At 39.7% G+C, this 144,179-nt stretch overlaps 7 protein-coding genes and 1 long non-coding RNA gene across 10 annotated transcripts in view; 6 read left to right on the top strand and 2 right to left on the bottom strand.

Moving 5' to 3' along the window:
• LOC133447688 (cyclic nucleotide-gated cation channel-like) overlaps nt 1-11,983 on the top strand; it is a 13,740-nt gene extending 1,757 nt beyond the window's left edge. The window contains exons 2-10 of the mRNA XM_061726417.1: nt 40-150; nt 1,385-1,570; nt 3,168-3,278; nt 4,308-4,414; nt 6,225-6,712; nt 8,387-8,665; nt 8,862-8,960; nt 10,196-10,573; nt 11,750-11,983. Coding sequence (XP_061582401.1) covers nt 40-150; nt 1,385-1,570; nt 3,168-3,278; nt 4,308-4,414; nt 6,225-6,712; nt 8,387-8,665; nt 8,862-8,960; nt 10,196-10,573; nt 11,750-11,935 — 1,945 coding nt within the window. The 3' untranslated portion in view covers nt 11,936-11,983. The remainder of the gene's footprint in view (nt 1-39; nt 151-1,384; nt 1,571-3,167; nt 3,279-4,307; nt 4,415-6,224; nt 6,713-8,386; nt 8,666-8,861; nt 8,961-10,195; nt 10,574-11,749) is intronic.
• A 10,813-nt stretch (nt 11,984-22,796) lies between these two features.
• Nucleotides 22,797-29,090, top strand: LOC133447687 (calmegin-like). The gene is made up of 5 exons (XM_061726416.1): nt 22,797-22,859; nt 23,393-23,466; nt 25,225-25,344; nt 26,873-26,975; nt 28,862-29,090. The coding sequence occupies exons 2-5, from the start codon at nt 23,395-23,397 to the stop codon at nt 28,936-28,938; spliced, it is 372 nt and encodes a 123-aa protein (XP_061582400.1). The 5' UTR covers nt 22,797-22,859; nt 23,393-23,394; the 3' UTR covers nt 28,939-29,090.
• Nucleotides 29,091-42,017: 12,927 nt separating this feature from the next.
• Nucleotides 42,018-44,063, bottom strand: LOC133447399 (putative nuclease HARBI1). The gene is made up of 4 exons (XM_061726071.1): nt 43,440-44,063; nt 43,224-43,339; nt 42,482-42,593; nt 42,018-42,391 (listed from the first exon to the last, which is right to left on the bottom strand). The coding sequence occupies exons 1-4, from the start codon at nt 43,870-43,872 to the stop codon at nt 42,018-42,020; spliced, it is 1,035 nt and encodes a 344-aa protein (XP_061582055.1). The 5' UTR covers nt 43,873-44,063.
• Nucleotides 44,064-45,250: 1,187 nt separating this feature from the next.
• Nucleotides 45,251-55,041, top strand: fgl1 (fibrinogen-like 1). The gene is made up of 7 exons (XM_061726414.1): nt 45,251-45,374; nt 50,623-50,791; nt 51,708-51,867; nt 51,973-52,061; nt 53,711-53,799; nt 53,950-54,137; nt 54,389-55,041. The coding sequence occupies exons 1-7, from the start codon at nt 45,306-45,308 to the stop codon at nt 54,585-54,587; spliced, it is 963 nt and encodes a 320-aa protein (XP_061582398.1). The 5' UTR covers nt 45,251-45,305; the 3' UTR covers nt 54,588-55,041.
• A 1,786-nt stretch (nt 55,042-56,827) lies between these two features.
• On the top strand, nt 56,828-74,364 carry snx25 (sorting nexin 25). Its single transcript, XM_061725900.1, has 22 exons — nt 56,828-57,014; nt 58,323-58,920; nt 60,588-60,672; nt 62,289-62,505; nt 62,737-62,909; nt 63,928-64,114; nt 65,044-65,114; nt 65,192-65,382; nt 65,568-65,699; nt 67,348-67,497; nt 67,590-67,715; nt 67,864-68,028; nt 68,654-68,785; nt 69,038-69,178; nt 69,858-69,971; nt 70,624-70,701; nt 70,835-70,918; nt 70,998-71,115; nt 71,213-71,279; nt 72,084-72,265; nt 72,378-72,478; nt 73,597-74,364. Exons 2-22 carry the CDS (start codon nt 58,570-58,572, stop codon nt 73,660-73,662), a joined length of 2,931 nt encoding a protein of 976 aa, XP_061581884.1. The 5' UTR covers nt 56,828-57,014; nt 58,323-58,569; the 3' UTR covers nt 73,663-74,364.
• Nucleotides 74,365-76,149: 1,785 nt separating this feature from the next.
• LOC133447684 (centrosome and spindle pole-associated protein 1-like) lies at nt 76,150-102,124 on the top strand. 3 transcript variants are annotated; one of them, XM_061726413.1, is made up of 28 exons: nt 76,150-76,216; nt 76,971-77,097; nt 80,540-80,612; nt 80,772-80,899; nt 81,890-81,955; nt 83,662-83,894; nt 85,437-85,537; nt 86,560-86,656; nt 86,805-86,862; nt 87,513-87,790; nt 88,603-88,715; nt 88,834-88,975; nt 90,262-90,376; nt 91,892-92,039; nt 92,130-92,270; nt 92,407-92,519; nt 92,721-92,870; nt 93,591-93,731; nt 94,869-94,982; nt 97,149-97,215; nt 97,420-97,546; nt 99,111-99,247; nt 99,328-99,456; nt 99,821-99,861; nt 99,959-100,019; nt 100,567-100,679; nt 100,771-100,852; nt 101,759-102,124. In XM_061726413.1, the coding sequence occupies exons 2-28, from the start codon at nt 76,999-77,001 to the stop codon at nt 101,926-101,928; spliced, it is 3,237 nt and encodes a 1,078-aa protein (XP_061582397.1). In that variant the 5' UTR covers nt 76,150-76,216; nt 76,971-76,998; the 3' UTR covers nt 101,929-102,124. The 3 variants fall into 3 exon arrangements, with proteins under 3 accessions (XP_061582397.1, XP_061582396.1, XP_061582395.1); XM_061726412.1 differs by having other exon boundaries at nt 83,659-83,894; nt 90,265-90,376; XM_061726411.1 differs by having other exon boundaries at nt 83,659-83,894.
• An 18,521-nt stretch (nt 102,125-120,645) lies between these two features.
• LOC133447683 (uncharacterized) lies at nt 120,646-121,112 on the bottom strand. The gene is made up of 3 exons (XR_009782929.1): nt 121,042-121,112; nt 120,848-120,906; nt 120,646-120,740 (listed from the first exon to the last, which is right to left on the bottom strand). It is a non-coding gene; the product is annotated as an uncharacterized LOC133447683 (long non-coding RNA).
• Nucleotides 121,113-126,427: 5,315 nt separating this feature from the next.
• Nucleotides 126,428-130,015, top strand: LOC133447398 (uncharacterized). Its single transcript, XM_061726070.1, has 6 exons — nt 126,428-126,839; nt 128,398-128,520; nt 128,723-129,082; nt 129,183-129,311; nt 129,433-129,485; nt 129,604-130,015. Exons 1-6 carry the CDS (start codon nt 126,428-126,430, stop codon nt 129,724-129,726), a joined length of 1,200 nt encoding a protein of 399 aa, XP_061582054.1. The 3' UTR covers nt 129,727-130,015.
• The last annotated feature ends 14,164 nt before the right edge of the window (nt 130,016-144,179 follow it).

Genomic DNA, 144,179 nt, shown 5'->3' with positions numbered 1-144,179 from the left:
ATAGTGTTTACTGAATGTTTGTGCTTCATGAACATGTAGAGGACAGTCGGTATGTGATGACACGTCTTCAGAGCTGCAGAGAATGGCAGCAATTGATGGGAGGGAAATGAACTCCCAGGATTCCTTTCAAGCACGAGGAGCTCTCTCCAGGTAGGAACGTTGGACATACGGAGTTAGATATGACACATGTTCAGGACTGCATACGGAGGTCTTTGTAGTTCACAGACTGACAACAGTAATTACAGGAGCACTGTAGTTTTTTTTTCTTTTTTTTTTTTTAACTTTATTTAGCACAAAGAATGTACAGATCAAGTCAGGGTGAAAAAGGTATAAAATTAGGAAATAATTACAGCAACAATGGTGAAGATAACAGATTCACACAAGAAACAAAAAACAAAAAGCACAAGGACAGCAAGGTACAATAAAATCAAAAGAGCAAGGACTGAGTTATGGATGAATAAGGTTTCTTGGCAACCCCATTCATATTATCAATCTTTTTCATAGATTTAAAGTAGTTGGTAAAAAAATGTAAAAAATATAGTAAAGGAGGGAGTATTTCCACTTACAAGTGTGAATATGATATTTACCCAAAATATTCACCAGGTTGATAATTTTTGAATATTTAGGATCCAAGTTATCCATATAATAAATAACATCATTGTAAGTAAAAACAGGAATTTCATCATTTTTTAAAGATAACCAATTATGAATGTCAGACCAAAAGGACTTTGTAAAAGAGCATTGAAAAAAGATGTTCAATGGTCTCGGCCTCAGAAGAAGAAAATATGCATCAAGAATCAACTTCCAATTAAACCTTCTGTGTAACAAATCATTAACAGGATATATAGCTGATTTTAAAGTGGGTTTCCTTGACTTTAGGGGCAATTGGTAACGACACATAAAAAGAGAAGGAACGTTTTCTTAAGGAGATTTCTATATTATCGCGGACATAGCCAGAGTTAAAATCTCCCCAGTTTTTCATCTTATATACCAAGCTGATTGTTTTGTTGTCACACATTTTATCTAACAGATTTATATCCCCCACTTTTAAGGATGGAAACAAAGGAGAGACAAAAGAATATTGCATGCTATTCTGTATTAGGCGAAGTAAAGGAATGGGAATTGCCCTGCAGATCTTGTCATATCCTTTTCTTGAAATAGATATGTTAAATTTCGTTTTAAAACATTCGAAGGACAACAATAATCCATCAGAGTTCAGTAAATCATAAACAAAAGTGAGACCATTGTTGTACCAGTCAGTCTTAAACAAAGATTTTCTACTAATGGTAATAACCCTGTTATTCCATATTATGGAATTGTGACAAGATGCACTGTAGTACATCCCATAATGGTCCAGCCTGCTTCTCTGACTGTCTGCCTGCAGGATAGTCAGTATGGTGATGACTCTGAGAGACTGGGCTCACAAAAGTTTGGCTGAAGAGACGGAGCGGCCAGACTCGTTCCTGGAGCGTTTCAGGGGCCCCGGCAACATGGACATGCAGGCCCCGCCACGCAGGTCCAGCTGCACGGGCTCTGATGTGGAGAATGAAAGCAGACATTCCCGACGCATGTAAGGAAAAAAACAACCGTCAAATGAATAGAGGGTCTGCATTTCACATTCCCACTGGACCCCCCCCTTACTCACACTGAGTGGCAAAACATCAGCAAAAACAGCTGCAACTAGTGGAGAAGACGGGATAACAACTGATTATCGGCTTAAATTAAAGGCAGTGGACTTGACAGTGACCCGTACAGTTACCAAGAACCAGTGGTCCATGCATGGACATTAATATTTGGTACAGTTACCAAGAACCAGTGGTCCATGGACATTAATATTTGGTACAGTTACCAAGAACCAGTGGTCCATGGACATTAATATTTGGTACAGTTACCAAGAACCAGTGGTCCATGGACATTAATATTTGGTACAGTTACCAAGAACCAGTGGTCCATGGACATTAATATTTGGTACAGTTACCCCAAGAACCAGTGGTCCATGGACATTCATATTTGGTACAGTTACCAAGAACCAGTGGTCCATGGACATTAATATTTGGTACAGTTACCCCAAGAACCAGTGGTCCATGGACATTAATATTTGGTACAGTTACCAAGAACCAGTGGTCCATGGACATTAATATTTGGTACAGTTACCCCAAGAACCAGTGGTCCATGGACATTAATATTTGGTACAGTTACCAAGAACCAGTGGTCCATGGACATTAATATTTGGTACAGTTACCCCAAGAACCAGTGGTCCATGGACATTAATATTTGGTACAGTTACCAAGAACCAGTGGTCCATGGACATTAATATTTGGTACAGTTACCAAGAACCAGTGGTCCATGGACATTAATATTTGACCACGAATCCAGTTTCCTGATATTTATATGTACTTAATTTCTACGCCGGGGAAATACACGAAGCAAAGCTTGAAGATACAAAAGTCTTGACGCTTGGTCCGACTTCAAGGCAGGATTTGTTGTAGAAATTAAAGTGATGAGGACATTGAACTTTATGATTTGACCGTTTAACGTTAGCTACCCAAAAATCCAACATTAACTGATACAAAATGGGAACCACAAATCTACGTTTCGGTGCCTGGAATCCAGTTGTTTCTGTGAATTGCAGCGATCTATTTGTCTCTCTTAAGCTTATTTTTCGTCAGTCTGTAAAAAATCTATGAGCTAAATCTATGAGTACAGTCGATCGCACAACAGCTCTTTCCCATTTTAGATGTTTTCCAGTTGCTCAAACTGAAAGTTTACGCTGCCACTCAGTCTTTCTGACACTCAGTCTTTCTGACACTCAGTGGGCGAAACCCGCTGTGAAGTCGCATACATGTATGTGTGACGTCATGTGCATTCCCTCTATTCTCTCTGAACTGCATACTGCAGTTAGACTGTTTAATGACACTATTTAGATAGCAAAGACACAGCATGACTTCTAATCAACATTGCATGGTTGCCCTTAAATAAAATATTTTTAACTTTGAAATTGTGTGTTTCTAAATTGTATGTAATTGTATGTTTTTTCTATTGATTGCTGTAAGATTCTGCTCTTTTTTCAGTGGCTTTTTTCCCTGGCTTTCACTGCTAGCTGAATTGAATCAAATCAAATCAGATCAAATCATCTGACAATAATTCTCTTTTTGACTGTCTTTCAGGAGAATAAAGTGTAAAGTTATGGTTTTTTCTCCGTCTGATGGCGCCTACTACTACTGGCTGATAGTCATCGGTGTGGCGGTGTTTTATAACTGGACTCTACTAGTGGTCAGGTTGGGAGATACATCACCTCCTTGCTGCTTCTTCTACTTGTGGGGGAATTACAACTCGTTAAAGAAGCTGATATCGACTAGTTGAAGAAAAAGTTGAAGAATTATAATTATGAATTTTGAATTCATTCAGCATAAGTGGTGGACTGAGAATTGTTTTTTTAGTTTAGTTTAGTTTAGTTTTTAGTTTATTTCGAACATGTTAAAAAAAACAAGAAAAAAGACAAGAAAACAAATACAGGTGGGCATTCCACCACATAAAGAAAAAAACCTACATCAAAACAAATATTTCAAGTTATATGTTCCAAAAGGAGTGTGAGGAAATATAAGCTTATTTAATCCCACCCCCTTTCCACAACTAAACATAAATACTTTTTTATATTATACACTAATTTGTATGAATATATATCATTTTTACAAAAATAACCTGTTTAATACAAGATGTAAACTCTATCATAAATATAATATAACTATGATATAAATATAATATGTATAAGTATATAAACATACAAAGGCAACATGACAGACTACCAGAACACACACAGCTGCTGATCTTTAAACACAGTCTTCACTTTTATACCTCAAATAAACCATTTCTTCATATTTCTTCTTAAATTGTTTTATGTTTGTACATTATTTTAACTCTAAATTCAAACCATTCCACAGTTTAATTCCTCAAACGGATACACAAACCTTCTTTTTGTTGTACACACAAATAAAGATTTTAAGTTTAGTTTTCCCCTTAAATTATAACCCCTTTCCCTCTCAATGAATCATTTCTGAATGTTATCCAGTAGCGAATGAATTTTTGCTTTAAACATTACTTGTGCAGATTGAAATGCCACTAGATCCATGAGTTTTAGTACTTTAGACCGTAAAAATAGTGAGTTAGTGTGATCTCAATATCCAGCCTTATTTTTTACTTTTTCAAAGGAAGCCTACGGGAGTTGGTTTGATTTGTGGTCAAATCACTCATCATTTGTCTGAAAAAAACATGTTGCTGTGATTTTCTAACACTCTGTTTTTCCAAAGGGCTTGTTTTGATGAGCTCCAGATTAGGAATGTCCTGGTTTGGCTTGTGCTGGACTACGTCTGTGATGGAATTTATATCTTAGATATTGCTGTACGTCTCCACACAGGTACCGACAACAATCTCTCTTCTGATATTGAAAAAAAAAATTATATCAGTCCCTTTTGTTGTGGAGAAATCCTGATCGGCAGATATGTGTTGGGTGTAGGGATGCCCCGATAACACTCTTTTAATAAGAGTATTTTTATTTGTGTACTTGCCGATACCAAGTACCGATACGATACTTCTACCACAAAAATAACTAGGCTAAAAATGCAATGAAAAATGCAATGAATTGGAAGACAGGTTTTATTTGCAACAGATAAATTCAATAAAAATAAATAAAATGAGTAGAATAACTATTTTAAACAAAAAATAATCCTTCTGTGTAAATAAAAAGTCTCCACACTGGCACTGTCTTCACATTTTAGAAAATATAAAACATGTAACATGTCATTGAAACATCTTATCGCAGCTCGAGTGCGTGGAGAAGACGGTGAAATCCTTGGTCTTCTCCAGCTGACAGTGGCTGCTCATCCAGCTCTAGATAACGGGTTAGAGCCTCCGTTATTTTAACGCCCCATGGGTCGTCTCTTGCCATTGTCTGTCTCTTCTGCAGAACCTGAGCTAATGTTGCTGTTGTGTTCTTGCAGTAGCATTAGCAAACTCCATATACTCAGCTTTATGATGCGTCTTGAGATGTTTTATCAAGTTGCTAGTATTAAACGACGTATTCTCCTTCTCTCCTCTTGACACCTTAGCAGCACGTAGCTTCAGTCTGTCTTGCTTCTGTCGTCGTCCCTTATTTTGAAATATGTCCACACTGCTGACGTCCCGCTGCGTTAATTGTTGCTATCTTGCCTGAAACGGCGCTGCCAGTCTCACTCATGTATCACTCTCTTCTCATCACCACGCTGACTGCATCAACATCTCCCCCTAGAGTCACTAATCAGTAACTACAACAACAATGAAGTATCGGTGCATGGTATCGGAGAATTTTTGCGAGTACGAGTATATGAGAGCAGTATCGGCCCTGATACCGATACCCAACCCAGTCTCACATAAAAACTTACCCTGCCTACGTTGGTCCAAAGTGCAAAAACTTAGAGGGGTTACAATAATAGCCCTTGAATTGTTACATTGTTACATTTTTTCTGCCTATTTGTTTTGCGTCCAAGTCACGTGACTTTCAAGATTCTGGCCGTGACACCAAAAAACATACGGCGCGCGTCGCCGCATACCCTACGCCGTAGGCTTTGCGTTGGTGTAACACGGAACAATAAATCAGCCTTTATTCTGGCGAGATCTGAAAAAATTTTGCAACAACGAGCAAGCGAGTGATTATGTACATTCACTGAGTGAATATTATGAAAGTAAAATATATATTTCTTGCTAGAAATGTAATCAAAACGCATTTTTATGCAGAAACTAACTCAAAATATTGATTTTATTCACTAAAAAATGAGAAATGTGAATGTACATAATCACTCGCTTGCTCGTTGTTGCAAAATTTTTTCAGATCTCGCCAGAATAAAGGCTGATTTATTGTTCCGTGTTACACCAACGCAAAGCCTACGGCGTAGGGTATGCGGCGACGCGCGCCGTATGTTTTTTGGTGTCACGGCCAGAATCTTGAAAGTCACGTGACTTGGACGCAAAACGAATAAGCAGAAAAAATTTAACAATGTAACAATTCAAGGGCTATTATTGTAACCCCTCTACATTTTTGCACTTTGGACCAACGTAGGCAGGGTACGTTTTTATGTGAGACTGGGTTGCGATAACAATATCGGTATCGGGGCATCCCTAGTTGGGTTGCATGTATATGTTTCCATGTGACCAATCCCTTAATGTGTGTTATGTGTTTAAACTGTGTGAAGGTTTCCTGGATCAAGGTTTGCTGGTGAAAGACGCCCGGCGCCTCAGGGAGACCTACATTGGAACAGTACAGTGTAAACTTGACATCTGCTCCATCCTACCAACCGATCTGCTGTACTTGAGCATCGGAATAGGCTACACTCCTCTTCTCCGGTTCAACCGGCTGCTACGCCTGCCTCGCCTGTTTGAGTTCTTTGAACGGACGGAAACACGGACAGGCTATCCCAACACTTTCCGGATCTGTAAGCTGATCGTGTACATCCTGGTCATCATTCACTGGAACGCCTGCGGGTACTACAGTTTCTCCAAAGTCCTGGGCCTGGGTTCTGACTCCTGGGTCTATCCCAACGCCTCGGACCCGGAGTTTGGTTCCCTGGCCAGAAGCTACATTTACTGCCTTTACTGGTCGACCTTAACCTTGACTACTATTGGAGAGACTCCGCCGCCTGTTCGAGATGAGGAATATCTATTCTTGATTTTTGACTTCTTGGTAAGTTTACAAGCTCGTGTTTTTTTTTTTTTTTATTTATTGGATGGACCATTCAAAAGTTATGGCAGAAAATAGGTTCTATCAAATATCAAGCAATTAGAAGAAGGGGCGGGGCCAATGATGGTCAAGTACTCAATACCGAGTCCGATGACACCACCCATGACTCTCTATGTGAAGCCTTTCAAAAGTTATGGCAGAAAGTAGGAACTGGGGGCACGGTGGCGCAGCTGGTAGTGCAGCCGTCTCACAGCAAGAAGGTCCTGGGTCCAATTCCACTTGGGGACGCTGTGGGCGCTGAAATGCGTGTTAAGTTCCCCCATGACTTCAGCACCCACACCCTGGGTGGGGTGGAGTTTGCCGTTGCCCGTGTTCCCCTGAGTAGCTAATGTGAGCTACCCTCACAAAAACATGCACACAGTCCTGGGCTATACTGACCCCTCTGGCCAACCGGGGAACAGGGTGGGGAGGATCCGGCCTGGATAACGTGATCCTTCCACGCGCTACGTCCGGCCGGAGATACCCCACCCTGTCTGGTGAAAAGATGCGGTCTGCTCACTCCTCAGGTTAAGGAGGAGACCTGAGCTCAGTGTGGGGCCTCCCGGGGTTGGTAGAGGATGGCAATGCCCAGGACTGTCTAGGTAGGAGCACTGGGTGATGAAAATGGGGAAAAAACCGGAATAAAAAAATATTAAAAAAAAAAAAAGAAAGAAAGTAGGAACTATCAAATATGGATCAATCAGATGAAGGGGGGGGTGCGCTTTTTGGCGTCTATCGTCGCCACGGTAACGCTTTTGACTGAGAAAAGTAATGCACGTTGTCGCAGGATGGAGACGCACATTTTGATGTATAACACCTGGGTGCACGTTACGGTTTGGGCGAAGAAGCGGCCAAATAAATGACAGATTGCGCCAAAATTACACGATTAACTCAAAATGGCCGACTTCCTGTTCGGTTTCGGCCATGGCGCCAAGAGACTTTTGTTTAAGTTGCGACATGATACAGGTGTGTAGCGATTTTCGTGCATGTACGTCAAACCGAACGAAGTGATTTTTTTTCATTGAAAATATTTTTTCTTTTTGAAGCAACTTCTTTTTTGATTAAATGATAAAGACACAAATGTCCTACCCATAATATGGTCCAAACACAAAAAAAACTACTTCAATCAAAAAATTGCTTCAAACTAAAAAAACTTCACTTCTATCAAAGAAAAATTTTCCAATCAAAGAAAAACAGTGTTCAAATGCATTTTTTTGGGTCTCAAATATTTTTTTGCATTCATACACTTTTTTTCTTTGATTGAAATCATTTTTTTTTGATTGAAGTGGAATTATTTTTTTATTGAAAATATATATTTAAGAAACAAATCTACCTCAGTAGAGTGGGGGTATCAGGTATCCAGAGCTGCATTTCTGGTGTCATGGTTATGTCTGTCTCTAGTATTTAGTCATTGGTTGAAAAAATATTCAGGTGTCTGATTGAATAAGATGTTTCTAAAAAACATCAGGATGTTGTAGCTTAGTTTAACTTCCACTGTGAACCAGGAACGTTGGGAGTGCATATCAGCTATATTTGTACGTGTTGAGCAGTGAAGTGCCAGTCTAGCCGCTCCGTTACATATAAAGTTTTGACCTTTGTGGTTCCAGCCGCTCAGAACAACCGGCTTTTCTGTCTCAGGTTGGTGTCCTGATTTTTGCCTCCATCGTGGGTAACGTTGGAGCCATGATTTCCAACATGAATGCAACCAGAGCAGGGTTTCAGACCCGCGTGGATGCACTCAAACACTACATGCACTTCAGACATGTCAGTAAAGTGCTGGAGCAGCGCGTGATTCGCTGGTTCGACTACCTCTGGACCAATCAAAAGATTATCAATGAACAAGAAGTCCTGAAGAGCTTGCCAAATAAACTGAGGGCAGAAATTGCCATCAACGTTCACCTGGATACGCTGAAAAAGGTAAAACAGCCCAAACCTATTTAACATTAGCCTTTAGTTAAATTGCTTCCCTGCTAAAAATGTTACTTTGATGCAAACTGCTTATTCTCCCTCTGTGTGTGTGTGTGTGTGTGTGTGTGTGTGTGTGCGTGTGCGTGTGCGTGTGCGTGTGCGTGCGCGTGCGCGCGTGTGTGTGTGCATGTGTGTGTGGTGGTAGGTGCGTATTTTCCAGGACTGTGAGGCCGGTCTCCTCGTAGAATTGGTGTTAAAACTCCGGCCCCAGGTCTTCAGCCCTGGTGACTACATCTGTAGGAAGGTTAGTGTCACTAGAGGGTGGTAGTCTAGTGGCTACAGAGGTGGGCTTTGGTCTGGAGGACCAGGTTCAAGGACCTTCGAGGACCCTTGTTTCTTTTCAATACCCAGATCAGAAGTAGGAGGATTGGAGTGAAGCTGCTGTGACGTATTTGATTGTGTATCTAAACGAAGAAGACAACAACACTAAAGATGTAGAACCTGGAGGAGATGATAGATGTGCTGCTGGATCTGTGGCTTGTGAGATTGAGAGAAGCTTCAAGCGGCGATGAAATGACAGAGCTCCTGTTAGATAGTTAGGTTTTTCCTTATCGCCCGTCTAGATCCCTTTTTAATTCTCTCCTCAGACACCAGTTTTATGAACATCTGCACCTCAAAGTTCTTTTGTGCTAGGTCACATCTGGACCCACTTGAATGAATGAATGAAACGTTGCAATCGATTCATGGCATATAGTGGACACCAGCTGTGAGAGACTTGCAGCTATAATTCACTTACTTTGAATCCTTATTTTAATCCTTATTTCATATTAGTTTTTTCAGTGAAACTATTTAAAACTTTTAAAGTGTTAATAATGTAAATGATACAAATCCCCCTCAAAACAAATCTATTTGTGCTGTATTTTTAAATCTTTAAAAACAATTACTTGTTCACGTGGCTTTTCTAGTGTACATTGCTACCAGTAGTACGATACCTACCTTTTAGCTCTTGTTCTTTTTGTTGAAACTAAATAACTGCAAATATATGTACAGTATATAGAAACTATTATGGAAGAGTATTAGGGCCAGGCAGCAGAAAAATAAAAATATTTTAGAGGAGGAAGATTTTTTTTTCATTATGCACTTCGAGAAAAAAGTCGAAATGTTGAGAAAAAAGTCGAAATGTCGAGATTAATGTTTAAGTACAATTTCGAGAAAGAAGTTGAAATTTCGCCTATTTTCTCAACATTTCGACTTATTTCTCGAAATTTTACTTCAACATTAATCTCGACATTTCACATTTTTTCTCAACATTTCGACTTTTTGTGCATATTGAAAAAAAAAATCTTCCTCTTCTAAAATATTTTTATGTTGTCCTGCCTGGCCCTAAGACTCTTCCGTAAACTGTAACCCTAAAAGTTGCAATCATTTCTTTTCAGAAACATTCTTTTTTTTTAATTTTTTTTTTTTACAGTATTTCATGACAAAATGTAAGAAACAACAATGTTTCTAATCTCTAACTGTTTCTGTTTTTTTCTAAAGGGTGATGTGGGTAAGGAGATGTACATCATTAAAGACGGCCACTTGGCAGTGGTGGGAGATGACGGGGTTACCCAGTTTGCTGTTCTGACAGCAGGAAGCTGCTTTGGAGAAATCAGCATCCTCAATATTAGCGGCAGCAAGATGGGGAACAGACGCACGGCAAATATTAGAAGTCTGGGATATTCGGACCTGTTCTGCCTTTCCAAACAAGACCTGATGGAAGCGCTTCAGGAGTTTCCTCATGCAAGGGCCCAGCTGGAGCAGAGGGGGCGGGACATCCTGCGGAAAGAGGGGCTTCTGGAAGAAATCAACATATCTGCAGGGGAACAGTTGGAGGATAAGTTGGAGAGGCTTGAAACCAGTCTAGATCGACTGCAGGTTGGTTCTGTTAGTCCAGCGTTGCAGCCAGTGGTGTCGTTATCCACTGCTGTCTTGGAGTAGTATAGAGGGAATGTGCATGATGTCACAGATGCCACTTCACAGCGGGTTACGCCCACTGAGTGGCAGAAAGACTGAGTGGCAGCGTAAACTTTCAGTTTGAGCAACTGGAAAACATCTAAAATGGGAAAGAGCTGTTGTGAGATCGACTGTACTCATAGATTTAGCAAGAAATCTGAGTTATCGTTTTACAGACTGCTGAAAAATAAGCTTAAGAGAAACCAATGGATCGCTGCAATTCACAGAAACAACTGGATTCCAGACACCGAAACGTGGATTTGTGGTTCCCATTTTGTATCAGGTAATGTTGGATTTTTGGGTAGCTAACGTTAAACGGTCAAATCATAAAGTTCGGTGCCTTAAAGCTTTTCTTCGTGTATTTCCCCGGCGTAGAAATGAAGTACATATAAATATCAGGAAACTGAATTCGTGGTCAAATATTAATGTCCATGGACCACTGGTTCTTGGTAAGTGTACCAAATATTAATGTCCATGGACCACTGGTTCTTGGTAACTGTACCAAATATTAATGTCCATGGACCACTGGTTCTTGGTAACTGTACCAAATATTAATGTCCATGGACCACTGGTTCTTGGGGTAACTGTACCAAATATTAATGTCCATGGACCACTGGTTCTTGGGGTAACTGTACCAAATATTAATGTCCATGGACCACTGGTTCTTGGTAACTGTACCAAATATTAATGTCCATGGACCACTGGTTCTTGGTAACTGTACCAAATATTAATGTCCATGGACCACTGGTTCTTGGGGTAACTGTACCAAATATTAATGTCCATGGACCACTGGTTCTTGGGGTCACTGTCAAGTCCAACTGCCTTTAATTTAAGCCCATAATCAGCTGTTATCTCGTCTTCTCCACTAGTTGCAGCTGTTTTTGCTGATGCTTTGCCACTCAGTGTGAGTTAAGGGGGGGGGGGGGGGGGGGGGGGGGGGGGGGTCCAGTGGGGAAGTGACGTCACTGCATACCCTCTATAGTCGTAATGTCTTGTCGTGACATTTTTGTTACATTGTCTTGAACGTTTGGGTGAAAAATGTTAATTTCTGGCAATAACAATGACACTAACAATCATTATTAATGCTATCATCACCAGACATGTTTGGCCCGTCTGCAGAGTGAGTTCAACTCTTTCCAGCTTCGGTTGAAGCAGCGGATTACCAGCCTTGAACAGAACATCACGACAGTCGCCAGTGGCAGCGGCTCCTTGTCCGACGCTGATGGCACAGAGAGTGTTTCTGGATGTGAACGTGTGCAAAGTGACATCAACATCCGACTTTGAAAAATACGTTTTGTGAACTGAAAAAAGTAAACGAACGCTGTGCTCCATTTAATTTTTTTTTTCATTCTAATAGTTGAAAAATATTAGTTTGCTTATTTAAACTTAGTTTTCTAATTTATATCTATCAGTGAAATTCATTTTTTATTATCTATCTATTTATCTATCTATCTATCTATCTATCTATCTATCTATCTATCTATCTATCTATCTATCTATCTATCTATCTATCTATCTATCTATCTATCTATCTATCTATCTATCTATCTATCTATCTATCTATCTATCTATCTATCTATCTATCTATCTATCTATCTATCTATCTATCTACTACATACTTAATTACATACATTTATGTTGTCAATTCTGTCTCAATCCTCAATCTACCACTTCACACGAGTGAATGGGAATGAGACCTAAGAACTTCTTGACTGAAAGCTCAGAAGAATGGTTCAAAATTTGTGAAACATCACCCTCACAGATATCAAACTGCTTCTTAAAGCACATTATCATGTTATGTTTTCTTTAGTAAATAAAAGTTCTCCAACTAATCTGCCCAATTCTTTTTTTTTCGCTCCCACTGAAAGTAAGACAACTACATGAACGATTTCCTGATCGTTCCTCCTGAGACTGAACCTTTGGCTACGACTACCGATAAGACTTTGCTGAACAGATATTTTAAAATGTATTCTGTCCTGTGTGTTTTGAGTGAAACCTCAGATAGAGAATATATACTGTATCAGAATAACCGGACAAACCTCATGTGACATCACAAGTGCTCTTATTACTTAAGAGTACTTTGTTTACAGCTGCCTTTGACTGAATGATTTAAACCATTCTAATTTTAAATTTAAACAATGTTACAGTTTTTCTCAGTCGCTTTGGTGCTATTCTCAGATCACTCTTAACATTTGCACAACACTTAGTGCATTTCTCAGAACAATTATCACAAACTGCAAAACCTAGTGGATGACCTGCAAAAGCGCGTCACTTGCTCAAAATGGATTGTCTATCCCTCAAAAGCAAGTACTCATGTCAATGAAACTGCCAGTGTCGTCAAAATGAGAAGTCCTGTCACCATCGTTTATGAGCATGATAGTCAAATGGCTTTGTCATGTTTTCATTAGGACACTATATTCTCTAAGAGTTTTCTAATGTAAAAAAAAAGGTCAGGACTTGGTGACACTACCTGAAAATGCTCAAGGCAGAACTCTACACTACTTGTACAGCCATTTGAAAACTACAGTAAAGTTACACATTGCTGTAGTTAGGGGAGTAACTGAGTACAAGACACTGAATATGTATGTTTCACATTTTTACTGTATGCTCTTTGCAATTCTACAGCATTGTGCAAAAGAAAAATACACTACAGTCACTAATTTACTGTAGAACAAACATAAGAAACACCTTTTTGGTAAAGCTGTGCACAAATGTGAACAATACACTATAGCAGTACATATTCTAACTGAACATAGGTACAGTAAATCATTCTGGCACATCCAGACGTTCCTGTCTGTCTGGCCACATATTTTCATCTACATCACAACGGATATCATCCCTTGCAATGCAACGAGGAAAGTATCTTCTGGAGTGGCGAATCCACCCTCTGCATGAATCTGCTGTGATGTCGTCACATGCTGCATCCATGGCTGCTAGCAGGGCCATTTGTGTATGTGGACGCCGGTCATAAACCTTCCACCTCCAAGCAGAAAAAAACTCCTCAATCGGATTAAGGAATGGGGAGTAGGGAGGGAGATACTCGACCAGCATCCTGTCATCATGTGCAGCAAACCACTGCCTGACCAGAGGTGAAAGGTGAAAACGGACATTATCCCATACAACGACATAATTGCTCTGTTGGCCTCCACCCCTCTCATTCTCGGGGATTATATCCCTGTAAAGAGAGTCTAAAAAAGTGAGCAGGTGTTGTGTATTATATGGACCAATGCAGGGGATATGGGTGAGGACTCCATTCTCCGAGATGGCTGCACACATTGTGATATTTCCTCCGCGTTGGCCTGGGATGTCATTGGTTGCAACTAAATGCTTCACACACCTCCTCATGAGTGAAAACTGAAGTTCACCTGAGAGCAATTGTTCAATTTAGAGAGATTTCCAGGAAAAAATGATAAAGAAAGGTATTACAGTAAATTAGCTTGACACAATTTGATAACTTGTTCAACAATTTTGTATGTAATGACTAAAGCAATGAAATGAGGACTATTAGTTTTTTAGGAAATGACTATTCAGCGTCCATAAGTATAGTTCATTTTGACTGACATGACATAAACAAATGATAATGTTGTAAAAAAGCAGAGAATTGTATGAGAGCAACTGATACATGTCCAAAAGCATTTGCAATTTGTTCAGAGGAAGGAGAAACTGCTACTATGATGTGGACAAAGGACTACATGTTGTGGAGGTTGAACTAATAGTTATGAGAACTTTTTTGTTTATTTGTTTGTTTATTTGTTTTCACATATAGAAAACATTTGTAACACAATATAAAAGTACAAAGAAATGTGAAGGAGAAAGCCTAAAAACCCTCCAGGGGCTTGAGAAGTGGCTTTCTCCATTTACATACATCTAAAGCATTGGAAGGCAATACAATTTATAAAATTAAAGGGGGGAGGGGGGACAGTATAACTAAATACAAAAACATTAAACAAAAATCAATAAAAATGATAAGATTGGGTACACCTGGTTAAGTTGGAAGACCGTATGGGAAGTATTTATTGTTTAAAAGAGTTGATTTTAGAGCTTTTTTTAATTGATTGGATGAGAATTGCCATAGGTATGAAGGTAATGAGTTCCATATTTTTGATCCTCTGAAACCAATATTAAACTGAGATTGTGATGTGCGAGTCTTTGGGGGTCTGAGGTGATTACAGCTGCGTGTTGGATAGGTATGTACTTGTGAGTTGTAACTAAAAATATTATGGAAGAAAGGGGGAAGGGTTTTCCCAAGTGAGCCATGAACAAACAGACCAATTTGGAGATGGTTCACCTGGAAAACACTGAGGACCCCTAGTGAACTAAATAAAACCTGAGAAGAATGTCTAGGATGAACACAATGTATTGTTCTGACTGCTCGTTTCTGAAGACGGTATAAAGGCTCAAGTTTGGTAAGATGGGTACTAGCCCAGACTATATTACAGTAATTAATATAAGGATAAATCATAGAATAATATAACATAATGGCTACCTCAGAGCTGATCAAATGACGGGTTTTACGTAAAATACCAACACTCTTAGCAATCTTAGTAGATATAAACATAATATGTGATTTCCAAGATAATGATTCATCTATCATAATGCCGAGGAATCGTGTGGAGAACACATTAGTTATAGGGATATTATCGATGTATATTTTAGATGATTTGTTCAAAGAATGTGGTTTAAGACCAAAACATATGAAGTTAGTTTTTTTTATGTTGAGTGATAATTTATTAGACCGAAACCAAACAGACAGTTTACCAAGTTCTTCATTCAGGACGTTTATAATGGTGTCGGGATCTTTATGAGAATAAAGGACACTTGTGTCATCTGCAAAAAGGATTTTAGACAGTTTATCTGAGACATTTGAAAGATCATTAATATATATCAAAAATAACAAAGGCCCCAGAGTCGAACCTTGAGGCACTCCGCATTGCAAGTGAAGGGGTGGAGAATTAATTCCATTGTGAGATACAAATTGCTGTCTGTCTTTAAGATAACTCTTGAACCATAGAAATGCATTATTTTTTACTCCAATATGCGACAGTTTCTGAAGAAGAATATGATAATCGACTGTATCGAATGCCTTGGACAAGTCCAGAAAGATACCAATAGTATTTTCCTTTCTATCTCTAGCATTATAAATTTCATTTACTAGGTGTATAAGTGCCATATATGTTGAGTGCTTCTTTCTGAACCCGTACTGATGTGTATAAATAATGTTGTATTTATTAAGATGTTCAATTAATCTATGATAAACAAGTTTTTCAAGTATTTTGGATATAGCAGGCAGAATCGATATAGGTCTGTAATGATTAAAAATGGCAGGGTCATCATCTTTATGAATAGGGATGATCTTAGCTATTTTTAGTTCGGAAGGAACTATTCCTTGTTCCAATGAGAGATTAAAAATGTGAGTAAGAGGTAGTAAAATAGACTCATGAATGATTTTCAATAGTTTACAATCAATATTATCATAACCTGGTGAAGAATCCTTCAAACCAAGTAATGTCTTCAAAACCTCATCCTTTGATACCATTGGGAAATGCATATTTTCAAGGATAGGATAATTCATAAATTGAAGGGGATCGTGGCTACTGGGTGGAATCTTGGAAGCCAAATTAGGACCAACTTCAGAAAAAAAAATATTAAAACTATTGGCAATTTCTTGAGGGTCAGAAATAACCCCCCTATCAACCTTAAATTCTTTGGGCAAACTTTTGCCTTTTTGTTTTTTGTTGAGAATACTATTTATTGTTCTCCATAGAAGAGTCATGTTATTTTTATGTTTTAGGAGTTCTTCATTATAGTAATGTTTTTTCGCTCCTCTAATAATGTGATTTAATTTATTTCTATATTTTTTTAATTGAGCATGATTAAATGGTGTTGGACTAAGGAGATATTTTTTATACAGACTATGTTTGGTATTTACGGATTTGATGATGGCTGAAGTTATCCATGGTTTAGTTGGTTTATTATGGGGTTTGGAAGACACCGGCCTAAGAGGAAAACACAGATCATAAGCTTGTGAGATAGACTTTAAAAAACAAGTATAAGACTCTTGTGGGTCTACAGAATGAAGGATATCTGTCCATGTATACTTGCTGATCTCTGATTTGAATTTAGCTGTATTTGCTACATTAAATGTTCTCTTATATCTGGGATATAGGGTAGAAGTAGACTCTATATATTCCTTGAATGTCATTACAAAAATTGGACAATGATCAGCAACCTCCATACACAGAACTCCTGACTTGTTGTTATCACCCAACACGTTTGTAAAAATATTATCTATCACAGTGGCAGAGGTCTCCGTCACTCTGGTTGGAACCGAGATCAGAGGATGAAAATAATATGAGTACATTGTATCAATAAAATCCATAGTTAGATTATTGTTCATGTTTGCAATGTTGATATTCAGATCACCCATTAGATAACAGTGTTTCCCTTCTTTAGAAAGAATGTCAAGGACCTTTGCTAAGTCATTATTGAAATCAGGAATACTAGAGCTAGGTGGTCTATATATACAAGCAATAATGTACCGTTCAGTTTCAACAAATACAGCTTCAGAAGAGGAGATGAAGTAGTTTTCGATATCTCGTCTTTCTTTATATATCAAATTAGAATTGAGATATAAAGAGACCCCTCCTCCCCCTTGGTCTGCTCTACATCTATATATATGGTTATAGCCATTAAGTTCATATAAATTAGCATTAGTGTCGTTCAACCAAGTTTCAGTTAGTCCAATTGCTTTAAATGAGAAATCAAGTTTAGTCAAACATAAAGATAAGTTGTCATAATTTGTCTTCAGGCTGCGGACATTAAAATGAATGATGGAAAAATCACATTTCATGTTTTTATGTTCAACAGAGGATTTAAATTCATTCTCAGTAAAGTAACCAGATGTTCCAATGTGAACCTGTTTGAGTTGAGAAAAACAGTTTGTGTCAGGGTCAGTGTTATATAAAATGTTAGATGCCATGGTAACCTGTAGGGGGAAAAAAATATGTTAAGAAAAAATAAATGAAATAAAAGAGTCCAATGAGATGCATGGATTCAGTGTGCTGGCTTCCGTGGTTTGATTACCAGCCGATCATAATTGATGACAGCATACTTTCCATCTTCCCTGGCCTTTTTCATAGCAGGAAGGAGATCTGCTCTCTTTTTCCTCAACTTTCATTCTGATCTGAGAATAGCACCAAAGCGACTGAGAAAAACTGTAATTTCAGTACGACACTGGGACTCTAGTTTAAGTCTAACCTTTCATTTATTATGCCACTGCACTGTAACTTACAATCTCTTTTTCCTCTCTTTACTTTTCATGTTTTCACTATATTAAGCACCTTGAATTGCTTTGTTGCTGAAATTTGCAACAAGGCAATTCAATCAAACAAGGTACTTAATTAAAAAGTACTATGGCCATGTCTTACTTTTGAAGCCTTTAGCCGCATTTCCATTATACTTTTTCACAAAAGAAAATTGAGTCTCTGAAAGCTTGATAAAGGTAGCGCCACAGGGGGTCGGTGTTTCCATTGATTAACGTTCTTTGAAAAAGCGTAATAGTTGTATCTCTCAGTATCTTGAAAAAAAAAACTGAACATTGAAGAAGATGGACAAAAACATGTTAACTCTGATAAATTATTGCTTGCTGTTACCGCTGTTGAGAAAATAGTCACACGATGAAGGCAGTAGATGATCATTCAAATGATTATTCAGAAGTTACGTCCGTATAATAATTAAGTAGTGTTATAGCACAACTACATCATATTAATGAGGCCAAAAAACAGCTGGAAACTAGATTTTGATGACATTAGATTGAGCGGCCACGTCATATCCAGCGCTGCCAGAGACGTAGAAATTCGCAAAAAATGATTTAAATTACACTTTTATGGATAAGTGGATTACATCGCTGAAAAACCACCTCCTGACAGCGTAAAAAGGTTTATTAGATAAATAACTAAATAAATAAAATAAATAAATACATCTGTTTTCAATGACTGTACACAAAATAAATAAATCAATACCTGAATATACTTGCGTACCTATATACTACGTGCGCACACATAACACATAAATCCTGTTCACCAATGTCTGAAAAGGGTTGGAAGAAGTCAAACTTATTAACAAACATATATACATATAAAGTAATGAAGAAAATAATGTCATATTATTTTAATGCTAAATTTTAAAGTTGTAAATTGACATCCAGCGACACACTTATACTCATATACACATTCACACCCACATACTACACTGCCGGGACACCCATGCCAGCCCCCAGAAGTCCAGCAGGAACCATACAGTCACACTCATATGTACAATCCTAGTTACAGCGTTAAAGACACCCATTCAGGTTGCCCTCAGGTCATCATCCTTGAACTTGTTGAAAATCACCAGTGTGAGCCTTTTCTTAAACAAACTCATGCTTGGATGTTCCCCCAGTTCTTGGCTGAGTTTATTCCAAACCTTCACACACCTCTGACGAAGGTGTGCATTCTTTTCATGGTTGTTCAAACACTCCTGGTTCTGAAGTAAAGGCTTCCCCTGTAATCACAATCATTTGATATTTATTCTCAAATTCTTTAGTTCTGTATTTTATAAATTATGGTGCATTCTTTTTTTTTTTTTTTACAGGCATTTTGCAATCCCTTTGTGATCCACGGTGTGTCTGAATATTTATTTCTTTTAGTGTACCATATTTATTAATTGGATACATACAATAATACAATAATACAATTTCATAAGCTTTATCAGTGTTATCTTCATTTAATACTGACTCCCAATTCTGTTTAATCAGCACTTCTTTAAATAAATTAGTTGTCTGTCTTCAATTCAATTCAATTCTATTTATAAAGCGTCGCTTACAACAGATAGTTGTCACTAGGATCTTTCCAGAGACCCAGAACATGACCCCGAGCAATTATTACATAATTTTTATAAGGTTTACTAACACTAACTAGAGGTTTACTAACACTAACTAGAGGTTTACTAACACTAACTAGAGGTTTACTAAACAGTAACTAGAGGTTTACTAACACTAACTAGAGGTTTACTAACACTAACTAGAGGTTTACTAACACTAACTAGAGGTTTACTAAACAGTAACTAGAGGTTTACTAACACTAACTAGAGGTTTACTAACACTAACTAGAGGTTTACTAACACTAACTAGAGGTTTACTAAACAGTAACTAGAGGTTTACTGAACACTAGTGTGTGGGCGGCCACCCATAGGTAGTGTTTTCCTCACCTGGATCGTTAGTGCTAAGCCATGTCACCAGTCCACTTACTGTGTGTGTGTGTGTGTGTGTGTGTGTGTGTGTGTGTGTGTGTGTGTGTGTGTGTGTGTGTGTGTGTGTATGGAGCTAGAACAGTCTCATAATTCACAAATGCACAGGACAAGTTTTACAAATGCACAGAACGATTTGCAAATACACACACAGTTTCACACGTGCACAGAACAATTCACACGTGCCTAGGACAAGATATACAAATGTATTTTTGATGCACACACAAATATAACCTGATTTACAAATATTTTTTTGTCTGTGAGCTGCGCTGGATTTGTGTGTGAGTTTTGAGACTCCCCTGACGTGACTAGATCCACAAATAGGTTTTTTTTAACACGGAAGGATCTGCAACCAATCAGATTAAAGGGGCGGATATACCTGCTGTTTGAACTGCGTTAGCGCTGTTCACTTAGAAAAGTGATTATTCAAGTTAGTGGAGTAAAGATAAAAAACAGTTACAGGAGATAAAAAATAAATAAACAGGATGGAGAGGAGATCACTGCTGCTTTTCTTGTGATCCCGGTAAATACAACAGCGCGATTGGAGATGGTTTGTGGGGCTGTTCAACCAGAGCCGTCGGGACTGGAGAGCTCCAAGTCCTGCCGATGCAGCACCTGATGATGAGAAACAGCGGAGATTTTTATATATTTGCTCTGTTTGGTTTCACAACGTATTACTGTCCCGCTGATTCAGCTCAGAACCAGACAGACAGCAGAGAGCGGCTGCGCTGCCTGGCGGGGACGAGCAGCAGCCAGGTGGAGCAGCACGCGCATGTCAGGAGATTAATTTACCAAAATGTCTGGAGTAAAGTCGGTATCAGTGACTGATAACCGAAGACCTCTGTATCCAGCTCAGATGTTTGATGATCGGTGGACTAAACCCCGACCAGCATCATCACGGCTGGATTTTCCCATGAGCAGGACTCTGCACCAGGACTGTCCTGATCCGCCGCTGTTTTGACACACGTTTGTCTCTGTGTGGTGGCGATGTCACATCATAAATGTGAGGATAACAGCTGCTTGTTTCCGACCTCCACATCTGGTCCCTGTGGTCAGTGGTGTCTGCCCGGGACCAGCGCCACTCGCGGCCAGAGCCAGAACCTGACCTGCAGCAATATTCACCACGTCAACAGGCTCGTTCTCCTGAAACACACAGTAGTTCAAATACATAAATATCTCCGCTGTTTCTCATAATCAGTTGCTGCATCGGCAGGACTTGGAGAGCAGATCCCGACGGCTCTGGTTGAACAGCCCGACAAACCATCTCCAATCGCGCTGTTGTATTTACCGGGATCACAAGAAAAGCAGCAGTGATCTCCTCTCCATCCTGTTTATTTATTTTTTATCTCCTGTAAAGGCTGAATTATACTTCTGCGTCAAAACGACGCCGTGTCTACGGCGTGTGGTTTTTGGACACGCAGAGGACACGCCGTCACATGCGCCGTCAGTGACGTGCACCTCCCGAAAATTGTAACTACGCGTCGAGGAGACGCCGTCCACACGCAGACCGAGAGGGCTGTGATTGGTTCGTTTGAAAGCGAAGCATTTCCGGTTTCCGGTTTGAATCAGTAGTGAACTTCCAGGGCTTTTTTCTTCGTTTATATGTGATTTTTTTTGTTTTTGTTTTTTGCACAATAGTTGTCCTTATTTCTTTGATTTACTGTGACCGGAAAAAGTCGGATAAACCATTCAGAAAAAGATCGCTAACTAGTGGCCGCGGGGGGTACTGCACCGCGACCAAACGGAGAGACGGAGAACTCTGAACGATTCGTGACGGCACCACGGGTGCGCCGTGTGCTCTGCGTGTGTGTGACGCAGAAGTATACTCAGCCCTTAACTGTTTTTTTATCTTTACTCCACTAACTCGAAATATTAATCACTTTTCTATGTGAACAGCGCTAACGCAGCTCAAACAGCAGGTGTATCCGCCCCTTTAATCTGATTGGTTTAGAGTAAATCGTCCCCCACGTAGGTCTGCTCTTATGATTGGCTGGAACAAATGAAGACATCTGATTGGTTGCAGATCCTTCCGTGTTAAAAAAAACCTATTTGTGGATCTAGTCACGTCAGGGGAGTCTCAAAACTCACACACAAATCCAGCGCAGCTCACAGACAAAAAAATATTTGTAAATCAGGTTTTATTTGTGTGTGCATCAAAAATACATTTGTATATCTTGTCCTACGCACGTGTGAATTGTTCTGTGCACGTGTGAAACTGTGTGTGTATTTGCAAATCGTTCTGTGCATTTGTAAAACGTGTCCTGTGCACGTGTGAAACGGTGTGTGTATTTGCAAATCGGTCCGTGCATTTGTAAAACTTGTCCTGTGCATTTGTGAATTATGAGACTGTTCTAGCTCCATATGTGTGTGTGTGTGTGTGTGTGTGTGTGTGTGTGTGTGTGTGTGTGTGTGTGTGTGTGAGTGTGTGCGTGCACATGTGTATGAGCGTGAGTGAGTGTGTGTGTACGCGTGGGGGGTGGGGGGTGGGGTTGTATGGGATGTTTTAAATTGTGTTTTCTGATTGTCATTTTATCCTGCATGTAAAGCACCATGTGTTGCAATTTTTAAATGTATGATATGGTGCTATATAAATAAATAAAGTTTAAGTTTAACTAACTAGAGGTTTACTAAACACTAACTAGAGGTTTACTAACACTAACTATAGGCTTTACTAAACAGAAAGGTTTTCAGTTTGGTTTTAAAGGTGGAGGTGGTGTCAGCCTCCTGAACCCAGATTGGAAGTTGATTCCATAGTAATGGTGAAGGTTTATGTATGTGTGTGGTAATCATGGTGTTACTCCCAGTTAATGTATTAACTCTATAACTGCATTCATGCTACCAAGCAACGTAGGTCCAAAGTCCAACACCAGAAGATTTCAGGAAGTCACTTCACTAAACAGTGACGACTGTCTGTGTTGAAAAGGTAACGTTTAAATCCTTCTTTTTGTAATCTTGTCCCATGTTTCACTGTGTTTCTCTGCATTCTCTGTGCATGCTTTACCGTGTCTTGATTGTTTTCCTTAAGTTGTTTGTTCTTTTGTTCAGACATACAGTAAAAAAGAGATGTGTAACAACATTTTTTTACCGTATGTGTGAATAAAAGAAAAAGAAACTTAAGTTTAACAAGCAGATACAATGAACATATTTGAACTATTGATTGTTTCCTCCGATCCAAATCCCTTTGGATAAAGCATATACTAAATGGAATGTAATGTTTACAATACGTTTATACGTGCATGTAGTTTCACTGAAGAGGGTTTTTTTCTGCACTTTGAGTGTGACTGTTTTTTCTTTTCTTCTTTTATCATTGTAGTTATGTAATTGATTAAGAAAAACTGGTTATCATGATGGATGTGTGTTGGCTGTGGTCTCCTTTGAGCATGTGTGCAGATAGTGCCAGACATGTGCAGCAGCACATGCTGTGTTTTAAAGTGAGTGTTTACGATGGTCTTTCAGAGATGCAGATCACACTTGCTCCGCTGTTCCTGATGCTGGTGCAACATGTGATTCCAGTATTTGCTACAGGACAGGTGAGACTTATATTTGTGGGTGTCTGTAATATGAGTTGGGACCCCCCCCTTTCTTATGTTAGTACTTGCTTATCACAGATGTGTAGAGTATTACATGAAATGTATGTATACATACCGTATACATGTATACATTTGTTGGCACACTTCCGTGACAGAAATAAAATGGTCACTGAAATAACTTACTGGACACTGAAAAATCATCAGAATCATTTGAAGAAACAAACTAACTAGAAAATTTCAGGAAATTTTGATATGGTCATGCCCTAGTGCCCAGTCATCCCTTCTTGCTGCTTTGGTTTGGGGCTGTAGTGGTTGTGAGGCGTTTACAGTTGTATTGCAGTCATTCCTGTGCTCCCCACAGGGGGTGTGGTTTAGGGTTGTTAATAAACCACAGCCCCTGCTTCAGGGTCGTGTGGTTTTGAGTGATTAATAATGGCCAAGAAGTAGTTTAGGGTTGTTAATAAACTGTTAAAAGTTGTTGATAAACCTTTGGGGAATGGGGTCATTTGGCAGGCATTTTGACTTAAAATGTTTGTAAATCACAGCTTCATGAAATTTGAATATGTTGTAGTCCACGGCGAGGCGAGTTTTGAAACATTTGAATCATGTCCCTACGATAACATGTTGCCTAGCAACAAGCGTCCAAAGTCAAATGGACATTTGTTTTTAACTTTAATATCTGACATTCCAACCTTTTTCTCGAAATTGTATTTGAACATTAATCGACATTTCGACTTTTTTCTCTCGAAGTGCACAATAAAAAAAAAATCTTCCCCTCTGAAAATATTTTTTTCTGCTGCATGGCCCTAATACTCTTCTGAATATATATATATATATATATATATATATACACTCATGTACTCTCATGTACCGGTAACCATATTTACTGCTGTCTCTCAGGCACTCATTTGAAATAAACATGGTCATCATGTGAAATAATCAACGAAGCGATTCTGTGGACGTATTCCCAAGAACGTCACATGAGAAAGTGCTTACATTTACCATGTAAATACATGTGAATATTTGACACTAAAACAAGTTATTGTATGGTATTTGTAGGGTCCGACCCCAAAACCTGAGGTGAACCCGGGTAGCCAACCACAAACAGGCAGGAGACCAAACGATTTAAATAAAGAGCCAGAAGGCTGTTTATTAAAGTGAAGGGGAAAAAAACTGACTCAGGGGTAGATCCGGGCGGGGAAGGCAGAGGAAACGTGGGAGCGATGGTTGGGGGTCCAGGTGACAAGGGTCAGCCGTGAGTTGGCAGCAGAGGAGGGGGTCACAGAGATCCACGAGAATGGCTGGGAGGGGAAGGCGTCGAGGAGGGGTCCAGGGAGGCAACGGAGACACAGGAACAAAAAGCCTTGGGACAAAAACAGAGGGATTAATGCAAGCACGGCACAGAGGTTCAAACTGGAGGTCTGAAAACGCTAGAGAAAGTTTCCTGAAAGGCCAGATTTAGTTACCACATGGGTTCAGTACAATCAAGCACTGAGTGAAGGTCCAGGTCTTCTTTTAAGCCTGGGCTGGCGATTAGTGGCAGCTGAGGTAGATGGCTGATCAGCAGCACCTGTGCTGCTGGCTCTCCCAGCCAGAGGAGGAGGACTCCTAACAGTATTAATCCAATAGTTCCTCTCTTTGTCACATTATGTCTTGCCTCATTATGATTATTTGTTCAATCATATATCATTATGATATCATTATCAAACTCTAGGCCTGCAAACTTTGAATTTCCGTTCCTGTGTGTCTGTGCTGCAGCTGGGTTTCCTAGAGGGCCTCGTGGTGTCTATTAACCAGCGACCCTGGCTCCTGGGCCTTTATGTCTTCGTTGTTGGACTTCCCATGATTCTCTTCATAAGCTTCATGTGGCCTGATAAGGTAAACAAAGAAAGGAACGAAACATAACCACACACATTCAGTAAACATCTCCAGGTTGCACTTCAAGAGCTTACCGTTATGATTGATAGATCCTGCATGTTCGTTTGTCTGGTGCACCATAAGAAAAGCAGTGAAATAGAATCAAAATTAATACAAGCTTTTATTATATCATGCACAATGTTTTCCGGCCGGAGGAACACTTCTCTCAAACCACAAAGGTAGGAGAGGAATGCACACCGTGGTCATGGATCCAGTCGTATTTCTACTAAAAAGGGAGGTGTTCTTTGTACGTGATCTGCCAAACATATCAGACCTTCAGCCGTATGTCCTTGTTTATTGCTTCCTACTTAAAGGGGACCTATTATGGCATCTAATACCTTTTTTAAACAGGCCTTGAATTTCTTAAAAACAAGCTTTTGATTGTTTTTGCTAAATAAATTAGAAATTCAGCCTCTCAGCCATGTCTTTTATCTTCCCATTCTCTAACCTCTTTATCTATGAGGGATTCTGAGTGGGCGGGGCTATGATAATGAGGCTCTGTGCTGATTGGCTGCCTGAATGACGCCATACACCGCTACGAAAAAATGGCGGAAGCTCCGGCCGGTGGAGTTAGTTGTTGTTTTCCGGCCAGAGTTAGTTGTGGGCGTGGTTTCATGCATCGGAGGCCAACCTGTTAATTGCTCCCGTCATTACGTAACGAAAGGGAGCCGAATCTGAACGGCTCGTAGATCCACATCACACTGGATGGCTCATCCGGGCGGGAGTGGGAAGGGGGGGGGTTTGGTTCAGGTACTGTCGATGAGAGTTCTTGGCAAGAAATTGCTTTTAACCTGAAGGTGAGGACGTTTATGGCTCTTAGATGACCCTGATGGTAACAGAGCTGCTGAGAGCGATGGGTGTTGTCTTTCAGAATAGTGCTGGTTCTGCAGAAGCAGTGTGTTAGTCCAGGGGGAGTCTAATGATTCATGTGGTGTTTTTACATTTCAAAACTTGGTAGAGTCAATACCTATGGAAGAGTATTAGGGCCATGCAGGAGAAAAGATATTTGAGAGGGGAAGAATAAAGTCGAAATTTCGCCTTTTTTCTCAACATTTCAACTTTATTCTCGAAATTTCGACTTTATTCACGAAATTATATTTCAACATTATTCTCGACATTTGGACTTTTTTCTCAAAAATTGTATTTCAACATTAATCTCGACATTTCAACTTTTTTCTTGGAGTGCACAATAAAAAAAAATCTTCCCCTCTCAAATATTTTTTCTCCTGCAAGTCTTCCGTAATTAAGAAAGGAACGGATAACAGGCTTAAAATTGAGGAATAAATGCAATAAATGGAATTGATTTGATGAGATCTTCTATTGTGTTTATTTATTCATTTATTGCATTTTCAATACAGTCCCTGCTTCTTCTGGCTTGAAATTATATTGGAGGAAAGCTACACAGAACAAACAAAAACAAAACAAACAAACAAAACCATCAACAACAACAATAAACTAATAAAAAACTGTGTACTGTTTTTGCAAATAGAGATTTGGGCCACCTGATCAACCGTATTATTACAAGAAGTCTGATGATGCTCAACCAGATGATCCCGAGGTCTCGCTGCTGAAGGGATCAGCCGATACTAAAGGTAATACGTTATTCTTCCATTATCACTTGTTGTAATTGCAAAGTACAGCAATGGTTGTTGCAGCAAGCAATAATATGGGATCAAAAATGGCAGTTGACCAATTTCTGATGTGTGTAGCTTGCATAGTATCTAAGAAGAGGGATTTCTCTTTTTAAGATATACTATATTCATATTTATTTTTGTTCATTAGACAAAATAATTTGGAATTTTGATTAAGACTAAGAATTTAAAGGTCCCATATATGCTTTTCCCGACTTTCCAAGGTTCAAAATTGATCTGAATTATAATATACTCAGTGTTCAGTGAATCAGGAATGACTGCAGCATTTAGCTGACGCTGGTTTAGTACAAATTCCTACCGCTTCACGAAGCTTTCTAGCATGACGGGGACTGATGAGAAGCTTCCTCCAATCATCTCTGTCGCTTTAGCACCTGACTAAGCGTCTGGTTAAAGGAGGAGACCAATAACAGCAGGGTGAGGGAGAGCAGGGGTGAAGAAGGGCCAGACGACACAGAGAAATAGCTCCTTTAGGCTGTATGATCCAACACAAACAGAGTTTTAGAGTTACGATCAGGGTAAAACGAGTGCATTGTGGTACTTGTTCAAAATGAATATGAATCCAAACTGCATAATATGGGATCTTTAAGTGAGATATAAGGCTCATTTTACCCTTCTGCATACTTGAGAACGTTGATTCTTTGCTATGAGATTTCTGTGAAACAACTTCTTCAAAAGTCCCACTGAAACGAGTGCCGGATAATATCGATTGATATCGATCAATTCAATTTAGTTCAGTTCCATTGAATTAATTTCAGTTCAGTTCAACTCAGCTAATTTAATTTAATGTACTAGTATATCCCCAGTTCACAACTAAGTCATCTCATGGCATTTTAAACCTTTCAGGTTTTTTCATTGTACTTCACAGCTAACTGGGTTCAATCCATCACTCATAATTTTATTTAAAGATTGAGAGCACAAGAAGTGACCAGCTATCAATACAATCCAGTTTATGTTAGAAATACTAGAAATGAACAGAGCCATCTCCCTGCTTATCTGCTGATCTCAGTTAAGCATTAATCCTGAAGAAAGCAGTGCTGAGGCTGGTTAACCAGGTTAGCCAGCAGTCGGCTCACGTCTACACAGATGATGAAAACTAAACCAGATAGGCAGAATGTGGACAGCAAGAGAAGAAAACAAAGGAAAAGAAAAGAAAAGAAAAAGCTATTGATGGGTCAAACCCAAATTATTACCTCAACAAGTCTTCAGGTATTGGAAAAATAAAACAAGAGATATATTTACGCAATGCTAATGATGATAATAAAAAGCTTGCACTTCAGCAAATGTCAGGGCTGTTTATCAGGGTGTTTATCATAAGCACTGTATCTATCAAACTGCCCTAGAAGGTCAGCCATTTTTTCAATTTTAAAAATAAGAAAGCAAAACTAAACCGGCTCCCATGAGGAACAGGAGCAGACAGAGGAGGCCTATGAAAAATGTTGTATAAGTAAACATGCACAGAGACATGAATGTAAGGTGAAGAGATCAAGTGTGGATAGAAGCAACGATGTATTACTTGTGAACACAGAGGTTTGAGGGGGCGTAATAGCCTACAATATACAGTATATGTTTAGAAAACACGAATCCTGTTCTCAAATAAAAAAAAGTGCATTTTAGATCAAAGAAAGTAATATGTCGTCAAATGCTGCTTGAATAAGTAATGACGTATATTGCATAAATGTAAAAGATGGTAATTATATACTAGGTGTACCTTATAAAGTGGCCAGTAGATGTATATCTAGGATTTTTATAACTTTGAGCATGACCATAAAATGTTTGTGTGGATGGCAAATTTGAAATTGAATTTCTGTGTATGCGTTTATGTTTAGTGTCACAGAGCAGCAGGGGGAACAAAGAAGAAGACGCTCCATCCACTCACAAGAGGATGCCAAGGAAACAATTATAATATATGTGGAATTGAAGATGTTACTACCTCTACTTCAGTATGTCCAACAGAATACTTTAACATAATTTCATTAACAAAGAGCTGTACTGTATGGCAACACTGACACATACAATACTAAAGAAGAAACAGCTCAGCTCTTGATACTGAAAGTGTTTAGATATCCTCCGTGTATGAGCTTTGGGGTAGATACTACTTTACTGTGTCATGATTTGCATTTTTTGTATGACTTGAATGAAGACCTCATAGCAATTGGATCTATTGCTAGTAAAATTGTTTGAGACAAAAAAAGATGTGGGTTTATTCACTGTCTTAACATTTCACAATGACCTCCACATGTAGACCGTATTCTGCACCATTTCAATCATTTTGTTTTGTCTTTACTGAGCAGTTTAAATTTGTTTGGGAGCACATGTTGCTCTAAAACCTCTGCTGTACATGCACAGCACCATCAATGCTTTTGAACTAAGTGCTGGTAAGATGGAAGGTCTGTTTCCTCTGTAGTCCACAGGACACAGCATCTGTGGTTTCTGGACCGATATGTTTGATTTGACAGAGCATATTTAAAAAAAAAAAACTAAATATACCAGATTTAGCCAAGGGCTAGTATGTATGAGGTTCATTTGTTGGCAGTGATACATTAATGCTGCCCAGGGCAGCACGGTGGCTTAGTGGTTACCACTGTTATCCGAGGAAAAAGGACATTTTTTCTCATTATGCACTTCGAGAAAAAAAAAAAGTCTAAATTAATGAAGTACAATTTAAAGAAAAAGGTCGAAATGTTGAGAAAAGGCTAAATTGATTTTTCTCAAAATTGTATTTCAACATTAATCGCGACATTTAGGCTATTTTTTCTTGTATTTCAACATTTTGACTTTTCCCTCGAAGTGCACAATTTAAAAAAAAAAAAAAAAAAAAAAAAAAAAAAACCCCTTCCCCTCAGAACAGGCTTCAAAACCCAATGGTCAACCTTATGAGGTAGCCATTTAATGTTTAAATAGTTGGTTTGACAACACGTTAAGATGGGATCTATTAAGAAAGACTATGGGTCATGTTTGAGTTACGCTTTACCCCCATTCAGTTTGCTGGTTCTAGAGTCTTGAAATTCTAGTAGAGTTGCCACAGGCTATAAGGGGGCTCTTAAGTTTAAAAGCACATCAAGGGTCAAAACAGTAACTAGGGCAACTATGACCAAGATGCATCGGCCACTACAGTGGAGGAATGTCAAACCTTTAAAGATGAAAGTTATCACAGCCTCATCTGAAAGTTATAAGTTTATTATGGCAAAACAGGTTGACAAGTCCAAGGGTTCAATGTTGTGGTCAGACCTGCAGAGGAAAAAGGCAACAGTCAATATAACCACTTGCAGTACTGCATCTAATAGCATCAATGTTCAGATTGTTACCTCATTAGAAGGTCTTGTGCCCTTTAGATCCAGACCCTTTCTGCTCGTCAATAGGAATGTGGTCAAAAGTATCTGTGGTATATTTAGAATTAACCTGGACGTCCCTTGCTCTCTGGTAGCCATTGCTGGAGTGAACAGAGTGGGAAGAAGGGTACAGAGGGCGCTTCTCAACTATGCCGAGGGGCCCGTGGTCACTGGTCCAGGCAAAGTCTGGGAAGGGACGGTTAGGCCTGAGGCTCAGCAGCTCCTCAATGAAACTGGAGATCCCTGCATCCTGGTCCCCCACAAGGACACTTCCTGCACCAGAGCCCACACCGTATCCTGTGCCGGATCCCACGCCGTAGCTGGTTCCTACGCCATAGCCGGATCCCGCGCCACCAGCGCCAAAGCCGGATCCCGCGCCGCCAACGCCATAGCCGGATCCCGCGCCATAGCCCACGCCGCCAGCGCCGTAGCCGGATCCCGCGCCAGCACCATAGCCAGCTCCTTCACCATGACCGGATCCTGTGCCATAGCCGGATCCCACACCAGTTTGGCCTGAATACAGATTAGCACGTCTTTAGTGTGTGCTGCTGTCACCATGTAGCCAGCTATTTACATCTGACAAGAGTGTTCCTGAATCTGATCAAATATGACATTACAGTTAAAATGCTGAGAACATGATCCTTTATCCACTTGCCAGTATTACCTATTTGCCCACCCAATTACATCCTATATCCTACATATTTACCTACTTTTTTTAGTGGGGATACAGCCTCCAAAGCCAAAGAGCAGGAAACAGAGCCAGGAAGTCCTGTTCACATGGACAACATCAATCATTTGAAATAACAAAACAAATACCAAACTTAAAAACTCACCTCAAAACACACTGATACATCATATTTAAATGCAAACTAACAACAAGCTAAACACAGCAAAGTCATAAGAAGAATGACCAAAGCTTTGTGCTTGAAGTATTTTGTCATACCAGATCATTTTATACTGATGCTCCACCTGCTCTAATTTAGGTCATTAATCACACCTGGTGGGCCACATTTTCTCCTCTGCCAGCCTTCTGCCCCACAGCTGAGTTAGTAAATGGTAAATGGCTTACACTTATATAGCGCTTTTCCAGCTGTACTCTTACAGCCCCAAAGCACTTTACACTGTTGACGTTCACCCACACATGCACACATTCACACAGCAGTTGTCGGTGGAGCTGCCTTACAACCGCGCTGGCCTGACAACCGGGAGCAACGGGGGATTCAGTGTCTTGCCCAGGGACACTTTGGTGGACACAGGAGGAACTACGACTCGAACCAATGACCTTCAGGTTCATGGGTGAACGCTCTACCAACTGAGCCACCTTCCCCAGTTGGCCCACATGAAGCTGTCGTGTGGCCTCCTGGCCACCTAGAGACCATGTCTGTGATGAGGCCATCGTGGTCCACCGCCACCTGAGTGTTTATGGCAACGTAATGTTTTCTCACAATCCAGCTTGGATCTACCAGGGAGGGATTGATCACCCGGGGGATCTCAGCCATGGCAGGAAATCCACAGTGGATCTGGCCTCGTCCCGTGGGGCAAGCATTCTGATGTGTGTCCGGGCATGGCGCAGGAGGATCGGTGTCACGGCTGCCACACTCCCTGTAATCGATGCCTTGCTGAGGCCGGTGCTGTCCCCCACCCCCTACAGGAATCTCCCCACTGTGTAAAAACGCAGCGCGGCCAGCTTGGCGCACGGTGACACTGTTGGTTAGCAGTTAGTGTATTGCAGCCTTGGTGTCTCATACACGTGGACTTCAGCAATGCCAACTACACCTGTCATTTTCCCTGATGTCTCTGAAGTACCACAGGGTTGTTGAGGTTTTTATTGCTATTGTAAACTCATATGCAGATCCCGAATGTGTGTGAAAACGTATTGAGTGATAGTAATGATTCATTTTATTTATGTAGCTACAGGAACACATGGGCAATTATTTATTTTTATATTGTTTTTTTTTGCTTCAGTGTTCTGCAACCATGAATGCACATTCATCACTACGCATGGTTTTAGTATTCCTTTGAGTGTCAGATATAACTTCACCTGACACGGCTGCCGTGAGCGTTTGGTTGCCAAGAAGGCTGTTAAAGAGTGGGTCAGGGCCATCTTACGTTTCCTAATGAAAGATCTTAAGTTAAGAACGACTCTGGGAAACACGTCCTTCTTTCACAGCGTTCTCAAGACAGCTGCCGAGAGGCTCTTAAGAGCTTCCTAACGAATCTGGGAAACGCGGCCATTAAGTGTCACATGATTGAAGCACCAAATTACATCTTTCGAAAGGTTTTTAATCGAAGTGGCATTTTCACTCTGAAACAGAAGATACATTTCCCCGTTCAATAGGGTATTTTCTATAGTTGTAGTCGGTGTGGTGGCTTTTAGAGCAAACAAAATAGAGTTGGAGTTCTGTTTAAAGAAGTGTAATAACGGAGGATTCACTCACGTGCATATTCACGTTAGATTGTGAAACTGGATTTCTTTTCCCTTTTAGTGATTGACACCCATCACAGTTTTACACTGAAATACTGATCTCAATCACAGCCCTTTTATGATGCTAAGGGATCAGAATCAGAAAAACCTTTATTGCCAGGTCAGACATAAATCAGACGAGAGAACTTGACTCCGGTTTACACCGATGTTAGCATTAATACGGACGCCATTTTTACGGGAAGGATGACACTGGAATGGGGGGGGGGGGGGGAGGGAATAAAAAGGCATCTTCACACTGTGTATTAATACCTAGTGTCAAGGTGCAAAAAAACACCTCAGCACAGAAAAGCAACATACACACAACAAAACAACATCATAAGCTTATGGGTATGTATGGTATGGGCAGGTCGGGGGGGGGGGGGGGGGCTGATGAGAGGGGAGCCAGCCAAGGCGTTGAAGATGTGTGGCTTATCAGTTAGTGTGTGTGTGCGGTAAGTCTGTGAACCTTCGCTCAGAGCTGCTCCTCAGCCAATGTCCTTGATGTTATCAGGCGGCTCGTACAGTTCTGAAAACAGGGTCCGCAGGTGTTCGTGAGAGAGGGAAGGCTAGTGGGAGCAGAGTCATCTTGTTTACATTCCTCCGGAGAAATTGTGAGCAGGAGCGGTCGGGCCAAGACCACTCTGTCAAGGGCAAATTATAGAATCAGCAATTATTTTGAAAACAGGCAGCCTCAGTAATTTTCCGTCTGCCTTCAGTCTCTGGTTCATCAATGGCAACTCCAATCAGACGAATTTGTGATCACTTCCCGCCAAGCCGAGCTTCCAACTTCTCCAAGGTGTTGTCCATCTTGCCAATGAGCTCAAACACCGCCGCTAACCTGCGATTCTGTTCGAGAATCGCATCTAGCTTACGGCCCTGCTCTACCAGCGTCGGAGTCTGTGCATTGGTCGCCTTGCTTAACCCTTCAGCCACGTCTGGCAACTTTGAAAGAGCCAAAACAGCTGTCAACGTATTACGTGTTTGTCGATACACAAGCAATCCCCCTCCTCCTATCAGGAGGATGATAAGGAGAAATCCTGCTATCATAATTCCAATTATGAAGGCATCTTCAACATCCTCGACAGACAGAATTTTGAGACACAAAGGCTTCCAGTTTTTGTAAGAATCCATTGTATATCCAGAAAACAAGGTCCCGTCGGGGCAAGAGGGCTCCCTTACCCCCTGGCTTCTTGTCGCAAAAATTTGGTCAATTGTGCTGAGAGACCAGTTAATCAATTCCATGTTGTAGGGTTGTAGAGTTTTCGGAGGAGTGAAAAAGAAGAGACTGTGAAGACGAGACAGACAAAGCAGAAGCAGGGAAGGTTGATAAGGTTGGAGAGGAGCAGAAAAAACGTCCGCCTTCGCTGAGAGCCGGAAGAAGAAGGAGGTAGGTTTAAAGCACATCAGTTTTATATATAAAAATCTCAGCCAACTCCAAACAGAAAACTGAGACTGCACTCCCCCCTCGGTACCAGCTCCGTCGACCTTCAAAGCCTTACGGTCCGCTCATGAAGATCTCAGATGACCTGGGGCCTCATTTATAAAGCTTGCGTCTGCACAAAACAGGGCTTGGAAGATGCGCACGCCATCTTCTATGCAAAGGTTGGGATTTAAAAAAGAAAAAACGGGAAAATGTGCGTATCTCTACGCAAACTTTGATCCTAGCGCACAAACATTTTGAAGATATGGGGAAGTGGCGACGCAGACGGTGAGGTGGTGAAATGAAGCCAGATTCATGTCATCACATATCAGACTTATAATATAATAGCGCTGATTGTGTCCCTCTGTGTTTGAAGCAAAGCGTCAGTCAGGACACAGCGACTTCCAGGTGCGCCATGCGCTTGGATCGCTCTGGTGCTGCTGCTGCTGCAGCCGCGGTGCAGGACACGCCGAGCTGGGAACCTCCTCGTCACCCACCGCAACAACTGGAGTGTGACTGAGGACATAAATAAGTGCCGGGCCACTCTCCTCTTGGCCTCCACCTTCAGATCGCACCACAGATCTGTGTCCGTGGCACTCACGGCGTTTACAGCAGCAACGACGTGCTGCCACTCACTCGCTTTCTTTTTGTTAGTGATGACATCACTGTGACCACCAAATATTCTCGTTTTCCTGGCCTCCACCTCATTCTGATCTCGGTCTCCGTGAAATGTAGTGGCACGGTTGCCTGGCTCGACACATCTCATTCATCCTGACGCACAGAACAAACAGACTGCAGGATCACGCTGCACATGCTCAGCAGGCTCATTTATATGCAAATAGTCATTAAGTACTTTGCATTGACCATTTATGGTATGTGGGCGTGTAGAGGGCGGGATATGAGGACAATTCACATGCGCAACTTTCCAGGTGGACTGATTTATAAAGAGAACATTGCGTGCAGATGTGCGTGCACACGGTTTTATAAATCAGGATTTTTTTTGTGCGCACGCCATTTTCAGCTTTTGAGCGCACGCACACTTTTAGTATGGATCCTACGCACTCTTTTATAAATGAGGCCCCTGGCGACTTTCTGCTGATGGTTGCCTCATAAGTATTCTCGTAAGTTTGAGGTTGGTCCAATCCCAGCATGTCACGATCCTTAGCAAAGAACCAGCGGTTTGTATTTACATCTGCCAAATATTTTTCATTGAGTCAACATGGTAAAACAGATATCCCACTGCAAGTATCCAACATCAGCTCTGCAGAGGTTTTGGGGAGGTGGGCATGTTCCAAGCAGCTTGCTGAGCAACATGGCTGGCCCCGGCAAGGAGACGAACAGGCTTCAAAACCCAATACTCACAACCTTATGAGGCAGCCATTTAATATTTAAATCAGTTGGTTTGATAACACGTTAAGATGGGATCTATTAAGCAATACTATGGGTCATGTTAGAGTTACGCTTTACCACCAGTCAGTTTGCTGGTTCTAGAGTCTCGAAATTCTAGTAGAGTTGCAGCCACATGCCATAAGGGGGCTCTTGAGTTTAAAAGCACATCAAGGGTCAAAACAGTAACCAGAGCAACTATGACCAAGATGCATCGGCCACTACAGTGGAGGAATGTCAAACCTTTAAAGATGAAAGTTATCACAGCCTCATCTGAAAATTACAAGTTTATTATGGCAAAACAGGTTGACAACTCCAAGGGTTCAATGTTGTGGTCAGACCTGCAGAGGAAAAAGGCAACAGTCAATATAACCACTTGCAGTACTGCATTTATAGCATCAATATTCAGATCGTCACCTCATTAGAAGGTCTTGTGCCCTTTAGATCCAGACCCTTTCTGGTCATCAATAGGAATGTGGTCAAAAGTATCTGTGGTATATTTAGAATTAACCTGGACGTCCCTTGCTCTCTGGTAGCCATTGCTGGAGTGAACAGAGTGGGAAGAAGGGTACAGAGGGCGCTTCTCAACTATGCCGAGGGGACCGTGGTCACTGGTCCAGGCAAAGTCTGGGAAGGGACGGTTAGGCCTGAGGCTCAGCAGCTCCTCAATGATACTGGAGATCCCTGCATCCTGGTCCCCCACAAGGCCACTTCCTGCACCAGAGCCAGATCCCACGCCGCCAGCGCCATAGCCGGATCCCGCGCCGCCAGCGCCATAGCCGGATCCCGCGCCGCCAGCGCCATAGCCGGATCTTGCACCGCCAGCGCCAAAGCCAGCTCCTTCACCGTGACCGGATCCTGTGCCATAGCCGGATCCCACACCAGTTTGGCCTGAATACAGATTTATTGCATGTCTTTATTGTGTGCTGCTGTCACCATGTAGCCAGGTAAATACATCTGACAAGAGTGTTCCTGAATCTGATCAAATATGACCTTATTGCAGTTAAAATGCTGAGAACGTGATCCTTTATCCACTTGCCAGTATTACTTATTTGCCCACCCAATTACATCCTACTGATAATGTCCATGGACATATTTACCTACTTTTTTTAGTGGGGATACAGCCTCCAAAGCCAAAGAGCAGGAAACAGAGCCAGGAAGTCCTGTTCACATGGACAACATCAATCATTTGAAATAACAAAACAAATACCAAACTTAAAAACTCACCTCAAAACACACTGATACACCATATTTAAATGCAAACTAACAACAAGCTAAACACAGCAAAGTCATAAGAAGAATGACCAAAGCCTTGTGCTTCAAGTATTTTGTCATACCAGATCATTTTATACTGATGCTTCACCTGCTCTAATTTAGGTCATTAATCACACCTGGTGGGCCACATTTTCTCCTCTGCCAGCCTTCTCCAGTACTCGTCCCATACGGTCGTCATGGTGACAGAGATGTCTGACCTGTCAGCAGCTCCAGCTGAAAACATCATGTTGGTCTGAGCCGGAGCAGCTGGTCCAGTTCAGGACAGAGATCCAGAAGATCCTCTTGGTACCTAAACCAGCTGATGGTCCAGTCTTAGTCCTGGACCAGCAGGTCGGTGTGATCTGATCATCAGCAGGTTCCTCTAACGGAGCCAAAGCTGCCATTGGGATTTGCAGGTTCCATCGTTGAGCTCCTTTAGTTGTTTGTTCAGATCATGTGGTTGATTGTGAGATTGTTGCAGCTCTACTCTTGTGTAACTTATCTGGTGATGTCGGGACTGTCGTGTCCTTCACGTGGTTGTGAACCTATTGTTGACGTTACGTTTCCTCATATTCTGCACTTCACTGCATCACCAGTGAGTGTCACCAACGGACCAAACCTCAGAAAAGTGCGTACGCCAGACATGATGTGTGCGTGAAAGACCGCAACTTTCTACATTCAAATCATTCTTTGTATATCCGACCGTGAGCGTAGAAAGTGGCGTACGCACGTTTTTTGTGCGCCACACGTTTTGATCATGAGGCCCCTGGAAGAGGTTAGTAGTTCTACCTGTTAGCATGTGGCCCTGGGGAGGAGCGTGGGGGTTGGTTTCTGTTCAGGCACTCCAGGCCAGCTGCAGAGACCGCCGGGTGCAGAACCAGAGTAATCACCTCACCTGCGTATTCCTCACCACCTGCAATCAATCAGCAATTCCCCTGGTCTACTTTAGGAGCCTTCCTTAGCCAGTTCTTCAGCTAATCCCGCAACACTTCCAGCTCTGGCCTCCCTCCAGTGTAAAACATTAAGGTTCCAATAAAATGTTACATTTAAAATGTTTCTACATGACCCGACAGCAAAATCTCATCCAATAATGACAAAAATGTGGTATACTGTATTTAGGTAAGCTGACTTTTATTGGGAGGTGGGCAGCCGCCTGCCTACAAACTTCCTACAAAACTGTTCTGATTTTTATTTTGTACATGTAAAAGACAACTGTTAGAGGTCAGCTGAGCTGGTTTGGTATACATCATGCATGTTCCTGGGTTCACCACTGGAGTTTATAAATGCTAATTGCCACACACCTGTGATGGCCACATTCACTTGGAGAGCAGGTCAGCTTGAGCAGGGAGGAAAGGGGAGCAGAGAAGCAAGTAAGTTTTAATTTGTTCGGAAAGCTAACTCCTATCAGACATAATGTTGACTGGTTACATGGTGACCCGCATATTGAGTTTGTGGCCAGCTGTGAAACCATACATGAGTAACTTTTGTTGTTTGGTTAAGTTTAATCATGTTATGATTTGGTGGGAGTGTTAGTGGCCAGCTGAGCTGGTTTGGTATACATCATGCATGTTCCTGGGTTCACCACTGGAGTTTATAAATGCTAATTGCCACACACCTGTGATGGCCACATCAACACGGAAACAGTGGTTTCACAGTCTCTTAAAGGATCTGAAGATCAAGTAAGCTCCATCTCCAGGTCCTCCAGCAAACGAGCTGACGCTGAGGCTGAACTTGCAGCCAAAGTGGAACAATCAAAGGCTATTCAAATGCTGCATGCTCAACAAGCAAAGCTGGACAAACTGGAGATTGAATGGAAATTAAAGCAAAACAAACCAAAACAGCATGGTAGACAAATTAAAACTTACTTGCTTCTCTGCTCCCCTTTCCTCCCTGCTCAAGCTGACCTGGGGCCTGTACTACGAAGCAAGTTCAACATATCCAGGATATCTTTTCCTTATCCAGATTCACTAACCCGGACAATTGCAATCACGCTAAGCGGTCACACGACGGCGGTTATCAACTCGGTATATCAACCCAGGTTTCTCCAATCTGGATATGAGCGCGTGCACATAAAAGGGGCGGTGTTTTCAGCGCATGACCAATCGCAAGCATGGAGAAGTCCGCTGTCAGAGCCGCTTATTTCAGCAGCGAAGAGCAAACAATAATTTTACGGAAATATGATGAGTATAGGAATATAATACAGGCAAAAAGCAACACAGTTGCAGCTGCAAAATGCAGGAAAGACAGCTGGCAAAAGATCGCTGACTGTATAAATGCGTAAGTTCATAGGGATATAAACATCACTGCCCCATCATTAGGGCATAAGTAGATCTGACTATAATTACAGTTGTCTATTCTGTTAAATGCGTGTGTTGCTTAGATGTATTTGTATGGCGTGTATGACAATTGTAGCCTCATTCCTTCAGCTGCAACCCCAGCGGAGTGAAACGGACATGGGAGCAAATAAAAAATAAATATAAAAACATAATTCAAAGCGGTAAGTAGGCTTTTATATCTTAGAAGTACAACAAGTACAAGGCTTTAGTGTTTCTATCACTCTCTGTTTTAGGATGATATCAGTATACAAAAGCACAATGAAATAGCATTGACATTACTTGCAGCAAACAGGAAAAAAAATGACAAAAAGAAGACAGGAGGGGGCCCTCCTACGCAGGAGTACACTCCTGCTGAGGAGCTGGCCCTCTCCAACAATGAAGGTGGCCCCTTAATGGATGGAGTAGAAGGGGGTGTCTCTTCAGACCCTGGTGGCAGTGGCAGCTGCTCCCAACAGGCCACATTTGTACAGGGTAAGTGTCAATGTTAAAAGACTGAGTTGCTAATAAAACAAAATTATATACAAATTATTGTGGGAGTAAGTAACATCGTTTTACTTTCTCTACAGTTGATGGGGAGACATTGGTGCTGCTGCCACCACCCACATACACTCTGTCCCATACAGAGGTAACAGTGGAAACAACCTGTCATATACACTGCCATGTCATCTGTGGTTGCTGATCATGGATTAAATAGACCATTTACATGTCCTGTGTTTTCAGGTGGAGGATGATGAGACGGTGTCTGTTTGTTCAGAGAGAGCTTTGGCGGTACACTTAAAGCAGCACAACGTAACTTTCAGCTTTTCTGAGTTTGGCGGCATCTTTTGGACAAAAGCGGTAGTGTTTTACCAGAAAGAACACTACGTTTCCCATGAGCACCAGCGCGTACTGCCGGAAAACTCCTGTCCCGTCGCTGCATTTGTTTTGATGAGAGAACACGGGACGCTTTTCTGTTTCACCAAGTGAACAGACGGAACGCAAAAAAAAAGATGTTAAACTGCTGGAAAGGAACGGGAATTTACCGGGATACCTTAAACAAGGAAGCCAGGGAGCGGTATATGGAGAAAATAATGATTATTAACGGTCTGGATCCATATGAAATCTCTACTGAAGAGCCGTGTTTCAATACATTTGTATAATAGTACAACATACAGTACATGTTTTGTATCCCTCTTACTTCTCTCTTTTTTTTTTTGACCGCTATATTATGCTGAAGAGACTATACGAGGCGTGAGCAATATTATTTTTTTCCTCTGCATCTACAAATAAGAGTTAATATTTTTTCCTCAACAAACTAGTTTTATCTGAAGATTGGGGTTAATTGCACCGCAGAGAGCTGGCCAGCAACTGCGTTTAGCTGGCGAAGTGTGGAATAAAACCCGTGTTTTGATCCGACCCCGGTCTGTGTGAGTGTTTGTGGTTTAAGGCTGTTTATGGTCCTGCGTTAAATCGACGCAGAACTACGGCGTAGGGTACGCGGCGACACGCACCGTACGTTGCGCGTCGCCACGTACCCTACGCCGTAGGTCTTCGTCGATTTAACGCAGAACCATAATTCAGGCTTTACTGTGTGTTTGGTCGTTACAGCCGCGATCCAAAGCGAGCCGACGAGTCTTTCACTCTTTTACTCTGTTATATCAGATACTTGGCCTGCGTGGTTCTGCCTCCGAGCAGGAAACCGTTGAAAAGTTAAACCATTAGGATCTTTTCCCTGGTCTGTTATGTGGAGCTGCTGCAGCCATAAACGCAGCACGGGTTACCAGCTTCTGCGGAGCTGCGCTCCACGCCCCGCCCATTTTCGTCTCGACTGCGAATCGGGAAGGAGGGGGAAGTGACGTTTATGCCGTAAAGCAGTCAAAGCCGTAAAATTTGTAGTTTTTTAGTGTGGCAGGGTTCCTACCATGCTCCTCAAAGTTACATAGTGCCAGTGAAGGCGATACAGACCCCTCAGACCATGACAGAGGTGTCATTAAACCTGTTGGAAGTTGATGTACCATCACAATGACTCTGGAAATATGATATTAAGGTGGAAAAGTTACGTAGTGTCGCTTTAAGTCTTTTTTAATCAATTTTATTCAGTTGTCAATTTGCCCATCTTAACACAGGTGGTGAGAGTGTGGACACTTGGCTGTAATTGATTTCCCTTTAATTTCTTGCTAATGGTGGTGGTCTGCACATGGGAGTAAAAACTGCTTCAAGTGCTCTCTATCCTAATATGAATCAATTGCTTCCATTGCTATGATCCTAATTTTGCAGGAAGAAGGAAATCTTCCTCCCCCTGAGCCTATGGCCTCCACATCTAGGCCAAGGGGATCACAAGTGGTAATGAATTAACCTTCATTTAAATAGGGTAGTCAAGAGTAACATTTGCACCTTTCTTCAAGTTACCATAGCAAATTGACAATGCTTAAATGTCACAGCTACTGTATTATGTGTTTGATTTGTTTCAGGTTGGAGCAGACAATGTGAGAGCTCTTTATAAAAGGACACTGGAGCTAAATATAGAGTACAAGAAATACAAAATAAAGAAAGTTAAATTGGAGGTGGAGAAACTGGAGTATGAAAAGAAGGTAATTCAGTAACGTAATTCATTTCCTGGCATGGGAAACAAACTAAAATGTTTCTTCCTTTATTCCAGGAAACAAACTAAAATGTTTCTTCCTTTATTCCAGGAAACAAACTAAAATGTTTCTTCCTTTTTTCCCTCAGGAACGGGAGAACAGAAGATAACCCCATGGAAGGAAAAAAAATTAATAAAGAATAACTGAAATACAAGGCCTGTTATTTCTTTGTTCAGGCAAAAAATTGTTCTGTGATGGCCTCTCTCACAGCCCTGCCAGTAGGGTAGTCGAGGGTGATGGGGTCCACCACATCAGGGGGTTGTTGGTCGACAGGAGGGGCCCTCTCCCTCCGTATGGTGGCGACATTGTGGAGCACAACACATGCTGCAACAATCCTGCTAGCTCGGTCTGGGGCCACTCTGAGCCCACGAAGGCAGGTGAAGCGGGCCTTCAGGATGCCAAATGTCATTTCTATCCTGACCCTGGTTCTGGAAAGGGCCACGTTGAATCTAGTTTGTGACCCTGCATCAGGGTCAGGATAGGGGGTCATCAAGAAGGGCTGGCAGGCATATCCCCTGTCACCGACAAGCACTCCACTGAACAGCCCTGACGATAAAAAGGAATGATGCCATGATCAGTATCACAGAATGCAGTTTAAAGAACATAAGACATATATGCAGAGTAAAGTTGCCATACCTTGCTCCAGTCTGTGGCACAGTGTGGACTCCCTGAAGATCCGGGAGTCATGGACCGACCCAGGCCACTTGGCGTCGATGCTCGTGACCATGCAATTATGGTCACATGTCATCTGCAAAAGCATTTGTGGTTAACAATCCACAAGATAATAGCATTGAAGTCATTGTAGCATCAATGTGCATTTGACAGGACCTGTGCTGTGTCATTTTGTCCTTATGTGCATATATTTCCACATGTGCTAAAAGGGAATTACTTTTAATTATCCAGGCTACTGCATTTCCTGCAATGTGCCAGTATGACCAAACAATTAGTACCCTTATTAGATAACTTTATTTATTCCCAAGGGGAATGTTTAGTGTTACAGCAGCTATCACATAAATGACAGACTTACACAAGACACACGTAGCTTAAAACAAACACAATGAGGTGTGTGGATTACCATATAGGAGATATACACATATGTGTATTCCCATGCCTGGAAATGAATTGCGTTACTGAATTACCTTCTCATACTCCAGTTTCTCCACCTCAAGTTTTACTTTCTTTATCTTGTACTCTATGTCAAGCTTTTTGTATTCTATATATATATACACACACACACACACATGGACAGTACTATACTAGATGCAAATAAGTGGAGAACTAACAAACAGTTACAAGTTCTAACTTAAGGCAACATATTGCTATTAAGTGCCAAATTGAATGTACAATGTGTATTGCAAATTACCATTGCAAACTTTACCTGAACGTTGAGGCTGTGGAATGACTTGCGGTTGACATAGTCCGCTTCATTCTCACCCAGACGTGCGGAGATGGGAATGTGCGTACAATCTATGGCACCGATCACTCTGGGGAACCCTATGACGGGAGTAGGCTGCATTTAATATACAATAGTATACGTCATAGGGTGTACATTATTTATAGATGAAGTAGTTAAATAGGTTGATGTATATTTTACCTGCTATGGCATAAAACCCCTCTTTAACAGACTGCGTCGGCAAGTGGCCAGGGAACACAACAAATCCATCCAGCATGTCTGTGAGGGCACGTGCCACTTTATGGATGGCATTGCAGACTGTATTCTTGCTTAGATTTTCAGCAGCACCCACAGCATACAGGTAGTTACCCGTGGCGAAGTACCGCAGGGCAATGCAGATGGTTCGGGGCACTGTGAGCGCACGACTCCGACGTGTGGCACTGGCCACATACGGGTCGAGCAGCTGACACAAATATGCCATGCTCTCCGTCGAGAATCTGTATCGTTCATACAGGTACTCATCAGGGAAAGCAAAGGGGTTTTGGTGGTCCCTGAATACGCGTTCTCTTCGGAGGGATCCTCTCACGATCCGCGCACCAAGCTCCACTGGATTCTCTTCGAAAGGGCATGCCATTTTCCAAGAGAGCTGATTGGTCAGTGGGCGGTGCTTTTATACCCGGCGATCTGTATCTGGAACATAACCTGCTCCGGAGCAGGTTAGCTGTTCAGCATAAGTTACCATGGCGATGTACCCCGGTGAGAAGTGAACCACCGTCGTAGTCCTGAAAACCCAGGGTTAAACCTGAAGTTACCTCGCTAACCCCAAATCCCGCTTCGTAGTACAGGTCCCTGCTCTCCAAGTGAATGTGGCCATCACAGGTGTGTGGCAATTAGCATTTATAAACTCCAGTGGTGAACCCAGGAACATGCATGATGTATACCAAACCAGCTCAGCTGGCCACTAACAACAACAATTAAAAGAGAAGATAAGAAAACAAAACAAAGAAATTCATACTTTAACACTTAATATCTTAATTTACATGTGCAAAAAGGAGTAGGAAGAAGTGTAATCTTATTTAATCCTACCCTCATTCACTAATCATTTATTAACAAGTATTTATAATAACTAACTATACTATAATTATACTCACACACTTACATAAATATTAAATATTTATATAAATATACTTATTTACACCACACTATCTCTATATTGGAGTGGAGTGGCCTGATCAAACCAAAATGGGAAAACATAACAAAAAACAGGACAATCAAAAGCAAAACAACATGGAGAGAAACAGAGGAAAGCAAGCTGGAATGTAGAACACGCTGTAACTGAGAAGGTGGGAGGCAAGTGTGGAGAGAGGACAGCTTATATAGCAGAGGAGTGAGGAAACAACAAAACACAAGTGCAACACATGAGAACAGCTGCAGACATGACATGAGAGGAGACGTGGGTAACTGTGATAAATAGAATATAATTAAACACAACAAAATCAACTAAGGGGCTGTGACACGTACTATTAGAGAAATGTAACCTTATACGTGTTTGTAGTAGTAGTAGTTTTGTTTTTAAACATAGCCATTTTTTATTTCTCATTGATTCAGAACCTTTCAAATCCACCTTCAATACCTTGAACTAATCGTTAGTTATGGTTTTATCGGTGTTACATCATTGTGGAGGTATTCTGACTGCATATCTATTAAAATGACAAATTAAAGCTTCTGTTCAATATTCAATTATGTTATTAAGATCACAAGATGTTTCTTCTCTTTCTTTTTTCTTTTTAAAGGTGTGGCTGATGTTGGCAAGTATGCAGCTTTTGTGAGCACTCCCTGAATATCTGCTATACTTTATTGCTGTAGAGAATCAGGTATTTCTGGAGGTACGCCCTCCTCTCCTGCTCTTATGTAATGCCCGATGCCCCCGTCTGGGGCATTAGATAAACTAACCCCTCATCCAAAAAGGGGGGAAAAAAATCAAACAGATCAAACCACACTCAGAAAAGAAGTCTCCTTTCTTCTTTACGGGTTTTATTTCACCTTTGAGATCCAACAGAGAGGAAGATGAGGGAGTCTGTTGTTCCGCTGATCATTGGACTGACTGTTATTGCAGCCTGCACCAAGTGTCTCTGTGTAAGTACATGATCTGATATCTGCTATTTTACTGAGGATTACTCCGACAGGCTCACTGGTTTAATGCTAAGTTGTATGTGTTTTTCATCACCTATTTTCTGTGTTTTTGAATTACGATCAGGGTATAACGAGCGCATTGTGGTACTTGGTCAAAATGAATATAAATCAAAACCGCATAATCTGGGACCTTTTAAGTAGAGCTAGTTTGAAATATAAGGCTCATTTTACCCTTCTGCATACTTGAAAACTTTGATTCTTTGCTATGAGATTTCTGTAAAACAATTTCTTCAAAAGTCCCACTGAAACGAGTGCCGGATAATATCGATTGATATTGATCAATTCAATTCAATTCAATTTAGATACCCACGTCAAATGACATGGGTATCACATCAACACAGATGAAGAAACTTAAACCAGATATGCAGAATGTGGACAGCAAAATAAAGTAAATGTACAGATGATTAAGCTTCGCTTAGGAAAGGCCAGGAGCAGGGAATTTAACTAGTTCTATTCAAGGCATTAAAAGCACTGTGTCATTCCACAAATGTTTATTTAAGATAATACAATACTCATTGTGATTCAACCATTGTCTATAATCACTTTAATCCCACTCTTGGTAACTGGGGTCTGCTGGAACATATTCTATCTATAAAATCTTTCATGGCCAGACACCATCCCCACTACAAGAATTTGTGAAAAGAAACTCAAACAGATTAACCAGAGCTGCTGTTAGAGGTGACTGTATACTGTAGTTCCTTTTAGAAAAAGTGCTTTTAGTCAAGCCACTTTTTCGGTTCGTGCCTCTCACACCTGGAATGCACCAGCACCATACGTGAACTTCCCACTCCGACCTCTTTCACCAAACATTTGAAATCATGGCTATTGGAGGAACAACACTGTTATCCAGTACTCGAGTTGTAAAAAGAAATCAGGGGGGATGGTGGATTTTATCATATGGGAACAGATCATTTGTGCTGATTACAAATAATATAATATATTACAAATAATAGCACTGACCAAAACTGCAGAAAAAAAAGCAGAAATACTGCAGGAATGACATAGCAGCAGTTACATGCAGCCTTCTGTAAGCTTTAAATACCCACTGGGCTTACATCAAATACATCAAAACACAACAATAAAAAACACTTTTCTGAACTTATCAATATGACTCTGTCCTTCACAGGATAAGTAAAATGGATCACTGCAAAAACTCAAAATCTTAACAAGAATATTTGTCTTATTTCTAGTTAAAATGTCTCATTTTAGTAAAAAAAATTACACTTAAAACAAGACTCATCACTGAAAAAAAACAAAACAATTTTCACCTGTTTCAAGTAGATTTTCACTTAAAATAAGTAGAAAAATCAGATTTTTTTGCTTGTAATGAGAAGATAAATATTGTCCCACTGGCAGATTTTCCTACTTATTTCAAGTGAAAATTTACTTGAAACAGGTGAGAATAGTCAAATAAATTATTTTTCTGGTGTAATTTTTCTGGTGATGACTCTAAATGTTGAAATAGCAGTAAAACCACATTCATTGATGAAATGACATAAGGGATGGAAAGGAGGGATGGCAGTTTTACAGGGGGGATGATTTGGACCGTTTTTATTTCTGGGGGCATGCCATCCCCCCTCATCCCCCCTCATCCCCCCTCAACTGCTGTTATCACAACCCGGCTTAAACTTGTGTGTTTGTCTTAATGTTAATTATCTGTTTTAATTCGTACGTACTAGGGCAATGTACAATGCAACACACACTTTGTATGTCACACAACTTGGATACTCTCAGTACTATAATATTACCATTGTTGTATTTCATTATTGTAATGTGCATTTTTTATGCTCAAGTCACTTTAGATACAATCCATACTGCTTTTAAATGCTGCTAAATCTATTTTGCTACTATGTTTGTTCCCTTGTTTGATTGTATTGTTTGACTAAATGGTTTTTATGTTTTCTGTGGGCACTGCGGGTGGAAACTAGCATTTCTGCTAAAATCCGGTGTATTTACACTGCTTAATGTGGTGTTAATTAATATGCATTGTCCCGTCTACATCTACTTTGATTTGATTTGATTTGATACCACAGCCATCTGGAGGCTGAACGTGAGGGGACATCCAGTCCACACAAAGACAAACATTTTCCACACTGTAAAACGTCAGCATGGGTTTAGTGACGTTACAACAGTGCCAACAACCGTGTCACTGCTTCCACGGGTATTTCTCCCGTCCGTCAAGAATCTAAGAGGACATGGTAGACGATGTTACCAGCAGCATGACCAGAGGGACGCTGTTGAGCAGCATTCAACAAACGTTTATTTTTTATTTATTTAACCAGGAAATCCCTTGAGATTAAAATCTCTTTTTCGAGGGAGACCTGGCCAAGATAGCACACCATTACAGAGTTACAAAAATTATTTAAAAAAAAAAAACATGTTAAAAACAGACAAAGAACAACAGACACATACAACAAAATCCAGTTTAGAAATAGCAATTGCACTCTTCAGTTACATAGTTTTTATCAGAGCTTTGAACTCTCCCAGGGAGACCAAATCACTAAGCTGTAATGTGTTCTGAAGATTGTTCCATGACCAGGGAGCAAAATAGGAGAAAGCTGCTCTACCAAGCTCTGTGCAAATCCTGGGTTGCTGGTAGAGCAGCATCTAGTGGAACGAAGATTATAACAGCTGTTGGTGAGTGATAAGAGATTACACAGATATGAAGGAAGTTTACCCAGTATGGCTTTGTACACAAAAACATACCAATGTTGCTTTCTCCTCAGGCTTAATGAAGTTCAGGAAAGCAAATCATAAAGTACACAGTGATGTGTGAAAGCACTGTGATACACAGAGGCTAGGGAGCGAAGTGTAGAGGAGGCAGCATGCATGTACAGTATATAATATCCCCGTAGTGTAGAACACTTAAGCACGTAGCCTGTATAAGTGTTTTCCTAACTGCTAAATTAAGGCAGGCCCTATTTTGATAATGAAAAAGCGTAAAAGCGGGATGACCGGTTTCAGCATTATCTGACTTTCTTTCTCAAAAAGCTGAGCTGCCTTTCTTCAAACAACACGGTTGTGTTAATAGACATAACTGAACAGACAGGAGAAGTCTAGCATATCGTGAAGGTTGGGAACAACAGAGTTTTTCCTGATTACTGGGTGGCCTGTTTCTGAGAATTAGGGGTTCAGGAGCCTTGCACAAGTTTTAAAACAAGACATCAGTGCAGCGCTTATACGTTTCCTAGAACCAATTGAAATTCTGTTAGTCCAAATCATTGAGGAATATAATTCCAATGAAGTGGAAGCTGATGAAATGACATGAACTATTGATTATTTCATTAGAGGATTGGATAAGCTCCTGTGATGGATGGCCAACCTGTCTAGGATGGACCCCTGCCTTTATCCCATAATGAGCTGGGACAGGCTCCAGCAGACGCCCTTCACCCTGTATAGGATTAAGTAGATATAGAAAATGGATGGATGGATGAGTGGATGTGTTTTTTTTGAGCCGTCTGTTAGACACTGTATCCGTACCTCCACTTTTTATTCATGACTTTATCCTGTTTGCAGTATTTATGGCTAAAGTTAAAGCTAAACTTTGTAACGATCAGACAGACATTGAAGTTTTTTCAATCTTTTCACCAAATGTTATCCCTATGGAAGAGTATTAGGGCTCGGCAGGAGAAAAATAAAAATTATATTTTAGAGGAGGAAGATTTTTTTTTCAATATGCACTTCGAGAAAAAAGTTGAAATGTCGAGAAAAAAGTCGAAATGTCGAGATTAATGTTGAAGTACAATTTTGAGAAAAAAGTTGAAATTTTGAGAAAAAAAGCAAAATTTTGACTTTATTCTCAAAATTGTATTTCAACATTAATCTTGACATTTCGACTTTTCTCTTGACATTTCGACTTTTTTCTCGAAGTGCACAATAAAAAAAAATCTTCCCCTCTCAAATATTTCCCCCCCTCATGGCCCTAATACTCTTCAGTACATCCCACTTTTATGGCAAGAAAACTAATTGTAATGTTTACCAAAATTACAAATCGAACCCTTATGTAGCAAAATGTAACTGAGGATGAAATAAATTATCTCAACAAAACATGCCAAGGGTTCAACAGTAATAAAACATTATGAGAGCAAACAGCATTTCTGAATGCCTCTATAAGTCTGTTGTGGAGAGTCTGTTGGGGGAGCAGCATCGCAGCCAGTGACTTAAAAACAACAACAAAGCTCACCAAACTGAGAAAGAAAGCAGGCTCTGTTCTGGGCAATGTCCTGGAGCTCCAGAGCTGATTGGACAAAACAGGATGCAGTGAACATCTCTTTCACAACACAGGGATGCTTTTTTTTTTTTTATCTTCTTTTATTGAATTTTTGGCACGACAAACGTTAACAGTATAAATGCACATATGAATTATAATGCAAAATTAATGTTTTTGTTAATGTAAAGGACATTAACAAAAACTGTCCTAAAAAAAACCCCACACACGCACAAAAAAAACAACAACACAACAATACGCCTTGACTAAGTTACCTACAGTTCGACCAGATAAAACAACGGGATCCTCCTAACCAGACTATTCGCCATTTACATGTACATCATGATACTTACTAGACTGTCTAATCTTCACATCCATCCGGCAGAGTGAAAACAAGTAAAACAAAATAAATTAATACAAAATTAAATACTAATAAAAAAATAAAAAATAAAAATATCCGCACACAGCTAGGAGAAATAACATTACTATGGAACCGCAGGGAAATCAAGCTTCTCAACATATGAGAAAAAGGGGGCCCATGTAGCATAGAACTTGTCTGTACACACATTCAATGTGCATCTTATTTTTTCCACAACACAGGGATGCTTTTAGTCATATCTGCTGCAACACAGACCCACAGGAGATCTGTGTCTGCAGCTCAAACCATCTACAACGATGCTTCAACCAACCTCATAGTGACTATTACTCCAACACAGAATTATTCTTTTAGGATTCATGAAGTTTAAATTAAATTAAATTTACTACTACTTATTCAGTCTCATCTATAGATACACTTTTACAGTATGTATTCAATGTCATTTTATATTTTATAAGCTAGTGATATTGAACATAAGTCTGTTCAGTTTTGTTTACCGTTTGTTTCACGTTATGCATGTGTTGAACTAATTAAGTGAAAAAACATGACTAAAGGTGCCCAAAAACTGCAAATTAATATTGTGTGTGTGTGTGTGTGTGTGTGTGTAGATGTCAGATGGTTGCCATGACGAGGTAGCCCGTCTGAGGGGGCTGGAGAAGCTGCTGCAGAGTCAGCTTCAGAAACAGGAGCTCCTCCTGCACAGACTGCAGCTGAGAACCCAACCTGGCAACATGAACCCAGCTCTGGTGGATCAGATCCAGGACACACAACACACTGGTACGTGGAAGAAATACTCTTAAAGTGAACAAAAAATACCTTGTATTCTATATATATATATATATATATATATATATATATATATATATATATATATATATATATAAATAAAACACAATTAAAACACTGTTAAAAGCGTTTAACAACAATACCTTGTATTGTGTATATATATATATATATATATATATATATATATATACATATATAAAAAACACCATTAAAACACTGTTAAAAGCATTTAACAACAAGCTTTTACAAACTGACAGTAACAAACAGTAACTTGCACATCAAAAACTCATAACTTAGCCACTATAATAAAGAATAATATATAAATAATAATAATGTAATAATCTGTGTATATATCACGACAACAGATCCCAATTGACTTTGCATAGGTCCAATATCCGTGGTGCTCACACGGAATTGACCACTTTCCGTGCTGGTGCCATGGAAAACAGTGGTGAGAGGTCGCAGGCATTTCATGGATTTTTGTGAGATCAGGTGACAGCAGCCTGGCCTGTTGTAGTAGGCCCAGGTCTACCCCGATTAAAAAGAGGTTCATTCAATATATTCAGGGTTTCATTCAATATAGTTGGGGTTTCATTCAATATATTCGGAGTTTCATTCAATATATTTGAAGGTTCATTCAATATATTCAAGGTTCATTCAATATATTCAGAGTTTCATTCAATATATTTGAAGGTTCTTTCAATATATTCAAGGTTCATTCAATATATTCAGAGTTTCATTCAATATATTCAAATACTAATTTCCTGAACGGCATGCCATATTATGTATATGAATATATGTATATCTATATACAGTACATATGTATGTATATATATATATATATATATATAGTGAGTGTAAAAACGGAATGCAAATGTAAGTATGAACTTGTATGTTTCCATGTCAGACTGCTCCCAGCTCTCCAGATCCGGCTCTAACTCCAGCGGTCTGTACCAGATCCGGCCTGGCAGCAGCAACTCTGGGGTCACAGTCTTCTGTGATCTGGCTGGAGGAGGCGGTTGGACGGTCATACAAAGACGACTCAATGGAGCAGTTACATTTAACAGGTGTGTCTCTGACGCATATCGTTCAGTGCAAAATGATTCAATCATCTGAAATTGAAATCCCTTGGAATAAATGCATGAATGAATGAATGTCCATCTCTCTGCTAGGTCATGGGCTGAGTATAAGGATGGTTTTGGAGACATGAATGCAGAATTTTGGCTTGGAAATGACAACTTACATCACATCACTACACAAGGTCCATAGTATTTTTTTAATCACCTTAAAAGGTAGTGTCCTTGATTTTGGAGAGCTAGCAAGATTTGAAAGTGGCACCTCCTAAGCCTCGCCCCCTCCTCCCCCTCCCAGCTTAAATCATGTAAAAACTCTTACCAATCCGTTTCATTCGGTCCGAATGAAACCAGAGCCACGGCTACGCCGTAGGGTACGCCCTAGACGGCATAGCCGTGGGTCTAGAGCCTGCAGCGCACCGCTACCCGCTCTCCACTCTCGCCGGGATGGAGACGCAGGTGGGCAGGATGCATGTTTGGGTGGGCGCAGTCCCCCCTAAAACCAGCCTCGCTTACAGGTAAATGAGACATGGGGTAGTTTTATTGAAAATGTGCTGTCCAAAATATCTTGGAAAACTGGACTCCTGCAAATGCGCGTTCCCCAAAGTTTGTGGGGGCGTGGCTTTGGACGGAGCACTGACGGGAGGGGGAGGAGGGGGCAGGGCTTAGAGGCGGGGCCACTTTCAAATCTTGCTAGCTCTCCAACATCAAGGACACTACCTTTAATTCTCATACCAACAAGTTAAACATATGTGACAGAGAAGTAGACTAATAATATTTCTGAACAAATTAAAAATAATAAGGAAATATGCTGATGCTGTTTTATGTATACATATATATACTTTCCATAAGCGGTTATATTATTTGGTTGCTCCCAAAGATAATTATTGCTGCTTCATGAGAACTGGTGTTGCACATTTGTCTTTTATTGGTCTTTTCTGTTTTGTTAAACAATGATTATTATGGTCATTATGTAACCCAGGGCTACAGAAACCACTTCAGACGGACAACGACTGAATATAAAAATACAATCTTTATTTAGAAAATCTCTGGATAAAAACACAGGTACAAAAAGCACGTTATCCCAAAATATATAATGTAACAATAAAAGAGACAGGTTGGCACACAATCACAGCATTTCTCCTAAATGCCACTGTGGTGTTATGGCTTTAACCTAACCTGGTCCAAAGCAGTGACCACTCAGGACAACCCTGTATAAGACATTGAAATAAACACTTAATCAACAGCGTGAGTCGATGAGCACCGCATCCCGCCCAACACGCACCACAAAGACAGCTCACCAAAGTGTTGCAACACATGGAGTCGACGAACCCTGTCTCCCCACAGCACGATGGATGGCCCAGCGCGGGGCATCAGTTCACTACAAACAACCACATTCAAATGACCCCTTACTCATAATAAAAGTAGTAAAAGTGAACATCAACCACCATACAAGAGAGAACTTACATCTCTATTAAAGCTTGTGACTGCCGTCTGTCATGCAGTATTGCATAATATATACAGGCAGTCTGCAGCGTGGAGCCGCTATTCACTGCATCCTCCCATTCCCGGGCTACAGCCCAACGCTCTGAGGCACTTTTCCTTAAAATGCAACTCTCCACCCTCTTTTATCAAGAGCAACCTGTCTGCCGCCGCCTTTATGGGAAATGTTTGTCCCAGCTGGCTCAACACCACATAATTGCACACCTGGGCCAGAGACACGCCCCCCATCACCTGGCCACAATTATAACACATGATTGTGATACAATGATGATTGTATTTTTTTTTTTTTACAATTATTGTATTTATTCAGTTTTTTTCGGCTTATCTGTTTCAGGGAATTATTCCCTGAGGATCAACTTGGAAGACTTTGATGGTAACCAACGCTACGCTGAGTACAAGGATTTCAAAGTAGCCAATGAAAAGGTGGTAATATTGAGTCAACAATAAAATGAAACTAATTGTTACAGTATTTGTTTTTGTTTTACACGCTTCATAAACTACTATAGCCGGACGGGTTTTTGTGTTATTTTTTTTAAGCCTGATTTGAGTTGCCCTTGTTGCATCCCCCTGCAGGAACACTATCGCCTCACCTTTGGAGAGTATACAGGTACAGCCGGAGATGCCTTTGCTGGAAACCACCGGACGGAGATTTCAGAGTGGGCCAGTCACCAGAGCATGAGATTCAGCACCTACGACCAAGACAATGACAACTACAGAGGAAACTGTGCTCAGGAAGACAAAGGAGGCTGGTGGTTCAACAAGTATGGGTTTCAGTTCAATTCAGTTTTACTTATGTGACATTTATTACAACAGAAGTTGTCTCTAGGCTCTTTCCAGTGACCCAGAACATGACCCCGAGCAGTTATTACATAATTATTACATAAATATAAAAACATACATGTCACCAGCTGAAAGTTTGCCTTTCAATCTAAATATGTTCATGCATATAAATGTATCATTACAGTTAAAAAAAACTAAAACAACTAAAGACCATTTTCTATTGACTGTCTAGGTGTCACTCGGCCCATCTCAATGGTGTCTACTATCCTAAAGGCTACTATAGTGCTGCAACAGATGATGGCATAGTTTGGTACACATGGAGAGGTTGGTGGTACTCTCTGAAGACTAGCATCATGAAGATAAGACCCATCGACTTCAAAACCCAGTCCACTGATGACCCCAATAAAGTTCCTCATGCTCCTCCTTCGTAGATCAAACCATCGTTTCTTTGGGCACAAACTTGGAACACAGAGCTGTTTTAGTGAGAATTTCTTAATAACATATTAAAATATCAAAGCATAATCTGTCAAAACTCTGAAACGACAGTCCTTGCAGATTGTACAATTACTTATTTGCCCAATGTACACATATCAAACACACTGACAGCTATGAAAGAGTATTACGGCCATGCAGGAGAAAAAATATTTGAGAGGGGAAGATTTATGTTTATTGTGCACTTCGAGAAAAAAGTCGAAATGTCGAGATTAATGTTGAAATACAATTTCGAGAAAAAAGTCGAAATGTCGAGATTAATGTTGAAATATAATTTGGTGAATAAAGTTGAAATTTCGAGAATAAAGTTGAAATACAATTTGGTGAATAAAGTAGAAATGTCTCCTCTGGCCCATCCAATCCAGTCAGCAGAGCGACTGACAGCTCTGCAGCAGCAGCTGTAACTAACTAACTAACTTACATCCTTGGAGTGGAACGTTAAGGGTACGTTTCTGAAGTTATGCAACTGCATATGTGTGATAGGTGTTTCAAATCAATATCGTCATTAAATTTTGACTTTTTTTCCTCAACATTTCGACTTTTTTCTCGACATTTCAACTTTTTTCTCGAAGTGCATAATGAAAAAAAAATGTTCCTCCTATTACTTTTATTTTTTTCCTGCCTGGCCCTAATACTCCGTAGACAGCCCCTGTTAACAAATACTTTTTATTTTTTTATTTAATGCGACTGTATCTGGCTGGAGCATGTAGCAATTAAGTATAAATAATCAAAATCAAGATGAACTAAGACTTTTGCAGTGGTTGTTAATGAAAAAAACCTTACAAACCTTACAAGTATATGTAGAATTAAAATAAATATGATTTTGATAGCTTATACAGAAGATCAAAGAGTATCCTGACTTGAAAACCTTACCAGCAGTTTTTTGTCTTTTTATTTCAACATCCCCACACTGTTATCTATGTTGCAAGGGAAGATAGAAAGCTGATCTTAGCATGTGTGGTGGATATTGATAAGAACACTGGACAGAAGACAGTGAGCAGAGAAATTATTACAGCACTAATTTGCTGGATCCAAAGCAAATTTAAAAGAATTATACTGACATGGGGTCAGCTGATCATTCATGAATGTGCCTTAACATCATGAAGACTACCACAAATTGTCCATGCATCACAAAATAAAAGAGTCTCTATCTGAATAATCTCTTAAATCATGATATGGAGTATGAGTTTTTCATGACTTTCTTTGTACTCACTAAATCTACTATATCTCTTGCGTATAGGCTTGTAACCATATACTCAGCTACATGTTATCTCTACATACCCCGGCCATTTGAAATATAACCATGATTTGAGTAATAAAATGATCAATCCTGTCTTTTGAACTTTTACATTGAATCTTCATTATTTTGTTCTGGGATAATTGTATTTGAGTAATAGGAGTAAATGTCTTGTTTTGATTATTTACACAAAATCTCTTATCATTTCTGAACAACTGGGACCTGACAGCCGTTTTTGCATGCAGTATTCTTAAGAGCACTTTATTGTAGTATAATAAGGAAAACGTCCTTTTTATCTCATCTATTTCAGTGACTTGAACGCCACCTGGCAGGTATCAATACATATATTGCTTTTAAAGTTATCATTAAAAGAAGGCTGTATGGAGCCTTTTTGTTATTGTAGCATGAATGGCTGAAACCTATATATTTTTAAATTTCATATATATATATATGTATATATGTATGTATATATATATATATATATATATATATATATATATATATATATATATATATATATATATATATATATATATATATATATATATATATATATAATGTATATGGGTGAGAGTAGACACGGTTAGTTTGAGATTATTATGCATTTATTGATAAAACCCTTGATAATAAATCATTTGACATTCAGTACTGTAAAAACATCTTGTTGAATTATTTATTTTTTTATTATTATTCATTAATTATTTTTATTCACATTGAATGATGCCTTTGTTTGAAAGACAAGTTTGTCGTCACTGAGCACGAGCCCTTGTCTGAGGGTTCGCTTAATGAAGAGGCGAGCCGTCTCGGTGGGCGGTGTTTCCCCTCGTATTCACGGGTCTCGGCCAGGACCCCGCCCACCCGGGCCGTAGCGGGGCAACAACGGAAGCGACGTCAGTGCAGGGCGGCCGCTGATTGGCTGGCTGGTCGCTGTCAGCCAGACTGTCAGTCAGACGGAGCTCGGGGAGAAAAACAGTCACCTGTTTTCATCTTTGACTGGTCTGGGTATTTGCATGATTGTCGCTGCATTTGGGGGAATTCGTTTCGCTATTGCAATAGCGCAGATACGACTTTTTGATGGAGAAGCCGCCAATGTTGCTGTTGTTAAGGGACAGCTTGCTCTAAATGAAAGGTGGGTGAGCTAACGCTAGCTGTTGTTGACTGTGACTTAAGGCTGATTTATGGTTCCGCGTTACACCGACGCAGAGCCTACGGCGTATGGTGTGCGTCGCCGCGTACCCTACGCCGTAGCCTACGCCGTCGATTTAACGCGGAACCATAAATTAGGCTTTAGCCAGCTAAATGTCTCGTCAGCCGGTGTTCTGTCGGTTTTTGCTACCCTGACAAAAAAGTGCCACCTAACGGTTTTCTACCTTTGTAGAAGCTACAATTTTCAGGGTTCCTACGGCTGCTTGAAATCCTTGAAAGTGCTTGAATTTCAATGTTGTGTTTTCAAGGCCTGAAAAGTGCTTGAATTTTAGTTTTAAGTGCTTGAAAGTGCTTGAAATTATAACTCTTGTGTCTTTCACAAAATTGGGATCATCAGACTGTATAGTTTAGTTATTACAAGGAAGAATAAAACCAGTAAGATGAAACATAACTAGATGTTTACAGCATGATACAATGAACATAATTGTGATTAAAAAGCGGAAAAAATAATTATGAGTATATTCCTGTAGATATTTTACCCCAGCGATAAGGTGCTTGAAGATTTTGAAAATGACCCTTTAAAGTGCTTGAATTTGACCTTGAAAAATGTGTAGGAACCCTGTAATAACTAAACTATACATTCTAATCCCAATTTTGTGAAAGACACAGAGTTATAATTTCAAGCACTTTCAAGCACTTAAACTAAAATTCAAGCACTTTTCAGGCCTTGAAAATAGGGCTGAACGATTTTTGAAAATAATCTAATTGCGATTTTTTTCCTCAATATTGCGATTGCGATTTAATATGCGATTATTTTTTCAAGGTCCTGTTGTCATATAGTTTTCAACTACACAAGCAATAAATCAGTCTATTTTATAATAAACAATGTCAGATTTATTTAAAGCACAGAAGGAAAACACAACATTGAAATTCAAGCACTTTCAAGGATTTCAAGCACCCGCAGGAACCCTGAAAATCAGTAAGATGAAGAAGTTTACAGCATGATACAATGTATATAATTGTGATTAAAAAGCAGAAAAAATAATTCTGAGTATATATATTCCTGTAGATATTTTACCCCAGCGATTAAGGTGCTTGAAGATTTTGAAAATGACCCTTGAAAGTGCATGAAAAGTGCTTGAATTTGATCTTGAAAAATGTGTACGAACCCTGAAGTTAACGCTTACGCATTTTTTGGTGTGCTTTATAGAGCAGGTGATCCTAACTTGCATGAGCTATTTCGTTTTTTAGAAACCGCCACTAACTAATCCACCACATATTCATTTCTAAGGTGACAGCCGTAGTTGCTCTCTCCGAGCCATCACCCGGGGTGTCCTTTTGCTTGCTCTGGTGAGGACATAGCGGCTGGATCCACGGGAAGATGCTGCAGCGGGGATGCCTCTTGGAAACAGTCTTATACTCGAGGGTATACGCAAATGTACACATCTTAGCTCTCGCTGGTACTTTGCTTATACACGAGCGGAGCAAAGTCGCAGCCTAAATAGCAGTGACACATACATAGATGGTGGGGTCACATTATGCCCGGCACCTCAACTACCACTCCACCACCGGCTGAGGAAAGCAGAAGCCCCGGGACACAAGAGGGACCCATGTCTGTCAGCCCCAGCTCTGCCTGCGGCTCCTCGTTCCGGTTCGTCCCTGCTTTCTGCCTGGGCGTGGTGGCAGCAGTCGTCTTTCAGCTGGCCTGGGGTGGCCTGACTCTCACATCTTTTTTGCTGAAGCTGTTCATCTATGTATCATTCGCCTTATTGTGTTTCCTGGCTGGGAGCTTCGTCCTTCTGGTCAGGAAGAGCCCTCTCAAGGTCAGCTGCTTTGACTCTAACAGAATGCAATCCACTACACGGTTGGAGGTCCTTAACAAGCTCATGGTAAGATGCCTATATTCAGTTCTTCACAGTCACCGCTTACTAGGGATGCACTGATCTGACCTTTTCAGCTTGTGGTACTGATGCTGATGCCTGGTGTTTGCACATCAGTCAATACCCAGTAACATTATTGAGTTAATGAACAGTATACCTCACCATGAAGACTTTTTCTTCTCAGCTAAACTATTATTTAATTTTTACAAAAATAAACAGTTGTCCACCTGCTGGACTAAATAACTGTGCATTACCACTCAATTTAATATAAAATACAATCAAACTTAGATAAATTGAATAAAATGTAACAGCCGGAACTAACATACATAGAAACAAAATCCATGTATAGCAACAGATTTCGAGTGAACGGATCAGCTCATGTTATAATTTTGCAATAACTGATCCACATAGTTTGTCAATGTCAGGTCTGATATCTGATCTTAATGAAATCAGTGCATCCCTACCACTGACACACAGTGAAGCTTTGCAGGGAGATGTTGGTCTGGTTGGCATGTTGGCATGTTGCATGAACTATGAGAAATGTGGGTGTCTTGTTGTGTTAAGGTTTCAGGCTTATAGGAGACTAAGGGTTTTCAGATTGATCAGTTATTGGTTATTATCAGCAATCAAGTATTGATTTAGTTGAAAACTCCCGGCTGTGGATGGATACCTAAAGGAACTCGCTTGCATCTGTTGAACAGAAGATACATGATTCCGTCCCGTTACTATATATGTTTTAAGTTAAGACAGTCAAAGATGGCTCTTTTAGTTCCTCAGTTGTAATAACAGCTATTTGTGAAGGACTTAAAAGAACATAAATGTTTCTTGTTAATCAATACATTTGGAAGCAATTCTTACCTTTAGTTTTCATTCATCCTTAAATTAGAGTAATAGCTTGTAATGTTTTGATGGTATGATGTATCTTTCTCTCATGTTTGTAAATGTTACTGTACACATTTTGACTATTGCACTGAAGCTTAATTTGAAGAAAATTGTCAATCGATAATTTAAATCGCAATTTGATTTTCCTAAAATCATTCAGCTCTAGTGCTGGGTATCAAATAATATCAACATTTGTTTACATAGTTGCTTGAATGTGTAAGACAGAGTTCAGAAAAGGTAAAGAGAGAAACACAGAATGAAAAAGTGGGATAGATTGGAGTTGAACGCCGGGGTCCTTCCAAAACTAGTTTCTATGAAAAGAGCTGGGAATTCATGGTGGAAAAAGAAGCTGTGCCACTTTGTTTATCTGGTATTTTTACCAAAGCATGGGACAGACATTTAATCAAGTCTGTCAACTTGTGAAAAGTTTTATTTTTTAAATGTAACTATGTATGATTATTAGTGTAGTTTGTCCCTGTGATGGATTGGTGACGTGTTCAGGGTGTACTCTCACCTAGTGGTAGCTGGGATAGACTCCACATCCTTGTGACGTTGAATAGGATTGATGCAGGTAGGGAAAATGAATGAATGAATGAATTTTAAGAGAGAAAAATGATGTATATATTTATTGACAATAAATGGACAATGGTCAAATTGTGATGATTTATCACATGTATTAATATGTATCATAAAGTTGTGTTAAATTAGTTAATAATGGATCTAATTTAATCTAATTTTAGGCTGTTTTCCATGTCTGGGATTAAAAATAAACTTTTTATTAATTTTTTTTTTAGGGTCGTTTTTCAGTGACAGCTCAGGAGTCAAACCAGAGCAGAAAAGTGGTGGTGTCCCACAATGTGGATAAAGCCCTGAAGGAAGGTAATGAACCGCCTTTGCTCAGGGTTTTTATGTAAAACTTTACATCTGCATTACATTATATTGCGTGCGTGCGTGCACACATACACATCTGATGAACATGAACCACTCAATCTCAAACAGGCCGCTATGACACACTGACTATAAACAAACACGCCTAATTTTTCAGCATTAGGAGACTTGATTGACTACAATCTGTGCGGCTGTCAATATCTTAATTTCAGTACAGTATTTCATATCGTCTTAACATTGACTTGTATGTACCGAATATTATATATATACATATATATATATATATATATATATATATATATATATATATATATATATATGTGTATCTACCGGTATGTATATACAGTATGTATGTATGTATATATGTATATACAGTTGTGTGAAAAAGTGCTGCCCCCTTCCTGATTTCTTATTTTTTTGCATATTTGTCACACTTAAATGTTCATCAAACAAATTTAAATATTAGACAAAGATAACACAAGTAAACACAAATGCAGTTTTTAAATGAAGGTTTTTATTATCAAGGGGAAAGAAAAATCCAAACCTACATGGCCCTGTGTGTAGAAGTGATTGCCGCACCCAGGCCTGATTATGCCACACCTGTTCTCAATCAAGAAATCACTTACCGGTAAATAGGACCTATTGAAGTGAAATAGGACCGAGGAGCCAGAAGCGGTGGAGCTTCCTCAGGAGATACTGCCAATGCCAGCATGTTCATATTAGGTGCTCGAGGTCGGAGGTGTGCATTTAAAGACCCTGAACTTACACCAGTCGACCAAATTCACTGCCTTCACTCAAAAAACTAAGGATCTTACCAAGAAATATTCTTATTTCTAACCTTAAAATGCCATTACACCTGATAATACACATAACTTAAAAGGTTAGGTGTTTTTCCCACGTGTTTCAATTGAACTTTCATTTGTGTCAAGCAAATTTTAAGTTCTAGTTAAGTTTTAAGTTAAAGTCTTTAAGATTTTGAGGTTTGGCAGTGTTCAAAATAAAATGATGAGACCTGCTGTATTGGAGCACATTTTCTTTTAGTTAAAACTGTAGCGGGAACAGATGTTTAGAGGAACCTATGTATGTACCGGGTTAGAGGGGGAACATATTATAGGAGAACGGACCAGAAGAATATAGAGTGGATTAAAAATAAAAGTTAAGCACTGAGCTACATGTGTCTCCCGTCTGCCTGAGCACGGCATGTTACTAAAACCAAACATATCCGCCACCTCTTTCTTCTTCCTTTACGTGCGCGGCGTCAGCGCGCAAAACCTGCGAAAACCTGAAATACCTGCTTTGAGCTGGCAAAATTAAACGATTCTTCAAAGCAGAGAAAATTCCTCGATCATTTTTTGTAATCGAATTACTAGAATTATTCGAGGAATCATTTCAGCCCTACTTCTACTAAAGTTGCCTATGTTACTTGCCTGGTTAAGTAAAATCATGTTCCTGCAAAATCTTCGGGGATGCTGGCAGGTTCTACACAAGCAAACAAATATTTGATAATTGGGAACATTTTAAATGAAATGAAAAAATAAATGTATAATCTTGTATTCTTATCGTATTTCAGCAAAACCAGTGTAACCGATGTTCCTGTGTGTCCCCAGTGTTTGACTATGCGTACAGAGACTACATCCTGTCCTGGTACGTCCCCCTGAGCCAGGACGAGGGCCAGCTGTACTCCATGCTGCTGGAGGATTGGTGGCAGATGATTGGCCAGCTGAGATCCAGGCTCGCTGACATCGACCTCGTCAACGTAGTGTGTTACGACAGCATCCGGATCCTTCACACACACTTCACAGACCTTAAGTCTGGCTCTGCAAGGTACGCAGGGATTTTTAATAACATATTGATCAGCTTTTGGTAATATACACATGTGTGATTAAATTGTTCCATAATTTTTAAGTGATGGATAGGACTGACTATTATTTATGAGGAAATTTGTTCCCCTTTTGAGATCATATAACAGACAGAATAACACTTAAAAATTCTTCTGTATCTTTCTGTTTCTCTCCAAGTCCTCATATGCATTTTTCATTTCATGTGTGCATGAAGACCAGAAGAAGTTGCTCGGCCGTTTCCTCTTCACCCCTGTTTGATAAATCCAGACACGGAGATGGCCTTCCTTCGCTGTGTTGCAAGAATACTTCTGCTGTGCCTGCTGCCGCAGAAGGATGCCAAGTCCCACACTCTCCGCTTCTGCCTGACAGAAGTCATCACTTTCAAAGGTACAGAGACAACATTTTGATGCCAGTTCTATATATAAGGCTGTACCATACCTGCGTAAATACTGTATGTCTGTGTCTCTCTCTCTCTCTCACTCTCTTTCTCACAATCTCTCTCTCTCATGTATGGAATGAAAGTCTGACATCGCCAAGTCTCTCGCGCCATCTTGTTTTTTCTGTGTATTGCATTATCCCGTATGGATCTTGCAAGAAATACATCAATATGAGCAAGTTAGCACAAAACAGAATAATTGGACTCAGTTCCATTCCACTGATAAAGAAGTTTCCTCGCCTTTTCACCACCATGAAAGAGCAACTGCGGTCAATCGCCATCAATCGTATTTGCGTGGTCAAATCAGCTGCTCCCAAATTTTGTTTGCACTTGTATTACAATCTTTACGAGAACTCAATGAACAATGCTCAAATACAACCTGCCGTTTTCAAAGAAAGAGTTTAAGACAAATGAATCAGATAAAAGTGTTTGGATCAGTTATAAATACATATATTAATAATAAATTGTGTGATGGATGATTTCAGTTGTGAAATGCTCTAATTTAACGTTTGACAAATGGTAAAAAACATGTCAAAATTGAGAAAATTTATTGCACATACTGAATTTTAAACACTTTTACTGTAGAAAAGTGGAAATTTCCCACCTCCAATCTTTTCACATTTCTACAGTAAAAGTCTTTGAAATGGAGTAAGCGTGTAGTCGTCGTAGTCCTGAAGATAGATGTGGTTGTTATTACCTGAGATTATGGAGAAATTTTACACCTAAATATTTCCCCTTTTCTACAGTAAATGTGTTAATTTTCATTCAATATATTCAGACTTATAAACATATTCACTTCATATTATATGTATCTTAATTTCCAAAAGAGCCCAACCCATAAATAAATAGGCTTTCCAACCGTATATGGTTTACTGCCAAAAAGTTTGTTGTTACAACAAACTAATAATCTACCAAACATACATATGTGTACATTTTTCTGAAAAGGTTTTTTTTCTGCATTGTCTCCAGTTCTGAAGCCTTTGGTGGAGCTGCTCAGCGATCCAGACTCCATCAACAGAATGCTGCTGTCTCAGTTGGAACAGAGGGAACAGATGGCTGAGCAGCAGAAAAAAGCTTACACTTATGCTGCCTCTTATGAAGACTTTGTTAAGCTTATATCAACTTCTGCTGATGTCAATTTCCTCAAACAACTCAGGTATTATCAGCAAAGGCACAAATGTAGAATTACCAACCTGACCTTGTTAAACTGAGACTAAACTCTATAATGCACTTACAATACACACTTTCTTAATACTCTGTTTATATATATATATATATATATATATATATATATATATATATATATATATATATATATATATATATATATATATATATATATATATATATATGCTATAGGGCTGGGCGATATATCGAGATTTTAATATATATATTTTAATATATATCGAACAAATGTTTTGTTATTTGCACAACTGTCAACCTCAGTGGAAAAGTCTGCCTGTTACTGTCTACATTGTATTAATTGCACAGTGTATTTTAATTTAATTGTTATGCAGGAAAGGGATATTTGTTTTATTTTATTCAAGAAGAATTTTTATTCTTTAGGCTTTGTATTAAAACTGACTGTTTTTTTAAGGGTTTGCCTCAGAAAAAAATGAAGCTAACAGAGATGCTATGCTATAATGCTTTGGGGAAACCCCAATTATGGCACAGAAAAAATATCGATATATATCGAGTATCGCCATTCAGCTAGAAAATATCGAGATCTGACTTTTGGTCCATATCGCCCAGCCCTAATATGCTATCTTGTTTTGCTTCAGACAAATAATAGCTTGGCACTGAATTTGCTCAAATATTTTGTTAATTTTATAAACAAATGTATTACTTCTGTTTACTGTATATAATATATAGTATGTTGTGTATGATAGTGCGTTAAAATTGTATCCTCATTACATGTCCTGTACTTTACTGTACTTATTGTGTCTTGTATTTGTATTTGGCCCTTTTGCCTCATTATTACAGCTTCTATAACCAAGACAGTTGGTTTAGATTTTATTATTTCATGATCCTCATTAATTCATTTGAGGAATAACTACTAATGTTTTTGTCTCTTCTTCTCTTCAGGTATCAGATAGTTGTAGAAATTATTCATGCCACCACCATCAGTAATCTGCCTCAGCTCAAAAAGCAAAAAGGTAAAGACGAAACAACTTTTCCACATTAAGCAGACTGATTTTACAATTCCCTTCATTACCTGTGATGTCTCTCTTAGAACGGAAAGGTAAAGAGTCTGGAGCCATGAAGGCCGACCTATTGAGAGCCAGAGATATGAAACGATATATCAATCAGCTGACTGTTGCTAAGAAACAATGTGAGAAGCGGATCCGTCTGCTTGGTGGACCAAACTATGAAAACAATGAGGAAGGAGGAGGTGATGACAGTGATGACCCTCAAAGTCAAAAGGTTAGCCACATGTGATTTGTGATACTGTGAGTCTTGTCTCTGTTGAAAAAAAAACAAAAACTTGTTGATCACTCTAAAGTTATTTGTAATATTATGTTGGGAACAGCTTCATTTCTTGTGAAATGCATGCCATAGACATGCCTGTTTTATTTAACTTTCTCTTTTGAAACTCTGTCTTGATTCAGATCCTTCAATTTGATGACATTCTGTGTAATCCTGGCTACAGAGAGCATTTTAAAGTTTACATGGAGAGAGTTGATAGGAGAGCTCTGATAAGCTTCTGGGAACTTGTGGAAACGCTGAAAACTGCAAGCAAGGTATTTTCTACACACATTTCATCCCAACAGCGCTTAAAGTCAAAGTAAATGAAATTGTGTGTATCATAACTAGTGTTTAGAGGCCCTCTAAAGCCGTAATAAACTATATTTATTCCACTGATTCCACATTGTTCAGGGGTCTTAACCCTCTGGAGTCAAGGGTATAATTGTCTTTTGATTTGACCTCTCACATAGTCCTGCAGGTTTTTGATGTTTCCTTGCTTTAACACAACCTTTTTTTCCAGTACAAACCTTTTTTTATTTTAACATTGAAAAGCACACAAAAACAAAATCTGAGTTGGAAAAACTTTTTTTTTTTGTGAGAACGACAAACATGTTTAACGAACCATTTTTGTAGCTTAGAATGCAAATATCAGTTGTAAATTTCAAAAACATATGTACAAATTTAGCCAACAAAAAAGTTATGTACACTTTTTATTTTAAAATGCAGACAAGGCAAGTTTATTTGTATAGCACAATTCAACACAAGGGAATTCAAAGTGCTTTACATCAAATTCATCATCATCATCATTAAAAGCGGCAGGACACAATTAAACAGTAAATAAAATAATAAGAAAAGAGGTAAAATTATAAAAAGCAAAGTTGTTAAAAGTAAGGACAGTAGAGTACAGCAGGTACATCTCATTCTTAGAATGGCAAGAATTACGTTTCTATACGGTCAAAACGTACAAAGACCGGGTCAAATACAGTAAAGTAGTAGTAGTAGTAAAGTAATCTGTGACAATTTGTACGGTGAATTAAACCAATTTGACAATTCTATGGCACAATGCCTGTTTCCAGGTCTTATTTCACACAACTGAGGAGAATTACATTTCTATACAATCAAAACGTACAAAGACCGTAGACAATGCCTCACATTTTTATTGATTTAAGAAAAAAAGAAGAAAAAAAGATAGTGTCAAAATAAGATGCCACACAAATTATTTGTGCCACCCCGACAAACATTGTGACACCTCCAGATGTCCATCCTCTTTTTATCCACCCGAAGGCTGCGTCTCCAAGCTCACCATCACAACTCCCCTCTCTTCCTCAGCAACCAGATTCTGTGCATTGCCATATAATATCTGGATTGGTTGCTGTGGTACATAATAAATTTTTCCACCAATAGGAAAGAGGGTGTTTACGGTTTGTTTGTTTTTTTTCTCCCCACTTGTGAGCACTTTTCTGAGACTGGCCCATTTTAACGCTGTTTTTTTTCCAGCACAAAACATGATGACAATATTCAGAAAGAATCATGCTGTATATTATTTATCCTAACGGTTTTATTTGGTCTATAAACTCGCTTTAAAAACTTGAAAGTGAAAACTTAATCTTTATAAACAAGTTGAAACGTAGACTCAGCATCTGTTGACTCCAGAAGGTTAAGCCCTGCTACATATGTTGAACAATTTTAAAAAGCATTTTACAATTCTGGGAAAGAAACCAGCAGAAATTATTAATCTGAGTTTGTTTTTCTTGCCAGGTCCTGTTTTTTTGTATTTTTAGTGACAATTAAGCTTTATATATGGCTCCTTGATTTTTTTTTTCCACTTAAAAGTGTAATTCATGATATAATGAAAGCTAAATTACTTGAATTAAGTTAAGAACATACACAAATAACTGATATTTGTCTGTTTCTATCTGACAGAACGAGGTGCCCCAAATTGTAGGAGAAATCTACCAGAAGTTTTTTGTAGAAAGCAGAGACATTCCAGTGGAGAAGGTTCTGCTTAAGGAGATCCAGCAGAGTCTAGTGGGGAACAGAGGAACTCAGGTCTTCGTCAGATTACAAGAGCAGGTGAATGTACTTTTATTCTAGTCAGTGGTGGATAGTATGGATATATTTAGAGTGACTATAAAGCTTTTTTGTTGCATTCAATCATTGTACAGGTTGCTGAGACGATGAGAGAACGTTACTACCCTTCCTTCCTGGTTTCGGACCTCTATGATAGGCTGATCAGAAGAGACGAGCAGTTCAGCCAATCAGGGAGCAGTCCCGAAGAAAGAGGGGAAGGGGTCAGCCACGCTTAAATACAGAAATGAGAAACATTCAGTCTTTTTTTCATTTCATGCTTGTGTTTGAATGTGTATGAAAAAAAAAGTTTTTTTTCTTGTCTTGATTCTTCACAAATATAAATCTTCCCTGCTCTCCCCGTGTGCTCAGTGCCAGGGTCTGGATGCAGGAGACGAGGTGTGCGACGAGGGCAGTAAAGGAATAAATGAGCAGGCCAGCTATGCTGCTACTAAACTACGCCAACTCTATGACAAACTGGAGTACAAACGCCAGGCCCTCGGCTCCATCCAAAACGCACCTAAACCAGACAAAAAGGTAACAAATTACATAGAACACAAACAGTACGGAAGAGTGTTAGGGCCAGGCAGGAGAAAAATACAAATATTTTAGAGTTGGAAGATTTTTTTTTTCATTATGCACGTCGAAAAAAAAGTCGAAATGTCGAGAAAAAAGTCAAAATGTCGAGATTAATGTTGAAGTACAATTTCGAGAAAAAAGTCGAAATGTCGAGAAAAAAGTCGAATTGTTGAGAAAAAAGGCGAAATTTCAACTTCATTCACGAAATTTCGACTTTTTTCTCGAAATTGTATTTCAACATTAATCTCGACTTTTTGACTTTTTTCTCGACATTCCGACTTTTTTCTCAAAATTGTATTTCAACATCTCGACATTTCGACTTTTTTCTCGACATTTCAACTTTTTTCTCGACATTTCAACTTTTTTCTCGAAGTGCACAATAAAAAAAAATCTTCCCCTCTCAAATATTTTTTCTCCTGCATGGCCCTAATACTCTTCCGTACAAACACAGTATCTGAACTACTGAGGTCTCTCTCCATGATGCCCTGGGCAGTTTAGATATGAAAGATATTCCTTTGTTGTCATTTGTTCATAATACTATAATTTTCATGCTGCATGAATTCTTTGTCCTGTTTGCTTGTAGATTGTGAGCAAACTAAAAGAAGAAATAGGAGCTATGGAAAGAGAACACGGGGAGCTCCAGCAGCACATCAGCAGGACTGACTGGTGGTGTGAGAACCTGGGCCACTGGAGAGCTTCTATCACAACCGCCGAGGTGACAGTAGTTTCATTTAGCAACAAAACAGCAGATGGGACGTTTTACTTATGTGTGAAATATTATGCAGCGGTTGGGGTTTATTGTGATTGTTGAGGTAGTTCTCTTTTCATCAACTTCATCAACAAGTGTTTGAGATTATTTCATGGTCCCAAGAAATGTGTACACCTGTTGAATGACGTACCAGAGACAATTTATGTACCGTATAGTAATTTCAACCCATATTTAACTGTGTACATGTGTACATTTCAGGCTGCAGAGGAAGGTGGTGAGACGGTAGCCAGTTACAGCGTCTGTGTAAGTCTGGTGGAGGGAGAGGAGACGTCCAACAGCTGCTGGAGTGTCCAGAGGAAACTCACTGAATTCCAGATCCTGCACCGCAAACTCACTGAGGTAAAAGAACAACGTCTCCTTGCATGACTGTGTTTCCAGTATGTATTTATATATCATCACATTATAGCAGAATGTGCTGCACGGCTGTGGGAAGCCTCATTTAAAGACTTGTAGATGATGGAGTAAGATCCAGATTAAAGAGACATGAGATGGTGCAAAGCATATTTACCTCCCTATGTGGTGAAATAAAATACATCTGATGGCGATGAGGTGTGGAGAGTACGGAAGATTATTAGGGCCAGGCAGGAGAAAAATAAAAAATATTTTAGAGGAGGAAGACTTTTTTTTATTATTATGCACTTTGAGAAAAAAGTCGAAATGTCGAGAAAAAAGTCGAAATGTCTAGATTAATGTTGAAATACAATTTCGAGAAAAAAGTCTAAATGTATTTCAAGTTGATTCTCGAAATTTCGACTTTATTCTCGAAATTTCGACTTTATTCTTGAAATTGTATTTCAACATTAATGTCGACATTTTGACTTTTTTCTGGAAGTGCACAATAAAAGAAAAAATCTTCCTCCTCAAATATTTTTTCTCGTAGGAGAGCGGTGTACTTTCAAGTAGTAATATTTGCAAATAACTAGTTCTATACAGTAGAACTATATTTATTGTATAGTTAATTTTTTATATGTATGTATAATTGCAAAGTCCTTTTTAATAGTCTTTCTCTCCCTGTCAGTGTTTTCCTTCATTGAAGAAACTTCAGTTGCCATCCCTGAGTAAACTTCCCTTCAAGTCCATCGACCAGAAGTTCTTAGACAAGAGTAAAACGCAGCTCAATGCCTTCCTCCAGGTAAACAACACAGACATTCACTGAATATGTAGCTGGATATGACACTGATGAGGGGAGGGACTTTTTTCCTGTCTGGGGTAGTTCCACAATCTGTTAGGGAAAGTTATCCACATTTCTGCTTAACTTTGCTCTTTTAGTTCCTGGTACCTGCTTTTTTTTTTTTTATAATCCCTTATATTCTTTATGAAATATTTCTACCTTTACCTGGCCTAGGAGTCTAGCAAAAACATAAGGGGTGAAAAAGGAGGAAGGTACAAGGAGGTACAAGCGATGTTTGAGAGTTTCTTGCAGCATTCTGATCATGTCTTTCATCATCATGACCAAGAAACAGAAGAAAACAGAGGAAACATTTATCTGCACACATTGTTTTTCATTTGCACTAAATAACTCAATAATACTGAATTGGGGCAAAACGGAAATAAGAGAACTTCAGGGTCTTGGAAAAGAAGATGAAATCAGCGACTACATTATAGTGCAAGTTTTGAGTGACTAACAAAAGGTAGGTCCTAGTGGAAAAGCGCCATTAGTGACATTGTTCTGCCATGTTTGGGCCAGTATGTAAAAAGCTGTGGGGTCAAATTGGTGGTAGATCTTTCTGTGCAGAATGTGGGTGTGCAGGTGCTCAGACTGTCTGTGTGTGTCTCTGCTTTAGCGCCTGCTGACAGACGAGCGTTTGTGCCAGTCGGAGGCTCTCTACGCATTCCTATCTCCATCTCCAGAGCACCTCAAGGTAAACAGTTTTTCACGCTTTGCTCTGCTCATTTTCAATTTCCTGGCACCTTGAGGACCAGGCTTTTTCATTTTCCACTCTGAATTCAGGGCTTGAGGCTGTAAACTAATACTATCTCGTTGAATGTGTGAAGGTCATGTCTATTCAGAAGAAATCATCGTTCTCTCTGGCCTCATTCCTGGAAAGGTTACCTGGAGATTTCTTCTCTCATACAGAGGTAAACACTTGTGAACAGATCAATTATGAATCACTGCAACTGTCTTGCATCCTCAATTCCACTGCACGTTTGTTTATAGGAGGATGGTGATGATGACAGCGATCTGTCAGACTATGGAGATGAAGCAGATGGGAGAAGAAATGCTCTGGCTGAGCCGTGCTTCATGCTCATAGGAGAAATCTTTGAACTCAGAGGAAGTGAGTTGACCGAAATATGAATTGTAACTGCTCTCCACTGTTTGTCTCTTTGTCTAACCTTTTCCTTTTGGCGTTGTCTGTCCCTTGTCCTGCCTAGTGTTCAAGTGGGTGAGGAAGACTCTAATTGCACTAGTCCAGGTGACATTTGGACGAACTATTAACAAGTAAGTTCTCACACTTTAGATTTTGGGATAAAATAACCTGATCTTTTTTATGTTAAGGATGATCTACTTTATGAACTTTGTTTGGGAAAAAAATCCACACATATTTCATGATAGCATTTACTAGACTACGGAAGAGTATTAGGGCCAGGCAGGAGAAAAATAAAAATAATATTTTAGAGGACGAAGATTTTTTTTTTCATTATGCACTTTGAGAAAAAAGTCGAAATGTCGAGAAAAAAGTCAAAATTTCGTGAATAAAGTTGAAATGTTGAGAGAAAAGGCGAAATTTCGACTTTATTTACGAAATCTCGACTTTATTTACGAAATTTCGACTTTATTCTTGAAATTGTATTTCAACATTAATCTCAACACTGATTTTTTTCTCGAAATTGTATTTCAACATTTATCTCGACATTTTGACTTTTTTCTCGACATTTCGACTTTTTTCTCGAAGTGCACAATAAAAAGAAATCTTCCCCTCAAATATTTTTTCTCCTGCATGGCCCTAATACTCTTCCATACTAGACCATCTTCATTCTGAACCGCTTCGTTTTTCTTAGTGCTGGTGTTCTAACTGCTCAATCTTTTGTAAATGCTGCTGAGATAGATTTTTATTTAGTAATTTTGCTTTTTGTTCATCACATGGGTGAATCTGCTAGCTAAATAAAGTAATCAGTCTGCAGCTTCAATATGAAAAAATAAGATCATGCCCATGTGGACATTTCCATTTCATGTACATCTTCATGTACCGTACATAAAGATCCACATGTGTGAGGTTAACATGATTTCCGTTGTTTGTTCCAGACAGATCCGAGATACTGTAAACTGGATCTTCTGTGAACAGATGCTGGTGTGTTACATCAGCGTGTTCAGGGAAACATTCTGGCCTAACGGGAAGCTGGCGCCACACGTCAAAGTCCGGAGTGATTCTGAACGCAGCGAGACCAAGGAAAAAGCTCAGCAGAAACTTCTTGATAATATCCCAGGTACACATGCAGACATGGGTTTTTAATCCATATTAAGCATTTTTGTTGTATTAATATCACACGTCTTGGTTATAGTTGAAAAGTGAGCCTCTTTTTCTTTCTTGTGAATCAGATGCATTAGCTAACCTGGTTGGCCAGCAGAATGCCCGATATGGAATCATCAAGATTTTCAACGCTCTGCAGGAGGCTAGTGCCAACAAACATCTTCTTTATGTAAGAAAAGCACATTGTAAACTTAAACATGATCTTTGCAATAGAGGGTCTGCATTGACGTCACTTCCCCACTGGACCCCCCCCTTACTCACACTGAGTGGCAAAACATCAGCAGAAACAGCTGCAACTAGTGGAGAAGACGGGATAACAGCTGATTATGGTCTTAAATTAGCGTCAGTTGGAATTGACAGTGACCCGTACAGTTACCCCAAGAACCAGTGGTCCATGGACATTAATATTTGGTACAGTTACCAAGAACCAGTGGTCCATGGACATTAATATTTGGTACAGTTACCAAGAACCAGTGGTCCATGGACATTAATATTTGGCCACCAATCCAGTTTTCTGATATTTATAAGTACTTAATTTCTACGCCGGGGAAATACACGAAGCAAAGCGGGAAGGCTTACAAAAGTCTTGATGCTTGGTCCTACTTCCAGGCAGGATTTGTTGTAGAAATTAAAGTGATGAGGACACCAAACTTTATGATTTGACCGTTTAACTTTAGCTACCCAAAAATCCAACATTACCTGATACAAAATGGGAACCACAAATCCACATTTCGGTGCCTGGAATCCAGTTGTTTCTGTGAATTGCAGCGATCCATTTGTCTCTCTTAAGCTTATTTTTCGGCAGTCTGTAAAACGATAACTCAGATTTCTTGCTAAATCTATGAGTACAGTCGATCGCACAACAGCTCTTTCCCATTTTAGTTGTTTTCCAGTTGCTCAAACTGAAAGTTTACGCTGCCCCTCAGTCTTTCTGCCACTCAGTCTTTCTGCCACTCAGTCTTTCTGCCACTCAGTCTTTCTGCCACTCAGTCTTTCTGCCACTCAGTCTTTCTGACACTCAGTCTTTCTGACACTCAGTCTTTCTGACACTCAGTCTTTCTGACACTCAGTCTTTCTGACACTCAGTCTTTCTGCCACTCAGTCTTTCTGCCACTCAGTCTTTCTGACACTCAGTCTTTCTGCCACTCAGTGGGCGTAACCCGCTGTGAAGTCTCATCTGTGACGTCATGCACATTCCCTCTATTGCAGCAAATCTCATGAATCCTACAAGAGTTCCAAGCCACAACCCCTTTGTCCGTGTCTCACTCTCTTCTTTTTTTTTTTTAGGTGTTGATGGAAATGTTACTGAAGGAACTGTGTCCTGAACTTAGAGCAGAGGTGGAAAGCGTCTGACCTCACACACACCAAGTTATTAGATCATGTATAAAGGCTCTGCCGGTCATCTCTCTGGGTTTTCTGTAGCTGACCAATCGCACACTGCCAGGTGAGACGAGGAGAGAGCCGTCTTGCTCGGAGCTCACGCCCGAGCTCTGCTGTTGAACGATGATCCTGAACCAACGTGAGGCCGAGCTGAAAGAGGCCGGGGTTTGACTGAAGACGAGTGTTTGGTGATCTCTCCCCACGGCAGCATTCTAAACACACCGATCGCATTTAAGTGAAGGAGCCTCCAATCACAACAACAAAGTTTTGACACATACGTTACATTTTTTTCTCCCCTTTTTTGTATTTCGGTGGCACTGTAGTTGCTAGAGCAAAAAGGAAACAAGTCTTTTGTTTGACAGTAACTTGTGGTCACTCATTCCTGGAGCGGATGATCAATGGATCTGGTCTTGAATGAATCAGTGAGTCGTGTAGATTCTCTTTACTTTCTGTCCCTTTAAGGGACCTGGTGTACGTCATTATCCACAGACCTCGGAACATTCCTACACAATACTGAGCAGCAACACGTGTTCTTTGATTCTTGTTGAGACTAATTGTGCAATATAATTTCATGTGAAAGTCACTGTAATAATTTTATTTATAACTGTTGTTCATAGTTTGTTTTTTTTTTAACCGGAAATTGTTTAGAGCCTTTATATAAGCAATAAATTTCAAACAAAAGTTGATGTTTGTATTTTTTTTGTATATGTTGTGTGTGTATGTATACATTTTATATATATATATATATATATATATATATATATATATATATATATATATATATATATTTTTTAACATCGTCTTGAATAATAAATCCGATTTAGATTTAAAATCGATTAATCGCTCAGCCCTGATATATATATATATATATATATAAAATGTGTGTGTGTGTGTATATATAAATATGTGTGTGTGTGTGTGTATGTATGTATATATATATATATATATATATATATATATATATGTGTGTGTGTGTACACTGTATATACCGTATATATATTAAATTAACATCTTACATGTACAAAACCATTGCACATGCAGCAGAATCTGTTGAACAGGGAGTTATGAATAAATTAAAGTATATATTGCATTTAGCCACCAAACCGCCCCAGCCCAAAAAAAAACAACAAATAAATAAAAGAAAGGAAAAAAAAGTTTATGATTGTAATGACTTTATAGAATTCCCAATCGGATCCAGAGAATAAAGCCACCAACAATACAGACAAGATATTTCTAAGTTCAGGAAGTGTTCAGTTGCAAATGTGACATCAGCTTCCACATCCCAGATCTTGTGACTATACTGACTGTTGTGGGGGCATGAATAATTATTTGAAATATGCTTGTCAAGAAAAACTTTCAGCTCAGACGATGAAAGTATTATCCAGACTTAACTTCCTAGTCTACATAATGATGGAAGGTAAATATCATTGTGGAACAAATCAAACAACAGTATGAGCCATGGTGTAAATGTAATTATTACTATCATGACTATTACTCTGCCACTGAAACTAAAGATGTTTCTTAAGACATAACTAAATCATGTTAAAATATAAATTAACTACTATAATGTAGCTGCCATGCATGGCCTCTGCACAGTGCCCTTATAAAATCTAAATTGTATTTTGTATTTGTCTAACTTCCCTGAGTGTTGCAGTAGTGGGTGGCCAACAGGTTTTATTGTTTCTACCCCTGAATGTCAGTTAGCTACAAAACTGCAGGGTAAATGTAAAGAAAAACAGTAAGAGTTTTTCTTCAACATGGTGTTGATGTGTTTCCATCTTGGAAAAATGGTTCAGAATGGGATGAAAGTCAACACCTGATGGCATCATTACTTGCTGATGGTATAGAGGAGATAATATGGAGGAACTTAATGATCAAACCGTGCAGGGTCAGGTTGCGGATAGGGTTGCCAACTCCCTGATAAATAAATAAAGGACACTTCATCTGCAGGGCCGGCCGACCTGATTGCCTTCACCTTTCCTGGTATGGGGAATGTTTTTAGCCCCTTTTTTGTGAGTGAAATTATTTTTTTAACTATTTGGTTAGAACCTGAATTGACATGACATGACATGAACACATTGTTATCCAGCAATTCACTTTAATACAAAATAACAAAATGAACTGAATAAAATAAGTATCTTTCTTAAACAGAAACCTGTCCTGCTTAACTTAAAATTGTATAAATTAATATAAAACAATAGAAATAAAGCAGAACATCCATTCTGTAATAGTGCACATTTTTAGAGCAATAACAAAAGTGCAAACATAAAGTCTGTAGAAAACATATTTGTGCCTCAAAGGCCATGACTGTAGGCTACAGTCGAGCAGAAATTGCAACTTATATTGAATTTGAAAATAAAAAATTGAGCCACTGGTGGTGAAAGTACAAAATAAAATAGAGGACTCTATTCTCTCACGTGGTATTTTATTTTGAAGTTCTTGAGCGGAAGTATTGACTGGTTTAAAAGAGACTCCCAGGACTAGTCTGGTCTGCAGTGAAGGAGTCGCTCCGTCTCTGGTGAACCAGGTGGGTTTCTGGATTCTTACCAAAGTTGACGCGAGTAACAACGAAGCTAAAGCCCCGTGTGCTTTATTTCCGCTTCTTATTTCCGCTCCTGCTCGGTCCTGTTTGCTTTCTCAACGTGGAGCTTTTCCTTGGAACCAGCTAACACATTAGCTAAATGAAGCTCAAGTTTACTCGAATTAACATTTAGTTGCGGTTCGCTTTGGTTCCGAAAGGCCGTCTTATTGCCCAAGAGTGTGTGTTTGCCCGGTTAGCTGCTGAGCTAACGCGGCTATCGCTGCTGCTGGGGGTGACGCTTCTGCCGTTGCCTGGCAACCAGGTTCATCCTGGCCGTTGGATGGCAACCAGGTGTTCTGGCCGTTGCCCCTGACAACCAGGTGTCCTGGCCGTTGCCCCTGGCAACCAGGTGTTCTGGCCGTTGCCCCTGGCAACCAGGTCCATCCTGGCCGTTGCCCCTGACAACCAGGTACATCCTGGCCGTTGCCCCTGACAACCAGGTGTCCTGGCCGTTGCCCCTGACAACCAGGTTCATCCTGGCCGTTGCCCCTGACAACCAGGTTCATCCTGGCCGTTGCCCCTGACAACCAGGTTCATGCTGGCCGTTGCCCCTGACAACCAGGTCCATCCTGGTGAGATCAGGTCTGGCCGACCACAAGCTCGTTCTGGTCCACTGTCTTCTTCTTCCTTTTATTATATATTCCTCCCTGTTTGCTTTGGATAAATGAAGGAAAACCCCAGCGTTATTCTGTGCTCTTAGCTGGGGTCGGTAACTTTCCCAAGTGGAGATGGAAGACGAGCTGGAGAACTTCATCCGAGAGCGCAAGGCGCGAGTGCTGGAGGACAAAGCATATCTGGGACCAGACCCTCCCTACATGGAAATCAAGGTGAGGATGAATGAGTCCTTTAGTTGTTTTTTTGGAGGTTTGCCCTGGAAAGGAGAGGAATGAAGGTTAACCGCAGCAAGACTATATATTCTTTGTTTTGTTGTTTTGTTTTCTTCTCTTGAATTGTTGTTTTTTACATGTATAAAATAAATCAAATCAAATATGTGTGTGAATGAGAAGAACCCAAGTGAAAGAGTGAGCTTACAGGGAGTAGAGTTAGAGAAGCTGGAGGATTTTAAGTACTTGGGGTCAACGGTTCAGAGCAATGGAGAGTATGGAAAAGAGCTGAAGAAACGTGTGCAGGCAGGATAACAGAGTTTCAGCTAAAATGAAAGGAAAGGTGTACAAACCTGGTGAGAGCAGCGATGTTGTTTGGTCTAGAGACAGTGTCACTGAGGAAAAGACAGGAGGCAGAGCTGGACGTAGCAGAGATGAAGATGATGAGGTTCTCTATGGGAGTAACCAGACTGGATAGGACCAGGAATGAGGACATCAGAGGGACAGCACATGTTAGAGGCTTTGGAGATAAAGTCAGGGAGGCCAGACTGAGATGGTTCGGACACGTCCAGAGGAGAGAGAGTGAATATATCAGTTGAAGGATGCTGAGTGTACAACTGAGATGCAAACAGTGTACAACAATCAGTCATTTCAGTTCACAACCTGTGCAACATCAGCAGCATAGTACAGTCATGTGTCATCAATAACAACAAATGACAGTTAAAGAAAAAGTTAGAAAGATAAATAAAAAGAAAACAAATAAATGAATACATACAAGAAAGAAAACCTTGGTGTGACAGACTTCATAATATCTCGCATAAAATGTGAATTATATTTGTGACAGCTTAATGATTGAAGATCTCAGAATGGATATCCATCATTGATATACATTTCTTATTTGTAATTAACTTAAGAGACTTAAGATAACAATCAACTTCAATCAAAAACCACTTAAATAATGGAGAAGAGTTTTGAAATTTGCATTTATGGATGTGAAATTTTCCTAATAAAAAATAAAGATTGACAGTGGTACATAACTTCTTTTCTTTGCAGCTGCTTGATTTTAGCACACGTGCTGATACCCCAGATGACATGGCATTTAAGGATGTTCCTCAGAAGATTTTATTTAAATTTAACATTTTTACAACTATGAAAAAGTTGTTACATCCACATTTTTTGTGTAAAAATAAAAATCATCTTTTAGTGGTGGGTCTTGGTATTAGGCCCATACAACCTCAGGCAAACAACAATACAATTTTTTTCCACCATGTCATTCTTTATCAAACAAAAAACAAAACAAAATAAAGATAATTTGAGCAGTACCAACTACCCCTATAATTCAGGAGCTTGTAGATCCATTTTTAGTTTCAATCATATGAAGTTGTTTGCTGCAGGATTTTAGCGGTCTCTTACGTCATAGTGGAGGACTTTGGTCCATTTGTTGTCTCAGCATTGCTTTAGGATGTGGAGGTTTTTGGGTGTTTTCTTATGCATCATCAGCTGATCTCTGTACAAGACTCATCTGGAACATTCAGGGGTTTTAACACAATGCCAAGAGGGAAAAAAATAAGCAATGGTCTAAGAGAAGCAATTAGTCTACACTTAAACTGGAAGTAATTCTAAGTTTAACATTATAAAGGAGCGTACTCACAAGTGAGAATTATTTAGGACTTCCCAGGGGTGGATATGACAGCAAATTTACCCCAAAGTCAGACTGTGAATTCTCAGAAAAATGCAAGAAAACCACAAACTTGTATCTTGGGTCTTGCAGGCCTAATTTAGCATGTTAAAGTCAATGACTTTGACTTGTTTTGCAGCCACAGGAACTTAGTGGAGGGATCTTGTGTGTATGTGTTTTTTTTTGTTTTGTTTTTTTCAATTGCGTGCATACAAACAAAACGAAAATTCAATAAAAAAAAAAAACAGTTTGAGAACAGAACCATACAAACTGTAATTAATCTTTTAATAACTATGGCACCATCTAATGGGTATCCTTAATTAATAAATAGATAAATAACATTTTATTGTAAATGAAATGATTTATTCATTGAAATGTTAAGTTTTATTCGTGTATCCAAAAGTTTTGTTTGCAAATCGGCTTTGCTGCTACTACTGTACCAACACCAGCGTCAATGACGGAATAATAGAGAAAAAAGATCGATATGACTAATGTTGGGTATCTGAATAAACACCTGTAATCTCTAAAGTTTAGCGTCTTGGATAACCCATCAACAGCTCCAACAATGAAAATGTTGTGCCAAACAACAGATGAAATGTTAAATAGCACTTCTTTTTTTTTTTTTTTTAACAAAAGTAAACAAACAAAAATCATGCAGTTTGAAATGGGAAAATTAAGGTGATTTAAATTCACCAACTAAAACATGAATCCTGCTGGCAATAAGACAGGAACTTTGGGGAAAATATACTATGCAGCTCCCAAAACTTAGATTCTCAGGCAAAAAATGTTGTGAACGTGTTTGTTAAGCAAATGTTTCTGATTTAGATTGAAATTGAACAATTTCATTGCAATTAAAGTTTAATCCAACAAATTAAACTTTAAACATGATCCAGTGAGAGACAGAACTCACAACAACATAAACCGTTTTGTTATGCTAAAAACCTGGTAATTTGCTCAACTGGGACAAAAAAACATGTTTCAGGAGAACTTCAAAATGATCTTGCTTGCTAGAAATGTCCAATATTGAAAGGTAAAGTATTCCAGATGGAAGCAGCCTGGCTGAGGGTTCAGCAGCAGCTGGTTCGTAGGCCTCAGAGCTCCTGCTGGAGTACGAGGCTTTACCAGTTCCCACGAGAAGGGCGGCGCCGCGGGCCAGTGTGGAGGCCAGAACATGGGAAGCTTGGAAAAACACTTCTTTTTTTTTTAATATCTTTTTATTTCACAATAATTTTCACAATTCACATTTTCACATGCATGATTTCTATTATACCCACATTCCTACCCTCCCCATAATTACCCTAGGGAAAGAAAAAAAAAAAAAACATACATTAAGGGAGAACAAAATTAAATAAATATTTAAAAAAAAAAAAATACCGGTAAATAAAAAAATATATAATGGCAGCAACAGCGATATCAAACTATATATATATCCATACATGCATACAAACATACATACATATAAGGCACAAGTTCGAAAATAAAGATACTCATTGGTCCCCTTTGGAAAAATTATCCAGTTTTGAGAATAATGGGAACCAAAATTCTTGAAAAATATGAGCACGGTTGTATTTTTCTAAAGTTAATTTTTCCAATGGTAAAAAAACTGAAATTTGATCCAAAAAAAACTTGAAAGTTGGAGGGGAATCATCTTTCCAAAGTAAAAGTATGCATTTCTTAGCGAAGTATGTGATCATGATTAATATCCTGCTTCTGTGACGAAATATTCCCAATTGGGATCCATCACTTTTGTCTGTTTTTGATGGACAGGCCAAACCATGTGAAGCCTATGGGTCAACTTTTAAGGAGAGCCCCCCGCACATATTTACAACACAGGAAAAAGGTAGGATCAATTAAGGTATTAAAATTGGGAGATGACTTTGATCTGTTTGATCTATATTAACTCTGCATCTTGGTAGTGGAGTGGTTTCCTGGAGTAGACGTTTGTAATTAATTGTCTTTCTAAAGTTGACGTGGTATAAAAAGTCTCTGTCTCTATCAGATATCAATGGCTCTGTTTTGCAAGATGACACTTGCGTTGTTGGTCTACCCCTGGGTGTGGATTATGAGAAGAAGAAGAAAAAGCTGCAGCACGAGCTCCGAATGGACTACAGGCGCTACATGACCCAGGTGACTCTCATGTCGTCACATGACTGATGAGAACCAGGCTTGGTTCTATATTTGCCAATGCTGCTAATTTTATTCAGTTTCAATACACTTGAAAATAAAATGTCACATTTCTCACATCTTGGCTATGATAATTCAGTCAGTTCCTAGATTAGTGACCAAAGCGATCGCTCAGTATATCCAATTGGAATTACCTTTCTGGAGTGAATATATCTGACTCCTCAGCAGCTTCCTACATCCCATAAGCCTCTTTCATGCAGAAGCTGCAACATCAGCACTAAAAGCCAGGCTCATTGAGCCTTGGCTGTTCTGCTTTAGTAATTCACACAGACCAAGTAAAGACAGCTTTATACCCCCCCGACTCATCCAAATGACAGGAGTGTCCATAGCAACAGCAGGGTGAACCACAATGCCAGCTTGCCCTCACACATTTAGCGCCGCCCCCTATTGTTTTGCCTTTATTGCTGGGTCCCATGTGAAAATGAAACGTTATACCACTGCGTGGTAAAAGAGAATACTGGTACAAATGTCCCGCCTTGAAACGTTCTCCGTGGGAGGGACAATAGTCTGTCTCCATGTGTCCAATAGTCTGAAAAGATCCTGTCACAGTTATTTTTATCAGGCATTTAGTCCAAAGTAATTTATTCTCCAGTAAATCAGGCACCTGTTTCAGATGACTGGGGCCCATTTATTATAGGAGATATTTAACCACATTGCTAATTCTACTTTTTATTCTTATATCTTTAACGATTCAATGTGTCATCAGTTTAGCTTTACTACATATTTAACATGAAGCTGGTTCACAAAGCTTCTTTTGGTGCAAAATGTCACAAATGTGACTACAGACTACAGTAGAATATCTAGCAAAACGGTCCTCTTAAACAACACATTGAGATTTAGTTTGAAGCTCTTGCTTGTTCAGTAAGTGTGTGCAGTGTTTAAGTGTCTGCTTCTCCATTCTCAATGCTGAAACAATCCGTTTTTGAATCCTAGAGAAAGCACTTTAACTCTGGTGATCCTGGATCTTTCCACCTGTGTGACAACAGGACGTCCATCAAGGTACATCTTCTTTCATGATTTCACATTACTGAATGACAGAATAAACATTCACAAAAGAATGACGCGATTGCTGGTTATTTTACAGATTTAGCAAATCTAAAGAAGGACAGTAGTTAATTGTATTTTGATTTATTATTTTTTAATGTCTTTTTCTTTTATTGGATGACTGCTATAGTGGATGATGGAGCAGAGTAACGTGTAACTTTTTAATATTCATATATTATTTTGAAGGACATATTGAGTGATTCAACTCCTCTTTGTTTGTGAGGTGAAAAGGGTAAAAGATAAAAAGATTTCAAAACTAACTAGTGATTGAACATTGAAGTGGAATAAAGATTTACTCAAAGTTGTGCATGTGCGTGTGTCCTGAAATAGAAAAGCAGCTGATAAATAGGATGAAAAAGTTGGCAAAATAAATCAACTAATGTTTAGCCTTTCCCACTTTAAGTGGTATTGCTGCAAATTTAAATATTTTGGGCCACGGCTAATGACCCCACACTTGGATTTTAGATAAAACAATATACAGTGGGGAAAAAAGTATTTAGTCAGCCACCAGTTGTTCAAGTTCTCCCACTTAAAAAGATGAGATATACCTGTAATTTCCATCACGGGTATATCTCATCTATGAGAGACAAAATGAAGAAAAAAAATACAGAAAATCACATTGTGTGATTTTTTTTTTTTTTTTTTTTTTAAAGAATGTATTTGTAAATTATAATGGAAAATAAGTATTTGTTCATAACAAAAGTTCATCTCAATACTTTTACGTTATATACCCTTTGTTGGCAATGACAGAGGTCAAATGTTTTCTAAGTCTTCACAAGGTTTTCACAGACTGTTGCTGGTATTTTGGCTCCATGCGGATCTCCTCTAGAGCAGTGATGTTTTGGGGCTGTCGCTGGGCAACACAGACTTTCAACTCCCTCCAAAGATTTTCTATGGGGTTGAGATCTGGAGACTGGCTAGGCCACTCCAGGACCTTGAAATGTTTCTTACGAAGCCACTCCGTCATAGCTCTTTGGTCTTGGCCATAGTGGAGTGTGGAGTGTGACTGTTTGAGGACAGGTGGACAGGTTGTGGACAGGTTTATTTTATACTGATAACCAGTTAAAACAGGTGCCATTAATACAGGTAACGAGTGGAGGACAGAGGAGCCTCTTAAAGAAGAAGTTACAGGTCTGTGAAAGACACAAATCTGGCTTGTTTGTAGGTGACCAAATACTTATTTTACCCAGGAATTTAATTAATTCAGTAAAAATCTACAATGTGATATCCTGGATTCTTTCCGGGATGTATGTAATGTATATGTAATTATGTTGTGATGGAAATCTTGAAGTGGGATGGTGTCAGCCCGATTTTGATCGATTTGAAAAGACGTCTATTTTTCAAAATTGTAGCCGATATGCTGAGGTCTTAATGAAGGTCGGCGTCATATTCTGGTCAACATGGAACAGCGATACAGAACACAGGCCCCTTTTCCAACCGTACAACCGTCCATCTTCACATCTCAGTTCAGTTTTAAGGGGATCCCTCCACCCACCTCTTCCACAGGTGTTGTGTTGACATTGGTGTTATCATTTATTATGACCCACTTCTGAGGTGCACCAGATGCAGTAGAACTTGTAGTTGAATCCAACTTGACTTCACGCGTTAAATAATAAATTATGTTTATTGTATTCTAAAATGGTGTGGTTTTTCTCCAGCAGCAGCCACTTGAAGGGCAGGCAGTGTTTCCCCAACAACTGCGGTTGCAGAGTGATGCAGCCACTCTAACAGAAGACGGGAGGTTGTTTAAAGAAGACACAGGGCCGTCCCCGGTGCTGCTCACGCATCCTGACTGGAGGCAGAGGCCAGAGAGAGAGTTCAGAGATGAGCTGCTGCTGACCCAGGGAAGAACACACGCTGAGGACAAGAGCCAGTCCAGGAAAAGGGATGGCGGGTACAGACTTTGGCCGGGTTTCCCAGATCCAACCTCTCTTAAGGATTTAAGAGAGGTTCAAAGAAGGTTTGAACTAAGAGAGAACCCTAAGATACGGGTGTTTCCCAGATGACTTCTTAACACCGTTCTTTAGTTTCGCTCTTTCAGAAGCTCTTTGGAGCAGCTGTCCGATTCTGAAACCAAATGAATCGATGCCAGGCAAATCGATCACCGATCACTATCAGCGCATTTTCACACGCAGCACTGCTACCTAACGCACTAATTCACTGCTGCCTGTGCGTTATAATAAAAAATTAAGATGATAAATATAATTCAATGACCCTTTTTCATCCAAACGGTGCGTTACTCCGTTATTTCTGGCTACAGTGAGGCTTTTTTTCCCCACACGCAGAAACCGGGAGGAAACGGGGTGGGCGTTTGTGTGTGTTCAAAAACATGAGCCAAGAGAAGGCGAGTTTCGCAAATCGCAACGTGGAATTACAGCAAACCCTGGTTTTTCGCAGGGGTTATGTTCCAAAAAGAACCCGTGATAAGTGAAATTCTTTTTACAATTATAGAGCGCTTCAGATTGCAGAGATCAGCCCCGCCTCGCACGTATTCCTGCTCTTCTGAGACGCTGCATCCCGACTCGCGCTGCAGCGTCTTTTTATCCTAAACCCAGCGGTGCAGGTTTTTTCAAGAGAAGAAAATAGTTATGGGTCGTTGTCTTCGCTCTTTTTTCTTCTGGGCAAAAAGATTCTTTAATATAAACCGACACCATTGATTATATTTGAGACTGTAATGAACGATTCATCAAAGGCTCCTGTTCTTCAGCTGCTGCTTCCCTGTCATCACACGTAGAAGTGCTCGGGCTCGGGCACGGCGCAGGTGTCCCGGTCTGACAGCCCGGTCCGACACGTCCAGGGGACTGAAGTGCTGACGCACGAATGCGTTCATATAAACAGTTCTGCTTCGCGCGGCGACGCGGTTGATTTGCAGCGAGAACATGCTGTATAGCAGCCAAATTATCAAATAAATGATATTCATGATGATCGTTTTATTTGTGCGTAAAGCATAAAGCATATACAGGAACACACTTGTTATTCCTTATTTTTCTTTTTTTTTTCCTTTGCTGTCACCAATAAATGCTAAACAATATAAATCTAAAGTATAAAATAGATCAAAATTTGTGCGGGGTGCATTGTTTTAATATCTCATTGCTTGGTGTGATATTGATTTGCCTGACGCGGCTGGATCTGTGAGTCTTTGTTCACTAAGATGGTTGTAAAGAATGGGTCAGCAGCATCTTTCATTTCCTTCTTAATGAAAGAGATACTTAAGCTAAGAGCAACTCTGGGAAACGCGATTTTCTTTCACAGGCTCCTTAAGAAGGTTTGAAAGAAGTCTTTCGCTGTTAAGAACTACTTAACTGATCTGGGAAACCCGGCCTTTTTCTTTTATATGATTTTGTTTTTAATGTTTCTGTTTGAGTTTTTGAATATATGTTAAGTAAACTACCCATTTCTCATTGCATTCAGTACGCTTCTTATGTTTCTTTTTCAGAGACGAGCGGGACAAACCAGGGGCTCATATGATGGAAGGAAGGAGATTAAGAGCACTTGGCAAAACTGAGAATGCTGAGTTTCTCACTGGTCTCATTATAGGTAAAAAGACTTGCTTATAACACTTAAAAAGACTTTAATTTGGAAGGTTGGAAGTACAGTATATTGTTGCAGTCTTTATATCAGACAAGTTTATTATTAGAACTGACTGAACAAATCAATGGAAATGTTTTGCTCCTTTTCTAAAGGAAACTTCCCAGTCACAGGCTTTAGCTGGTAAAGAAATTCACTGCATCACAAGTCTATCCCCTTTTACTGAGTAAAGTTGCTTTCGTCAACGAAAATTATGACTAAATATCGTCGTCAATGAACCTTTATCACTTGAGGAAGACGAGACGCAACGGAAATGCTGGTTATGTGACGATTACAATAATTAAATATATAATGCAATATCGTAGATAAATAAAAACACGACTAAAATGTAGATTACAAAATAAAAACTCTGCTAGAATGTGTCTTCATTTTCGTTGACCAAAACGAGACGAAATGTTATAACAGAGATCCTTAAGTTTCCTCTGGTTTAGTCTTTAAACCAGTTTAGTCTTTAGTTCTTTGGATACACTTTCCTACATAGACGTGGAAAAGAAAACCCAATGTGTCGTGGAAAAAGAAAAAGATGGTGAGAAATGCAGAAAAATAAATGTTGTAAACTCAAATTAGAGTCTTCTGTATCTGTAATGAATGTATTCTTGGGTCTATAAGGTAACAATAATATAATAAGATAACCTTGCTCAGACGTTTAGTCGACTGAAACTTGACACGACTAAAAGGAGAATGAAGGTGACTAAAACTAATATAAACTAAAATGATAGCTTGACCCAAAGACTAGACTAAAATTGAAGCAGGCTGGCAAAAACACGACTTCACTGGCTTTAGCTAGTAAAGAAATTCACTGCATCACAAGTCTAACTCCTACCAGCAACCTTCTTGCTTATAGGCAACAGCAACAATGTTTTGGGAATTAACTTTACAGCCAGTCATTTTTGTAAAGTGAAGGCTGAACTGGCTCTTGCCTTATTGTCTAGAAAAGGATCTTTTTTTGAAATCTTGTCCCATAATTTCAGGAGCAGCAGATACGTGTGAAGCTCTGCAGAAGAGGAAAGAGCGCTACAGGCGGGAGCTGGAGGAGCAGATAGCTGAACAGCACCGCAACAAGAAGAGGTACATCTCTCATGAGTCTAATGAGAACACCTGAATGTTGTAACAGTGTTGGCAGCAGGAACACACATGTAATGCAACAGTAGCTACATTTGAGATGCAGTGTCAAACTTGATAAGTTTATAGATCCATAATTGTAGCATTTCTGCAGGGAGAAAGATTTGGAGCTGAAAGTTGCTGCAACGGGAGCAAATGATCCTGAAAAACAGGTCAGCTTGCATCTAACAACAAGCCGTGTACAATCTGGCTAATACGGAAGAGTATTAGGGCCAGGCAGGAGAAAAAATTAAAAAATATATTGTAGAGGAGGAAGATTTTTTTTTTTCTTTATGGCCTTCGAGAAAAAAGTCGAAATGTCGAGAAAAAAGTTGAAATGTCGAGATTAATGTTGAAGTAAAATTTCGAGAAAAAAGTCTAAATGTTGAGGAAAAAAAGTCAAAATTTGATGACGATGCAGTTGCATAACTTTAGAAACGTACCCTTAACGTTCCACTCCAAGGATGTAAGTTAGTTAGTTAGTTAGTTATGGCTGCTGCTGTATAGCTGTCAGAGTCACTCTGCTAACTGGATTTGATGGGCCAGAGGAGACATTTCCACTTTATTCACAAAATTGTATTTCAACTTTATTCTCAAAATTTCAACTTTATTCTTGAAATTGTATTTCAAAATTAATCTCGACATTTCGACTTTTTTCTCGACATTTCAACTTTTTTCTCGAAGTGCACAATAAAAAAAAGATCTTCCCCTCTCAAATATTTTTTCTCCTGCATGGCTCAATACTCTTCCGTGGGGTAAGGTATGCATTCACAGGACTTTTTTTGTTTGTTTTAAACCATTTGTATCTTTGTCCACAATCCAGCCAGACAGAATCAGGCAGTTTGGACTGAGCAAGCGAAAAGGTCCTCCGGTTAGTCAGCTTTCAGCACCGCAAGAGAGTGGATCCTCATCCAAGGCTGTACTCTACAACGAGGAGACTGAAGCTAACGGAAGGGAAATGCCTCGTCTGCTGCCACACGTGGCCTTCCCGTCCCCGTTGCTGGAGTACAGCTCCAGCCTCAGCCGGGGGGACGGCGGCCCGGCCCCCAACAGCCCGTCTGATGCCCCGCACTCTTTCCACAGTGACACAGACATGGCCAGGTAGTCCTTACATTTAAACACGGCTTCATTTATATTCTTTAATCCTTAAAAAAGGGCAGGTTCAGAAAATGCAAACATTCTTATTTGGGTATTGCTGTTGGTGTAAAGATAGACTTTGCAAGTGAGCCCCGGTAGTCCTTCACATAAGAAACAGGACAGATTTCCTGCCATTTTTGTGCAATAAAAGCTACTGTTTTTTTTCCTGATATTGCTCATGTGGAGGCACATATTTTGAATCGATCAGAAAAGAAACATCTGCAAATGGGAAAACTACTCCTATTGTAAGATCGTTCAAGGCAGTGTTCAAGATTCAATTCTTCAACCTATTAGAAAAGGCAAGGCAAGTTTATTTGTAGAGCACAATTCAACACAAGGTAATTCAAAAAGTGCTTTACATCAACATTAAAAGCAGCAAGACACAATTAAACAGTAAATAACAAATAAAATGATAATAAAAGAGGTAAAATAATAAAAAGCACAAGTTGTTAAAAAGTAAGGGCAGTAGAGTCCAGCAGGTACATCTCATTCTTACAATGGCAAGAATTACGTTTCTATACGGTCAAAACGTACAAAGACCGGGTCAAATACACTATTACAAAAGTAATCTGTGCCGATTCGTTCGGTGAATCAGACCAATTTAACAATTCTACGTCACAATGCCTGCATTTAGGGCTTATCCATAACTTTGCGCGTTTTTCAAAAATCATAAGTATTTAATTTAAGAGTATAATACTAGGATGACTTGGGATTTGTGAACAGTCATTAAGCCACGGTGGTTGGATAAATGAATCCTGCGTTGTCTGTGTCTCTAGAAATCCTGTGTTTTTTCCTCGTCCTTCTGTGAGTGAAGCTTACAGAAACCTGAATGGGGAATCCCATCACTACTACAAACCCAGAAACACGGTTGACCCCAGTATACCCTACTGTAAGTCTCAGTGTCTTACATTAAATAAAATCTTTGTCATTGTCATGCTTGTTAAAAAATGTTAATATAATTTCAATAATATTATCACTCCAAGTTTGTGTTTACCTCCTCCTTCTAGATGAACGTTTAGCTCTCCCTGGTGCTGGGTTTCCCGTATCCTACTGGACTGCACCATACGGGGGAGCCGTTCCCAGCCAGTTTGGCCACCAGAACCATCACACCCAGCACAGCGGTTGCACTTTTCCTGAGTCTGCAGTTCAGTAAGTTACCCCTCATGTTGGAAGATAAGCCCCCAAAGTAGCAGTACTTTCATTAGGGCTGGGCATGCATTCAAATGTCAAGAATCAATTCCATTCTGATTCTTAAGATTCAGAATCGATTATCAAGATTTGATTCGATTCTGATATTGATTTGAGTTAGTGTTATTAAACATGTTTTTTCACCTGTTGCATGAATTACATGTGTGTATAACTATATATACATATTAATACTAGTATTATATTGAGATTCAACAGTATTGGCAGCTAATGATGCTGTAAGGACCAATCACCTCCCAGAATGCTGATAGAACTGCTTTCAGAAACATTGTGTGGGTCAGAATTATCAAACAGATCCAGGGAGGAAACAGAGGACGTATGAAATCGGTTTTATTTTTTCCCACATTCCGTTTTAATTTTTTTTCTCCATTTTCAGTCTTTTTCGGTTTTTAATTTTTGAGAATTTGGTTTTTAGCATTTTATGCAAATGTAACCCCAAGACAGTAAAATAATGAAATATAGACAATTTATGCAATTATAACTGAAAACTTTAATGTTTTCATACCTTTAAACATATTTAAAGGCTTTAATGTTTTCATATCTTTAAACATATTTAAAGGCAAAAACATGGCAGCAGTTATTCTCGTGTCCAACAAAACATCCTTTTTTGGGGATAAACAAAAAATACCAAAAGTTGTAATGTAATGATGAAAAAACAAATCAATCTTTAGACATAGGAATCTATTTTTGGGATTTAATATGAGAATCAATGTAGAATCAGAAAATCTATTTTTTTTTTTTTTTTTTTTTCAACATAGGCCTAACTTTCATTTTTTTTTAATTTATTTTTTTTAAACCTGGATACAGGCATCTCTGTTTTATAACAACCACTAATTTAGTGTCTGTCTGTTCAAGCCTCAAAAGTGTAAGACTGACTGTTAAAATATTCTATTGTGTTTAAAGCCTGTTTAGAGTCTAGACCACTTGAAACTGCCCCGGCCAGTATTTTCAACAAAATCCTTTTATCAGATGCAGCATCAGTGTAAACCCTCGGTGCAAGTTAAATAATATCTTATTGTTTTCCAGGAAATGTACTTACTTAAAATACTTACTGTTGGCCCACGCCTGCGTAGAACTGAACAGTATAACAAGGATTGCAGTATATACAACTAAGTATCAAATTTGACTTCATGAGGGTCTTCAGTGGAATCATTCAATGCCACTTTGACCAAGTCGACATGTGGACACGATTTCTTCAGATCTCAACAGTAATTCTGCAACTGTGTTAGCAGGTCCAACAAGGAGACTGCTTTTGTGGATCCCCATGTTGGGTCTTTCCCTCCAGAGAGACCCAGATCAACAAGGGACAACATCCTGAACTACAGAGACGCCCTCAAGCAGCAGGTAAGACGACTTCAGAAACGGGGAAATCAACTACAGAAAGTCTTTGCTTGTTTCGTTCCACAGATAACCCTCTTTACTGCTGCCATCATCCACAAGATGATTATTGTTCCAACTTGGAGTCTAGTCCTGATGATTAACTCCTGCAATTGTTGCATAGTTAAGACATAAAATGAACATGTGCAAACATTCAGCAGTAGGGAAACAGTATCTCCTGGGATCAGCATGCAGTTTGCAAAAGATTACAAGGCAAAGTGACCAAAGAACGGGCTTGTGTTTCGCTGAGTCTGAGTCTGTGGTGTGTTGGCAGGAAGCTTTCAGACAGGGGAGCGCCGAGCCTCACCAGGTAAAGTCCATGAAGCTAGAACTAGAGGCGTAGAAGTACGTTACCCCTTAGTTCACTGGTGGCTTTTGTAGGACTTGGTGTTAGAAATAGTCCTTCCATCTTTCCCTCTCCTGCTGTTCTGATGTCAAAGGTTGGTCACACCAAATGTTGATGAGGTTTATATTTTTCTTCTGTTCAGATACACACATACAGACATATGTATATATTTAATGTGTATTTATACACACATATGTTGCCAGGGCCGGCCCACGCCTCCCTTGGGGCCCTCTATTACTGCCAATAACACTGATTATTGATCATTCACACCACCTATAAACTTATTTCATGTTCTTCCCTGTCATCACAAATCGACTTGTAAAACTAGAAGTAAGAACTTTTTGTTGTAGTTAGATTGTAATCCACAGTGATTAAGACCATGGAAGTAGACAGCAGATTAACAAACTTTCAGCAATAAATAAAATGTCAAAGAGCTGCACAGTTGCAGCAGTGTTGTTTCCATCATCCTACTGTCAGCCTGCCAGGTTTTTACCCATCTATGGTTTTTAGTCTGAAATGGAGCAAATTCAGCTACAAGAGCGGCCTGGGGTTGATTTACACTTAATATTTAAAGTGATATAGAACTAAGTGTGATACTGAGTGTCATCTACAGTGTAGACCTACTAAAAGAAACAAAATAATCAAATGGATCATTTATAAACCATTTACTGTAAACACGTTATCTACTTTATTTTTGGTTTTAAATAAACTGCAACAGCAATGTGCAACAACAATTTGAAGTGGAACAACAATTAAGTGCAACAACAAAGTACTACATAAACTAGAACTATAATTAAAATCACTCAACTTAGATAAACAGTACCTCGTCAATATGTTCTCCATATAAGAATAAATTCAAATGCACAAAAACAGACATTATTAAATAGAATAAACAAATAAAATCAAACAAATAGAGCCGAGAGGCAGTAGTCTACTCTAATCTGCTAACATACAAGTGTTGATGTAATAATATTAATTCTTGTTTTTGTACAATAACATACCTCTTGATAATGAATGAATCATCACTCACACATAAAAAAATAATTGTATTTTTTTAACTCTTGGGGGCCCCCTAGTGATCACGGGGCTCTAAGCAGCTGCTTCGTTCACTCATACCTCTGTATGTTGCACTGCAGATCCAGGAGCAACAAGAGCGCAAGTGTCAGGAGAGGGAGGAGGCAGCGCAGTACGAGGCCCGGCTGGAGGCCGACATGAGGAACCACCTGCCCTGGGGGAGAGGGGGGGGAGGAGCCCCGCTCAAGGACAGCAGTGGAAACCTCTTCGGTGTGTCCCTTTTTTAAAATTTGAATACTGATGTCTTGTTGGGTAAAAAAACGATGTGTAACGGCTTGGTCTTGCTCTTCACTGGACCAGCTGACCTCAACCAGATGCACAAACTGAACGAAGAGGCTTACAGCAAGCCGGAGCAGTGGCTGAGGAGAGCCAGGGAAGCTCGCCAGGCAGAACCGCTGGTACCGGAGTGCAGCAACCACGACACCGCTGACAGGCTCCCTGGTAAACGGCCCTCTTTTTATGGACAAGCATTGATTTGCCGTCAGATGATTTTAATATTCCAGCTGCACTTTACATGAAAAAGTGGAAAACATCTGTTGAAATTGAGTTCATGTTTGCTTTTTCTCTCTTTTTGAAGGCTTCACTCATGTCCAAACCCCGCAATTTCCCCGGTGCAACGTGTTTGCTAACCACCCCAACAAGCAGCGGCTCCAGGAGCAGGACAAGTACAAAGCTTACCTCAAACAGCAGGTATAAGATTAAGCAGCTGCTTTTCCCTGAACCTCCAAGGTGCTCCTCAGTAATCTGTTGGTGAAATAATAATAATAAAGATCTTTAAAGTTTAGCACGATAAATGATATTTCGTCTCATTCCAGGCAAGAAAATGACCTCTATTATTTAAAGTCCATTGGTTCTTGGTAACTTGTCTCTTTAAATTGCATGAATGTGTAGATCGAAGAGAAAATGTGTAAAAAAGCAAAGGAGAGGGAACAGATCAGAATGGAGGAGGAAAAAGAAGAGAAGAGACTGGCAGAGCAACGGGCACGCATCCAGAGGGAATATGAGGAAGAGCAGGAGAGGAAGAAACAGAAGCAAATGGAGGTGAGCGGACACATTTTCAACACTAAACGTTTATGTTAACTTTAAAAAGTTAAGAGTTTGATGAACATTACTGGTTGATCTGGTCAATTCAGAGGCTCCTGAACAAAGGGGTGCTACTGTGATTATTGGAATTATGTGTGTGTCATATATATATATATATATATATATATATATATATATATATATATATATATATATATATATAGTGTATGTGTGTCAAACATTGTCTGTATCAGTATATACAGACAAGTGGTCATACTTGTGAATTAATTATTTATTGAATAAATTAGTTGAAATGAGAATGATATTAAAAAAAATTACCAATAAACCTATCAAAATCCAATAAGCAAATTGTTTACTCTTAGAATATTTCAATGACTAAACAAGTCTGTTTTTATGGCTCCACCTTGTGGGATAACAGGAGATTACAGTATTTTTTGTTCCTCTCGGCCACTTGAAAAGCAACAACTGTATGATTCCCCACACCTTACAGAAATCCTGATTATTTAACCGAAAATCTTTCGTCATTATGACTCCAACTGCAAGGAGCTGCAGACGTGCGAACAGTCAACGTATTCTGAAAGAGCGGTCACTGCTCAGCTGGTCCAGCGTTGTGTAATCCCCCCCCAGAACCCATAGAGATGGATGTACTGGTGGGGGTGCGTCGCCTGATCCCCCTCATGATCAAACCGTCACGTGCATTGCTTCTCTCTTTTTCAGCAAAAGGCCAAGAATGAGGAACTGATTCAGCTTGCTGAACAGACAAAAAAGGAAGCAGAAAAGAAAAGAATGGAGATGGAAGAGAAGGAGAATGCAGCTCTTCTGAGACAGTATGAGAGCAAGAGACAGACACGGGTGGAGGTCAGTGGAAACTCCCCCTCATCTGAAGGGTCATTACTATCCTGTTATTGTATTATGTACAACCAGACCAGTCTGACATGGTTCACTTCACTATGGGACATGGTCAGGACAACTTATTGGATGTCAGTTTGTGGGTTTGTTTGTTTGTTGGTTTAAAATATACAGAGACATTTATATAAACATTTCTGTAAATATGCCAGTTTAGCCAAGTGCCTGGGGCAGGTAACATGAGCACAACAGCATTAAAGGCAAGGCAAGTTTATTTGTAAAGCACAATTCAACACAAGGTAATTCAAAGTGCTTTACATCAACATTAAAAGCAGCAAGACACAATTAAACAGTAAATAACAAATAAAATGATAAGAAAAGAGGTCAAATAATAAAAAGCACAAGTTGTTAAAAAGTAAGGGCAGTAAAGTACAGCAGGTACGTCTTATTCTTACAATGACAAGAATTACGTTTCTATACGGTCAAAACGTACAAAGACCGGGTCAAATACAGATTACAAAAGTAATCTGTAACAATTCATGCAGTGAATCAAACCAATTTGACAATTCTATGTCACAATGCCTGCATTCAGGGCTTATCCATAACTAGTGTAACTTCACGCGCTTTTCAAAAATCACAAGTATTTAATTTAAGAGTAGGCTTAAATAACAAATAAAATGATAAGAAAAGAGGTAAAATAATAAAAACAGTACATCTATTTATAAAATGCATTGCATACGATGCATTATAATAGATACAATAAAATATTCCCAGGGCAGATGGTCACACACTTGACTCTCTAAAAACCATAGTTTTACATTTCTTTTAAAATGAAGGCAGCATTTATTTAGTAAGAAAGTAGTTTATATTTGCATTGATGTTCTCGATTCTGTTTTCCAAATCTCTTGAGACCGCAGGTGTTGCTCTGATGAGGAATATTTTGAAGGTGTAGACAACTGAGGTTTAACAGGTTCACATACAAATGAACGCTATATCCCATGTATTTCCATTTCTTTTCTTCATGTTTGAGGATTGGGTGACTTCAGGTCTTCCTTCCTGTCGCTTGTAACCAGTCCTTGGGAGCTTGAAATGCATTAAGACAGTGGACAGTAAAAATCAAGTTTTTTAACTGTTTGGTTGCGTCTCCAGGTTCACAGGGAGCCTTCGCCTCCAATTCCTGCTCTGCAGAAGAAGCCTGGGCACCACTGGGGCCCCCCCAGGCCCCCCACTGTTGAGAGCCAGCGCTCCACAGCCCCCATGTCTGTGAGTCATGGAAACAACACAGTGCCTTGAAAAAGCATCCACTCCACTACGCTTTTTACATGTGTTGTTACATTACAGCCTTTAGTTTAATGGTTTTTTTTTTTAAATCTGAATTAATTGTGATGGATCAGAACACAAAAGTCTGAGTTGGTGAAGTGAAATGAGAAAAATTTATACATAAAACTATTTTTTTAGGAATAAAAAAACTGAAAATTGGCATGTGCATATGTATTCACCCCCTTTTATTATGAAGCCCATAAAAACCTCTGGTGCAGCCAATTTACTTCAGAAGTCACATATTTAGTGAAATGATGTTCAACTGTGTGCAAAGTGTCACTACAAATAAACACAGTTTTCTGAAAGGCTCCACAGGCTGCAACACCTAAGCAAGAGGCAACACTAACAAACACTGTCATGAAGACCAAGGAACTCTCCAAACAAGTCAGGGTTAGGTTATAAGAAAAAAATATCCAAACCTGTGATGATCCCCAGGAGCACCATCAAATCTATCATAACAAAGTGGAAAGAACATGGCACAACAGCAAACCTGCCAAGAGACGGCCGTCCACCCAAGCTCACGGACCGGGCAAGGAGAGCATTAATCAGAGCAGCTATGACTACTGACTCTAACATACTAGACTTTACACTAACTAGAGGTTTACTAAACACTAACTATAGGCTTTACTAAACAGAAAGGTTTTAAGTCTGGTTTTAAAGGTGGAGGTGGTGTCAGCCTCCTTAACCCAGATTGGAAGTTGGTTCCATAGTAACGGTTCCTGATAGCAGCAGACCGTCCTCCAAATCTACATTTAGATACTCTAGGAACTACGAGTAAACCTGCACTCCGAGAACGGTGAGCTCTGCCAGGAACATAAGGCACTATCAGATCATGCAAATATCATGCAGCTATCCGTTTTGGGCTTTATATGCAAGTAATAAAATTTTAAATTGGATTCTGAGTTTTACAGGTAGCCAATGGAGCGACGCTAACATTGGAGAGACGTGGTCTTTCCTGCTGATTCCTGTCAGCACTCGTGCTGCTGCATTTTGGATCAGCTGGAGGATATTCAGTATTACTTACTTAGACATCCTGCTAATAACACATTACAATAATCTAATCTAGAAGATACAAACGCATGAACTAGTTTTTCTGCATCACTCTGCGAGAGGATGTTCCTAATCTTTGTGATATTACGGAGATGGAAAAACAAAGTCTTACAAACCTGATTAATATACAATTTAAACCACAAATCCTGATCCAAAACAACACCAAGGTTTCTCACAATTGTACTGGAAGCCATCGTAACACCATCTAATCCCTTCCTAAGATGCTCTGGACCAAAAATAATAACCTCTGTTTTATCAGAACTTAGAAACAAAAACATTTATGGACATCCAGTCCTTGATGTCCCTGAGACATGCCTGAAGTTTAACTAACGGTTCTGTCTCATCCGGCTTCATAGACAAGTAGAGCTGCGTATCATCAGCATAACAATGAAAGTGTATGCCGTGATTCTGGATTTTACTTCCCAACGGCTGCATGTATAAACTAAACAAGATTGGCCCTAGCACTGAACCCTGCGGAACACCATAACAGACCCTTGACTGTTCTGAAGAAACCTCATGTACATGAACAAACTGGAACCTGTCAGATAGATATGATTTAAACCAACGTAGAGCTGTCCCTTTAATCCCAACAACATGCTCTAACCTGTGCAGTAAAATGCCATGATCTACAGAGTAAAAGCAGCACTGAGGTCCAGTAGAACCAGTATGGACACTAATCCCTTATCTGAGGCCATAAGAAGGTCATTCGTGACTCGAACCAGTGCTGTCTCTGTGCTACGATGCATTCTGAACCCTGACTGAAAGACTTCAAACAGATAATTTCTGTACAAATAGTCACATAACTGTCTTGAAACTGCCTTTTCCAGAGACTATGTATACTCTACACGTTTTTCTCATTTCACTTCACCAACTTAAACTATTGTGTTCTGATCCATCGCATAAAATTTAGATAAAAAAGATTGAAGTAAAGGCTGTATTCTAATGAAATCTGTAAAAAGAGAAGGGGGGGCGGGGGGGGTTGCGTTCTAGGTACTGTAGGAAACATTTTGCAGGAGTTAGTGCTTTAATTCCTCTCTTTCTTTCTTTTTTCTTTTTAAGGACCGGTCTTTGTCCGGACTCCAGTCCCCTCCTGTCCCTGCCTGCAGGAACCAGCTCAGAGCTGCAGGTACTGCAGTCTGTCCTGGTTACGTTTGTCTGCTGGACCACGTTAAAAAATGCTTTGACAGTTGAGCTTGTTGCACCATTTCTTAACTCAAAGATTCCTGCTTACTGCATGTTTCTAGTAACTAAATGTACAGTATGTGGTATTGAGAATGGGTAGTCTCAGTGAAAACATGTTCAGATAGAGCTGATATGTGTGTGTTTCCAGGCGACACCAGTGACGTGTTCAGCGGGCTGTCAGCGCTGCGTCGTCAGCTTCAGAGCGAACAAAAACGTCTGGAAAGTCATCTGGAGCAGGGCGACTGGGAGGAGTTAGACTCGCCAATGAGCATCAGGTCAGACCCAGTCATGAGCACATCTCTCTTTAACTGATGATGATAATGATCACTTTAGATAAAACAATGTAAATGTGCACTTCATCCACATTTATTTCAGTACTAACTGTATGACTTATTATCCACACACGGATACATCTGTTGATACGCTTTTTTATTAAAGAAGATCAAAGATTACAGTCGTCAGTGAAATAACTTGGAACTGGCAAAAATAATGACAATTTATTTATGAATAATAGATAATAAATGATTTTTTAAGACTCCTTTCACGACACCCGAGACCGTGCTGGCAGGTCCAACCTTATCATCCTTCTACCGATGCAGTTAACTCACCATCCCTCCTCTGGACATGTCCCAACCAATCTTAGTCTGGCCTCTGACTTTATCTCCAAAACCTCTAACATGTGACGTCCCTCTGACGTCCTCATTCCTGATCCTCTCCATCCCTCCATCTCCTCTGTTTTCATTCCTGCTGCCTCCAGCTCCTGTCCTCCTCCTGTCCTTTCCTCACTTCCATTGTTTCTAAACCAACATCCCTGGTCTCAACAGCATCTTGTACACTTTTCCTTTCATTCTCACTGATACTCTTTTTCAGGGCCGGCCCAAGCCTCCGTGGGGCCCTAAGCAAAATAAGATTTTGGGGCCCTCTATTACTGCCAATAATACTGATTATTGATCCTTCACACACCCACTATAAACTTATTTCATGTTCTTCTCTGTCATTACAAATACACTGTTAAAACTAGATGTAAGAACTTTTTGTTGTAGTTAGATTGTAATCTACAGTGATTAAGACCATGGAAGCTACAACAGATTAACAAACATGCAGAAAAATCTTTCAATGAATATTGATCAAAGTCAGCAACTGCCCCTACTGGCCACACAGAGAAGCAACAGGTCAAAGGTCAAAGAGCTGCACAGTTGCAGCAGAGTTGTTTCCATCATCCTACTGTCAGCCTGGCATGCACTGCATAAACAAAAAATCTTAACAAGAATATTTGTCTTATTTCCAGTTAAAATGTCTCATTTTTAATCAAAAAATCTCATTACACTTAAAACAAGAGTCATTACCAGAAAAATAACTTATGTTATTACGTTATTACGTTATTTGACAATTTTCACCTGTTTCAAGTAAATTTTCACTTGAAATAAGTAGAAAAAAAAGATTTATCTTCTCATTACAAGCAAAAAAACGTGTGTTTTTAATCTGAAATGGGAGCAAATTCAGCTAAAAGGGCGGCCTGGGGTTGATTTACACTGAATATTCACAGTGATATATTTTATCTTTCCGTTTTTTTCTCCTTCATCCTCTTTTCTCTGCTCCTGACGGATAAGTCAGTTTTTGGTGGGCCTTCAACCTATTCCTCAGATGTGAAGTGCCGTGCGCAACAATGCCCGGTTGAATGAACACATGCAGAGCCAGTAGTCAATATGCTAGCAGTATCTACTCTAGTCTGTTAACATAATATTGTTGCTGTAATAATATTAATTATTGGGGGTGCAGTGTTACATGGTCAGTCCTCAGAGTAACAGTTGTGCTCTGGTCTGGTTCCCACCTGTCCAGACCCCGGGAGTATCCAGCGGTGGATGTGTTTGACATGGCCAGGCTGCGGCTCCAGGCTCCGGTTCGAAGGCCCAACTCTAACGTCGGCCACAGAAACCCGTTTCATGTTCACGACAACCTCCCGCTGAAATACACGGGTAACTCACCGTACTGATGGCTCTCTGCCTCAAACCAGCATTTCAGCGCTGACCTGTTGGCCATCGTGTGTGTGAGACAGATGCAGGACTGCGGCTGGGCTGCCGTGACGACGGTGGACTGGAGGACAGAGACGGGGCCAGCAGGAGGAGCCAGGACGACAGAGACTCGTACCAGCGCTTCAGCAGCCAGAGGTCCACGGCCCAGGATGGTAGGAATGTTCTCACTGTTTGACTGCTCTACCAATTTAATACCTGTATGAACATACGAGTAACCCCTAACTTGTAAAATACATGTTTGTGATCAAATGTTTTATTTATATACCTTTTTCTTTTTTTTTTATTATAAACAGTGGCATCCACAATGATGTCAAACAAACATTATACACATATATTCTGTACTGTTATGGAGGATAATGCAGTTGCAACCTGTTGCCAGAAGTTTGCAACAGGTTGTCATTCCCAGACCAGATGCATGAAGGTTCCTGCTTTAATCTGAGAGCAGCATGTACATAAAGAAAAAAATCCATGTTTAAAGGCCATGAAGGACTCTAATCCAACGTCCTTGTGTTGCAGATTATTTTGACCTGTCCCCACCAGAGCAAAGGGATGATCTGGTAAGAAATTAGTTTTCTGACATGTAACTGATATGTAACTTTGAACATTTTGTGGAGTTTAATGAGTTTAATGTGGGTGAGTTGATGTGTGTTTCAGAGGAGTGTGAGCAGGGGATCTACAGGTGGTCTTCTACTCGAGTCAGATAGCGCTTTTATTGGTAAGTAATGGTGGTATTGGTAATGGCGTGGTAAGAGCAGAGGTGCGTGCTCTTGCATACCCTAAAAACATTCCTCCTAACCTCTTTGCCTAGTACTGACTACGGAAGATTATTAGGGCCATGCAGGAGAAAAAATATTTGAGGGGAAGAGTTTTTTTTTTATTGTGCACTTCAAGAAAAAAGTCGAAATGTCGAGAATAATGTTGAAATACAATTTTGTGAATGAAGTCGAAATTTTGTGAATAAAGTTGAAATACATTTCAACTTTTTTCTCGAAATTGTACTTCAACATTATTCTCGACATTTCAACTTTTTTCTTGACATATTGACTTTTTTCTCAAAGTGCATAATGAAAAAAAAATGTTCCTCCTCCAAAATATTTGTATTTTTCTCCTGCCTGGCCCTAATACTCTTCCATACACTGACTGGTATAGGATGTGGTTCCAAAGCTTAATTATGAAGGAAGCGGAGCTGCAAATGTATGGGGATGATTAATATGTTTTGAACTGTCTGATTTTGACTGTGTGTTGTGTGTGTTTGTGTTGAGACCCCCTCGGCGACGCCTGTCCTGCAGCCCACACTCCAGAACTGGAGGCCATCCATCGCCAGCTGTCGGCCAGGGAGAGGAGGAGGCTGGCTAAACGCTCCCAGGGCCCCCAGGTAGTCTGCAATTACAATCTTTATATATCAGGAAATGATATAAAACCAAAATCCACCTTTGACTGTCTGTATTTTTTCTTTTAACGCCCAGAACCGAGCTCCGTCCAGCCGGGCCTCTGGGCACCGCAGCGACTGCTTCACCTACTCCAGTGAGAAGCAGGAAGCAGGACGAGGTGAGTTGAGGAGACACAACTCTGTAGGTTCCCTGGCAGAACAGTTAATTCTGATGGTAGACATCGGGGGATCCGTTCAAATGTCAAGATTCTATTCGATTCGATTCCGATATTGAGTTGGGTTACTGTTATTTAAAACTGTTTTTTGAGCTGTTGCATGAATTATATGACTGTAGTAATGCAACATATTACTACTAGTATTATATTGAGATTCAACAGCAAGTATTGGCAGCTAATGATGCTGTAAGGACCAATCAGCTCCCAGAATGCTGATAGAACTGCTTTCAGAAACATCATGTGTTCCAAACAGATCCAGGGAGGAAACAGAGACGGATGAAATCGGTTTGATTTTTTCCCACATTCCGTTTTTTTTTTTTTTTTTTTTAATTTATTTTTGAGAATTTGGTTTTTAGCATTTTATGCAAATGTAACCCCAAGACGGTACATAAAGTAATGAAATATGGACAATTTATTCAATTATAACTGAAAATGCTTTCATACCTTTAAACATATTTAAAGGCAAAAACATGGCCCTAGTTATTCTCGTGTCCAACAAAACATTCCTTTTTTGGGCATAAACAAAAAAATACCAAAAGTTGTAACGTAATGATGAAAAAAAAATCAATCTTTAGACATACGAATCGATTTTTAGGAATCAATATGAGAATCGATTTAGAATCGATTTTTTTTATTTTTATTTTTTATTTTTTTTCCTCCTCTCCTCCCTCTCAACACAGGCCTGTACTTGTATCATAATTTGCATGACATGTGTAAATCCTTTTTAATTCCTTCTTCTTTTTTTTTAAAGGATGGATAGTTTACATGGAAATGTACAATTCAGAATAGTTTCTTGTTTCGCTGTGATGGGTTTGTGATTGTAACGGTCCACCTGCTTTTGCTCCCCAGGACCCCGGGGTGCTCCTAGCGAGGACTCTCCCTTCCAGCCTTCCCCTTATAGTTTTGACCACCGGAGCTCGCTGGAAACTCTGGCCACAGATCCCTGGATGCGGCCAAGAGCTTCAGGAACACTAAAGCGTTTGAATCAAGCCCTGAGGAGAGAACGTTTGATCACGTAACACAACTCACCAAATCACCGGCAAGCTTTGGTTTGTGAACCAACTGAACTCATTGCTTTTATGACTAGCTGAAAAACTAAGGTATTTTATTGTTGAAGTAATAATTTTAAATAAATTATATATTAAATGAGATTTTTTTTTAAGTTTTGTGTTTACATTGTTTCATTCCTTAGGGAAAGAAAATAAACTTATTTAATTCCCCCATGAAGTTGTTTGTATTCTTACGCTCTACTTTACAGCACCTAATCTTACCTTGAGTGTCTCGTCACAGGGACGACATGTTAAAAAATAAATGTGTACATCTGCATCAGCTGCTGTTAACATTCTAGATAAAAGAGTCACATGTTCACAGGCTGAATGGGTGAAAACCATCTTTACCTTTCCACAGGAACTTTCTGGAAATCTCAAACTAGTTCAGAAAAGATTCAAGAGCAATGGTGTTTTTTTATTGGTAAAAGTGTGTGTGTGTGTGTGTGTGTGTGTGTGTGTGTGTGTGTGTGTGTGTGTGTGTGTGTGTGTGTGTGTGTGTGTGTGTGTGTGTGTGTGTGTGTGTGTGTGTGTGTGTGTGTGTGTGTGTGTGTGTGTGTGTGTGTGTGTGTGTGTGTGTGTGTGTGTGTGTGTGTGTGTGTGTGTGTGTGTGTGTGTGTGTGTGTGTGTGTGTGTGTATTGACAACAGCCCTCTCCCCCCAGCAGAAACATGTCTGTAGGATAATTTGATACCCACTTCCTGTTGCATCTGTGATTTAGTGATTTATTGGAGTAATATTGAACAATCTTTATCTCTGATGATTGTTTCTATATGAATAACTGTGTCGTTACAATTAAGGCCATGTGTGTTTCAGGAAACGGCCCAGGAGATTGTTGTAGTAAATATGAGGCCTAGAAAACTCCTGGAGTTGACCTGACGGCTGCTGTGGGAGCGGCTGTTGGTTCAGCCGTCTCCTCAAGTTCATACGTCTGAACTCCTGGTACAGTTGAGCCTTTTCATGAGCTGACATCTGTGGGCGCGTTGGGAGTGGCTGACCGTTCTGTCCATTTACCAAAAGATGGTTGAAGTGACAGTTAGAGCTGAAATCAGGCAAGATCTGTGTCAGACTGTGGTCCACTGGTGCCCCCTCTGGTGAGAGGGATTTAGCCCAGAGGGTTGATGAGGATTATTGTTTCTAATAGATAATTATTTAACCAGGAAATAAAACACCTCCATGAAAATGAATCTTCCTCACCATGTTAGATTTAAACGTATTCATCAGAACTACATTCAGATGTGCTCTCACTGATGGATTAAAGGCAATATTGACCTGAAAAGAAAGTCTGACTGTATGGTGAGAGTTCCTTTATTTCAGCCCTGATAAGAGTAATGAACTCTGTAGCTCATTAATGCAAATCAGTTTCTTGAATTAGCTTGGAACTTGCTATTAGAGTTGATCACAGGGTAATGGATGGTATTTGGCTTCACTGCCTTCTGTAGTCGGCCTGAAATTAATGCACGTTTATTTCTGAGGATCCTAATGCTGTTACTCCCTACGGAACCAGATAGACGGTACTTAATAATTGCACCCACTGCTGCTGCATTTCGCCCCCCTTTTTGTTTAATTAATAGCCAGGCAGTGTCATAGGCTATGTACTGTTTTGCAGAGGCTATACCAATTTTTTTTTTTATTTATTTTGTTTAATTTATTTATTTTTTGACAGATAGATACAGAAAATGTACAAAACCTCAGGATAAAATGCAGTAACAAATTAAGGACAGTACATTTTATATCAAAATAAAATAGAAGACTTGAGGTTTAAGGAGGAAAAATAAATAAAAACAAAAGATCAGGAAATATATTTTTTGATATGATATTTAGCAATAATTAAGAGAAGGTTGATTAAATATACTTTGTCTGGGCTTGTCATATCATTTTTTGATACACCAAATAGTACATGTTGAATGCTCAACTTAAAGGAATAATCAACTTTAGCATTTATAAAATGATTAAGGTCAATCCAGAGAACATGAGTATATGCAATTCCAGAATAAGTGAGATATTGTTTCATCCACATTACTACAAAAAGAACAGAGTGTGTCAATGTTTATCTTTTATTTAATGCGATTGGTCTTGACTGGATAGCATCTATGAAGTATTTTAAAAGTAACCTCTCTTACTTTGTTTGTATTAATACATTTTCTTGACAAGACCCATGTGTTTTTCCAATCTATCTCATTATATAAGTTATTGCAATAGAAAACTGCTGCAGTGAAAGATTTAAATATGTTGCACTTTCTTTTCCACAACTATGTTGTAACTGGAAAACTATGGAAATCAGTAGGCCTACACTGCAAAAACTCAAAATCTTACCAGGAATATTTGTCTTATTTCTAGTTAAAATGTATCATTTTTAGTCTAAAAATCTCATTACATTTAAAACAAGAGTCATTACCAGAAAAATAACTTATTTGACAATTTTCACCTGTTTCAAGTAAATTTTCACTTGAAATAAGTAGAAAAATCTGCCAGTGGGACAAGATTTATCTTCTCATTACAAGCAAAAAAATCTTGTTCCACTGGCAGATTTTTCTACTTATTTTAAGTGAAAATCTATTTGAAACAGTGACGAGTCTTGTTTTAAGTGTAATGAGATTTTTTTTGACTGAAAAAGACCTTTTAACTAGAAATAAGACAAATATTCTTGTTAAGATTTTGAGCTTTTGCAGTGTATTTGCATTTTCCCACCACTGGATGGCAGTATTGTAACACAAATAACCAGTGAGTCGCCACAAACCTCAGATTGCCAAACCAGATGAATTCATCAGGCTAGTTGGCCACAGTTCAGATGCAACTGTAAGTATGATTGTGAACATATTTATATGTATTCAGTCAGACACTGAATCCTGTTAGTAGCTTTATCAGCTTTCTAAATACACTCTTTATTTCTGCCTTTATTGACCTTGTTAATCCCTTTGTCGGCCTCCTCCCTTCATTGCTCCACAGGTTCAAGCCAGGAAGCAACAAAATACATTTTTGGATCAATTGTTAAATGGTTCCAGTAGTACATCACAGTACGCCCCATTAAGCTGACGCGTTCCTACACACTCACACGCCCTCGTGCACCCCGGCCTCACCTTCACCTCTGGGATCCAGCTGACAAATAACACTACACATCTGCCAACGCCGAGTCTGTTACCTGACAGAATGTGTGCATGTGCATGTTGCTGGAAGGAGAAGAAGTCACTGAGGGGCAGGGGGAAATAATTTTCTAGGACCCCGGGGCTCACATAACTATGAAGAGGAGGTTATATTCTTTCAATCTAAGCAAAAACGAAGCATGTTGGAGGGTAATATTTGCTCTTTAATTGATTTTTCTCAGTGTGTGTTGTTGTGAAACTGTTAACTTCACTGCTTGGAGGCTCTGGTGTTGGCTGGCTGTTTTACTTTTACAACTTTGTACTTTCCCAAGGTTTACTTGTTGGACTTTCTTCTGTTTCAAATGCTTAACAGCAACATGTTGCCCCTCTGCAATGTTTTGTTGCTGTTTACAGAATGAAGCGCTGCATTTAAACACCCAATGGATCCACCTGGATCACTCATCTCCAGATTCACCACAATCTAAGGTTGGCTGCCACACCTGCCCTTGATCCATTTTAAGGTTCTCTTATTAGTTTTTAAATCTCTTAACGGTTCCGGGCCTTCTTATCTGTCTGATCTGCTTTTACCCTATAAACCCTGGCGGACCCTGAGGTCCTCCGGCCTTTTAATCATCCCCAAAGTAAGAACCGTAACCCACGGTGAGGCATCATTTCTCTACTACGGCCACGTCTGTGGAACAGCCTGCTGGAACCTCAAGGTTCAGAGACTGTTGATGCTTTGAACAGCAGGTTCAAGACTCACCTTTTTAATTTGGATTTTAGCTGATTCCTTTTAGTCTTTCTCGTATCCCCTTGTTTTAACTAGCTGTTCTTGTTGTTTTAACCCAGGTCTTATGCTCTTATGGTTTTAAAAGGGACCTATTATGAAAAACAGGTTTTCTCTTGCTTTAACATATATAAAGTGGTCTCCCCTCAGCCTGCCAACTCAGAGAAGGAGGAAAGCAACCAAATTCTGCAGTGTCTGTACAGCCGCCCGGATGATACATCCAGTGGGATGTGGATCTACGAGCCAATAAGATTCTGATCACTTTCGTTACGTAACCAAAATGCGATTTACATAGGTTGGCCTCCGATGCGTTAAACCATGCCCACAACTAACACATTTTTTCGTAGCGGTGTATCGCGTCATTCAGGCAGCCAATCAGCACAGAGCCTCATTATCATAGCATAGCGTGGTTTAGAGGCTGAATTTCTAATTTATTTAGCAAAAACAATCAAAAGCTTGTTTTTAGACATTCAAGGCCTGTTTAAAATAGGGATTAGATGCCATAATAGGTCCCCTTTATGTTTTATGTAAAGCGCTTTGTGTTGCATTTTTCATTTGGATGAAAAGCGCTATACAAATAAAGTTTGACTTGATTTGTTACAGACTCCGAATGAGCCTTAAAGTCCAATGTCATATTTCTAGACTCCACTATTTAATTCTCCAGGGCTCTCTCACACTATCGGGCAAATGATTTATATACTATCAACAGCTGTTAAAGTTTATGAAGAAACTTGCTTAGGTGGAAACCCAGAGAAGGAAATATATTTATTAAGTTCAAATAAATGTAAGCAATGAAATGAGATAAGCTATTTCTTAATAATGTTCTTTAATCATTAATGATTAAAAGAGTCTACTGATATTCAACTTAAAATCTACTTTTGGTGCATTCAGCTTAACATGCTTTTCAATTACCTAAACATGTTACAATAGTTGTTAACTGGTCTGATATCTGAAATAATTGACTGGTTATGAAGACTCTTCACCAACAGGGACCAGAGAGTAAAAGGAGGGAAAAGGTGGAAGGATGTGAATCACTGCATCTGCAAACCAGAGCCTAGATCTGCAGCAAGAAAAAAAAAACCCAAAACTCACCATTGACTTGGCTCATTCAGTAGTTGTGGCAATTGATGGACAGAAGGAAAAAGGAGGGAAGGTCCAAAGCAGTAGAGATGACAGATGTTTTCAGGAACAGACCTAGAAATGCCTCAAATGTGCGGTTTGCTTTTAACTAAATGAATGTAAGATTAAAGCACAGAATAATGAACCAAGTGACATCTGTACAGAGGTTAAAAGAGTCCTTTATCCGCCTTTCCTTACTTCCCTTTCTTCCTTCTTTGATCCCTCCTTCTGAGACGAAATGAGAGCAGGCTGTATATTGGGAATGAGGGAGCAAAGACAGACAGCCAAACCTTTTCATCAAATCGGTTGCTCCAAATGCCACCAGTTTTATTAACTCCACACACAGTCCTTGATTTGATCCAAATCACACAAATCTAATTCTGCCCTGCAGATATGAGGGAGAGACGCAGCTTTTCAGCCTGTCTCTCACTGCAGATTGCAGGTAAAAGCAGAGACTGCTGAAAAACTAAAATCGTATGGACTCACAGAAGAGTTTTTTTTTGTTTGTTTTTACTCCATCCACAGCAGATGTTGTGATGTTGTTTGCGTGAATGGGAGAAAGAAAGGTTGATAGAAGTATGAAGTATGATGTGCAGCAGCCTTTAGTCCGCTGAGCCCAGAGATGAGAAATTAGGCCGGAGGTGACTGAGAGTTAGGAGTCGTCACATAGTTTCAGGCCCATTTACATTAGAGTCCAACTTTTGTCCAGCTCCTCCCAGTTATGGCGCTTTTCCACTAGTCCCTACTCCACTCAACTGAACTCGGCCTGGTTTCTTTTCCATAACAATCCATCACCCAGATCAGAAGTAGGAGGTTCGAGCGAAGCTGCTGTGACGTATATGATCGTGTGATTTAAAGGAAGAAGACAACAACACTAAAGATGTAGAACCTGGAGGAGATGATAGATGTGCTGCTGGATCTGTGGCTTGTGTTTGATATCAAGTTAAAAATGAGAGTGAGAGAAGCTTCAAGCGGCGAAGTTTTAAAACATTTTTTAGTTTGTCTCTGCGCTGCTGAAAAGTCAGCTGGAGCCGTGAGCAGCTATGAAGAGACAGAGCTCCTGGTGGATCTGGTCGTTCCTTATCACCCGTCTAGATCCCTTTTTAATTCTCTCCTCAGCACCAGGTTTATGAACATCTGCACCTCAGAGTTGGATCATGAAACAGACTTTTGCTGCCATTGCTGGTTGAATAAAATGAACAAGAAGCCGTCAGAGTCTCTTTTTCTGATTTCTTCCTCCTGACTCAGACGTCTGACTCCAACCCCCCGACCAATCGGTGGCCTGTATTGTGATGATGTCAGATACAGCCGACTCAGCCGCTTAGAACCTCGGCAGAATAGTTACAGAAAAGTATCTACTTTGCACGTTAGACCCCTAGTGGAAAAGAACCAAACCGAGTGGAGGAGAGTTGGGCTGAGTATGTACTAATGGAAAAGCGCCAATATTGGTTGCATCCTTTCTTTTTTTTTGCAACTTTCTCTTTATTGGTGATTTCAGGTTTTTTCCAACAATAAAGGAAGTAAAAAAAATAATGGCATCAGAATGAATGAGTGAGTGAATGAGTGGCCCTGTGATGGACTGGTGACCTGTCCAGGGTGTAACCCCTGCCTCTCACCTAAAATAAGCTGGGATAGGCTCCAGCAGACCCCCGTGACCCCGCAAGGGATAAAGCGGGTAAGATAATGAATGAATGAATGAATGAATGAATGAATGTATTAACCGTTTCCTAACTCAAGGAATTCACACCAAATGTGGCTCAAACATTTAAGTTCCCCAGATCTTGCATCCACATGGCTTTAATTACTAGAATTCTGCAAAGCATACATCAGCTCCACCATCCGAAGCTGTATCATAGTGTTAATTATTAACAGATGGTTTGCTATCATTTCTCTTGACTGTACTCAAAACTTAATTCTCAAATTTGTTCCAACAAATAGTTCCAACTGAGTCTTAGTAAAAATCACTCAACTTGTCCTCTGCACAAACAGAAAGTCAAAATCAACTCCAAATTCCTTGTGTCTGTATGCAAACCTCGTCAAGATAGGTGATTATGAACGACAGCCAATTCTGTGTTGGCAGTGACCACTGTGCACTTTGTGGCTTTGATTCCTAGAATTAGTCACTGCACATTTCTCTGTGCAAAAATGAGAAAGAAAATTCTTATTAACAAAGTTAGCAGAGACATTATTTTGCCTCTTTACTCACAGAGGTGCTCAGAACCTAAACCCTGAGATAACTGGACAGTTGGATTGGAAAGACAAAACTCTAATTAAATGGCAAAAGAAAGTAATAAAAGCAATGGGACCCTTTAACTGTTTCTCTGTTGGGGAGATGAACGGATGTCTCCTCTTTACCCTTGTATTCACTGAGTGTCTCAACCTAATGGTGTGGATGATGTTGGTGCTAAAACCTTCTCTTGCTTTTCTTATTCCTCTTTTTTTCAGTTGTATTGTTTTCTCAGACTGAGAATCGCTTTTGAAGCATATTTTACCTACAGCAGTACGTTGCAGGAAGCTTGAAATTATATTTCATGATAAATCTCATTCTACATTTGTTTGTTTTTTTTGTTTTCATCATTTGATTATGCAAAAGAAGAAGCTAAAATATTAATTAACGGAACTGAAATCCTTCAAGTATCACACACAAAATTTCTGGGTGTTGTTTTGGATGAAGGTCTAAATTGGAATAATCATATCAATCAAGTTCCAATTTAGACCTTCATCCAAAACAACACCCAGAAATTTTGTGTGTGATATTTGAAGGACACACACACAATTGGAATAATCATATCAATCAAGTTAGCAGCACAGTGGCTTAGTGGTTAGCACTGTTGCCTCACAGCGAGAAGGTTCCCGGTTCGACTCCCAGGCCCAGCAGGGTCTTTCTGTGTGGAGTTTGCATGTTCTCCCCGTGCTTGCATGGGTTTTCTCCGGGTACTCCGGCTTCCTCCCACAGTCCAAAAACATGCATATTAGGTTAATTGGTGATTCTAAATTGCCCGTAGGTGTGAGTGTGAGTGTGGTTGTGAGCATGGTTTGTGTGTTTATATGTGGCCCTGTGATGGACTGGTGACCTGTCCAGGGTGTAACCCCTGCCTCTCACCTAAAATGAGCTGGGATAGGCTCCAGCAGACCCCCGTGACCCCGCAAGGGATAAAGCGGGTATAGATAATGGATGGATGAATATCAATCAAGTTTGCAAAAGATCAATGAAAATGCTTGGCATACTGAAAGAGGTTTGTCCCTTGATCCATCTCTCTGTATGTATATGACTCTGTATTATAGTTTCCTATTTCCATATATGCTCTTTTTATGAAATATTCACCATTATCCATTCATAAACTTAATGTTTTTCACTCATGCTTGTTTGTGCATAAGTTTATCACTAGAAAACAAGATCTTCCTGTCACTTTCCAGCAGTCTTTTACTTTTTCATCTGATTTCAATTCATATCCAACTAGACACAGTGGCTTCTTCATTAACCCTTCTGTCCAACATCTGGTCATCAATTTAATATTACATTTAGATCCAAAACTCTGGAATGACTTCAATGTGTCGCTGAAGTCACATTATCTTTTACCTCCTTCAGAAAGTTATTAGAAAAACATCTTATTCTGTCTTAACCTTCAATGTCTTTATCTTTAATGTAATTTACACCTTGTAACCATGTTCTCTTTGACGTTTATATTTATAATTCTTTTAACTTGTTGTACATTATCTTTGTTATTTCATCACAGTTGTTGATGGGAGTGGAACTCTGTACAAGTTCCCTCCATGCACTGTTTTTAAAAAGAATTTGTGCTAAATAAATAAATGAAATGAAATGATTGTTAATCAAAGGCTATTTGTACTAAATAAAGATACATTACTTGTGAGTCTGTGTTTTACGCTCCCTGCATGGGAGATTAGGTACGTGGATTTTACAGCTGTTTTATAGTCATGTAACATATCTTTATGATGGCTTGATGGCCTCATTCTGCTGCTTTTATTCAGCAGCTCAATAATGTTATGTAGTTAAATAAAGACAGGACATGGAGGCTGGCAGGGCGGCTGACTCTCAAAGATACAAGCATTTATTAGAAAACAAAACTCAAGCACTTGGGTTGAGTTTCTGCTGAATTGTTGCACTACACTACGCCAAACTTGAGAAATGTCTAATTTAGTTTGGTTTGTTTCTTTCGGGAGCGCCACAGGGGACTGTACTCTCACCATTCCTCTTCACTCTGTACACATGAGAACACATCACATCTCTTTATTTCAGTCTCATTATAGAGGGTCTGCATTGACGTCACTTCCCCACTGGACCAGCCCCCTTACTCACACTGAGTGGCAAAACATCAGTAAAAACAGCTACAACTAGTGGAGAAGACGGGATAACAGCTGATTATCAGCTTAAATTAAAGGCAGTTGGACTTGACAGTGACCCGTACAGTTACCCCAAGAACCAGTGGTCCATGGACATTAATATTTGGTACAGTTACCAAGAACCAGTGGTCCATGGACATTAATATTTGGTACAGTTACCAAGAACCAGTGGTCCATGGACATTAATATTTGGTACAGTTACCAAGAACCAGTGGTCCATGGACATTAATATTTGGTACAGTTACCAAGAACCAGTGGTCCATGGACATTAATATTTGGTACAGTTACCCCAAGAACCAGTGGTCCATGGACATTAATATTTGGTACAGTTACCAAGAACCAGTGGTCCATGGACATTAATATTTGGTACAGTTACCAAGAACCAGTGGTCCATGGACATTAATATTTGGTACAGTTACCAAGAACCAGTGGTCCATGGACATTAATATTTGGCCACGAATCCAGTTTCCTGATATTTATATGTACTTAATTTCTACGCCAGGGAAATACACAAAGCGAAGCTTGAAGGCTTACAAAAGTCTTGACGCTTGGTCCGACTTCAAGGCAGGATTTGTTGTAGAAATTAAAGTGATGAGGACACCGAACTTTATGATTTGACCGTTTAACGTTAGCTACCCAAAAATCCAACATTACCTGGTACAAAATGGGAACCTCAAATCCACGTTTCGGTGCCTGGAATCCAGTTGTTTCTGTGAATTGCAGCGATCCATTTGTCTCTGTTAAGCTTATTTTTCAGCAGTCTGTAAAACGATAACTCTGATTTCTTGCTAAATCTATGAGTACAGTCGATCGCACAACAGCTCTTTCCCATTTTAGATGTTTTCCAGTTGCTCAAACTGAAAGTTTACGCTGCCACTCAGTCTTTCTGCCACTCAGTCTTTCTGACACTCAGTCTTTCTGACACTCAGTCTTTCTGCCACTCAGTCTTTCTGACACTCAGTCTTTCTGACACTCAGTCTTTCTGACACTCAGTCTTTCTGACACTCAGTCTTTCTGACACTCAGTCTTTCTGCCACTCAGTGGGCTAAACCCGCTGTGAAGTCGCATCTGTGATGTCATGCACATTCCCTCTATACAATAATCATTCATCTTTCTGCATTTTTCTACTACACAAAGTTGGAAAGTGGCCACTGTTACAACTCACAGCCTCATGAATATTAAATGAGAGCTTTGCCCTGGTTCATGTGTAACCTTCACGTTTTAATGATTGAATATCTGGAGCCATACAGTTAACTGGGCGAGTCCAAATGTTTAGAATGACCTCTGGCAAAAATTTCAAATCAAAATAAAGCGAGTTGAAAACAAAATCTATCAATCTATCTGGTCAACCAATAGGAAACCAAAGAGCAGGGTTCCATATTTTTCCAGGGGTGGGTGCAATCCATCAGCCCATGTGGAGTGGAGAGTGATGCATGTGTGGCAGGCACGGGTGGGTGTGGGACTCTGGGCCACTCACAGGTGATTAGGGAGGATTCTGAGCTGAAAAAGGGAAGCTCTTTAACACGCACGCACGCTTAGTGCAACCCAGCACAGTTTAACCTCCATCTGTTGGCAGCAGAATAGATTGGTAATTAAAAAGTAAAAAAAAAGGAAAGAAAAGACCCTCTCACTGACGCTAAATCACACACTGGCAGACGGAGACATCTCTCACTATTCTGAGTTATTGTCTGGATCACACTGTGTGTGTGTGTGTGTGTGTGTGTGTGTGTGTGTGTGTGTGTGTGTGTGTGTGTGTGTGTGTGTGTGTGTGTGTGTGTGTGTGTGTGTGTGTGTGTGTGTGTGTGTTTACAAGTGACAGAGATCATATGTTCTCTTCTGTGCACTCTTCTCTGACAAAAATCACTCTTTTCTCTCTTCTGTCAGAAATGTGAAACCTAAATGAAGGTCCAAACTAGCGATTTATCTCCCTCTGACAATCTGCATCTATAGAAAATGTGCATGTTTAGAAATGATATGCAAATGATTTTGCATGAATGTTCGTGCAGGGCAGAATTTCTGTTTCAAATTTGAGGGAATCAGTACCGATTACTCTACTCTGGAAAACCAACACAAACAAACAAACAAAACCACGTGTGGTAGATGGTAATAACACTTATTTAACCTTTCATTTGGTGCCCCCAGCAGTTGATGTTTAAATTTGTCAACACTTTATGTTAATGTTAATGAGTGCAACATGAATAACACTGGCCTCAGTTGCACCATGGCATTAACTTAGTGGACTCGTGTTTTAAATTTAGCATGATGACTGTCAGCACTGTGGTCTTACAGATGAGTGGTGCATAAAGCCCCCTGCTGGTGCTTAGCTGGGGTTTCTGTCTGAGTTTACAGACTTCCTATGGTTTATTACTCAGTATTTTATTTTTTATTTTATTTTATTCTTTATTTCATTCATTAAAAAGAAAGACAAAACAGTTCAATATAATTACAACAAATCTCTTTCCTTGAATGAAAGGGAACAGAAAGAAGGCAAAGCTTATTTTATCTGCCCCTTGTTCCTAAGAAATCAAATTTCAATTAATGTAATAATAAAAAAATCTAATTACAAATTACGTAATTAAAAAAAACACCAATGAACGTAATAAAAAAAAAAAAACTACAACAAAGTTATAAAATAACACAAAATAGCTGTCGTCAAACATAAATAGGCGTATTTTTTTTTGATTCAAAGAAAAAAAATATGAAAATGGTGCTAAAAAGAGAGAGAAAAAAGAAAACCCACCTAACTTAACAATTATTATGACATTTCTTCATCAAACTGGTTTTTATTATTCTTTTAAACGTAATATTTGATTTGCATTCTTTGGCTTCTGTATCCAGATTATTCCATAAACTGATACATTTTACAGAAACACAACGTTCCATTCATTTTCTCCTTTTAAGTTATACTTATTTTCTTTTTTTTCACATTTTTTCTGTATATTGATTGGCAACATTTTCTTATGAGCTTTCCACATAATTTGCAGAATTCTGTGGTTTACTAATTCAAGAAATTTCAACAGTTTTAACTGAAGGAATAATGGATTTGAAGGATGACTATATTGTTTTCTACTAATTATTCTTATGGCTTTTTGAGAGATATAGATACACAAATACTGTACGTATAATACAACTCAATATATCCATTTACATACCTAAATATAACATATCTATATTCATAATATATATATATATATATATATATATATATATATATATATATCTACATATATTAATAAATGTACATATCTACATCTACTTCTGCTGTCTATATTAATTTTCTAATTTTAACATAAACCAAAATCATAACCAATACACAAATTACTTCCCACAACTGGCAAATGTAAGTGTGGCAGCCGGGTAGAGCATCCTCCCCTCTGCAGGCTGATTAACCCTCAGCTGCTCCTGCTGATTGAGGGTGCAGCTCCCCTCTTTAAAATGAGACAGATGCGTGTGCTCAGGTACCAGCTCTGTCGGTCTGGGGCCTGGCGGTGTGCCAAACATCTAACCTGGCCAGAAAATGACGATTTGATGTGCTGGAGCAGTCGGCCTTCTTGTAATGCAAGTGCCAATCAACTTGGGTTATTGGTAGTGATTGGTAGTGATGGGCAGATGAAGCTTCATGATGCATTTAAGCTTTTCATCAAATGGGTTCACTCAAGCACAAAGCTTCCCGGGGCTTCAGTTGCTCTACTACTACTTTTATAATACTGTATTTGATCCGGTCTTTGTACGTTTTGACTGTATAGAAACGTAATTCTCGTCAGCTGTGTGAAATAAGACCTGGAAACAGGCATTGTGGCATAGAATTGTCAAGTTGGTTTAATTCCCTGTACGAATTGTTACAGATTACTTTTGTAATCCTGTATTTGACCCGGTCTTTGTACGTTTTGACCGTATAGAAACGTAATTCTTGCCATTGTAAGAATGAGATATACCTGCTGTACTCTACTGCCCTTACTTTTAACAACTTGTGCTTTTTATTATTTTACCTCTTTCCTTATCATTTTATTTCAGTTTATTTGTTATTTACTGTTTAATTGTGTCTTGCTGCTTTTAATGTTGATGTAAAGCACTTTGAATTACCTTGTGTTGAATTGTGCTATACAAATAAACTTGCCTTGCCTTGCTTTGCCTTACTACGCCTTCTACGGGCCAAAAGAAATTAAACAGGAAAAAATATTGAATTGATATTAGTCTGTGTAGCTGTGTGTGTGTAATAATCCTATTGGCACGAATAGAATAACCGCTACTTTGAGACTGATTGTGCTGTTTAGTTATTTCCTGATAAGTCAGGTGGTGCCCCGTTTTGATTTATTTATTTGGATAATTAATTGATAAGTCATCTTCATTATTAATTAATAATAACTATCGTGAGACAATTATTAACTCTCTAATAACTGAACCAGCCCTCTCTTTGTTGCGCAACAAATTGAATAGGCTTTTGGTTTGGAATCAAATACCATTACGTCTTGGTGCAACATACTAAACTAATCCATGTGGCAGAAGAAATAAAGAAATATGCTAAAAAAGACAAAGAAAGAGGAATAAGAGAAAGAGAGAGGATAAAGAAAAGTGATTATGTGTGGGGGAATCCTCAGTTCTGCCATTCCCTCTCCCCTTGTTCGTCTCTCTGAGCAAATTAACATCTTCACAATTGATACAACAAGTCACTGAAAACCACCATTCCAAAACTCCACATGGGAAATCATGAAAAGAGGAAGAGAACAAAACAAATCTCTAAAAGGACCTGAAATGTAGACCAGTGAGCATGATTATGTGTGTGTAAATGTGATTGAATTAGATGTAAGGAGACTAAAGTAGCCTAGTAGGTATTAATGAGATATTGTTCTCTCGCCTCACTCCAGGGTCTGAAAACTCACACTCACACATTCACACTCAACACTTTTTGATCAAAAGGTTGTTTATTTATATGCTTGACTCAAACATGAACACTGGCTGTGATAGTTCAGCCTTACGATATTTGATCAGCATTTTATGGGCCCCACTGTCTCTCCTGCTGGTGGACAGTCAAAATGTGCTGTCCAAGTGTTCCAAACAAATGTCCTCAATGAGAGTTAGTGTTATTGAGGTTTTGTTGTTTTTTTTGTTCTCCACCATTGGCCAAGTTGCAGTCTGAAGGCTGAATTATGGTTCTGCATTAAATCAACGCAGAGCCTACGCCGTAGGCTACGCGAGAGGCTCTCTACAGAGAAGTCCATTAGATACATTAGACACATTAGATAATCAATAATAATATACCAGATACAAATCATAATTAAAGCTGCAAGCAGCGATGAACGGGCCCTCACATCCTTGTGCACGTTCAGGCTGCAGTGGAAGCTTGTATGACTGTAGATCCTTCAGGCCTGGACATTTAGCTGATGACACCAGCCACGACTCTCTATATCAAACCATTCAAAAGTTATGGCAGAAAGTAGGAACTATCAGATATCGACCAATCAGAAGAAGCAGCAGGGCTAATTTGCAGCAATTATGTTCAAGGACTCAAAACCATGTCCGATGACACCACCCACGACTCTTTATGTCAAACCATTCAAAGGTTATAGTAGAAAATAGGGACTATCAAATATTGATCAATCAGAAGAAGGGGCCGGGCTAATTAAGGCCAATGAAGGTCAAGGACTCAAAACCGAGTCTGATGACACCACCCACGAGTCTCTATGTCAAACCATTCAAAAGTTATGGCAGAAAGTAGGAACTATCAAATATGGACCAATCAGATGAAGGGGGTGCTTTTTGGCATCTATCATCTCCATGGTAACGCTTTTGACTGAGAAAAGTAATGCCCATCGTCGCAGGATGGAGACGCACATTTTGGTGTATAACACGCTTGGGTGCACGTTACGGTTCGGGCGAAGAAGCGGCTGAAGAAATGGCATAAATTTCGCCAAAATGACACGATTAATTCAAAATGGCCGACTTCCTGTTCGGTTTCGGTCCATGGCGCCAAGAGACTTTTCTTTAAGATGCGACATGATACAGATACAGATACAGATACCGTATCGTGGGGCTTGAGGCACAAAGTTTCTAGGGGGCGCTGTTGAGCCATTAGGCCACGCCCATTAATGTGAACCATTAAATATCAAATTTATCGCCAAGCCTGGCTTGCATGCAAAATTTGGTGACTTTTGGGGCATGTTTAGGGGGAAAAAAGGCCCTCATTTAGTCGAAAGAAAGAAAGAAAGAAAGAAAGAAAGAAAGAAAGAAAGAAAGAAAGAAAGAAAGAAAGAAAGAAAGAAAGAAAGAAAGAAAGAAAGAAAGAAAGAAAGAAAGAAAGAAAGAAAGAAAGAAAAATTCCTACAGATACAATAGGGCCTTCGCACTAAAAGTGCTCGGGCCTAATTAATAATAATAATAATGTAATCATCCGTGTATATATCACGACAACGGATCCCATTGACTTCGCATGGTACAATATCCGTGGTGCTCACATTAAAACCTCAATAAAACACTGCTAAAACAGCGTTAAAAACATGCTTTTACAAACTGACAGTAACAAACAGTACCTTGCGCGACAAAAACTCATAATTTAGCCACTATAATAAAGAATAATATATAAATAATAATAATGTAATAATCCATGTATATATAACGACAACGGATCCCATTGACTTTGCATGGTACAATATCTGTGGGGAATTTTCCACTTTCCGTGCTGGTACCATGGAAAATAGTGGTGAGAGGTCGTGGGCATTTCACGGATGTTTGTGAGATCAGGTTGGATTAGGAGTAATTCTGCTGCATGGTTGGCAAAAGGAAACTTGCAGCCTCAGGCTTTGAAATCTTATATTAATCTTATATTTTCAACTACGATGAAGTGGAGATATTTCTTATTTATGCTGCGGCCAGTACTTTTTTATTTCATTTTTTTCACTGCTGCTACTAGCGCATTGCAAAACAGAGCAAAAAGGTGCCAGATCCGATGCTTTATCTTTGTTCGGAAAGAGAAACCACAAAAAAGCTGTTGGGCGCTTTGACCAACAACTAGTGCAGTCAAGGCAGAAGGGCGCCGCTTAAAAACAGGATGTGTGGTGAGGCCGAGAGGTTTACAAGGTCCTACGTTTTGATTTTAGTTGAGATCAAATAAGAATAAAATAAAAAAAGTGTAAGTAAGTCTAAGCCTCAACATATTTAATCACCAAGTGCTGGTAGTTAAAGAAATGCAGCAAAGATACAACAAACAAAGATAAGCTGTGGTGAGCCACTTCTCTGGCTTTTGACAAAACATAAATAGCGTTTACTAAGAATGGATTTTAAACAGGATGTGTGGTGAAGAAGAAGCTTCAACAGGGGAGTTAAAGGCACAAGGTCGTTTTAGTTCACTCATTTTATCTGACCTGTTTTAATTATGTTTTCAATTTAAATACCTAACGATCTGGCATTACACAAACATTATAAAAGGTGGTCAAAAGGCCAGTTACCATCTCCAGAACACAGTCACGTCAACTTTTCTGTTTTTGGGCTGTGGGAGGAGTAAGAGATACATGACAACATGGTGTACAGTCCTCACTCACACAAGAGTGGGCTTTCTTACTTTAATGTCACACAATGATGCTTACAGTAAAAGTGGAAACATGTTCCCCTCAACAACATCTAGTCACTATAACATAACAAGCTCTGATTGTAGTCAGTTAGAGGACGGCACTCCCTTTCATCTGCAATGTAAACGTATCACAATACAGTGAAATACATTCAAAAATGGTCATGACATACTGAAGGGATCTGTTCTCTGTTTCTGCGCTGTGATGTGGTGATTGCTGCAACATGAAATGGGTATTGTATTTCAAACAGATCGAGACAGGAAGATGAGCCCTTTTTTTAGTTTACACCTTAGTTAGAGGCTGAGCCACATCAAACTAATTTTCCATGCAGCGCTTGTCAGTAAACAGTTTGCACAAGCAGAAAAAGTAGAAGGCACAAAGTCTCCCCCGTTTGTCTGTTGATGTGTGTGGTTATGTCTGAACATACTAAATGTACAGGGGAGGGATTCCTTATAATCTAGCTAAGGAGTTTCCAAGTATGCATGCACGAGAAGACAATAGTTTATTGAGTGAGGTGCATTTTACTCCGCGATGCTAGGTGGCGCCATATGTACATTTGCGTTTGCGTTCTTCCAATTCCTTCTTTGTTGTTTGTTTTATTCTTCTCCTACTGTGTTGATATTCTGGCTTTCGCGGTGTCGTCACTTCCAGAAGGGGGAGTCCCGGGGCCGTCACTAGCTCGGCTAAGCCTGGGTACATGCCGGAATAACTCGAATTCGGAGCATTATCTGGAACTAAAAGCTTGATCTCAAGAGCTTCAATTCAGTTCAACTACAGCCTGGCTAACGTGCATAGGCCTACATGGCTTTTAAAAATTCAATATCGATCGGATTAAGGCAACAATTCAACTTTCTGTTAGTGCATGTATAGTCCTTTTGTGTGCAGCATGATAGAGCCCCCTGTTGGTATTCTCTTAGTTTCCTTTTTTTGCTGTTCATAATGTTTTTCAGGCGCAATGTCAAGAGGATATGAAAAGCCACCACCACACACACTCAGTCAATGATGCCATTGTGGAGAGGCTGAGAAACACCAAGTTCCTGGGTGGTGCACATCTCTGAGGATCTCTCCTGGATAACTTCTCAGGCCAAATGGGCTCAACTAGCCTCTACTTCCTTCTCAAACTAAGGAGAGCAAGAGTCCCCACCCATCCACTTCCACATAGTAGTTTTGCACATAGACTCAAAATGTGTATGTGTATGCATATATGTATGTATATATGTATGTATATATATATATATATATATATATATATATATATATATATATATATATATATATATATATATATATATATATATATATATATATATATATATATATATATATATATATATTCTTTTTTTTTTGTATAGAAATTGAATTAATTTTGATTATAAGGAAATAGAGTTTAGGGGGTAGGATTTAAAATTTTTACTTCTTCCTACTCCTTTTCGAGCATGTTAATTATGTATTTTTTTATTTATATATTTGTGTAATGTGTAAATGTGTAAAAGTGTAAATCCCTAACACTCTGGAAAAGGAACATTCTTTCAAGATACATCTTCCAAAAAGCCAAAGTGGGCAGAATTATCAGTAGCCTTCTTAGGATATTTCATCACCAAACACCACATAGATTATAATACAGGGATAGTTAGAAAAACAGCAGAGCGCTCATTACAGTCATACCAGTAACACAATTTGCAGAGTTTGGGAAAAATAACAAGCATAGACAGTTCACACCATATTTACATGGAAATCTTAATCTTAATCAAACCCTGACATCACTGTAGATCGTCTCCTCCTATACTTGGACATTTCTCCTCCCTGCTTTGTAAGCTTTCCTCCGGATAAAGACGACTTCAGAATAAAACACGGATTCCTGATTTAGCTCCTGAATGAAAATAAAATATTATTAACAATAAGAAAAAAAAAGACAAAACACATGCACATTGTAGTCTATAAAGTTGTAGATATTTTTAGTCACATGGAATTTTTCACCTGTCGATATTCCTGTTCACCACTGATTATTTCAGCTTTGGCTCGTAGAGACACAGAAGCTATTTTGTCAAGAAAACAGAGAAAGTTAAAAAAAATATATATTTAAATTTAATCTGTACTTTAATGTATATGTAAGGCTAAATCAAGTCAACAACGGTAACACATTTTATAAATTTATTAGAAATTCCTCTTACCTTTGCAACAGTAACAGACATTTTTCCTGATAACACAAACAAGGACCGATACGACGGTCAGACTTATTGCCAGAGAAACACATAACACAAAGAAAAACATGTTGCTCTTCTCTGAAAACCATGTTCTGGCAACTGAAACATGAAATAAAGAAATACAAAAAATATATATGTGATTAAGGTATTGAGAATATTGGTAATGATTTTAAAATCCGATAAGAATATGACAAAGTTACCTCCAATATCCAGTTTAGTTCCATTTCCAAAAACTATCATGCCACATGCGGCAACGGCACAATAATAATTTCCAGCATCGGAGGATTTGACGTTCTCTTGGATGAAGCTGTAGACACATCTCTGTACGGACTGACCCTCAGAACTCTTCTCACATTTACCATCACTGTTACTTTGAGCATAAATTATACTGGGATGTGATTCAGCTGACGCAGCTTTTAGCCAGTACACACTTTGCTCTTCTGGACAAGTTTTCCTTTGAGACTCAGAGAGGACTGAACACTGCAGAGTCACCAAGTCTCCTGTATGAACTGCATCAGATGGAGAGTCTTGAATGACTCTGGTAAAGTTGGGTTTTGGTCCTAAAAATATGAAAGCAGACATAGTTGTACTTAAATGTATGAAAATAAAACACATTAAAATGAGAAATATAACACTGAGAAAACATAAAGCTTTTATATTCATTTAAAGCTCCATTGTATTTTAATTTCTTCAATTACTTCCTATATACTGTATGAAAAATTATGAAATTTTAACGTTTTTCAGAACTTGGATTTTTACCTTCAATTCTCAGAAATGTTCCTTTGAAGAAAGTAATATTGTACCATTTTGTTCTAAAACAGTAGTAAAACGCAGTATCACTCTGCTTCGTTTTTGTTATATGCAAATCAAATCTTCCAGATTCTTGTTTTGCGGTAATCCGTGAATGCCCGCTCATCATATCTACATCATACAAGGATCCTTGCCCCAAAAGTTCAGGCAACTTTCCAGCAACAAGTCTCATCCAATAGAAAATGTCACTGCTTTCAGATTTTGGGTGGTTACATGATAGGGTCACTTCTTCTCCAATGCCAGCTGTCTTTATCACAAAATTCTCCTCGTGCATACACCCTGAAAAATAAATACAAAAATTACACGTTATTGTTATCATTAGCGCAAATAACACACTGCAGCCAAAAGAGACATTTCTGCATATATACTTACACCCAACTCGCAGTATCAGTAGAGTATAGACTATGATATTCATTGTCTGATTTTTTTCCACCTTGGACACATGTGAATTTAACTACATTGTGAGACGATTTGCTTTGATGTAGCTCATATCGAAGGGGAGGGAACAATTTCAGAGCAATTTGATTGGCCTGTTGTTCTGCAGACCTCCCACTTCCACCCTAGTGGAAATATTTAGAAACGTTCTCTTTTGTTTCTTGGCCCCCTCACAACTATGTCCCACCCTTTCAACAAGTCAGATGTCCTGTATAATGAACAAATAAATACACACGAAACAGGATATGGCAATGATTTACAAATGTGTTGAATTGAAATTACCTTTTTTTCTTTTTCCTTTGCTGTTCTTTTTTAAAGATGGCCAAATATTACATGTTTAGGATTATGGCTCCATGGCTCTCTTGGTACTAACCTGCCTGCGGGTGACACAGCTGGGGTGGCTGAGGTGGCCCTGGGATTCCTTTCTTTTCCTACCTCCTGCTCTCTTCCTCCACCGTCCCTTGTTCTCATCTGTTGCTTGTGGGTGTTTGTCAGTCAGAAACTGGTGGTACTCATGCTACAGGGGGGGGGTTTTACTGTGGAGGGGGTGTTGCCCTCGGCGTGCCTGGGTGGTTCCTGACACCTGGGGCCTAATGTACAAAAACTGGACTTCATTGTAAATCCATCCATCCATCCATCCATCCATCCATCCATCCATCCATCCATCCATCCATCCATCCATCCATCCATCCATCCGTCCATCCATCCATCCATCCATCCGTCCATCCATCCATCCATCGTCTTATCCGTTCCCGGGTCGCGGGGGCAGCAACCTCAGCAGAGATGCCCAGACTTCCTTCACCCCAGACACTTCCTCCAGCTCGTCCGAAGGGAGTCCGAGGCGTTCCCACGCCAGCCGAGAGACATAGTGTCATCAGTGTGGCACTGATTGGTAGGCACTGACTCATGACTACTGGAACAATTAGAGCTGTATGATGTCAACAGGACACAGAGTCTTCATCAAGACCTCAATGGAATTGTGGAAGACAACTCTATAGGCCACCTGAAAGCCAGTTGCACAAGTTGCCTTCAAGTGTGGTATATACCAAGGAGATGCTTTATCCCATCAGCTGTCCTGCACAGGCCTAAAGCCTCTCAACACGGTCATCACAAAGAGTGGCTGTAGCTACTGGTTCCGAAATGGAGCTATCAGGCACTCAGTGCGGTTACATGCACATCTAAATCAAGCCATTGGCAACAATCGAACTAAGGATTAAACTAGAGATTCCGAAAAATCCAAGTATACTCGCACAAGAAGACAATCGATTATCGAGTGAGGTGTGTTCGACTCTGCAATGGTAGGTGGCGCAAAGATGCCCCAGAGACAATTCAGCAACTAATAGTAGGATGTAAGATGCTGTCAGGCAAGTCATACATGGAACGACGCAACCAGGTAGCTGGAATAGTGTACAGGAACATCTGCTCTGATTATGGTTTGAAAGTCCTAAAGTCAAGAAGGGACATACCATAAAGAGTAGTGGAGAATAGAAGATTCTGCGGGACTTCCAAATCCAGTCTGATTAACTGGTGATGGCCAACCAATCGGACAATGTAGTGGTCGACATACTACAGAAGAAAGCAGAAGAAGAAACACAAATTTCCTTCCAGCACATCAGGAATCAACCAGCACAACCAACGGGCTCCGGTCCTCTCACCTCTACTACCACCACACAGGGGGTAAGGCCCACCCACCACCCAGGAGGAAAAGAGCAGGAAGGAAGGAAAGACTGGACCCACAGGACAGAACCAAGAACCGCCACACAGACACAGTGGATCCTCCGCCTAAAATAATTGAGCAACTGTGGAAGCTTTGGCACAACTAGAAGGCATTGAAGAGTTTGGAAGGAGTGAGTCTTCAGGGATTACGCTGATCTGCTGGTCCAGGATGAAGACTCCGATGATGGAGGCCGGTTGCTTCAAGGTTTAAATATAAGCTTAACCTGTTTACATTGTTACATCCATGAGGGTGGTGATTATAGTCACATATTCTTAAAGTACAAACATGAAAAAAGAGTTTAAAGATACACTAACACTGAACATAAACATTCACAGACTCGTACAAAACAATAAACCCACAACGCAACACAAAGCAAGGAGCAATGTCCCCCAAAATGCAATGCCGTCAACAATACCACACCATACTACACTGTTCTTTTACAGCTGAAGTCTCCAGTTCCAAGTCAATGTTTTTTTTGTTTCTTTTTTTCCACTTTCTTTTGCATAATTCCTTCTTTGGATAAGTGGTTTTTCGTGGATATTTATACTCATTATCACATTCTAATTGATCAACTTGAGTGAAGAGACAGCGAAGAGCGTCGTGCTCAAGCATTCGTGTTCAATTACACGTTGATTGTGATCAAATGAAACGTGCGTGGATTTGGGCGTAGACAGTTTTGAACCAATGTAATTTTTTTTCCATTGGCAAGATTTCTGCGCAAGGATTTACAATGAAGTCCAGTTTTTGTACATTAGGCCCCAGGTGTCAGGAACCATCCAGGCACGCCGAGGGCAACACCCCCTCCAACAGTAAAACCCACCCCCTGTAGCATGAGTACCACCAGTTTCTGACTGAAGTCAAACACCCAGAAGCAACAGATGAGAACAAGGGACGGTGGAGGAAGAGAGCAGGAGCTAAGAAAAGAAAGGGCCACCTCAGCCACCCCAGCTGTGTCACCCGCAGGCAGGTTAGTACCAAGAGAGCCATGGAGCCATAACCCTTAACATGTAATGTTTGGCCATCTTTAAAAAAGAACAAAGGAAAAAGAAAAAAAGGTAATTTCAATTCAACACATTTGTAAATCATTGCCATATCCTGTTTCGTGTGTATTTATTTGTTCATTATACAGGACATCTGACTTGTTGAAAGGGTGGGACATAGTTGTGAGGGGGCCAAGAAACAAAAGCAAACAGATGAAATTAAAGAATATACTAGATTAGATTAATTTATGTTCCCTTGCTGAATATTAGCAATAAACACTGGTTTAAGGCTAGGCAAGGCAAGTTTATTTGTATTGTACAATTCAACAACACCAGGAGCCATTAATATATCATCACATACCATCAAATAAATATAAAGTATATAATAAACATGATTTAAAATGTGATTTAAAGTTTATACAAGAAAGTTTTAAAACTCTTTAACGCTTTCTTTGGTCTTGGTGAGGACTGGGGCAGCAAAGTTCTGAATGCGCTGCAGTTGTCTCATTGTTTACATGCACCAACAGAAAGTCGAATTGTTGCCTTAATCCAACCGATTTCAAATTTTTAAATGTTATATATACACCTTAGACGGGCCGAATTGAAGCTCTTGAGATCAAGCTTTTAGTGCCAGATAATGCATCCTAATTCGAGTTATTCTGGCATTTATATGCAACCCACGCTTAGCCGAGCTACTGACCTTCCAGAACTGATGAGCCGCAGGAGCGGGAATAATAACAGTCAGTGTATCGCAACAACACAGTAACAGAAGAAGAGGGGCACTTTTTGTGCATCTTCATGATCAGGCTTTGTATCTACAAAATTTACAGAACTGCTGAATCGTTAGCCTCCATATTTCCGCATGTTTATATCCTCCTTCGCGCTTGTTTACTAATTGTATCGGACGAATGACAACGCAAAAGTGCATGTGGCGCCGCCTAGCGCCGCGGAGTTGAACGCACCTCACTGAATAATCCATTGACTTCTTGCACATGTATACTCAGATATATATATATATATATATATATATATATATATATATATATATATATATATATATATATATATATATATATATATATATATATACACAGGCCACACACGGCCAAAGTTCCGGGGGCCGTCCTCGGAACCGAGCAGACCAGCGAGAGAGTTCCGGGGGCCGTCCTCGAGGCTGGGCAGACCGTCGAGACAGCTCGGGGGGACGTCCCCAAGGCCTAGGCCTGGGTCTTGGCGTGGGTCTTGGCGGGGGATTGGCAGGCGTGATCGGGACTCTTGGCGTGACGGGGACTCTTGACTTGGCTCGACGGGGGCAGACAGGATGCGGGGAGTCGGAACAGGGGCAGACAGGATGCGGGGAGCCGGAACAGGGGCAGACAGGATGCGGGGAGCCGGAACAGAGGCAGACAGGATGCGAGGAGCCGGTGTCGGGGGGCAGACAGGATGCGGGGAGCCGGAACAGGGGCAGACAGGATCCTCGGAGCTGCCTGAGTGGGTACCCGGGTCCATGGCGCTGGCTGCGGGGGGTCCGGGCCCACCACCTGAGCAGGGGCCGATGCGTCCGGGACCACCCCCGACGACGCGCCCGAGACCACCGCCGGAACAGGGGCTAGATGTGGCTGGCGTCGACGCGTCGTCGGTGTCGCCCCAGAGCCTGGATGCTCCGGGGGCCACCCCGAGCCAGGCGTGTTACCCAGAAGGGGGATTCCTCCTCGTCCGGGGAGTCCAGCTCGTCGGGGTGCTGCCATCCAGGGATCGCGAGGGCCGCCTCCTGGTAAACGATGGCCCAGAAGGCGGCACTCTCTCCTGCTGGGTCCATGCTGGTCGGACCGTTCTGTCACATCTGGGGGTAAGGTGTGGACCCAAACGCAGGAGAGGGAGGCCGGAGGCAGGAGTTCTCAAAAACAAAAGGATTTATTCCACAAAAAAGCCAAACTAAAATGCTGCAGAGCAGGATCAAAAAACTCACCGTAACAGGGATCAAAACTTGGAGCACATGGAGGGAACAAACAGTACGGTCCGACAGGGAACAAGGGCATGACAAGACCAGATATACTGAGGGGATAACGAGACATGACAAGACACAGGTGCAGACACAATCAGGGCAGATGGGACACAGGAGGGACAGAACTGAAACTCAGAAACTGGGGGGGGAAGTGTCAAACCCTGACAGGTAACCGCACTGACTGATTTTCTAAGTAGTGTTCCTGTGAAGATGCTGTTAAAATAATTAAGCCTACTTCAGATTAAATCATGAATGAAGCTAATTAAGGTTTATTTTTAGTTGCCTAGGTGGAGACTGTACATATTATTGAACAGGACTTCCAGATATGAGAGACGTCGAAATTACAATTTTACTAAAATAAAAATCAATTTTTTTCTGCCATGATTTATTTCCTTTTAATTTCACCTAATCCAAAGTGCCTTTTCCCCACCATGTCAGCATTGGCCTTTGGTAGATCTCTTGTCTAGCCGTTGATTTAGGAGATGCTGATGCTGTCAGTCGTAGATGAAAGGCATGTGGTATTGTAGATGACCTCATTTGTCTCCACTGTTCTTACTGACAACAGATTTCTATTGGTGTGTGCAGGAGTGACATCCTGAAGGCCATTATTGTTGGCACTAATGATTCCATGTTAAGCATAAAGATGCAGAATTTGCACATAATATTACATCATAAGACCATACTCACTGTTCTGCGTTTAGGAAGGGGTAGCCATTAATGATTTGTTCATGCTGTATCAAGAAACAGAATCAGATTAAGATACATCCCTCAAGAAAACTGTAGCTATAGTTAGCCACTGTGGTAACTAGACCACCATCAACAGGTGACAAATATTCTCACTGTCGGGCTTCATGTTCTAGTGTGAACATTTCTAAATATTTCCACTAGGGTGGAAGTGGGAGGTCAGCAGAACAACAGGCCAATCAAATTGCTCTGAAATTGTTCCCTCCCCTTCGATATGAGCTACATCAAAGCAAATCGTCTCACAATGTAGTTAAATTCACATGTGTCCAAGGTGGAAAAAAATCAGACAATGAATATCATAGTCTATACTCTACTGATACTGCGACTTGGGTGTAAGTATATATGCAGAAATGTCTCTTTTGGCTGCAGTGTGTTATTTGCGCTAATAATAACAATAACGTGTAATTTTTGTATTTATTTTTCAGGGTGTATGCACGAGGAGAATTTTGTGATGAAGACAGCTGGCATTGGAGAAGAAGTGACCCTATCATGTAACCCCCCAAAATCTGAAAGCAATGACGTTTTCTATTGGATGAGACTTGTTGCTGGAAAGTTGCCTGAACTTTTGGGGCAAGGATCCTCGTATGATTTAGATATAATGAGCGGGCATTCACGGATTACCGCAAAACAAGAATCTGAAAGATTTGTTTTGCATATAACAAAAACGAAGCAGAGTGATACCGCGTTTTACTACTGCTTTAGATCAAAATGGTTCAATATTACTTTCTTTAAAGGAACATTTCTGAGAATTGAAGGTAAAAATCCACATTCTGAAAAACGTTTGAATTTCATTGAGTTTTTCATACAGTATATAGGAAGTGAGTGAAGAAATTAAAATGCAATGCAGCTTTAAATGAATATAAAAGCTTTATGTTTTCTTAATGTTATATTTTCTCATTTTAATGCATTTTAGTTTCATAAATTTAAGTATAACTCTGTTTTCTTTCAAATTTTTAGGACCAAAACCCAACTTTACCAGAGTCATTCAAGACTCTCCATCTGATGCAGTTCATACAGGAGACTTGGTGACTCTGCAGTGTTCAGTCCTCTCTGAGTCTCAAAGGAAAACTTGTCCAGAAGAGCAAAGTGTGTACTGGCTAAAAGCTGCGTCAGCTGAATCACATCCCAGTATAATTTATGCTCAAAGTAACAGTGATGGTAAATGTGAGAAGAGTTCTGAGGGTCAGTCCGTACAGAGATGTGTCTACAGCTTCATCCAAGAGAACGTCAAATCCTCCGATGCTGGAAATTATTATTGTGCCGTTGCCGCATGTGGGATGATAGTTTTTGGAAATGGAACTAAACTGGATATTGGAGGTAACTCTGTCATATTCTTATCAGATTTAAAATCATTACCAATATTCTCAATACCTTAATCACATATACATTTTTTGTATTTCTTTATTTCATGTTTCAGTTGCCAGAACAAGTGATTCAGCGAAGGAAAACATTTTTTTCTTTTTGTTATGTGGTTCTCTGGCAATAAATCTGACGGTCGTAATGGTCCTTGTTTGTGTTATCAGGAAAAATGTCCCTTGTTGCAAAGGTAAGAGGAGTGTTTAATACATTTCTAAAATGTGTCACGGTTCCTGAATTGATTGCATTTATGCATAAATATTAAGTTAAAGTAAAAATAAATTCATATTTCCTTGATAAAATATCTTCAGTGTGTCTGCAAACAAAAGCTGAAAAAGTCAGTGGTGAACAGGAAAATCGGCAGGTGAGAAATCCACATGACTAAAAATATCTACAACTTATAGACTCAAATGTGCATGTGTTTTATCTTGTCTTTTTATTTAGCCTTTTCTTCTTCCTAATAATATTTTATCTTCATTCAGGAGGTAAATCAGGAGTCTGTGATTTATTCTGAAGATGCCTTTTTCCAGAGGAAAGGAAACAAAGCAGGGAGGAGAAAGGTCCAAGTAGATGAGGAGATGATCTACAGTGATGTCAGGGTTTGATTAAGACAAACGCTGGATTTAAGCAGCGTAAATTTAGTGTGAACCATATTCATATGTTTTTTTTTAAGCCCTGCAGATAGTGTTACTGGTATTAAAGTAATAACTTCTGATTGTATAACTATCCCTATGTTATAAACTATATGGTATTTGATAATGAAATATTCTTAAATGGCTTTTGATACTTTTGATACCACTTTAGCTTTTGTGGAAGATGCATCTTGAAGATTGGTAATCTTGCTGGCTTTTTTTTCTTTTCAAATGTTTGAAGTGATAAAGCTTTCCCACAAAATTCTCACTGAAAAAAATGTTTAAATGTTTTTTGGCTTATCAATAAACTTATAACAAACGACATGAACCCGTCTTCTCTGATTTTATGATTTTATTGTTTCGATAGACCAGTAATGTACTTAACATTATTTTTTCTTTAATCAACTTAAGTAGTAAAACTGTAATGTCACTTTTTTTGGTTTATCTTTTTGGTTTTTTTTCCCCCTAAAAAATAAATTAGTAATTGAATTAAATCAACAGTTCAACAGAAAAGCATGTAACACCTGCACATTACAGAATCTATTAATGCAAAAGCTGAAAAGCGTCACATTCAAAAATTAGTTAAATTCCAATCACCAGTAATAATACTTATGTGAGCATTAAAAATGTTTTAGCGATTTATGTGATATTTTTCAAAATATTCATGTTCCCAAAGGTCATAGAAACACACCAATACTGTCTACAGTTGAGGTAGTCATGTATCACCATAGTTCACAAATTTAAATAAAAGGTGTCAACAGTCATGTTTTTTCCATGCATCAGGGATGTTTGATCTGTTTTAAAGTGTGAAAAGGGCTGTGCACAAATAAAAAGGTCATAAAGTTAAAAGGTGGGCTCATAGAACAAGAATTAGCCCTCTTTAGCACAACCAACGTACTCATTTTAACTCAAATTAAAATTTGTAATTTGATGTATGAACAAAGACTATTATTTTTCGAATAAGGTTTTGATTAGAAAATATAACTCATTGTCCGAAGTGATGAGAAGTAATAAAGTTGGAGTAAAAGATGCATTCAGGATGCCTGCTCCTGCCACACTGACACCACCAGTCTTCTGATCGCCGGTGCTGACACTACAACTCCCAGCATTCCTCAGTTCTCCTCATCATGGCCTGCACCTGTGCCCTCATCACCCCCCACCCTTCACCTGGTCTCCTGCCTATTAATACCCTGCACTAACCCAGCTTATTGTGTGGTATTGTTTGGTCAACGTTTCCTGTGGGTTTCAGTGTACACACATGTCTGTGTGCATCTTTCTGCACAGTTTTATTGTTATGAACCCATACTTTCATCACATCTGCGCTTGTGTCTGTCTGCTGCTTTAATACCTGACTCATAATACCATGCTATCCTTTTCCTAGAATGTGGCAGCTTATTTGTAGTCCTTCTAGTTATATTGTGGCTGAATTTCCTGAGATATTCTCCTGACCTTATCCATGTTAAAGATGTGTTTTGGTTTAGGAGTTGTATCTCATTAAGCAAGTGACTAAGGCTAAAGCCTGAATTACGGTTTTGCGTCAAATCGACGCCATGCCTAAGCCATCACCGTGACCCCGTCGGGAACCCTTCGGACTTCTCCGTCACTCCATTTCGCTGCGGTGCAGTACCCCCCGCGACCGCTAGGTCGCAATCTTTTCCTGAATGGTTTATCTGACTTTTCCAGTCACAGTGAATGAAAGAGATAAGGACAACTATTGTGCAAAAAAACAAAACAAAAAAAAAATCCCAGATACACGAACATACACATACATACGCTGAAAGTTCATGACTGCTTCAAACCGGAAACCGGAAATGCATTTGCTACCAAGCGAACCAAACACAGCCCTCTCGGTCTGCATTTGGTCTGGGTCGCCTCGACGTGTAGTTACAATTTTTGGGAGGTGCACGTCAGTGACGGCGTGTGGTACGCGTCGACGTGTACCCTACGGCGTAGGCACGGCGTCGTTTTGACGCAGAACCATAACTCAGCCTTAAGGCTGAGTGCAAAGTGTTGTGAGTTTATGTGTGTGAATGTTTCCAATCCTTAGATCTTACTAGTCATAACAGTAGGATAGGATGAGGAAATTGCAGTTTGCAACAACATACAGAAATGGCAGAATGAGAGATAAGAGCTCAGATAAGATATAAGATTCGTAATTAAATAAATTAGCATTACACAGACTGGTGTTTTTGAAGTTTTTACACCTTGTGGTGTAATACTATTGCACATATTAAGAGTGTTCATTGTGGAGTCGAACAGCAGCAGGAAGGAAAGACCTTTTATATCTTCACACATTGAGGGTGAAGCAGTCTGTCACTGAAGCTGCTCCTCAGTTATGTCAGGTACTGTGCAAGGCGTGGGTTTCATTGTCCAGCATGGATGACACTTTAGCCAGGACTAGCTGTCACCCACCTCCCTCGCTGAGTCAAAAGGGCAGCCCACGACAGAGCTGGACTTCCTGATGATCTTATCCAGCTTCTTCCTCTCCCTCTCTGGGATGCCACTGTTCCAGCAGACCCCTCCGTACAAAATGGCTGATGACACTACAGAGTCATAGGTCTTCAGGAGTGCCCCTTTCACTCCAAAAGAGTCACCTCAGAAGGTAAAGCCTGCTCTTTCATTTCCTGTAAAGTGCATCAGTGTGGTGAGTCCAGTCCAGTTTGGTGTTGAGGTGAACACCCAGGTATGTATAAGAGTCCGTTTGCTCAATGTCCATTCCCTGGATGTGGGGGAGGGGAAGGCAGAATGGTGCAAAAAATCCACCAGCATCTCCTTTGTTTTACCCGCGTTGATCAGGAGGTGGTTTCAATGGCACCAGTCCACAAAGTTCTCCATCAGTCCGCTGTACACTGCGTCGTCATCAGCTCCTGATGAGGTCAACAATCACAGAGTTGTCAGAGAACTTCTGCAATACACAACTGTCCGGTGTTGTGTCTGAAGTCTGCTGTGTAGAGGGTGAAAAGAAAGGGGGCCAGGACAGTCCCCTGGGGGACACCTGTGCTGCTGATGAGCTGGTCAGACACACAATTCCTGTTTCTCACAAACTATGGTCGGTCTGTGAGGTAGTCCAGGACTCATGAAGACAGTTCATGGTCCACACCTATCTTCTCCAGTTTGTCCCTCCGAATCATTGGCTGGATGATGTTAAACGCACTCACATATGCCCTTTGAGAACCACATCAAGCTCTCACCAGGTGAGAGAGAGTTCGGTGTTGCAGGATAACGCTGTCCTCCACTCCAACATTAGGACAGTAGCATACCGGTAGTGGGTCCCTGGAGAGGGCCACTACAGAGCGGATGTGTCTTAGCATCAGTCTCTCCGGTGTCTCCATCAGGGGGGATGATGAGATCTTCCGGGTGGAATCTTTTAGGCAGAAGAACCATGCATGAGGTCTTCCAAATCTGTGGTACCACTCTTAGCTTAAGGCTCATGTTGAAGACATGCTCTATAACTCCAGACAGTTCGTTTGCACAGGACTTTAACCTGGATTATGGTTCTGCGCTACACCAACGCAGAGCACACACCACTGCCGTGAAGCTGTTGTGACGCCGTCGTGACACCGTCGTGACGCTGTCGTGACACCGCCGTGAATCCTTCAGACTTCTCTGTCACTCCATTTCGCCGCGGTGCAGTACCCCCCACGGGCGCTATAGGGGTGCGTTCTTTTCCTGAATGGTTTATCCGACTTTTCCGGTCACAGTGAATCAGAGATAAGGACAACTATTGTGCAAAAAAACAAAGCAAAAAAAATCACACACACGAAGAAAAGAGGGCTGAAAGTTCACTACTGTTTCACGACCACAATACGGTTTGACGTACATGCACGAAAATCGGTACACACCTGTATCATGTCGCAACTTAAAGAAAAGTCGCTTGGCGCCATGGCCGAAACTGAACAGGAAGTCGGCCATTTTGAACATTTTGAATTAATCGCGTCATTTTGGCAAAATTTTTGCCATTTCTTCAGCCACTTCATAGTCCAAACCGTAACGCGCACCCAGGTGTGTTATACATCAAAATGTGCGTCTCCATCCTGCAACGACGCGCATTACTTTTCTCTTTCAAAAGCGTTACCGTGGCGACGCTAGACGCCAAAAAGCACGCCCCCCATTCATCTGATTGGTCCATATTTGATAGTAAGCCAAGCCAGGCCTAGCGATAAATTTGATATTTCATGGTTTGCATTAATGGGCGTGGCCAAATGGCTCAACAGTGCCCCCTAGAAAACTTTGTGCCTCAAGCCCAACAATACGGTTTGACGTACATGCACGAAAATCAGTACACACCTGTATCATGTCGCAACCATATTTGATAGTCCCTATTCTCTGCCATAACTTTTGAACGGGTTGTGATAAAGACATGTGGGTTGTGTCATCGGATTCGGTATTGAGTACTTGAGTAGCCCCGCCCCTTCTTCTGATTGGTCGATATGTGATACTTCCGATTTCTGCAATAACCTTTGAATGGTTTGACATAGAGAGTCGTGGGTGGTGTCATCGGACTTGGTTTTGACTCCTTCACCTTCATTGGCCTGAATTAGCCCTGCGCCTTCTTCTGATTTGTCGATATTTGATAGATCCTATTTTCTGCCATAACTTGAATGGTTTGATATATAGAGTCGTGGGTGGTGTCATCTGCTAAATGTCCAGGCCTGAAGAATCTACATGCAAGTCATACAAGCGCTTCCAGGGCTGCACCCCTGAACGTGCGCAAGGGTGCGAGGGCCCGTTCATCGCTGCTTGTAGCTTTAATTATAAATGCTTTTTAGGTAACTGAAAGATGATGCAGTGTCTTCATCCTTCTTGCAACGATATTTTTAAAGCATGAGAGAGAGAAGGTGTATAAATCTCAACGCCCCCATTTAGCTCTTGCAGCTTTATTCCTGTGACGATGGAATCACCAAACAATTTTTCTGTAAAAAAAAACGTCAAACTCCTGATGAGTTTGCTAAAATTTCAGGCACAATACTATATAAACATTTTGATGAATGGTTATACTTTCAATTTTTCAAGGTCTAAGATAATTGTACAGGACCGATTTTATAAAGAAAAAATCCTTAACAATGTGTTTATATAGGACTTTTCTAGTTCGAGGGCCACTCAATGCACTTTAACCATGCATGCATCTTTCTTTCACTTCCACACTCTCTTACTAGGAAAAACTCCGCATAGAGAGACCCAGCTGAACCAAGATCCAACTGAACCTCGTTGCTGTGAAGTGTCAGCAGTAAACACTGTGCTGCCGTGCTGCTTGTCATAAATGATACCAGAGAGGAACAGGAGCAGCAGCTACAGCAGGAACCAGCCTCACCAAAGGAGGACCTGTATAAGGAAAACAGAGAGACTGCAGAAGATAGACAATGTCAATGCCATTAAATAATCCAGGATAATCTCAAACTGAGTTAAGAGGGACAAGGTGAAGATGTTCTGCATCATTGGAATCTCCCAGTACCATAACAAAGAGAGGATCTAAGAGACTATAGAGTTAAAGGTTTTCTTTGGTCTAGTGGAGCTGCTGCATTTTGGGGTTTTTAATTCAACACAATCCTACAATTTTATTTTACAATTTTTACATTATTCATCCCAATTACGAGTAATAATAAAAGGATATATATGTTTAATATTTGCCTTCTATCTTTTTAAAATCACATTTATGAATTTATTTGTTGTTGTTTTTTTTTCAAGAAAATGTCATTTAAAAAAAGGAGAAGGCATTATAGTCAAGATATGAGTGAGAAAAGAAGTTCAGCAAATTTACAACGGATGCAAATATTTTCATTATAAATATTTGAACTTCATCAGAAATTTAAACCATTCAGGTCAGTTTACACAAGCTGAGCACATACAGTAACGTCGGAGTCCAGACACGACACACTTGGGGTTGAGTTTCACTCTATGCGTGTTGCATTATGTACTTTTTGCACTTGCATGTATTTTGTATTTTTATGTCCATCTTGGGTCTTTTTGTTGTTGTTGGCCACAACCTAGAATAAAGATTTTTTTTTAATACATTTTACCTACACCTCTTGTCACACGAGGCATGAGTATCAGACATACAGCAACAGCGTCACACGCTTTCCTCAGGCTTTGCAAATGAAGGTTCTGCAGGCTTGGTGGATTCTCCACCTAAATCTTCCTGGGATTCTTGGGACATGTTGTCCTCTCTGGATTTGAGGCCTCATCAGTGTCCATTACCAGTTTGATGAGGAAGTGATGTCTGCTCCAGAGCTTTCCTCTGTTCCACTCTGGGTTCAGTGCCACTCAAATGACAAAGGTGTTGAACGCTAAGATGTCCAGCATGTAAAAACAGTATCACTACTGGCCACGTAGGGTCCTCCTCCTGATGATCACTGGCTTTTGAAACTCCTGGCCACAGATTCTCCCATCCCTGTGCAGTGCAGAATACTGATGAGTACCACATTCTTGACTTTCTTTGGCACATAAGATACCAAGGAATTGTACAAGTCTACACAATCTTGGAAGACTCCTCAGGCTGCCTGCTGACGGCTGGTCAGCTAGTTCTTCGGTTTGGAACTAGCTGATGCTCAAGGTCAGACTTTCTCTATCCATTTTCTCTTTTTCTTAACAGTAGTAAAACAAAAATTAAAGTTAAAGTTATTTCCTGACGTACAGGACGTCAAATGTTGTAATCTTATACCAGTAACTCCTGAGTACACATTTTATACCAACATCAATCCAGAATACACTGCAAAGTTTATACAAAAGTGGTCACTGTAATTTTGAAATACATAATAAACTTTGAAGATCTTTTCAAAGTGTATTTTAATTGGAGAAGGTAACAGGAGTTGCAGACAAGCAGACAATTCATATTAATCAGCCTTTCTTTTTATATCAGAATAGATTATGTCATTGCAGAACATAAAACTCACTGAAGCCTTTCTATGTTTTCACTATACTTCAGACAAGTATAACACTTTTTTCCATGTAAATTGGTCTGCACCAAAAACAATACATGATAAAAAACACATTTACACAGGAATTGAACTTACATTTTGCTAATGAAGCATACAATAATGCACATGCACTTTTTTTAGGCACTAGTGGCTTTTATTCAAAGAAGGTGGACAGGAAATGGGTACACACTGGGGGGAAGACACGCAGGAAAAAGCAACAGGCCATGATTCAAACCTGCGCCGCCTGCACAAGGGCAATAGCCTCTGTAAATGGGGCCCCAGGACCCCTTCACTCTCTTTTTATAGCATTTCTTCGTGATAACGTTCTCAAGCAAACAAAATTACACTATTAACACAATTTAACTTCAATATTTATCTTCCTTTGTTAAATCTAAAATCCACTTTTTTGTCTCACGTTTGGTCTCACTGTGGTCATGACAACAAATAAAGCTGCAGGCAACCAATTCAAGCTGTGTGTTTCTGTGTGTGTCTGTGTGTTGGGAGGCGGCTCATTTCCTGCCTTTTGACCAACAACTGCAGCCTCAGAACAGATCAGACCGTAAACTACAACCACATATGAAGTGAGAAAAGTGCTGCAAGCTAATTTTAGAAGACCTACTTCTCTTATTTATTTCAGTTTCTATTGTACTTACAGAAAGTACAACTTTTGTAAAACACAAACATTTATAACTACATGCTTTTCTCTTCAATTTTTTTAGCTTTCTAACTTCAACTTATTGATTACTTACTCATATGTAAGTCGCTTTGGATAAAAGCTAAATGACCGTAGCAGTAGTTCATTCGGACAAGCTGTTGTCTGACCCAGACTTGGTGACACAGACTCTGTGTCTTAAGACAAATATTAGCCTAACAACATATAGGACAGAGGAAGGACAGAGAGACCAGGGATAACGCCAGCCTAGTGAACCATAAACTCAGTATACATATAATTAAGATTTCATTTCAGTACTCTTAACCCCCAACTCTTGGGAGTGATCAAAACTTGATTATTTCATTATAAGGCTGTAGATGAAAGCTCTACTGTACTGATTCTCATTTTGTTGCATGTTCAGACGGTGACTGTGTTGCACATATTTTTGTAAGGACCCCTGCCACATCGTGTCGTCCAACGTTGAGCCCCGTGGCGAATATTCCTATTGATGGCATAGAGGAGCTTGATAGTCATAGACGAAGTGTTATGAAGGCAGTAACAAATAATTACAGAGGAGTAATTCACATGATGGCTGCAGGAGATTCTTCCTTCCTCTTTTATGTCTCATCGTGAACATGAAATATTGTTGAATTAAAGTGAATTGAAATAATGAATGGAATTGAACTGAATTGGGGTGACTTAAAGTTTCATGCGTTTGTTCATTCTGCTCATTTGTCCAATTTTTAAAATTCAAGAGCGTTGGAGTGGAGTCATCTTCTCCCAACGCGAAGGCCACTGCCGTGAATTGTTTTTGTTGTTTCACTGCTGTGACACACCGGGTTAATGAAATCCCCTCACAGGTTTGTCACCACTGAGCTCAATGTTGCCAAGAGAACAAGCAAAGCTACATGCAACATTAACGTACGCAGGCAGCGGTGGGCTCATTTCCTGCCCTCTGACCAACCACTGAAGCCGTTTACTCAGAACAGATAGACCATGAACTTTAACCACGTATGAAGTGAGAAAACTGCTGCAATACTGTCGAGCAACCGCTCTTGTTTTTATATTTAAAGAAACTTACGAACCATTTACAACATTATTTGTTTCTTAAACATTTGTTTAATTATATTTTCCTTTCATTCTTCATTTTTTATTTCAACTTATTGATTACATTTCAATTTATTCAGGAAAGTTCTCAGTCCAGCATTGCGCCAACTGCTACATTGATTCTAATAAAATAAGGCTTTAAATATTATTAAATAATACAAAAATAGAGCAAACATTTTTTTTTCAGATTATAGCTTTTACAGGAAGTACCAAAGCAGGACAATATGTACTACGTATCTGTAACGACCATAGAAATGCACCTTACTACAGAACAGAACCACAGACGACCGAGCAGATGTTGTGTCTCTTAATTGTTCCTGTAAGTTTTTATTGTAGTAAAATCAGTGATAATTTTTTTTGATAATGTATTTGTCATTGCCTTAAAATAAAGACAGAACAGCAGTTCAAAGCCAGCTTCTTCAGATTAAAACAGTGACAAAGGCACGTAGAAAAGACCCTTTGCTTTCACACCTCAAGCCAAACCACAGCAAAGCAGAAGTTTCCATGCGTCATTCGTGAGCAGAAAAAATGAGGAGTATAAAATAAAGAAACTTAATTTATGTTGGATCTTTTGTTTCACCTGGATGATTACAGATATTTCTCATTTGTCTATAATTCTGTAGGCTTATATGTTAGTTTTCACTTGTGTGTGTGCCATGTTTAAAAGGACTAGATGCAACATTGTCACAGAAACATCAGGTGGTAGATGCAGCCGGGCTGTGACTTTGTGGCTTTCCATTTTAAAATAAATATTTTTGTGGGCAATAATGTCGTTCATGGTGTATTTAAAATACTTAAAATAGGTTAGCATAGTATTTGTGATAGCAAACCTTACTCAAGTTTGGCAATCATGTGAAACGATTTCATTTCAAAGTGGAATCAGTGACGTATCAGTCACAGTTGATCAAGAACATTATCCATAGTCCTTACCATGGGAAGCATCACAACATTGTACGGTTTACGAGTTCCTTCTTCAGGTCAAGATATTCAGGTCAGTTCTATGAGAGAATTACACATTTTACATATAATAAATGTTAGCAAATGTCTTTGATGCTCTGCTAGACGTGTTACATCACAACTGTGAAGGGGCCACTAAAGATCCCGTTAAGAGGCATCTTTGTTATTTTACCAAAGTTCACAGTACAGGAGACACACATCCTTCCCATCCATCCCACATCGGTTTTTCATCCTCTTTGCCTGCGCAGGATTTTGATATTTCTCAAAAGTAAAACTGACTTCTGCACTGCCATTCAAGAGCCAACCCAGGGAGAAGATTTTCACCCTGGATAATCTTCAGTTTTAAAAGAAAAAACCCGAAAAACATCATCATTGGGCTCATGTTATAGAAAGTGGATCTTTTATGTGATGCATATCTATTGCGTATAGAAAAAAACATGGAAATTAAATTCCTATTTAAATCAAACTCATCTAACTTGAGTCTAAAAGCTTTACATAATCAACAAGACACTATGCTGACAAACTCATCCCCGCAGAGGCTTTTGCTTGCCGTCATAGTCATTCATTTCCATATAATCTATTTCATCGTCAATATAAAATGGCGGTTTTTATGCCGCTCACAAGTCTAAATTAATGCAAGCATTTTTATTTTCCTAACATTAAAAACCACACACAAGCTTGTCAGAAAACATTCTTCAGGAAGCTGTGACTGTTCTCCAAGCACATTCATGTCTAATTCATGTTCACACGGAAATAGACAGATTTCTCTTGTTTAAATTAAATTTCAGGTCTGAAAAAATCCCAATGAGCATTAAATACAAAAAGGAAAGGGTGGCAGCAGCTGGTGATGCTTGATGTGTTTGGTTGGTCGGAAAAACACACTCAAGATATTGAGTCAATCAGAATGCTTATAAGCTGTCCCCGCCCAGGTTATATGATCATATTCGAGTGAATCAAGTTTATAATCACACCAGCCTTCAGTGGAATAACCTGACCATGCGGCTTATATTTTATTTTCTTCTTATGCTCAGAGGTGGATGTAAGTAAAACAATCAGATTTACTGCACAGCAGATATCTGCGTTTTCTCGTTCCTTAATCATTTTATTTGGATAACAAAGAATGTAAATGTGATTTTTGTGTCCGAGGGATACTTTTTGAAGGTTGTTTGAACGATCCAGTCATTGGGAACAAGACTGTTCATACTGGAGATCATGTGAAGTTGGCATGCTCGCGCAGGTCAGCAGGAACCGTGTTTTGGATGAGGGTTGTTCCAGGAAACTCACCTGAAGTCTTCAACATCCACCAAGAGTCATCACATCAAAGTTGAAAGAGAGCCTGGAATACTTCAGTTGTCTATTAGAAAAACAGAGATAAGTTATGCCGGAGTTTACATCTGTTTGAGGAGTAGAGATGAAACGATTCATCTTTTAAATGCAACAAGTCTAAGAGTTGTGGGTAAGTACATCGAAAATTCACCTGATTTCTGTTAATAGCTGTTAACTTGTGAAGAAAATCACATGTGCTTGCAGAATCCATAGAAAAGTGACAAGTAAAAATGCAAGTATATTTAAGATTTTGTTTTGTTTTGGTGGTAATTCTTTTTTTCTCCTCTCTGGCAACCAGGACCTGCTACCACCAAGCTCCCTCCAACTACTCCAGTCTGTCCAGAAAACTCAGTGATGGTCCGGTGTTCAGTCCTTCATGAGTCCCAGAATAAATCATGTCTAGCAGATGGCGGCCTGTTCTGTTTCACCACCAAATCAAATCATTCTCAAACAAGTATTAAAGGGGACCTATTATGAAAAACACATTCAGTGTTGTGATTTCTTTACAGTTAACATGATTAATTTGTCTTGTAACATAAGAAATGAAATGATGAGGAATCAGAGTAAATAACTGTGGTGTACCTGTTTAGAATTCAATTAAATCTTCCTGTGTGAATTAGTGAGTAGATGAGGTGACCCGTTCCCTCTTCAGGGAACTAAAGGCTGATTTATGGTTCCGCGTTACACCAACGCAGAGCCTACGGCGTAGGGTACGCGTTGATTTAACGCAGAGCCGTAATTCAGGCTTTATGGAATTGATTTTGTCGCTGACACTCGCATCACATGGGAAACGGTTTAATAGTGTACGGAGCCGCTGCTCTTCTGCCCGGAGGCTTTGTCTCCTCCCCTGCTACACGTCATTCAGGCAGCCAATCAGCACAGAGCCTAATTATCATAGCCCCGCCCACTCAGGATCACTCATAGAGAAGGAGGTTAGAAGCGGTAAAAATGAAGACATGGCCCAGAGGTTGAATTTCTGATTTATGTAGAAAAAACAAGCTTTTGATTGTTTTTAAGACATTCAAGGCCTGTTTAAAATATACATTAAATGCCATAATCGGTCCCTTTTAAGTCAGATGTTTATTGCCGTCCTCATTTGTGTAGTCATGAGACTAAGGAGACAATTAAATGTGCAGTCTGGTGGTAAGTTGTAAGTAATTAGCCACACTGATTTCATATTAGTACTGTACTTTTATTCTATAATACAGATACAATTCCTCTGCAAACACAAACATCAAACAGAAGGAATCAAGAAGATCAGAAGGTGATTATTAAGAGACATTATAGCAGCCAGTTATAACGTGCTTTAATATCTATTACATATTCCTGGTCTCAATTGTATTCCTTTCTATACCCAGATAGATAAAGACTCACTGGTTTACTCTGCACCAACTTTCAGTGAAAGAGAACCCAGAGAAACGGGGACACGCAACACCAACTGTGCAGAAGAAGAGACCATCTACACTGACGTCAAGGGTCTTTGGATTTGAAATTAATTTATCAGTTTTCTGTACTAACATCACCCTTTCTAGGCTCACTGGGGAAGATCCTATCCCAGTCGTCATCCGTAAAAAAAAAATCACTGTGTTTGTATGTATATATTTACATATGTATGTGTATGCGTATGTAGGCGTATATATGTATATATATTAAATATAGCAATAATGCACATATATATGCCTTTGGTTTTTACCTGCATGGTATCAATCATTAATATGTATGCAGACAAGGTAAGAAGAAAATAAAAAAATAAATAAATAAATAAAAAAAAAGGAAAGAGGATAGATGGAGCCTGAACAGGTCACCAGTCACAAGCTTTAGTTAACTATTTCTTATTGAAGTTTTTGTCCACACACTGACTAAAAACATTTACTTTATTTTGTATGAGAAAAAATTTAAATCCCTGCAGAATTTGTACAGTATTCAGATGTATAAATTGCACGCCTCTTTCTTTTTTTTTTTGTTTCACCCATCATCATCACGATTATACACTGAAAGGAAATTCCATCTGTTTATATTTCCTGCTTCAGCTATATGTCACGGTAATTATAGTAACAGTATTGTATCTGCAGCCTAAATCTTTGACACATTGTTCTTTGATGTTAATGTTTAGCCTCCGTAGCTGTAATACGATGTTATGTATCAAAACGAGCTAGATGCTGATTATCATCTTAATCAAATCAATACTTATTAACTTAAAGGAGCCGTCTGTAAGAAATGTCCAAAACTGGTACTGCAGTCACTTTCAAAATATTGTTGAGCGGCGTGTACCTCCCCCTCCTCCCCCCGACCAGAGGTTGCCAGGTAGGCTGCAGAATGCAGCAGGAACGTAGGCTGCCATGGCTGCGATAATTAGAGCCGAGCTGGCAACCCGGATGCTGAAACAATACTGACTTGGTGATTGGGAGATAGGTGGAGGGTGGAGCTTCAGAAACAATACTGACTTGGTGATTGGGAGATAGGTGGAGGGTGGAGCTTCAGAAACAATACTGACTTGTTGATTGGGAGATAGGTGGAGGGTGGAGCTTCAGAAACAATACTGACTTGGTGATTGGGAGATAGGTGGAGAGTGGAGCTTCAGAAACAATACTGACTTGGTGATTGGGAGATAGGTGGAGGGTGGAGCTTCAGAAACAATACTGACTTGGTGATTGGGAGATAGGTGGAGGGTGGAGCTTCAGAAACAATACTGACTTGGTGATTGGGAGATAGGTGGAGAGTGGAGCTTCAGAAACAATACTGACTTGTTGATTGGGAGATAGGTGGAGGGTGGAGCTTCAGAAACAATACTGACTTGGTGATTGGGAGATAGGTGGAGGGTGGAGCTTCAGAAACAATACTGACTTGTTGATTGGGAGATAGGTGGAGGGTGGAGCTTCAGAAACAATACTGACTTGGTGATTGGGAGATAGGTGGAGGGTGGAGCTTCAGGACAAAACAAAAAATGACAACATAAACATCAGTTGAAGGCTGCAACTCCTCTTTTTAAACGGGAATATCCTGGCTTGAGTGCTGTTGTCAATGACATAAGTATTTGAAATTAACATGATTTTTAAATGTCTGTTGACATATCGGGGTCATTTTATGACAGCTCCTTTAACATTTATAGAGAAAGTAAATTAACTTAACATGTGTAGAGAAAGTAAATTATATTTTAAACTAACTGAGTCAGTGGTGTTTGTAGTGCTGAATGGTTGAGGGATGCCTTGACCTTGTAATTGTCAAGGGTTTGGATGTAGCAGGAGTTTTACACAACAGTTATTCAAGTGTTATATAAATGTTGGAGAAATAAGAAAATAATTATGGAATATGAAAAATGTTTGTACTCGGCTGCAATTACATGTTTCCACGTTGCTGAGTGATACATAGATCTGACAGATTAGTATCAAATAAAAGTTTTTATGTAATCTGTTGGTTTCGTTAGATAGGCATTTGTTATAATTTTTATTTTTATTGGCATTATATGAATT

This window comes from Cololabis saira, chromosome 7 (genome assembly GCF_033807715.1).
Source record: "Cololabis saira isolate AMF1-May2022 chromosome 7, fColSai1.1, whole genome shotgun sequence".
Lineage (NCBI taxonomy): Eukaryota > Metazoa > Chordata > Actinopteri > Beloniformes > Belonidae > Cololabis > Cololabis saira.
This window is presented reverse-complemented; position numbering and strand designations above follow the sequence as displayed.

Excerpts from the sequence above, each read along its gene's own strand:
- fgl1 (XM_061726414.1), top strand. The coding sequence starts at position 45,306 with ATGAGGGAGTCTGTTGTTCCGCTGATCATTGGACTGACTGTTATTGCA. Across the intron at positions 52,062-53,710 it reads ACATCACATCACTACACAAG|GGAATTATTCCCTGAGGATC; the intron begins GTCCATAGTATT and ends TATCTGTTTCAG. Across the intron at positions 53,800-53,949 it reads TCAAAGTAGCCAATGAAAAG|GAACACTATCGCCTCACCTT; the intron begins GTGGTAATATTG and ends ATCCCCCTGCAG.
- LOC133447687 (XM_061726416.1), top strand. The coding sequence starts at position 23,395 with ATGCAGATCACACTTGCTCCGCTGTTCCTGATGCTGGTGCAACATGTG. Across the intron at positions 23,467-25,224 it reads CAGTATTTGCTACAGGACAG|CTGGGTTTCCTAGAGGGCCT; the intron begins GTGAGACTTATA and ends TCTGTGCTGCAG. Across the intron at positions 25,345-26,872 it reads GCTTCATGTGGCCTGATAAG|AGATTTGGGCCACCTGATCA; the intron begins GTAAACAAAGAA and ends TTTTGCAAATAG.
- snx25 (XM_061725900.1), top strand. The coding sequence starts at position 58,570 with ATGCCCGGCACCTCAACTACCACTCCACCACCGGCTGAGGAAAGCAGA. Across the intron at positions 60,673-62,288 it reads GGATAAAGCCCTGAAGGAAG|TGTTTGACTATGCGTACAGA; the intron begins GTAATGAACCGC and ends GTGTGTCCCCAG. Across the intron at positions 68,029-68,653 it reads CACCTAAACCAGACAAAAAG|ATTGTGAGCAAACTAAAAGA; the intron begins GTAACAAATTAC and ends GTTTGCTTGTAG.
- LOC133447684 (XM_061726411.1), top strand. The coding sequence starts at position 76,999 with ATGGAAGACGAGCTGGAGAACTTCATCCGAGAGCGCAAGGCGCGAGTG. Across the intron at positions 90,377-91,891 it reads GAGACGCCCTCAAGCAGCAG|ATCCAGGAGCAACAAGAGCG; the intron begins GTAAGACGACTT and ends GTTGCACTGCAG. Across the intron at positions 92,271-92,406 it reads CACCGCTGACAGGCTCCCTG|GCTTCACTCATGTCCAAACC; the intron begins GTAAACGGCCCT and ends CTCTTTTTGAAG.
- LOC133447398 (XM_061726070.1), top strand. The coding sequence starts at position 126,428 with ATGCGAGGAGCCGGTGTCGGGGGGCAGACAGGATGCGGGGAGCCGGAA. Across the intron at positions 129,083-129,182 it reads AACTAAACTGGATATTGGAG|TTGCCAGAACAAGTGATTCA; the intron begins GTAACTCTGTCA and ends TTCATGTTTCAG. Across the intron at positions 129,312-129,432 it reads AAATGTCCCTTGTTGCAAAG|TGTGTCTGCAAACAAAAGCT; the intron begins GTAAGAGGAGTG and ends AAATATCTTCAG.
- LOC133447399 (XM_061726071.1), bottom strand. The coding sequence starts at position 43,872 with ATGGCATGCCCTTTCGAAGAGAATCCAGTGGAGCTTGGTGCGCGGATC. Across the intron at positions 43,340-43,439 it reads GGGGTTTTATGCCATAGCAG|GGTTCCCCAGAGTGATCGGT; the intron begins GTAAAATATACA and ends CTCCCGTCATAG. Across the intron at positions 42,392-42,481 it reads GTGCCACAGACTGGAGCAAG|GGCTGTTCAGTGGAGTGCTT; the intron begins GTATGGCAACTT and ends TTTTATCGTCAG.